At 45.4% G+C, this 142655-nt stretch overlaps 8 protein-coding genes across 12 annotated transcripts in view; 5 read left to right on the top strand and 3 right to left on the bottom strand.

Moving 5' to 3' along the window:
* Positions 1-59792: 59792 nt before the first annotated feature.
* syf2 (SYF2 pre-mRNA-splicing factor) lies at positions 59793-65770 on the top strand. The gene is made up of 7 exons (XM_079752949.1): positions 59793-59829; positions 60124-60222; positions 60428-60553; positions 61877-61994; positions 62711-62801; positions 63598-63696; positions 65306-65770. The coding sequence occupies exons 1-7, from the start codon at positions 59812-59814 to the stop codon at positions 65469-65471; spliced, it is 717 nt and encodes a 238-aa protein (XP_079609075.1). The 5' UTR covers positions 59793-59811; the 3' UTR covers positions 65472-65770.
* A 4298-nt stretch (positions 65771-70068) lies between these two features.
* rsrp1 (arginine/serine-rich protein 1) lies at positions 70069-73331 on the bottom strand. Of its 4 annotated transcripts, XR_013812439.1 has the most exons (6): positions 73122-73331; positions 72130-72697; positions 71822-71991; positions 71511-71627; positions 70507-71415; positions 70336-70410 (listed from the first exon to the last, which is right to left on the bottom strand). XR_013812439.1 is itself a non-coding variant. In XM_079751765.1 (5 exons), the coding sequence occupies exons 2-5, from the start codon at positions 72686-72688 to the stop codon at positions 70264-70266; spliced, it is 951 nt and encodes a 316-aa protein (XP_079607891.1). In that variant the 5' UTR covers positions 72689-72697; positions 73122-73331; the 3' UTR covers positions 70069-70263. The 4 variants fall into 4 exon arrangements, 1 of the variants encoding a protein (XP_079607891.1); XM_079751765.1 differs by lacking the exon at positions 71511-71627 and having other exon boundaries at positions 70069-70410; positions 70507-70581; XR_013812438.1 differs by having other exon boundaries at positions 70507-71627.
* A 416-nt stretch (positions 73332-73747) lies between these two features.
* mgst3b (microsomal glutathione S-transferase 3b) lies at positions 73748-75853 on the top strand. The gene is made up of 4 exons (XM_079753034.1): positions 73748-73990; positions 74157-74279; positions 74554-74626; positions 75491-75853. Exons 1-4 carry the CDS (start codon positions 73865-73867, stop codon positions 75589-75591), a joined length of 423 nt encoding a protein of 140 aa, XP_079609160.1. The 5' UTR covers positions 73748-73864; the 3' UTR covers positions 75592-75853.
* Positions 75854-76223: 370 nt separating this feature from the next.
* tmem50a (transmembrane protein 50A) lies at positions 76224-79397 on the top strand. Its single transcript, XM_079753011.1, has 7 exons — positions 76224-76311; positions 77100-77205; positions 77409-77521; positions 77706-77773; positions 78205-78297; positions 78472-78532; positions 78660-79397. The coding sequence occupies exons 2-7, from the start codon at positions 77104-77106 to the stop codon at positions 78703-78705; spliced, it is 483 nt and encodes a 160-aa protein (XP_079609137.1). The 5' UTR covers positions 76224-76311; positions 77100-77103; the 3' UTR covers positions 78706-79397.
* On the bottom strand, positions 78659-82517 carry rhd (Rh blood group, D antigen). Its single transcript, XM_079753010.1, has 10 exons — positions 82355-82517; positions 81766-81952; positions 81516-81666; positions 81084-81231; positions 80814-80980; positions 80427-80564; positions 80213-80340; positions 80044-80123; positions 79695-79768; positions 78659-79491 (listed from the first exon to the last, which is right to left on the bottom strand). Exons 1-10 carry the CDS (start codon positions 82503-82505, stop codon positions 79465-79467), a joined length of 1251 nt encoding a protein of 416 aa, XP_079609136.1. The 5' UTR covers positions 82506-82517; the 3' UTR covers positions 78659-79464.
* A 1136-nt stretch (positions 82518-83653) lies between these two features.
* Positions 83654-94739, top strand: maco1b (macoilin 1b). Of its 2 annotated transcripts, none has more exons than XM_079752876.1 (11): positions 83654-84064; positions 85254-85395; positions 85917-86043; positions 86904-87027; positions 87597-87775; positions 88218-88863; positions 89714-89872; positions 91090-91272; positions 91743-91857; positions 92029-92203; positions 92695-94739. In XM_079752876.1, the coding sequence occupies exons 1-11, from the start codon at positions 83985-83987 to the stop codon at positions 92895-92897; spliced, it is 2133 nt and encodes a 710-aa protein (XP_079609002.1). In that variant the 5' UTR covers positions 83654-83984; the 3' UTR covers positions 92898-94739. The 2 variants fall into 2 exon arrangements, with proteins under 2 accessions (XP_079609002.1, XP_079609001.1); XM_079752875.1 differs by having other exon boundaries at positions 91743-91863.
* Positions 94740-95932: 1193 nt separating this feature from the next.
* ldlrap1b (low density lipoprotein receptor adaptor protein 1b) lies at positions 95933-123589 on the top strand. The gene is made up of 9 exons (XM_079753059.1): positions 95933-96148; positions 108231-108373; positions 109955-110067; positions 112462-112576; positions 113252-113324; positions 117139-117234; positions 119325-119452; positions 119914-119948; positions 122369-123589. Exons 1-9 carry the CDS (start codon positions 96064-96066, stop codon positions 122511-122513), a joined length of 933 nt encoding a protein of 310 aa, XP_079609185.1. The 5' UTR covers positions 95933-96063; the 3' UTR covers positions 122514-123589.
* A 9686-nt stretch (positions 123590-133275) lies between these two features.
* Positions 133276-142655, bottom strand: part of fndc5a (fibronectin type III domain containing 5a) — a gene marked incomplete at its 5' end in the record, with an annotated part of 21247 nt that continues 11867 nt past the window's right edge. Inside the window, 5 exons of the mRNA XM_079751894.1 lie at positions 133276-133415; positions 133872-134005; positions 134313-134402; positions 139430-139628; positions 141016-141131. Coding sequence (XP_079608020.1) covers positions 133356-133415; positions 133872-134005; positions 134313-134402; positions 139430-139628; positions 141016-141131 — 599 coding nt within the window. The 3' untranslated portion in view covers positions 133276-133355. The remainder of the gene's footprint in view (positions 133416-133871; positions 134006-134312; positions 134403-139429; positions 139629-141015; positions 141132-142655) is intronic.

The following is a 142655-nucleotide window of genomic DNA, read 5'->3' as shown; positions in this document are numbered from 1 at the left end:
GTCGCATGTTATTACACATCTTTGGGTGAAATACATTCATGTACCGCCCAGCGCTGGTGTGAAACCGTAACCAAATAGTTTAAATAGTGCGATTTTTCTTGGGGCTACGACCGCGCCGCGTAGCCGGTCAACTGATGGGTGAGTAAGCGTCTGTGAGAAATTGGAGATAATGCCAATTCATGCTTTAGTAAAACACTGAACTTTTTGACAGATTTAGAAGAAAAGGCATCTTTTATTTTGCAAGAAATTAATTTAGACGCAGAGGCTTTGAATTATCGTTTACGGACTGAGATGACATTGTGAAAAACTGTTGTCCTTTTTTTTGTAAGTCTGTTATGAAGTGATGCCGATGTTTATTGCTTTACGAGGTTATCGTGAATCGCTGAAAACAGCAGATTACTTCCTTTGAAGTCTTTGTGTTTGCGTAATTGACCTATAAAACGCCCTGGAAAACAAGCCACAGTGACACCCTTGGTTCGCGAAAATCGGGATATAAGAAATCTCGAAAATACTCAACTTCACCTGCTGCCACGTTAATCGATCACAGGGGAGGGGGGGACCAGGGAAGCAGACTGGCTTATTGAGGTCCATTACCGCGATCCGGTAAAAGGCCATTCCTGAGCTTCGTGGTTTTAAGGCGCTGGTTAAAAACACAAAAACCACGCCAGGCTTTCAGGGTCCTTGGTGGAGGAAAACCACCACTTCCACAACAATGAATATTTTACCTTACTACCGGCATCCCTGCTGCCTTCAGTGACCACAGGACGTGTTAAGTGTTCCCGACCAGAGGCTAAAGGGGCACTTAACAACTGATAATGCCCACTACTGCTCAGGGCGGCTGGCTGCCACTGCAGCCTGAGAGCCCCCGCCGTGGCTTGGGCCAGGCCACTCAAGTCCAACCGCTGACCCACCGGTTAACCACACACTCCACAGCCTACTGCCCCCAACACACACACACACCCACATCCACACACACCTCACCTTCCTGGTGGTAAGAGGCACATCAATGCCCCCCCCCCCCCCCCCTCCCCCCCTCTCCATGACAGCTGCCACTCCCGTGGTTGGCTTGAACCCCTGACCCTGGGATTATCACCCACCTGACCGCAGTGGTGAGGCCAGCACCAGGGGCCTTTGCTGCATCCCAGGGAGATGAAGGGGTTAAGGGGGCCGCTGTTGGTGTCTTAACAAGGGTGCATTATATGCATCCTTCACAATGTGTTATTTTACAATGGTAGTGAGTAGGGTAGCCATTCATAGAAAATATATAAATGTAAATACATAACAAGCCTACTTAGTTATACAATATATTAGCTTTTACAAGTATTTTAAATCTTGAGGACCTTTGATGCTAACATTGAGTGAAAATCCCTCACAAATCCTGCAGCCATGTTTTTCCCCAAAAAAAACTCTGCAATGATAAACCTTAAACAAGCACAGATTCAGCATTCCTCTCCCCACCCCTCAGCCCTGAACACACAACATTGTTATACACAAGGAGGATGGCATCATGTACGCACACATCGCCCACTAGTCACCCAGAAGGGGCACCCTGCGAGCCAACCCGGCTAGGCCTGAGGTTGATTTAATCTGCGTGGGCTGGATGTGTTTCAGGGTTGGGAAGCGTCTCACAGTAGTGGTCCTAGGCCAGACAATCTCAGGCATTGATGCTCCACCCCTGATTACATTTGCTGCGGGTGACGGAGGGGGCTCAAATGAGAGCTAATTGCAGACTGGCACTAGAGGCCGTGTTGGCTGTGGTTGGACATGACATGGTAACACTCAGGGTGGGGGGGTGGGGGTTCCCCGGGGGGGCCGGCGAAGGGAGAGAGAGGGAGTGGGTTGGTGAAATGAACTTATGATGCTTATCATAATCTGTGGCGGTCTCCACTGTAAACACGGAGCTCTTAGTTAATAACCGGCGACTGAGAGGCGTGTGTGCCGTTTTTCCCTGAGTGCACCTTATGTCATTTTTGAGTGTAATCGGTGCATTCCTGCGCGGGTCGCGATCCTCCGAACCCGCCTCCGCAGGAGTCCAACTCAGTGCCGGTTCTTGTTGCCGCAACCCGGGTTCTGTCCGGACGGTTTAGACTCAAGCCGAGTGGGAGGGAGAGAGAAAGACAGGCAGTGACATGAACCTCAGGGCCCGAGGTAAAAGACATGCATTGCAGAGAGGGCCCGAGCCGCGTCCACAGCCGGGGAAGCCGGCCGGTGGTGGAGGGGCTAGAGGGGGGCTCCCCAGAAGAACTGCTCATAAAGAAAAGGACCAAAAAATAAACAAAACACTGAAAAGGGAGCAGCGGCAGCCAACGGGGGCCAGTGTGTGTTTGTGTGCGTGCGTGCGTGCGTGCGTGCGTGCGTGCGTGCGTGCGTGTGTGTGGGTGGTCCTGTTGAAAGCGTGTTCTGTTTAACTCTCTCCAAAGAGTTTTAAAGTGTTACAAGCGCATTAGTGCCATGGGTCACGCCTCTGCTTGGCTAACCTTTGGCCCCGTAGCTGTGCTAACAGCAGCCTCGGAGGCCGGGGGGAGTGAGCTCATGCCGAGAGGGGTTAAGCCCCCCGTCGTTTAGGGCGAGAGATGGGAGGGTCACCCCAGGGAGGTGGAGGGACGGCAGGGGGACAGCGAGGGCCTGCCCAGGGCCTGTAATGATCTACTCATGGATATTTAATGGCTCCATCGCCGTTACTGTTAGCATGGGGATGGGGGGGGGGGGTGGCTGAATTATTCAGCAGGCCAAAACTCTGTTCACATGCGAATATGCTCAGGATGTGTGTGTACCATTATGTAGCATCACACGGGTGTGTGTGTGTGTGTGTGTGTGTGTGTGTGTGTGTGTGTGTGTGTGTGTGTGTGTGTGTGTGTGTGTGTGTGCACAGCACACAAATGCACACATGCTCTGCAACATAATCTGACAGACACAGACAGGAACACGCACACACACAGTACAGACACACAAGCAACAAAGTGCACGGTAAGATTGTCCTTAATCATTGTTTTCCCTCTTGGTGATTCTTCTTGGCGAATCCAAACTTAAGTCGATGTAACCTTTCCTGTTGCTCAGAGTTGTTGACAATGCCGCTCAGCCGAATACCCCGGCTACGGTAACGCCTTGTGCAACGCACTGAGACATAACACCCTGAGATAACTGGATCACGCTGTTCAGCCCAAAAGTCGAAAGACACTCACAATTCAGAATGTGTGTCAGGTTATTCGTCATGCATATTCACACTGCAGCACCCGACCTTCAGTCCTTTGTGTGGACATTTAGTCCCCGTGTTGTTTTGGTGTCTGCAAGCCTCTCACAATCTCATGTGTGGCCGGCCTTATCTGAACGGACCTGCTTTGTCATCAAGCAGTGAACAAAATTAAATATGAGAAAAGTGCTTGCGTTCCGTGTGCTCATCTGTGGTTTAGTGGCTTATCGGCTTGGCCCATGTGTTGTTTGGTTGAAGAAAACAACAGGGAAAGAACGCAGAAGAATAACAAAAGATAACCTAAAATGTGCTAAACAAGTAATTGTTTTTCAAGATATTCATCACACAGCATCAAGCTTTATGGCAAAACATAGAGGGAAATAAAGTCCTCACTGCTGCCCTTTTGAAAAGGTTGAGACTGGGTGTTGTCCTGTGACTGCGTAGGTGCTGGGTTCTCAAAATAATCATGCCACCTAGTGGTGTCTTTACCAAAAAATGTTGAGCCCCACAAACATCAGACATCACAGACAAGATGAAGTGGCACGTCTGTCTGAATGGACAGGTAACCCCTTCTGCCTTCTAGGAGTTGAACCAAGGTGGGGGGGGGGGGGACTCGAGTAAATAAGCTCAGACCCCCCTGAGTTCCCTCCTCCCCTATTGCTCCATACACCAAAGGCTTTTTTTTAACATATGGGAATACTGGCACAAAGAGTCTGTAACGATCGGCATCAAACAGGAAGGTACACAATCGCAAAAGTTGCGTAATTATTATATCAATTGTTATTCTAATTGTTGAACAAATGCAAATGTTTCTAAAAATGTTGAATTATCATAATAGACATGTGGGACTCATCTTATGACACAAACCTTTGTAAACAAAAGAGACGCCACCGGCTGACCCCCAGTATCAAGGGGCGACGTAGTGCTCGGCGCTAACAGCCCCTTCCCTGGGGCCAGCTGTGTGAGCGTTTAGCTGCACAGGCCTCTAACCAGTGTGGTGCTGCCGTTGGCTAATTTGCTGCGGGCGCTGCTGGGGAAGGCGGCTATCCCCGGGCCCCAGCCCTCTCTGTCTGGCCCTGGCTACCTGCAGCACGCCAGACCTGAGCGTCATGAGGGGGACCACAGCCAGCTCTCACTCTGGCTCTGCTCACTCCACGCTCGCCTCACAGAGTGGGATGCAAGACTGCCCCCTTTTTTTATTTTATTTTGAAAAAACTCCAGCTCCCCCCCCCCCCTCCTGTTCTGAGAGCCTCTCTGTCGGCCTCTGTTATTGCACTCAGCATGGCCGCGGGCCGCTCAGCGCGCGAGCGCCTAACTCATCGGGACTGGCGGGGCCGCACCCCCGTACACCGTATTGAAAAGTCATGACAGGGTTTTTTTGTTTTTTTACGTGTCTTCCGTGACATATACGTATATGGAGTCTGAAAAGAGCCGTGAGAGAGTGAGTGTGTGTGTGTGTGTGTGTGTGTGTGTGTGTGTGTGTGTGTGTAGAGGTGGTGGGTATAAGGCAGGTTTCATGAAGTCCGTTGCAGTAGCATAAACGCTACATTGTTTGACCACAGTAACGCCTTTATGAACACAAGACTTAATATTCGTTCTTTCAGCAGCCCTGTGCCAGCGTGTGTGTTTGTGTGTGTGTGTGCGTGTGTGTGCGTGTGTGTGTGTGTGCATGCGTCACACTAGCAGGCCTGATTGAACATGTCACTGATGGCTGATGAGAGGGTCCCAGGGCACTAAATGACCCATCACCTTCCCACACGGGCCTCTCTCTCCCGCTCTCTCTCTCTCTCTCTCTCTCGCTCTCTCCCCCTCTCTCTCTCTCCCTCTCTCTCTCTCTCTCGCTCTCTCCCCCTCTCTCTCTCTCCCTCTCTCTCTCTCTCTCTCTCCCTCTGTCTCCCTCCCTCTCTCTCTCTCTCCCTCCCCCTCTCTCTCTGTCTCTTCCCCTCTCTCTCTCTCCCTCTCTCTCTGTCTCTCCCCCTCTCTCTCTGTCTCTCTCTCTCCCTCTCTCATGCGCGATCTCCCCCTCCATCCTTCCCTTCGGCCCCTTAAGAGAGCCCCTGTGCTGTTTTCGCTGCAGACCCAGGGGTCAGATGGAAAGCATACACTCATAAACAGCATTTATTATTCATGTCGTGCAGCCCGGAGAGCCGCTCCTTCCACACGCGGCCGAGCGCCGGGCTGCGGATAGTAGCTGTCCACACTCCCCTCCGCGCCGCGAAGGTCGGCCCGACGGCACGCCACAATGCTCTCCAATGAGCGGACGCAGAGCCGCGGCGAAGGGAACTCGCAGAGGACTGACATCTGCGTAGTGGGGAACTGCGTGTTTGCTGCTCACTTCAGGCTGTTTTGATGAGGTGGTGCGATGACGTCAGCTGTTCTAATTATAATGTCTGTATTATTGCCCTTTTTTTTATCAACTGGCTCCAAAACGCTGCCGCCCAGAATGAGTCATTTGAGCATTAAGAGGCTCTCTGTTGATTCCTAAATGCTGCAATTAGGACGTTCAAGCCAGTGGCACAGTAAGTGTGTCATTTGACAATGTTAGCAGATCTTTGTGAGAGAATGGGCCCAGGCTTGTTCCACGGTTGACAGTGTGGTAGTGTACCAATCCATTAGGGTCCCCAAAGGCCCCATGCACTACTAATACACACATTGGCGCCTTTCTTTTGGAACCTTTGCTGATTGTATCAAGGCAGCATGGGTGCTTTAGCGTGTGTGTTTATGTGTGTGTGTGCGTGCGTGCGTGTGTGTGTGTGTGTGTGTGTGTGTGTGTGTGTGTGCGTTAGCGAGGGTGGAGCTGTATGCCTTTAGGTGGAGGGTGTAGGGTGAACTGAGTGCTCTGCTCCGGGGTCTGCCTTACTGGTAATAGATAATAAAATTAATAGTATAATATAAAAATATAAAATGAATGTTCTACTCTGGATAGCACTTAAGTGACACTCATTTTGCCAAAGACATTTGATTGAACAGTTAGGTCATCATTATCTAAATAAGGGAAACAGAGAGAGTGTGATATTTCAGGAATCGGGGACAGTTTGTCCGCTTTGAGAAGTGTTTGTGTTTTCGTCGGTCCATGTCCTGACCGTAATGGAAGAAGTCAATGTGTTTGTACTGCGATCTGACAGTTCCCAATGTACCATGTGGTCATCGCTCAGCCATCAGCTCCCTGAATTAGTCAGCGGCTCAATTGTAGTCTTCCTATTTTTCACTTGAGGTCAGCTCTTTCTTTTTACTGTCATCATGTCTGAAAGAGAGGAAAAAGAGCGAGAAAGATGGAGGGATGGAAAGAGAGAAAATGTGGAGAGAGAGAGAGACTGAGAGAGAGAGAGAGAGAGAGAGAGAGAGAGAGAGAGAGAGAGAGAGAGGGGAGTGTCATCCATCAGAAACACATTTTTTCCCCTCCACCACACAAACACGGCAACACAAACAGAAAATCATATACGGACCAAATATAAACCTTCGTTTTGCTCACAATCATCCTTTTTTCGAAGAAAACCACCCCTCCCTCCCAAGATACGGCGCATCCACATCCTCCCTCACGACAAAAATACCCCCCCCTCCACCGCTGGCTGGTCCCGCGCGGAGCCCCGCGGGGAACACAGCGTGGCTCTCGGCCACTGGCAGCCAGCGGTGGAATTAGACCCGGAGAGAAAAAGGAGGGAAGGAAAAGGGGATGGAGGAGGAGGAGGAGGAGAGGGTATTTGAGCAGGGCTCCGCCAGAGCCGCATGAAGCACGACCACCCAGGGTGGCGTCAGGGGGTTGGCAGGGATGCAGGGCGGTGGGTAGGCCGGCCTGCTGGCAGCGTCTCGCCCGGAGGCGGCGGCGGCAGCAGCAGCAGCAGCAGCAGCAGCAGCAGCAGCGGCAGCAGCAGCAGCAGCAGTGGGCGGTGGTGGGTGGGTGGTGGGCGGTGGTGGGTGGGTGTGAGGCCGTGCCAAAGTGGACGGACGGAGGTATTCGACCCAGCCTCTCCAGCACAGCGCAGGCCCCGGTAGGCCCGCTGGAGGAGACGCTGATAGTGGAGGGGTGGCTGTGGGGTCCGAGGCGGGGGTGGGGGCTGCCAAGTGTGGTGGTGATGATGGAGGAGTTCTGTGTGCGTGTGTGCGTGTGCGTGTGTGTGTGTGTGTGTGTGTGTGTGCGTGCGTGCGTGCGTGTGCGTGTGTGTGTCTGTCTTTCGCCGTGCATGTATGAGCGCTTGTGGGTGTGTGTGTGTGGGTGTGAGTGTATGTGTGCTTGTGTGGGTCTGTGGGCGTGTGTGTACGTGTGTGTGTGTGTGTGTGTGTGTACATGTACTTGGCTGTCCGTTTCTCTGGTCTGGGCAGGGTTTAGGGTGAGTGGAAGATATTTTTGGGATCTGGTTTCCCCAAATATGCTGCAGGCGACCTCACATACTGGGAAATGTACTTAAAGCCGAAGATGTTTATTCATGAGGAAGCCATGCATCAGCAGTGTGGTATCTATCTTAGGAACTCTTGTTCCACCAACCACTCTTACTTACCTTATTTTGCTGTGTAGGCAAAGTGTTCGTCTCGACAAACTTAACACGCTGTCATTAGATCATTTTTGATAGGGCGCTACAGCAGAAGAGCTAAGGTGAGCCTCTGACATACTACTATAAGGTACTGCCAGGGCAGGGAACGCACACTAACCGTTAACCGGTTTGGCCTCTCCCGGTAGTAGACCTCCGCTCACAAATAAATAAACAAAAGGACAAATATTTATCTGCTTGGACGAGGCCAGTCATTTCATCGCAGCACTTACAGCGTTTAAACTCCCGGAGAAATTGCATTAGCCCTTTAGCTTCTCTCAGCAGTTTACGTCCTGGGCGCTGAAGTCGTTTATCACCCAGTAATTCACTTTGCTAGGTAAATTCACTTTGGCAGGTAGCCCCCGGCCTGGTTAGAGAGGGTGGCAGAAGATAAGAGGAGAGGGAGCTTGATGACAAATAATGTGATACACAGGGCAATGACTTATGACTTATATAAAACATGAACAATAAAAGAGAAAAATGTAACAAAAATGGACACGGTCTTAGCATCTTAGTACAGCAAGCTTGTTTTTACGATTATTCTGAAATAATCGGCCAAATGTGTGATTTGGACACACGGTTTTCAAATGTTCTGTTTATTTGTTAAGCATCTGGTTTATTTCTGATTCCATTTCAGCCCTTAATTGGTTTGTAACACTGAATAAAATACACTGAATAAAATTGGGTTTTTGATTGTGGAAAAACAATTTATGAGAACGTGCAGTCGTTGTAGTCAATGCGGTCATTGTTTTACAAACCAAAACCCAGCGCAAGTTTACAGAGTCGTGAACTGTAATCCAGACGACAAAATAAAATGTTCGTTAAAGTCTGGGCGCTGTTATCTTTCTCAGCGTTACCACTATAATTAACTTTTGCCTATCCTTTAGAATGAAAACTGGATTTGCATGTAGAGTCATAAACGTTGCCTTGCCAAATTTGCCTTCTCTCTTTTTTTTTCATCCATTACTTAAATAGGAGACTAAAATGTGGACTGGGTCATGCAAATAATGCTTAATATCCTGTGTAATGCCCAGCAGCTGCTGCCCTTTTTTCTATCCTTCCTGTCACTGTCATTGTTTCGAAGTTGAAAATAATAAAAGAGGTTGTAGTTGCTTTTTTTTCATGCTCTGCTGAAGAACCTGTGCACGGTTCCTTGGCCCTGAGAGAACAAAGTCATGGGGGGCCGGGGGGCGGTACTCGGCACTGTGTGAGTTTCCTGCCCCAGTCATCTTGTTTGAGTTGGGCCGTCGGTGTGCAGGGGTTAGGGCAGCGTATATAAGCGTGGGGGTAGCGGGGTGGGGCAGAGCCGGGCAGGTGTTTGAGTGATCTCCTCAGCCTACTTGGCCCAGGCCGTACATCATTGTCAGCTCCACGGGCCGACTCCTGCTCCTGCTCCGCCTTCCCCCCCCCCCCGCCCCCCCGATCCTCAACAGCCCCTGTTCAAGATCAACCTCAGCCAAAAGCATCAGCTTCCTTTTTGTTCTTCTTCTCCTGTCACCCCCTCTCCGCACCTCTCCTCGTCTCCCTCACCCCCTCCCTTTCCTCCGCCTGTAAGCCCAGTATTACTCCCCCTCCTCTCCCTTCCTCCTCATCCGTCATCACTGATAAAGCGGCCCACACTTTCCTCTTTGTACACCCCCTCCTCCCCTGCTCCTCGTCCTCACCCCCAGCCTTCATGATACATTTGCAATTAATTTATTTTGCCTGGCTGCGCTGCTCCCCGTACCCCTCCACTCCCTTGATCCTTGGCAGAGGACGTCTGGAACTGATTTTGACGCTTTAGCCGTAGCGTGCAGCTGCCTATTGGGGACATTTTGCACTCTCTGACTTTTTATTACAAGCAAAGAAAGAAAATAATACTATAATGGGCTGGAATGGAGGCTGAATCTGGGGAAGGGGTCGGGATTGTTCCGTTGAAACGGGGAGAAAAAGTGCATTATCTCCAATCTGCACTAAACCAAGCTGAAGTCAAGTCAAATAACGGAACAATCTGAACTGAACTGTATTAATCTTCCCACTTCCCAGCTAAATTCATTCCGTTATTTTTGATTCTGATAAACCACGTCTGCTGCAAATTTGTGTTTGTTTGGGAAGCTTTTGAGTTCTACAAACAAATGTGCACGGGCTACATGATTGTGTATAATGCCATAACCGCCGAGAAAATAATACAGGGTAGCCAAACAGATTTGTTCATCTAATCTAATGTAAATAACAATCTAGTGCCATAAACCATGTGTGCAGCAAGCAGTCACTGCTCCAACTTTATTCATTTCTCAGCATTTCTGGACCGAAAATATCTAAATCGCCCGGTAGGAATTTACTGCCTCACCTACTGGGTTGGTCGTCACCAAATAAATGAATGAGTCTTTCCCCTGGCGATCACAGGTGTTACTAGCGGTACAGAGGTTCAAGTTCACGGGGTGAGTTGTAATAGGATGGAAAGGAATGTAACAGCTGTAGCAAGAAGGATTGCTGCTAACCCTTGTAGGCCTTAATTAATGACTAAATAATTGCTTTCATAAGTGTGGACCATGTGGTAGCAAGCTTGACAGATACACAAGTGCACATAGTATACGTATTTGAGGTCAGGCTTCAACACGCGTGTTCTAAAGTCAGATATGTGTGTTAAACGTGTTGTTTTTCTCTCTCTGCACCCGTGGCTGGTTATGAGCTTGCCGTGGTCAGTTTCTTCAAGGTAGCTGTGAAACCGAGAGGCTGTGAACTGTGAGGTTTGTTGTATGGTGGGCCCACTGCCCCGACACCTCCGACCCGCCCCCGCGCTAAACCCAGTGACACCGGTCACAGACACAAAGACCCGCCCACACCATCTGGCAGGACCAATCACTGAGCTAGCAGGAAAACAACGTTGATGGGGTCAAAAACAACACAACTGGATGAATTTGGATACTGAATACTTGAGCACTGGATATTTGACATTAGATAGTACTTTGTATATTATTCTTCACTTAAACTAAAAAATAGGAGTGATTAATGTTTCCAAATTCTGACAGCAAATTTAATCTATTTACCATAGACCTTACACACATTTTATTAAACTCGATTCACATTTTATTGAGCTGAAGGCGTTGCTAATTGAGGTCTAATCAATCTTTTTCATTTTTTCATGGACATTTTTTTCATTTTATCTTTCAAACAACTCCATCTTTAACTTGTAGCTTAGCTACAAGCACTATACACTGCTTTCATGAAAAGAGCTGCGTAGAGATCCTTTCCCTGCTGTGTTATTCTGAAAGGCAGCCATGTCAGAGTCAGCCCCGCCACAGTGACTCCACAATTCATAAATGGCGCAATTTAAACGGAAACACTTGTTTATCCGAAAGACATTCCTCAGGCCCAGTTGGGCCAACTGTATGGCATCGATGTATATTTTCTGTCTGTGCTCTCGCCTCGCTCCGCGCGTCGGGGGGCTGCGTACTTTGTGGCTTTGTCTCGACCTCCAGATGTTTCTCTGGGCGTTCAGAACTCAGTACCTCGGCCCTTTGTGTTGGTCATCTATCAACCCCCTCCGGCGGAAGGCTGTAATTATACGTCTGGAGAACCGTCAAGGCATGCGCACGCTTTGAGTTTCACACCTTCCTGTCTCTCAGTCCGTCTGTCTGTCTGTGTCTGTCTGTCTGCTCGGAGCGCTTCTGAATATTCAAACGTGGAACGGGCAGGCGAACGATAGAGAACTAGTGGAGGTGGAAAGAAGTCAATGATAGGGGAAACGAGGGGGTGGGGTGCGGGAGGAGGGCTGTGTGGGTCTGTGGCTGGGGGGGGTTGGCGGTGGGACACGTGTGTGTGGGGGGGGGGGGGAACCCCCTGCTGATAGCGGCCCTTGCAGACACATTCTGTGGCTACTGGTCCGACAGTTGTTTATATTTTGGTCTCTTTGGTCAATTTGTTTAACTTCGGTTTGATTTCCAGTGTGTGTGTGTGTGTGTGTGTGTGTGTGTGTGTGTGTGTGTGTGTATGTGTGTGTCATCATATAGTACCACAGGCTAGCGGTCGCCTGGCGGTTTAAGAGGGGAATTCTCCACCCCAAGGACAGAGTTGGCTAATTGCCCTCCACCATATCCATATCCACATATACTAAACACACACACACACACACACACACACACACACACACACACAGACAGGGCAGAGTGGTCCACTTTGTTGTCAGGATGGTGAGCAGGAGGGGGATCTCAGGATTAATCCTAATTGCGGTGTGGGGGACGAGGGAGAGAGGCCCGGATTACTGGGGGATTCTCTTTGATCCACAAAGATGCTGATGGTAATGCTCGCTGCCCATCCCCTGGCAACGGCCTCTACTGGGACACAGGCACAGACACACACACACACACACACACACACACATACACACACACACACTCCCCGAGACGCACACAGAGAAAGAGTCCAAGAGAGAAAAGGGAGGGAGGGAATAAGAGAGAGAGACAGAAAGAGAGAGAGAGTGAGAGAGAAAAAGAGAGAGAGACGGAGTCCAGTTTCATGAACACAGCAGCGACTAAGTATAGGCTGGGCTGCGTCCTGCATCAGCAGAGGGCCGGTGATTCACTTCTCCCAGCAAGCATGGGGGTTAGCTCCTCAGCGTGTGTGTGTGTGTGTGTGTGTTTGTGTGTGTGTGTGTGTGTGTGTGTGTGTGTGTGTGTGTGTGTGAGGCCGCTGTTTATGTCTGCCGCTACGTGCGTACGAGGTACCCCCTGCTGACGCACACGCGCCTCAGTGAGGGTTTAACCTGAGCACACTGCGGGGACAGTCTCGGTCGGTCCGGTGCTGTCCACTCACACCCACACCCTTTTCACCCTGACCGCGCCACAGGCCATTTCTCTCCCCGCAAAGCCCTGCTCCAAGGTTCATCTGAGTGTGTGAGTGTGTGTGTGTGTTGGGTGTGTTTGTGTCTGTCGGTCTGTGTGTGTTTTTGGATGTGTGTGTGTGTGTGTGTGTGTGTGTGTGTGTGTGTGTGTGTGTGTGTGTGTGTGTGTGTGTGCATGTGTTGGTGTGTGTGTTGGGGCGTGTGTTTCTGTCTGTGTTTTTTTGTGTGTGTCTGTGTGTGTCTGTCTGTGTGTGTGTGTGTGTCTGTGTTTTTGTCTGTGTGTGTGTGTGTGTCTGTGTTTGTGTGTGTGTGTATGCGTCTGTCTGTGTGTGTGTGTGTGTCTGTGTGTGTGTGAGTGTGGGTGTTTTTGTGCTACTACTTAAACCCTAGACGTGGACGGGCTGTTATGTGTTGAGCGTTTGTGTGTGCGGTGGTGGTGGTTCCCAGGGGCCTATCATCTTGGTCCCTTGTTGCTGGTACCTGCTGCTGTTGTCCCGCCTGACGACGGTCACTGCCGACCACAGAGCCAGGCGAGCTCGCTGTTTAATGGCGAGCTGGAGGGAATTAAGCCCTCACAAATAGCCGCCACTACTACCAGCGCCTTTACTGTTTAACAAAAACACAATGTGTTTGTGTTATATTTTTTTCAATATAGTACTAACTAACTGTTCAACAGAACATGAGTGCACAGAAAACGCAATAAAAAAAAATATATATGTTTTTTAAGAAAATACATTTCTTTACACATTCCTGTACTGCAAACCCTTCGTCTCAGTAAGATCCCTCGTGGAGGAAGAATAACACTTTGTACGTGCATCGGGTCTATCGACCGCTAGCCACCTAAAAGCCACCTTTCTTTTCTCCCGTTAGTCCGTGGCGGCCGGACAGGACGGCCCGCCCACCCCTGAGTTCCACCATTACACTGGAGCCACAGGCCTGCCCTACTCCCCTCGCGTTAACAAAATCATGTCAAAAAGCAATTAATATCTTAATACCTCCATCAGCGCCGACCGCCAGGCCACCGAAAGGCCCTCGCACTCCCTGTTTTTCCTTGTTTAGTTTTTCCTCTTTACACCAGAGTGTCGGCGCCTGCCCTTTCTGCTGCCGAGGGCCCCCGCGGTTTCCCGTGGTTTCATTTCCCAGTGCCCCCGGTGGTCAGCTGTGGGTTTTCAAGGGGGCACGGGGTAGAATGCGGCGGGTAGGCTGATCCTTTCTCTCTCTCTCTCTCTCTCTCTCTCTCTCTCTCTCTCTTTCTCTCTCTTTCAATCTATATCTCTCCCCTCTCCACAGCATTAAGTACCCCCCACCCCCCCAAGCCCTGAGAGTTGTGGCGGCCCGAGCCTGGCTCTGTCTTAATGGCTGAGGGGGTCACTGGTCAGATTGACCAGAGGCACTCATCCACTCTGCAGTCTGTCTCTCCATTACAGAGCCACAGCACCGCAGAGAGCAGGGCTAATGGCCGACACCTTATCACTGGCTTCAGCCCGCAGAGAGACGGTTGACTGGGCGCCTGTTTTCATTACATATTTCCATATTGTTACTTTTATTATTATTAGTTAAAGACACAGATCAGGGGTCTATCAAGGTTGATTAATACGTTGCTGAAGACATTTGAGGCTGTCGTTTGGATGTTTCACAGAATAAAACACCCGAGATTTGAGGTATATGTGGATGTCTTGAGGAATGAAATACTATGCTGACCTTTGCCCTAAATGTTGCCATAAATCTGGACGGTAATACCTATAAAACCGCGACAGGAGTTCTTGTTCTGTTTAAGTAGCACACGTAGATTACTGTGTGTTATGATGTGGGGTGATTTATATCCCAAATGAGTCACTTGGATACGCTCCCCCACACGTGTTTAAAACACAATACCTGGCGTCGTCGGTGTGGTCCTGTGTGTTCCTGTAATGCTGTACAGTTTGGACGCTCAAAGAAAATAGAAAGGGAAAGCTTTTGACTTCTGAGCCATGACTCCATAATATTTGGTTTCCTCCTTTTTTCAGCAGTCATTTCTCTTGGCAGCACATCCCAGGAGCCGGTTGAAAGTCTTGGCAGAGCGTGCCATAAAAGAGCTCATGATTAAAGAGGCTAAAATAAGTACTGTATATAACTCATGTATCTATTAACCAGAGGAGAGGGGAGCAGAATGAGAGAGGAAAATGTGTTATTTTCTCTGTGCTAATAGACCCCATGAGATGTTGTGTTGCTAAGTCTGTCTCTTTTACTCTCCTTTTTCCCCCCTCTTTCCCCCTGTTCTTTGTCTATCTAGCTCGGCGTCTGTCTGTACGTTGCTGATCTTTGTACAGCGCTTCTTTTTTTGGGTTTTTTGGAGTCCTGTGATAAATAACATTCATCAGTATTAATGTCTCGAGTGCAGACCACTCCCTTTCATTGAAAGACAACAACCAGCGTGCACTCACACACACACACACACACACACACACACATGCACACGCACACGCACGCACGCACGCACATGCACACGCAAACCGCCACCGCCAGAATACCACATCCCTGGTCCCCACCCATGCCCTGTTCTTGCTCCAGCCTCAGTCCTGGGTCATCTGATCCCGGTCGACGTGCCCACACACCTTGGCCGGCTGGGTGGCGGGGCCGCGAGCACTCCGTAGTGGTTTGGCCCAGACCCCACCCCAAGAAGCACCCCACCCAAATCCCCCCCCCCCTCAAAGCTAACCCTAACCCTGCCTTGGACACTCTGTACCGGAAACGACTCGTGGATTCCCTGGGACCTATATAGCTTGGGTTTGCTTGCATCGCTGCCTGTTGTCAGCGGCAACAGGAGCACTCTCCAGTACAACGCAGGCTCCCAGCGCTGTCAAGAGATGTAGCTCCGCAGCCCAGTCCAGCCACCCCGCCTACAGGAAGCAGAGCTCCACTGTGTTAAATAGCAGCTGAACAAACACATATACGTTAAAGCAGGCCTGTATTAATGACTTTGTGTTGGAGCGCGCTCTCCTCTGCCGGTACTTTCGGAGCGTATGTGGACTGGTGTAGCGCTGGTGGTCTTATGCATAAAAGTGCTGATGTGGAGACTCTGAGCTGGCTCCTTCAAGGGCACATGGTAGTGTGGGGACTGGCAGGGCACCAGTTGGGCCGGGCTGGACTTCAGGAAGCTGCTTTGGAAATGTGTAAGATGAGACTTGGACCAGAGAGGGGATGGGAGAAGAACTATAGGTTACAAGGGATTTGGCCCCTAGTGCGCACATTGTCTCTGAATTACAGGCTTCCTAATTATAGGCCTTCTACACACCGTGCCTGCCCCTTAAGGCTGCAACCGTTACTTTCTCCTCCTGAGCGTTTTCATCTTCAAAGGAGGCCAGAGACACAATGGCCTGATTGAACAGTTTTGGGAGCGCTTGTTGATGGTTTAAGACCGGGAGAAGTTGTTACACTCCGTCCCGAACAGCCATGTGAGTGGGGCGCGTTGTAGAAAAGATTGATTTACTATTTATCCCTCTGACAGTGCTGATAGGAGAGAGTCATAATTCTGTGCACTGGGGAGATTAAATTCCTGTATCGCTGTCAGCTACATTAACTGACTTCCTGGATCTCAATTCAATTAGCGCAGCAGCATTCTCCAGCATTAATAAATCAATAGTGATGGCTTGCTGATAGGCGCTGTGGATGCAGCAGCGTGGCCATGCTTCCTCCACATGAGCAGGGAAACACAGGCACACGCATACACATACATGTAGGCACACACACGCAGATACATGCACACACACACACACACATACATGCACACACACATACACAATACACACATACACTCACACGCACACAAGCAAATGCGCAAATGCATGCTCATTGTTCTCATACACACACACCACACACACATACACACACACATTTGTCTTTTACGCACATGAGCTGTTCATGGCTGATCCTCAGACCAGCTGAGATCAGTGCAGCCGGCTAGCTTTGGCCGTTAATATTTAAACGTGCTTGATGCACTTGACAATACCGGGCCTGTCTGTAAACAAAAACCTAATCACACACATCGGAAGCACGTGGATTGGCAGGTATAATCAAAAGTTGTTTAGCAGCCTGATCAGGAGCTCCTGTGCCTCTGGATATTTACGTAAGTCTATGGACGTTAGCAGATACTGGGGTCTCTTGTCCCCCTGTGTGATGTGAGCTTTTTGCGTTTCCTTGAAGCCAGGCGCAGAATTCCCGGTGGCGTTCCCACTTCCACATCTAACTCTGTGAGCTATTCAGATATTTGTGTGTGACTAATATTGTGACTTAATTATACACTGTATATTTGCCTTTCTATCGTGAATTTCAAATCCTCCTGAGTCATGAGGGCTGAGGTCAACTGCTGAATAGCCCTTCGGTGCTGGAGGACAAAAAACGACGCAAAATTTAAAACAATGTATTCGTACCTGCGTGCTTCAAGGCCCCTGATTTGTTGACTTTGATTGTATATTTCTTCTGGTTCGCTCTCTCGCTCGCAGGCCAATTATCTTCCACCCTTTTTTTCGTTCCAGCCAAGATGCCCGTTTCTTAGAAGCAGATTTCTTTCCTTGATTACGATATAAAAGAAAGGAGAAAAAACATGCGTCACTCCCATGAATTTGCCAGCAACTAATTTGGCCAGTCGGCCCCGATGAGACAGTTGATAAGAGCATTGATTGGCTCTGGCTCTGGCTGGAGAGGAAAGGATCTCATTGGGATGATGAAGATGCAGGGGCAGTGTGGCATTCATTTCAGCAATCAGCCTCCCTTCACTCTTACCCCCCCTGCCCCCCTCTCCCTCCGCCTCCCCACTTGTCCAAACTCTTCCCAGAAGTCTTTCAATATACATTACATTGCGTGGTACGCCCGGTGGTAATTCAAGGTGAAACAAAACTCTTTAAGTCCCGGCGGGAGCTAGTGCTGTGGGAGCGAGACGGGGAGAGAGAGGCAGAGAGAGACAGGGAGAGAGAGGGAGAGAGAGAGGGACAGACGTCGGGACAGAGGTGATTAGATATATACGCGGCCTCCTCCTTCAAGTCGCCCATATCAGCTCATTTAGGCCCGAGAGGGCTGATTCTGCAGTAACGGTCTGGTGAGCGCCGGGTCTTCAGTTGAAAGGACAAGGCAGGACGTAATTCAATGTTTTCCCTGACTGGGGGGATCACATCATCCTGCCCCCCCCCCCCCCCCCCCCCCGCTGCTCGTCAGTATTGTCTGTCAGGGAGACTCCGGTATATGATTGGCCTCTGTGCCACTGAGCTCAATTGTTGTCCAGAATGAGACTAAAACAAGTCAAAGAGTCATTCCATCAGAGATACAGTTCATACTGACAATGGATTTGACCATTTATTCCTTAACATTTGAGTTGTGGAATAACAATGGATTTGACTATTTATCCCAAAAGATTGTGTGTTAAAATGAGGGTGAGAGACAGGACTTGAGTGTGCGGAGGATTGCGTGCATGTGCTGGTGGTTTCGCTTACCTCCACTCCCTCACAGTTTGAAGAAGGAATATGAGTGACAAATAAGAGAAATTGCAGATTCTGCTGACAAGTCAGCTCAGATCTTGATGCTTATTTTCGTTCAGGAAGTGGGCAATAGGGAACACAGAATTACCTACGTCCCCCGTCTCCTTTCTCCCGTTGGCATTTTCCATTTTTTGCCTCGAACCGAGTCCACGACTGCACCAAATCGTAGGCCTTCATTATCTTCAACCAGGCAATTTCTGGGAACATAATACTGTCTTAGGGGTTGGAGCGCTCGCCCCCATCAGGGTTGGGGCCTGATCAAACTACTCGCCGAGGAGTGGGAAAGGAGAAGCGCAAGCCGCAAGTCAGTTTGTCTCCTATCAAAGGCATATGGTGCAAATTTGATCAAAAGTGAAACTGGGGGTGGGGGCTAGGGGTGGGGGTTGAGATTGTAAGTGCGTTGCTCGCGTCGCTGATGTGAAAAATAAGGCCGGGCTGTAAAAAGGCAAATCAAACCACGGGCCGGGCTCTCTGGGAGTGATTAGAGCCAAAGAAGAACCAGCTGCCGCATCACCAGCCACATCTCAATCTCCACGGGCCCGACTGGCTGACTACCGGCTGGGCTGGGGGCCGGACATGGGCTGGGGGGGGGGGGGGGGAGCTTGAGGAGGGGGGAGGGGGGAGGGGGACATCACTGCACCCGCCCCGTTCAGTCGTCGGAGCTCCACAAGGCCTGCTGAGCCTTCTTTACCTTGAGGAGAAACGTAGTTCGCTTGATGAAAAGAGATAACGCATCAGAGGTGGGGATGAAACGTGGGGCCTTGGAGGTGGAGGGGCTCGGGGGAGAGAGAGAGGCAGACAGTATGGATGGAGGTAAAGACAGACAGAGAGAGGAGGGGCAGATGGAGCGAGAGGGGATAATGGGGTGAGGGAGGGCAGAGCGATCACTGTGAAGGGGTACCGTAGAGGGGAGAGGAGAGGGGGGAGACTTCTTTAGCTTTCCTGTGGGAGGCCAAATGTGCGAGTCCCACCGTATCCTTAAATATTCATGGCGAACGTGAGATCGGTGGCTCTCTCTCTCTCTCTAATGCTCACTAGTGGCCCCGAGAGGCCCTGATCTCCACAGAGAAGTATTTCAAATTACAGGCTACTGTTTAGAGGAGCACTTCTAGATTGTCGTTTCGCACACGCTTTCCTCGTAAATATCTGCACCGTTCATCTCCCCCAGTGGGAAAACACCGGGCAAAGTGATGGATAACGTGCATGGTGTGACTGAAATACACGACAGATGCATATAATGAATACATATTATGCATATTTTATATTTAAAAAATGAAGGGATAATCAGATGAATAATTCAGGTCTGGGAAAACCATTAACAATTAGTATTTATTTTAATACACTACACAATCTCAAACCGTTGAGGGTTTGTGTTATCGTCAAGGGAGATGCTCTTAGTTGTAGCGGTTCCCAAAGGGCTACTGTGTGTCAGGCTGGATTACGTCTTCCTTCAAACCATCTGCACTAATGGCGGCAGTCACTGAGATTAGGGGAGCAGAGAGGACTTCATCAACCTTTGACTCCTGGTGTGCTCTCATCAGGGTTTTAAAAGCCCTCCTCCCCCTCATGAGGGAGGAGCGGGGAGGAGGTGGTTGGGCTGGGTGGGCTGGGGCAGAGGGTAAGGGGGGCTTTGCAATTGGAAATGGGTGTTGGGTGAGAAACTAAAATGATTTTACGATTTGAACTCACAACATTAAATAAAGCACAGAAACAGACTAAAGACTCACCTTGAGTGATTCAAGATACTCATCAGAGCCTTACAACAGCCACCTTTTCCCCCACAATACAGGGCCATCGATCCATCCTCTCTATCAGTATACACTCAGATACACCCCCATACACACAATCAATCACTCATATTTGCAGACATGCGCATGCATCTGGATGCACTCACACTTCTGAAGCAGTAATCAATGCCATTACCGATAGACAGGGAGAGGGCCCGACATGGGGGCAGGCCTCGATCTCATTCTCCAGACCGGCATGGCCATGTTCAGAGGTGAAGGTCAAGTTCCCAGAGTGCCGGGACCAGCTGTGGCTCCCATCCCAGTGCACAAGCTTCAAAAGCACAGTCCTTCCATTTGGGTCCCTTTGAAGATGACCCGGTATTCTGCGGACGAGCAACGTCCAGGGGTGTGTGCCCTTGTTGTATCTTTAATGAGTCATGATCATGTGGCCTGAGAGAGGCGGTTCTGTGACAGGGTTTCAACAAAACACAGTGTCGTCAGCTGCAGGCATCGCTTGGGTCCAGGTCGTGGTCAAGGTCAAGGCCTGATGGTATTGATCGGTGATCTTCTGGTCCAAATGGAAACCATGTTGTGCTTCTGGACTGTGGGGACCTTTTGTAGCACCCGGTGCTGTCAATGGAATCAATGCAATGAGGACAGACATTATGACAACCACCAGGGTCACTCTGCTTCATGGGAAGGAAGAATACAATGGCCCTTTTTTAGCTTGGTTCCCTTCTGGGGATCTGTTGTTGGGCTGTGAGACAAGGGAAGGAACACTTGATGCAAATGTCAACCTCTCCGTTGCTCTGTTCATATTCCTGCCAATAAACAGGAATATCAACCCCATGGATTAGATGCTTGTAACACTAACTGGTACCACCGATGAGTTGTACTGCGTACCAAGCGCGGAGAGTAACCTAATCTCAGGAGCTGTGAAACACACATGGCAGTTTCTGAAACCAAGCATATTAAAAATACATTTCTTTACAGTTTGACATATGCAAAAGTGGGTACGTTCTGACAACCATCCATTTTTCTTCCATGTGGTCCTGCTATGAGTGGATGTGTTCAGTCAAAGGCTGCTCCCTCTAAAATAACAGCGAGCACGCAGCTAGAGAGGGAGAACTTTTATGTAACCACTAGCTCGGGGTGGTGGGGTAGGGGGGCGGTGGTGGGAAGTTTATGTGATGGAGGGCCCTGTTTGATTTGTTTGTGTCTCCAAAGAGGCTTATGACACGCAAGCTGCCCCTGTTCTGCTCTGATAAATGGCCCAGCCGAGAGGGAGGAAGGAGAATAGAAGTGTGTGTGTGTATGTGTGTGTGTTACTGTGTGAGGACCTCGCCAAACACATTGAGGGTTTTTTCACAGCTTAACTCCATTAAGAACCCCTCCTCCCTCCCTCCTCCCTCCCTCCCTCCCTCCCTCCCTCCCTCCCTCCCTCCATCCCTCCCTCCCTCCCTCCTTTGGCGTTGTCTCGCGCTTGCCTGTACACACGTACATATGCAATAATGAATTCCTGAATGTAAACATACACATGTTGCTTTTTCCATTCACTCATTCATTCATACACTCCTTCATACATTCATACACTCATTCTATCTCGGGTACATCCATGCATGACATTACACAAGCTCCCACTAGTGCACATGTCTTTCACACGCTGGGTGGTATCCATGGAGGGAGCGCGGTACAGCGATGATGGCGCACGGCTATTCTCTAGTCGAGGGCTTCCATGAAAAGAGCGGAAAAAAAGCTGCTTCTCTGGAAGTGCCTCTTCACGGTCGCCTTGCTGCCACAGGGCTCTGCCGTGTGTTTTCTTAGCAAAAGGACACTGGCTGGGTTGGTAATTGAACGTTACCTGTCCCACCCATTCAGGTCCCCGGCAAAACAGCCCTGCCGCAGTCGATTAGGTCACAGTGCAGCGATGCAAATGGCCCGTGAACGCAGGGGCCTGAGGCTCGGTTGGACCTGGGTTTTGTCTGTGAAGTGGATGGGTGTGTCTGTATGCATGACTGTGTGTGTGTGTGTGTGTGTGTGTCTGGTGTGTAAATGTCATTTTTTGTGTCTGCCAATGTGCAGTGTGTGCCTGTCCCTTTGACTATTGTGTTTAATGGGTGTCCATTACTATAGCGACCGGCTGCTGACAGGCCACACAGAGAGGAAGACAGGGATCATAGGGTAGCCCACGCAGACACACACACACACACACACACACACACACACACACACACACACACACACACACAGGCACACACACACCATCACACACACACACACACACTCATACACACACACTCACACACACTCACACACACACACACACACACACACACACAACATCCCCTCACATCCATAGCCACACACACACACACACACACACACAGCACACACACACACACACCCTCACATCCATACACACACACACACACACACACACACAGACTCATACAGACACACACTCACACACAGCACACACGCACAAATTTCCAGTGCTCATGTCAAGACTAGGCAGGGCGAGTGCCACTGGTACACACAGATTTGCTTGGGCTGATGGCAGACCACAGCAGTGGAGCCTGTGGCGGCATGCATTTCCTTTAATATCCTGGCTAATGAACAGAGAGAAGCCATGCCCGTGGGGCCCCAGAAACCCACTGGATCCCAGCCAGACCCCCTCGCCCGCCGCCGCCACCACCACCACGGCCGCCACCGCTACCACCACTAATCTTATGTAATGTTTTGATCAGCGCAGCAGGCTGAGGGGCGGGGGGGGGAAGTCAACACGGCCTGCAGGCCGGACCCTGTTGACGCTGCAGCCTGCTTACAGGACACCTCTTTGTCACCTGGAGGATCAGACCAAACGGCTGGTTTGCGTTAAGGCGACATCCTTTCCATGGTGGCCCCCTTGTTGAGTTGAGAAAGGGGGTAAACATATAGACATAGATATAGTACGGAAGCGGAGTGAATTCACTTGGGAATGAGAATGTCGGAGAATAAAAACGGTTTCTCTGAATTCTGAGATAATAATCTTGTTAATTCAGAAAAATAGTAAAATTTGTTACATAATAATGAAGATAATGTACAAATCTACAAAAATATGAAACTATGGAAATTTGAGAATGAACCCGTGACCACTTTATCAACTTAAGGTGATGCCTCTTAACTTAAGTTCTAGGGAAATTTCCATCTACACACTATAAATACTTAAATATGCTAGGCCCCATATAATACAGGTTTTGTTATCACCAATAAAAAAAGAATCTGCGCCAGCCTTTCCGATGGGACGTAGGCCTATCACAAAGAACCGACCGAGCGTCAACCAATAACAGCCCCGACCGCAAAGACGCGTTGTGGGTTCCCCGATCGATCTCGTGTTCAGGGATGCGATAGATGAAGGCTTTTGAAGCCTGTGTGCGGCCTTTGGAACGCGTGTTTCCACCGGTTCAACCCATCCGGGATGGAGTGAACTCACTCCTGTAGATTAGAATCGGCTGTTCTGAAACCGACAATCCCGACCAGTCTCAGGGAACGCTTGCTGGAGTCAGAGCTCCGGTTTGAGCTTAAACATCTCCTAAGCTGCTACTTTAAAACAGATTGTTTTTACCATTAACTACCACAACAAAAACAAAAAAAGAAGGACAAAGAAAGCACAATAAGCTTGGGGGGGGGGCGAGGAGGAGGAGAGGATGAAGCGAGCTGTGGTCCCAGTGTACGGGAGCGCGCAGCGGTGAGGTGGGGCGATGGCTGGTGGTGGGGATGGGGGAGACGGTTGCTGCGGCAGCGGCGATGCGTGTGTGTGTGTGTGGGATGGTGGGGGTGGAGGGATGTTGAGGGTGGGTGGGTGGGTGGGTGGGTGGGTGGGTGGGGGGAGGGGGGAGGGGAAGGGGGGGTTGTACCGTTGCCTCCGACCGCACGCATTAAGCCCGGCTCCGAGCACGGGGGCCTTCGTCACAGGATTCACAGCAGCTGGGGAAACCGCACCTCCGCCCATGAAGTGGAGCCGGGGCCACGGCAGACCTCAATAGGACTCCATCGCTTTAATACTGCAGGAGGGGGAGAGAGAGAGAGAGAGAGAGGGGGGGGGGGGGGGGAGAGAGAGAGAGAGAGAGAGAGGGTGGGGGGAGAGAGAGAGAGGGGGGAGAGAGAGAGGGGGGGGATAGAGAAAGAGTGGGAGAGAGAGAAAGAGAGAGAGGGAGGGGGGGAGAGAGAGAGAGAGAGAGAGAGGGAGGGGGGGGAGAGAGAGAGAGGGAGAGAGAAAGACAGAGAGGGAAAGAGAGAGAAAGGGAGAGGGGGAGAGAGTAAAATGGAGGCTGTCTGCAGTGGTGGTGGGACAGGGGGGTGAAGTGAACGGGGGATCCAAGGAACTCAGGAAGGAAACCACAGGAGCTTTATGAGCTGTGGTGGTGGTAGTGGTATGGGTGGGGGTGCTCTTTGTTTCAGTATTACTTCTCTCATTCACTCTCTCTTTCTCTCGCTCTATCTTTATTTCTATCTCCATGAGTCAATTACAGTCGCCGTCCATATTTCTCCCGCTGTTTTCATCTGTTTCAACATGTCTTCATGGACCTTCTCCCTCTACCAGCGCTCTCTAGCCTCTCTCTCTCCTTTCTCTCCCTCCCTCCCTCCCTTCCTCTCTCTCTATCTCTCTCCTTTGCGTAGTGAAACTGCTTCATAGATGCATTGACCCTCCTCGTCCACTCACAGCTTCCTGAATGTGACCACCAGACCTAATCCCACCACCCCCACCACCACTAGACACCAAGCCCTCCGTGCTCCACACACACACACACACACACACGCCTACCGACACAGGCCAAAATCTCACCTCTTGTTCGCCAAGCCGTGGCAGTTCCAGAGAGTTTCACAGAGAGAGAGAGAGAGAGTGAGAGAGAGAGAGAGAGAGAGAGACTGAAAACTGTTGCCCAGATTCACTCCGGCCTCACTTCCTCGCACCTTATAACCAGAGCCCCCATGAAAAAGTTTTCTGCAGTCAGCTGAAACACACCACTGGCAGCGGCCCGGCGCCTGTCAGTAACTCCAGCTGAGTATGCACACCTGAGGAGCGTTCCTGCCGGCGAACGTGTGCGCAGAGTCCGTCCGCGTCACGGTGATGAATGGCGAGTCAGATGAGAGTGGGAATAGGAGAGGCGCGGCTCACTCACTCTGCGTCGTCGCCCCTGCCAACAAACGGGTTCTGTTATTCCTCCTATAGGAACGGCTTCCTGTTGACCCCGGTCACGTGACGTGGGTGGCTGCGGTCGGGCGGGGGGGGGGGGGTGGGGGCTAGGATTGGGTGTTCCGGTTCTGGTTGTCGGGGCTCTGGTTTCTCTCGCACCGGGGGCGAGGCGGTGGCGGTTGTTGGCGGCGTTCGGCCTTGCCGCCCCGACCACTTGACTTCCCCACAGAAGTTGGCTAAAGGACAATGACTAAACGTTACAGGCGAGCGTGTTCTCGTGTCAACGAGGCATAATTACACGCTGTCCGGCGGTGATCGCCGGCGGGGCCGCCGCTCTGCACGGCTCCGGACCTGGGCTTGATGTGTTTGGCCCGCGGCTGCCTCAGCCCGGCGGACTCCGTCCTGCATAGTTGCTGCGTGAGGCTTCGGTTTAGCCAAGGCCATTCACTTTATTATTGGGGGCCGTGGGTCTGGCAAGGACGGAGGTGTTATGCCGATTGCAGAGAATGAAATCGGCCAATGTTGACAGCTGCTTTAATTAAGAAGTATTCAATTCGCACGAGCACACACGGTGACCGCATGTGTGTGCATGCGTGCGTTTGTGTGTAAGTGTGTGTAAGTGTGTGTGTGTGTGTGTGTGTTTGTGTGTGTGTGTGTGTCTGCGTCAGGGCACATTGAGGTTCTGGCCACCTACTGCGTACTTCAGAAGCCCCGGCAGCCCCCACAGCTGCTCTGCATTTACCCCGGCCTTTTGAATACACCAGTTGTCATAGGAAACAAATGCAATCGCTAACACGCCGCCGCACTGCGAGCTGCAGTGAGATCCTCCTAACTGCGCGCATGTGCTGCCCGAAATGCATATGTGCGTTGGAGATGGGACAGCCATTTGAACTTTTTGTTTATTTTGATTTTAGAAAAGTGTAGGGGGCTTTTCAGAAGAAGGGGACGTACTGTTCTCGACATGGGAGATGAGTTGGGCTTCCAATAAACCGAGTGTATCTCGTATCGCGCACGCTATCTATATCTGGCCACCTCCCGCCTCTTCGTCTGTTTGCTTCTGAAATGGAAGCGCGAGAAGACGCGGAACATCTGCGAAGAGCCTCCTCCATAATTATATCTCAAGATGTGGAGAGGGGGGGATTGCAGGGTGGGGTTGGGGGGTTGAGATACACACACACACACACACACACACACACACACACACACACACACACACACCCCAAAAAAATAAGTTTCTGTCTGTGAAATGACTGCCAGATTTGTATTTGTGCCTCTTTTGAAAGGCCCATGTCTTTGCCCCTGCACATGGGGATGTGGGATGAGAGTTCTGGCAAATCAAAGGCGTGCTGGATAAAGATCTCTGGAAGCCCCAGCTAGTAAACAGGCCCATAAAAGCCACTTGCGGGGTGGAGCGTCAAACAAAAAGTTGATCGTCTGCCGAAGCGCCAATAAAGGGCCAAGGGCTTCTGCAGGCGTCGCTCCTCCAGGGCCGCGAGCCGGCTCCTCCGCCGTCGCCGAGGTCGCGGGGGCTGTTGGCGGTTTTGGCTTGTCACCGCCGCGCCGTATCCGCGGGTGCCTCACCGCGGAGCCGGGGTGGAGGGGAGGAGGTTGGGTGATCAGTCATCCAGAGGAACTGCTGTCGTTTAGGGTTCACTTTCAGTCTCATCTTCATAATGCTCATTTATTTAATAATTTTATACTTTCCTTTGGCTGTTAATATTTACCCAATTTTGATAGTCATCGTAATTCTCTATTTTCAATTGTATTATTACTTCTGTCAATCACATAGCCATGTAATAATTCTCTCTAACGTAAACTATGATCTACCGCCATCAATCAATCTTTTCATACCGGCCCTTTTTTTAATTTTTATAAGATAATTTACTGTATTCATTCCCAGACGACCAAGGTAGGCATTTGGCAGGCCACCTACACCCCTATACCAACGCAGCACAAACCCACATGTCCTAGTCATCAGGACCAGTATGACTAACTCCTTAGAGCTGATCATCCTCATTGCCCTGCACATTTTTTCCTTCGAGGGATATCAGTGTTTGTGACGTTGTGGCTGGAGGACGGGGAGGTGTCGAGGCCCCCGTTGTTTAGTATGCAGCCGCTCAAACCCGGCAGCGTTCCAATACATGCAGTCCACCTTCCTGCCGTCTGCCCAGGAGGGTTGAGGCCGCATTGAGCAGCGGATGCAGCAGAAGAGGATGCGCGCTGTGTGGCAGCTCTGTGTTGTTGTTTTCTATACTTTGGTGAGCAAAGTGCTTAGTACCACAGAACCCCCACCCCCCACCCCGCACACACACACACACACACACACACACACACACACACACACACACACACACACACACACACACACACACACACACACACACACACACACACACACACACACACACACACACACACACACACAAACACACACACACAGGCAGACACACATCGCCCTCAGAGATGTTTAGATGTTAGAGCTCATCTGCTTATTTCGGCAAGTCCGCCGTTGGTATGCTTCGACGCAACATGATGCAATTGAACTATTATTCACTTTTTGGAGGAATGGGGAAGTTGCATAATGACATTATTTAAAAGTTCATGTCATTAGTCTTCATTGGTCAAATTTCCACAAAACAAAAACAAATATCAACAATACATGTATTTTTATTGTGCAAAATAGTAACTTGACTGACTAAATATTACAAAACAATAATTCATGAATCAAAAGAGAAACAAATACGCAAATAAAATGTATGTTATGATCAAATAGGATTATGAACAGATTAAGTAATGCAATACCAATAAAAATAATGCAATAACTAAAGTATAATACGATAACAAAAAAAAAGACAAACGTTGTGTGTCGGTATGTAATAATCCTTTAAAGCGTTGAGCAGATTCAGCTGTCATGCGTTCGGGTTTCATTGACTTGGACTGAAACATAACAGGGTGCGTTTCGGCTTAGTTTAAGAGTACACAGAAGCAACAACAGACTGCAGTCATCAGCCTGGAAACAACGTCTTCTTCTCAGTCCTAATAAAAAGATCACACACACACACTACTTGATTAAAAGACTAAACACCACCTCCCCCTCTCACCGTCGGTCTTGGTGCTGTCCTTGTTATGATGAAAGACACTGTTATCATCTCGTTATTCCGGTAGGTTCCTCTGGTATACCATTGTAATATGGTTGTCCATACAGCGTCAGGACAATGAACAAGCGCTGGTCATTCATTGCTTCTCTCATGCATCATATTTGCAAATCTTGGCCCTTTGATGGATAATAATAATAACAATAATAATAAATTTATTTTAACATCACAAATCCCTCTCTGATCTCCGTTCTCCTCTCTTTGCTTCTTCAGCGCGAGGCCTGAGTCTAACCCTGTATCAAAGAGGGCTGTGTCCCAACACAGACCTAGCACTGCCCTCCAGTGGAGGCTAATGTTAACCGTGGCAGCGGACTACAGCAGCACCAACCAAACTCTTTGCCGGGGTTGGGGGGGGGGGCTGCTAGCTAACAAAGACACACTCAGCAGCAACAACCCACCCCTAACAACCCTCGCCGAGAAAAGACCAAGGAAAAAAACTTAAAGCTGCGCCCCTACCACAGTCTGTGGAATGTTTATCAGTGGTGAGCAGGGTGCCCTGGAAGCATGTGGTGTGGTTTCACTGCCTCTGGGGGCAACGGAGGTGAACCTGGAGAAAACGCTCACGGCACGGCTCCGTGCCTTTAGGATGTCTGTGAATACGTTGTATAAATGAATGCTAGCTCAATGTTTGTTGAGCTTCAAACGTTGTCAAATCCGATTTTCTTTCCGGACGTCAGTATTCGACTGACTGAAAAATAGCTGTCTGGACCGTCACTGGTGTCTTTGAAATTGTATTTTTAAATTTCTCTCCAAAAGTACACACGAATGCACACACATATCCATGCAGACACACACACACACTCACACACACACACACACACACACGCACTCGCACGCACATTCACACAGGCTTCCATCAGCCCTGTTAACAGCCTTCTCCCCAGTTGGCCTTGTTAACTTTCCTTCAAGACAAATTAGTAGGTGTTGCTCGGTCAATGGTCACTGCACTGTCATGTGCTGTATGTGACCCCCGTTAATACACAGCATATGTTCTCCTGAGGAGGTGTTAACCCAAAGTTCATTGCATAAGCTCGCTGCCAAGTCATTGGGTCAAAGAGAGCTGAGCGTAGTATAGTTAGTGAATTGTGGCAGTCCATGGAGCCGGCTCGGTGCATTGAGGACACACAGGTCTGTGGGACGTTCAGATGATTTATTGTATTGTTCGTATTCATGCAATTGTTATATTTTGTATCAGAAACCACAATGTTGTTACACATTATCCAAATACTTTTCCCTCCCAAAGCCAAAGGATACTTTTGACCTTTTTTGACCTTTTTCTGATTCAGTGAAGATTTAGAATCGTTGTGTAGAAATTCGAAGACAAGAAATGTGTCTGTGTCTGGACGTAACTAACCACACACACACACACACACACACACACACACACACACACACAAACACACACCCCCATACACACACACACACACACAATCTTCCTTCAAAAAGCAATGCTGGCTTCACAAGTGTGCGACTTCAAAGTGTAAAATAGCTTCTTTTTTTTTTAAAGACACTTTATTGATTACCTTAATGTTGGTAAATGGTGCATTAAAATCCACTGGTTCCAAAGCTTTCCAATAGGAATCAAATCAAGCGTAGATGTAGTGCCTGACTATTCCAGAATATTGGTGTAACCGGACCCTGCCGGATGGGTCTCAGATGACCCCCGTACCAACACTCTTTGGCACAAATACATTTGTTTATTTTGGTCTCTACCCTTTGAGTCCTCGAGTTTAAGTGTAAATTACATGTCGCCACCATTAAATATTAAACCCCAACGAAGGATTAATAATTGATGGCGTCACCTCTTATGCAACAGCAGCATATCGCTTGGTGGGATGTGTGTGTGTGTGGGGGGGGGGGGGGGGGGGGGGGTTTGTGGGTGCTGGCCTGACTCCCCCCCCCCTCCCTCCACTCACCCCTTGCATTAGGGCTTTTCTTGAGGTTACAGACTCTAGCCACCATTCCCACCCACTTCTTTTAAGCGTCCTGATGGATGATGAAGGAAGTTCATAAAAGAAGATGGCCCCACCCCCATCCAGAACGGTATCAGGCTGGGCACTGAATGGCACGGTGCTGAGTGGATCTAAGTGCTTCTTCAACCACAACTAAGTGTGTTGTGTGGACACTCAAGCTGTGGGCAGGATGGGTAGAACGAATGGTGGAGTGTAGAGAGAAAAGAGGTGGGTGCTAGTGTGTGTGTGTGTGTGTGTGTGCCTGTGTGTGCCTGTGTGTGCCTGTGTGTGCCTGCATGTGTCTGCATGTGTGCCTGTGCGTGTGTGCCTGTGTGTGTGGTTGTGTGTGCGTGCGTGCAAGCGTGTGCCTGTGTTTGTGTGTGTGTGTGTGTGTGTGCGTGCGTGCACACAGACGTGCACGTGTGTGGGCTTCAGTGTGTTACAGGGTGGGTTACCCACATGACTTTACCCTCTCCCCTGGCCGTTGTCCTCAGACCCCAGAGTCGGTCGGCTGTGGGGATGTTCTGGCCGCTATAAGGACTGAGACTTCATCCCGTTATTCAATGAACACATGCCATTAATTATTGTTTGAGGAAAAGCTAAAAACCACTGGGGGAATCTGACGACTAATATGGTGTTCTCAATGTGGTTCACTGAGGATGCCATAAGGCTATGACTAGTCCTACTAGAGCCCATTCGACACTACATGTTCTTTGCTCGTACAGAAAGGGCAATGTTAGCCAAATAGCAGTATATATATTTAAACAAACACATTTGTTACCTCACATGGGTAAAGGGAAAAAAGCTTCCATTTTTTACCTGTAAGTTGTAAATGAGTAAAGTAAACTGTTGTATATTCCGCTCTAACTCCACTGCAGAGAGCCGTAAAGATGGCTCCTTATAAAGTTAATTTGGCTCACTTTAAGAGTCTCCATCTCCCCCCTCCCCGACGGGAATCAATACAACTTAATAACCTATAATCATGTCTTGTCACGTCAGGAGTGATGGTGACTGATCGGCCTCCGTTGTCTGACTGGCGCTCCAGTTCTGGCGCTAATGCTCTGACTGTCTATGAAAGACTGTTTATTACTCAATAATGGCAGTTGAAATGCGCCCTATCAATAATGAATGGTGCTCCCTTAACCGTGCCTGAAAGGAGCGGCGATACACAACATATAAACAACAAAAAATTGTCTGTCTGCAATATGCTTCCACAGATCTGAGAAGGAGCGAACAGAAACGCTGGTAAGATGCACGTTGATGGACATTAATTATCTTTTGCCGTTGTTGAAGGGTTAAATTGTTGAATGGGCCGCAGTTCGTTTGTTGAAATTATTTTGTTGTACACAAACTGTGATCACATGTGTACATAAATACATTTTATAAACAAATGAAACCTGTTATACTTTTGAAGTATCATCACTGAGAGATAAATTACAGTATTTACTCGCGGTTGGTGCTTGGTTCTTCCTTCGATTTGCTGTGAGAGGCTGATAAAGTATTTGTGGTATTGGTATGAGTGAAAAAAACTATCTCATACAATCTAGCCACGCCCTGACAACCCAGAGCAATGTTCTGACTGGTAGATGAGCTGTTTGATGGCTATTGAACCTTTCCATTCCATACTTTTCTCTTCTGCATGCATTTGTAGCTTTCACACAGACTCCTAGGACGTAGAAAGATTAAAAAAGCACTAGATATTCAGCAACAGTATTTCTTGCAAAGTTGGGTGGAGGGTATGTCGGGATGTCGACCGGGCCAGGCCAATAAGAGCTCCTGTGAGACCAACCTTAATAAGCTCTAGATAATTGATTGAGACAAACAACACTAAACAAAAGAAAAGACAGTACAACAGTAAAACAGTATATGTATCATCTATATTGACCTCAAACCGGTTCCTCTGCTCAGACAGGGCCTAAGGTCCACCATACAGGGCATACAGCCATACCTTCACTCACTACATGCTGGTCATCCATTGTATATATAGGCCAGCTTCAACCAGCCCCTCCCACATGGCATAACCATTCATATACAGCACAAATACAGCTTCCACAGCCACAGAATATACTGTTAAGGCAGAATATACGTATGTCCATGCAGTAACACCATGATCAATACTTTTTTACTTTCACAACAGTAAACATGCTGGTCATTGAACAACACTGCATAAATATATTATGTATGAAAGAAAACCTAACCAATTGGTTTAACCCTTTCCGCATGACACCTTTATAAATCACCATCCATTGGTGTGTTCTCCCTTAACAAGAGCAATAGGTACGCACGTTCCTATTTCTTACAGTGGGAATAAGGCTAACATATATATATATATATATATCCACTTTTATTTATAATTATACAGGAACGCACACAGGTGCCTATATAAATGTCAAAGGGCTTCCATACCGAACACATCGAACCCTTGATCGGATGATGGTGCGATTAAAGTTCTGATCGCTCCGCGTCACAGGGCCACTCTGTTAATGGTGTGATTTCACGTTTATAACCCAGTGTCCTTTGGAAGAATGACCACCGACGTACGCTAACAAACGATACGACCTGCTCCACATATTGTACCACACTGTGCGGTACCCATATACATTCATGTGTTTATTTATTTATTAGCCGGCTTGAGGTTTAATTTAGCCGCACGGAATGTGGCGGTCGTGGCCTCTCAATAGAGGATCATTTCACACGGCCAGAGCACTTTGATTCTGGCTCGTGAATGGCTCTTTTCAGCCGCCACACGTTCAGACGGAGAGGACGACAGAAATATAAAAGCAGCTCTTCAGGGCTTCCAAAATATTTTGGGAAACCAAAATAGCCTGGCACTTATTGGGGAGAGAGCGAGGGAGAGAGAGAGAGAGAGAGAGAGAGGGAGAGAGGGAAAGAGACACAGAGAGAGAGGGAGAGAGGGAGAGATTGAGAGAGAGAGAGAGAATGACACGTTTTTTCAATAAAACTGGAACGGCGATGGGCTGTATATCTGCATGTTAAAATCGTATTGGGTGGGGGAAATGTTTGTCTTTTTCTTCTCAGCCACAACTTAGAAACCGAAAGAATCTGCTATCCTCCACTGGCGCTCCCCATCAGATGGTCCACTGCCACAGAGCCCACCGCCAGAGACGTTCTGGGGCCTGCTTCACAATATTGTCTTAAGATAATTCACATACACACACACACACACACACACACACACACACACACACACACACACACACAAAAGTTTCCTACAAATAAATTCAAATAAAAGATGTTATCAAACTAGAAATCTTAAAGTTGAGAATAAAAATCAGGAATAAAACAACAATGTCAGTTTACTTACAAACAAGACATATTCTGTTGAATAGCAGTCCAATCTTATGCAAAAAAAACGTCAGTTAAGAAGACTTTTGTCCTTAAGATACTTTCTTGAATCTTGCCCCTGGTGGGGGTGGGGGTAGTGAGGGTGAGGTTAGTGAGGGTGGGGGTGGTGAGGCTGGGTTTATCTTCGGGTTTGGTCTGGGCCCTGTTTGCACTCACCAGAGCTGTCCTACGTGAGGCCTGCTGGGACAGAGATAGGGAGACAGAGAGAGATGGAGAAAGAGAAAAAGACGCCCTGCAGCCTTTCTGTCCCCATCAAAATCTTTATTATACTGAAATGGAGAGGCAGAGATGTGTGTGGGTTTGTGTGTGGGTTTGTGTGTGTGTGTGTGTGTGTGTGTGTGTGTGTGTGTGTGTGTGTGTGTGTGTCTTGAGGATGGTCAATGGGCTCAGTGGTACTCCATGTGTGGCCACTGCCCAGGAAGTCTTGCCACCCGTCTCTCCCACACACACATACACACCCTCACACATATATATCTCTAATTTTTACATTTCTAGTCCAGTGTCCGTCCATGGCCTGCACACACACACACACACACACACACACACACACACACACACACACACACACACACACACACACTCTCTCCCTCGCGCTCGCTGTAACACACTCACGCACACACACCCAATGTGGACCACCCAGGCATGAGGAGGAACCGTGAGAAGGCCACTCTATGCTCCCAGACAGCCCAGTCCAACCACAGTGGCGCCCCTCTAACACCCATGCAGCCACTATTACCCACAGGCCCCGTGTGTGTGTGCATGTGTGTGGTGAAGAGTGTATGCGTGTGTGTGTGTGTGTGTATGCGTGTGTGTGTTTGTGCATCTAGATCAGCCTGCGATGGGCCTGAATTGACAATTATGTGGGGAATAGGTAAGTCACTCTTCTCCTGGTGTGCTCCCGGGACGCTCCCTCCCGGCACGTCGACCTGGCCTCATTTCGCTGACCAATCAGGTGCCTGAATTCAACAGCGGGGCCATCGTGAAGATTCCGTATTCTCTTGCTGGGTTCGTTAGCGGTAGAGCTGCTGGTAGCGGGCGTGCAGGAGCTCAGAGGAGGCCTGGTTTCGCTAGTCAACACAGCCATTCATCAGCCTGTGTCGAAGGCAGCGGCGGTGAGGGCTGATTGGTCAACGTGGTGACACTTATGCCGTGTGTTTGCGGCGGTGCTGGTCCACGCCGGAGCTTGTTCTGCCACCGCCCGAGCTTTGTTCTATCTCTCTCGCTAGACCATCACCCGACCATGATGGAGATTGCAGGGGACAAATTAACCACATCTGTTGAATAATGGTCACAATTGATTGGGCACAGCTTGCCGGCGTGGTCGTGGTCCTGCAGCCTGCCTTTTTTTTCTATCTCTTCTGCGGATTTGGATTTGCAAAGGGGGTTGGTGGTGTATGATGAACATGTCCAGTGGTGGGGTTCTGTACATGTTGCGTGTCTACATGCGTGTGGGTTTGTGTTTTCCGCATGTTTGCACTGCACCGGCCTATCGTACATTGGCGCCTGGCGTGTGTTTGGGCGCCTGTTCAAGCACGTCCAGCCTCGTGTGTGAGCCGTCTTTGTTTTGTTTGAGGTCCGTTTTATGTGCTAATGCGGACCGATCGTTGAAGCCTTCATCACCCTGGCTACTATGATTTTTTATTGTTTTGGGTTTTCCTTTCCCCCCCCCCATTTTCGCACCAAACCCTGTGACATTCCAGACGTGGGAGTGGGAGAGGTGAGGGAACTGGAGTGCTCTGGAGTGGCCTGATTCACTGTCTCTGATGCTCTTCCAACAAAGCCTCCAACCACACGTACACACACACGTCATGGCAAACGTTGCAGCTTTTGATTGATGACCCATTGTCGGCTTGCGCGCCTCTGATCTTTTAATGAAGTTTGTTTTCCCGCTCTGAAGGCTAAAGCTAGGCTCACGCTGACTCGTTCAGAACATGTTGCGCTATCACAGCAGACTCTGAACACAAAGACTCAAGGCTCGTGCAGTGGGTACAGGACATCCGCTATGTTCAAAAACAATATGTAAGAAAACAATTGAGTTCTAAGAAAACAATTGATTGAGGGATTAGGTATACAATCAGGTACAACTGTTGGAAAAATTTAAATCGCAGATGGCTAAGTATAGAGGAGCCCAGGAGAGACTCAAAGGTAAGAGCACATCCTGGGGAAAGGCTTTTCTGAGCAGACAGGTCGCTGTCTCAGCACAGGTCCGGCAATGTAAAAGTATGATGAAACCACCAATGTGAGCCGTCCATTCAGGGCGAGAGGCACCTCCTATTTGTTTTGTTTTCCCCACCTGCCTCCTGATTGGCGGGCGAAGGTGTGTGGCCAGTGAGCAGCGATCTTTCCCCCCTGCGCCTGATGACAGATCTAAAGGATAGTTCGCTATCCCCCTTGTTACAAATAACTTCCTCTGGCATGTTTGGGCGCGCTGACAATGTTTGGAGTGAAAACAGCTTTCAGGGCTGGCTGGGATACAAGCTTTCAACCCCTAGGGTGGGCTACTTCTTCAGTTGCTGCTTTATCCCCCAGAAGAGGGGGAGCGGGAGAAGTTTGAGAGAGAGAGAGAGAGACAGAGAGGCAGAGAGGGAGAGAAGGGCCAGGATTACAGACTGACTGCAATGTGCATAAACGCAGTCTTGATTGTGAGTATAGATGAGCTTTCCACTGTAACTTAGATAGGCCTGTTTGTGTGTGTGTGTGTGTGTGTGTGTGTGTGTGCGCACGTGTGCATGCAGAAGTACGAAGGAATGCCAGAGCCAGCATAGAGGTGTGTCACTGTTGACACAGAGGGGGGAGAATGCCTGGACAGTATTCCCCTGTTTCTGGGACTGGATCGACTGCTGCGGTCGGCACTGTGTGTTTAGAAGCAGTTCCAGGTTGTGCTTTTGTGTCACAGCCACGGACAGCCTCTGCCTCTGCACATGATCCCCCAGGTTTGGAATTCATTGAGCAGAACATTTTTAACTTCTTTGTATACACCGCAAATCCACTAATCTAAGTCAGCAAGGCACACAGGCCTCTGGGTCTGAGGCCCTTTGGAGCTCTTTCTCCCCCCCCCCCCCCCAATCAATTAGCAATGCCAGCCTACAAGCTTGACCCCCCAGCCTCCTGCCCCTGAATCCATCTAGGCTCCCAGTACTCCTAAATCCCTTCCTCTCTGGTACAGCCAAGTGTCCTAGCTTAGGCCCATTGAGCTGCAGGAATGATCCGCAAATCATCTGATCAGAGGAGATTGTGAAATCAATGGGCTGCATGGATCGGAACAGGAATCCGAAATGGACACCAGCCCAGAGGATCAATGCGCGTGTGTGTGTGTGTTTGTGTGTGTGTGTGTGTGTGTGTGTGTGTGTGCGTGTTCATGTGTGTGTGCGTGTGTTCATGTGAGTGTGTGAGTGCATGCATGCACGTGTGTATGTGTGTGCGTAAAAGGTCCGAGAGCTTTGACCTTCCTCAAGACAACGACACCTCCTGACCGGGAAGCTGGTTGGTTGTGCCGGGTTTTGGGAAATGATGGCGGAGGTGGCTGGGGGGTGGCGTGGTTGATGGTTGGGAGGGTGGGGGCGGGGGGGGTGGGAGTAATTAAAAGTAGAAGTGCGAACGGAGTCATCCACCACAGGGACGCTTAACCCAAGTCAGGGGGCAATTTGCACCAGCCCAAGCCGATCTATTTATTATGTGAAAGGATAACTGATCCCATACGATCAATCACAGGCAATCTGAAGGATGGGCGAGGTGAAGCGGAGTGAAAGCCCATTGATTCGGGCTGGCAATCTCATCGAACACAAACAACAATAAAAAAGATGAACTCTTCGATGGCCTTGGCTGGGGGAGGTAGACATCCCCCCCTCTCCCCATCGCCGTCTGACTGCTTCTCTGTCTGACTGCTTCTCTGTTTGACTGCTTCTCGGTCTGACTGCTACTCTGTCTGATTGCTTATCTGTCTGACTGCCGGGTTGAGAGGGGAAGAGGCAGGGGGAAAAGATGACCGTAAGGTGAGGAATTAGAGGCTCCAGAAGTGGCTTGTCACTGGCTCTCCCCCCCATCTGGTCCCCATCACCTCCCCCATCACGCCAGTGATGTCACCCACAGTCGGACATGGTACCACTTAAAGAAGGCAGAGTGAAGACATTCTCCTGCGCGGGGCAGGGTTCCTTGGCGCAGGTTGGACAGCATTTCTCAGTGAACGTCTGAAGGAAGCTGAAGGTGGAAGACACTACCACCAGTCAGTCGAACGGGGGTGTAAATACCCCCACTGGCAGGGCGGATGATACCTGCCAGTCAAGCCATTAAAGGTCTCCACCCCCCTCACCCCCCACCCCCCTCCCGATTGGAGCCTGCTGGCCTTAGATGCATACCCGCCGTGCTGTTTGGGTAATTCTCTTGGCACAGTTCACGCTGTCTTTGCAAGCAGTTATCTATTATCACAGGCTTTAAAGAAAGAAAAAAAGGCCCATCAGATGGCTAAGCTGGGGTAACCGTCATGGCTGTTCAGAGGCGTGGATAATGGGCTTCTGGCTGGTAAAACACTCCACAGCAAAAAGCTAGTCGGTCACCTCGCGGCCGGTTTTGGTGAGGGGGGGGCGGAGGGGGGCTGGGGGAGCCCCACTTATTACTTTATCAGGACTGGAGACGACCCCAGCGCCTTCCCAGAAACTGTCAGGGCCGGCGGAGCGCTGCGCTTCATCCATCACGGTAGGCCGTTCCACAGGCTCCTCGTCTGACTGCAGCAGGCCCACTTCTGAGCCCGGGCCCATTATGTTTTCACATCCGCGTCCCAGTGCCTGTCACTTGGCTCTCGTCAACCGAAACCCCTTTTTAATTCCCTCCATTTTCTGTCTCTTCCGCTCTCTCTTGTTTTCTTTCTTTCCTGGTTACTTTTTTTGTCACTCTATTTCCATGTCTCACTCTCGCTTGCTCGCTCGTTCTCTCTCTTTCTCTGTGGAAGAATATCCGTCTCTGTCTCTCACTTGCGCTCTCTCACTTTCTCACTCTCTCCCTCTCTCTCTCTCTCTCTCTCTCTCTCTCTCTCTCGCTGCTTATGAGTCCATTTCTATTCAACTCTATTTCTGTGACAACACTCTCTCTTTCGTCTTTTAATGAGGGGTGAACTCATTTCCAATATTTTTGCGATCATCAGGTCGTGGTCGAAAGTCAAACGCCCGTTTTCCGAGCTCCACTCACACCAAGGCAGGAAGGATGTTGCTACTCTGATTCCAAGCAAAAGCTGGCATCATGATGCACGTGTGGGTTTGAGGGTCCGGGTGGACTCCTAGCACTTTTTCGCAGTCTTACTTGACCTCGTTCTGCCCCATAAACACACACACAGAACATCACAGAACATCACATAATTGCAGTTTTGAAAATAACCATCTCTCTCTCTCTCTTCATTTCTCGGGTTGCGGGCTCACCAAAACAAAACGACAACGCTCTCTCCCCCTGCTTCTCCCCGTCTCTCTCCCTATTTGGAGACAAACGAGGGGGGGAAAGTCTGGATCTACTGTAAGCCCTCGCGCTGTCGATGTAAACGCTATCGGGTTGCTGCCGTCGCTCGGCGTCCCGGCGCGAGGCATGGCGTGCATCGTGCGTGTCATCCTGGAGGGCCCGTATCCCAGGCTGACATTGTTGACAGTCAGTTTTAGACTTGGAACAGACCTGATGCCCCGTCCCCTCACTGGCCCCTTCATCTTCCCCCGGACGTTTAAAAGGCGGTTCTGGCGTCGCTGCCAATCAAACCGCAAACATTCACCCTAATAGGGATCTGATGACTGAGGGCAATTTAACCCAGCCTTTTGTTTTTTTGTAGTTGGGTTGCAATTGTAGCAAGGCTGTTTTCTTCTCCTTTGACAAAGCTTGTAGTCACTGTAGAGTTTCGACGTTTCCTCGCAATTTGAAATACATCGGGAGCCTCTGAATTATGGTGATGCAACCGTAAAGCAAGGTCTGCAATTTCACATGCAATATTGTGGCTTTTGTTTCCTTTTTTTTTTGTTTCGTTTTAGACAGCTTTGTCGTTGCTATACCATAACTGGGTATATGTGGATTCACATTCTAAAAGATACAAAAGCTAGCATTCAATACACAATACACTATACCAACATTGTCCTCACTCTGTTTAGGGTTGTTTTAGTAGCATTTGTAGTGTTTTAGAATAACAAATAGAAGGGCCTAAAATGTACATATGTAGAAAATAAAAAGGGTATTGTAACACAGATATGCAAAAAAACTAAGAGAGTCAGGAATATTTGGAGCACCTGCAGTAAGATGATATCTATCTAACAACTCTCATCATCATTAACTTTATCATCATAACAGCATTTAGATGGGTTGGGTGGGTCAATATAAAAACAAATACTTCAATAATTATTACTTTACTTGTTATGACTCATTATAAATTGCATTATGTTTTCTGTTTCTATTATTTTAATGGCTTGAGGATTCGATTTTTTAATTCATGTGGGGAATACAATTACTAAAAAATAACATATATATAAGAATATTATTTACGAGCTTTATTTATGCATTAATCAATTATTTCTTAAATGGTAATATCACCGTCGCAAAAAAATCTTAAGAGTCAACGTGTGTGACAAGAAAATCAAGAAGAGCAAAATAAAGGTATTTCCCCATTGTTTGTTTTGTTTTGGTCACTGTATTACAACACTGGGCCTCTTCACGCGCTCTCTGAACCGCCGCCTGCAGTGTAAAGGCTGCGGTCTATTGGTTAATCTCATGTAGTGTTGCGGAAATAATCGGGCAGATTGTGACCACAGCTACCAAATCATTAGACAAGAGCGTGCCCAGTGACCAGGTCGGGGTGTTGTGCTCATCTTATCTGCATGTTGGCGGTTTATTCTCATTAGTTTCATGGAAAGATTCATGGAAATTCATGGAAAGTATAAACATTGCAGGCGTTCTCGCGTGTTGTGCTTGAAGTAAGGGGTTGTGAGGGGGTGTTATCTTCCAGTATAGGTAACTGTGCACTCTGTTTTTAGGGGATAGACAAAGAGAGTATTGATTAGGGTTTTCCCTAGGTATTCAGAAGTTTATTTACCTTTCTGCTCTGAATTAACAATTTGTTTTTTTTGGAGGGGAGAAAACTGGTCTAACCCATTTCTCTCTCTCTCTTTCTCTCTCTCTCTCTCTCTCTCTCTCTTTCTCTCTCTCTCTCTCTCTCTCTCTCTCTCTCTTGCTCAGTCCCTCTGTCTCTCTCTCTCTTGCTCTCTCTTTCTCTCTCTCTCTCTCTCTCTCTGTCTTGCTCACTCTATCTGTCTCTCTCGCTGTTGCTCACTCTCTCTGTCTCTCGCTCTTTGCTCTCTCTCTGCCTGGTGCGGTCCCATCCTGGGAGGAAACATGGTGGAAGGTTTCCTCTGAAGGCCCGTGGGTAAACCCAGTTGATCCTTTTTAGCAGCGTAAACACAGCAGGATTTACAAAATGTGTGTGTGGGTTTTATTCTGTAGACAGTCACAATTTCTAACCATTTTGATCAAAACTAATGTCTGCTGAGGTTAAAATGCAGGTTTAATCTTTAAACACACACACACATCCACACACATCCACACACAAACACATCAAACACACACAAACACACACACACACACCCTTCTTATAAATGTTTACATAATGAGCATATTGACTTTGTTACAGGGCCCAAGTCTTATTTTGCTTTTGCCTTGGGTAAATATAAGGATAAGCCGTATATTAAAACATATTTTTGAAATTATATGATAATTAAACCAATTAGAAGTTGTTTATGGGCCCTGGCTCGGGCTCGGGCCACTTTGGGCATGCCATTGAACAATGTGGATCTTGTTTGCCGTCGTTTGAAGCGGTCTAGCTGTCGGAGGGTCCTGTTAGCAGAGCGTTTTAAATGGGCGGCTTTTTGAAGCGCCGTGATTGGCTGCACACGCGCGGCCATTATCAAATTTAGCAGAAAAATGCACGCACTGTTTGATTTTTTTTTGTCAACCGTAAAAAAAACAAGCACCACCGAGCCCCCCCCCCCCCCCCCTTGTTTAGACACTAGTTTCCTTCAAGTGTCGCTCACATGATTTATCTAGGTTTTTATCACTCGGACTGCACTATTTTCACGGAAATTCCTCCCTATCCTGAACACTGAAGTACAACTTTCCAACTATGCATTAAGCCACATGAACGTGGGATGGTGCAAAGAGGGGAGCAGCACAGCTCAGAGCTTTGTCCTCGCACATTTCAGGGAAGGCTTTCACAAACCGCTGGTAAAAAGGTTTTGTCTCATGTTAATGGTCCTCTGTTCACACTCGAGACCCAACACAACAAACAAAAAGCACTTATGTCAAACAGCATCCCTCATTACGTGGGAAAGAGAATGTTTTATTAACTCTGAATAAGCCCCACACCTATCATAAACACCTATACCACTGTAATGCTGTCATTAAAAGGGCCAGAGCAGAAATTTCTTTTTGATAACCAGCAAACAGCTTTCCATTTGCCTCTGACTAAAATGATTTAATGGACAGATTCAATCAGGGAAATTAAGTTGCTGCCTCATTCTAAATGTACAGCACTGGCGGCACAGACTTGGCGCATGGCATTGATGTGCCTGGGATCTATACTCAAGCTATTAGCATGTCCCTGTGATATTGGCAGTGATGTAGTCAGACGTCTTTTCGGGTGCAGGCTTCAGTCCCCCCTCGGGCCTTTTAAAATGATAAATGATGAGATAAGTTGGCTGATGACATAATGTACAGATTAACTGTGAAACTAAGTGGCATTTGCTAAAAGTAAAATACTAAAAGGCATTTCAGAATGATCAGAGCATTAATATTTTAACAATTTAATGGTATTTTAAAGAAATTGTGTAATAAAGTATCAGCGCACTTTTAATTTACTGATAATTAATGTGGACCAGCAACAAACGTCAACATTTTTTCCACACTGGTGTTGTCCTCTTGGGTGGCAATGGCCCTGGACATCACCATTCATTCTTGTAGACTTTTTAAGGCAAGTTGGAGGCCTACATTGACTTTTCCAATGAAACTACTGATTTTCCCTCCCGGTTCACAATCTTTGATCGTGGATGAAGGAACATTGTGGCGTTGTGTGCTGAATGGCATGGAAAAAACGAAATCTGAGTTTAGATTTGAATATCAAACGTGCTGAGATCTCCCATAATGAGCCCACATGCCTTCTTGTGTGGGAGGATTCCTGGGCCTGCACTCATACCTTTGGTTAACCAGTATCTTACATCAGGTTCAGCATGCCACACCGCAGCACAGACCAGGCCCAAAATAGGCCCGGGATGTGTGTGTATGCACATATACAGTATATATTTGTGTGTGCATGTGTGTTTTGGGTTGGGGGATTGCCAGAGTCTGTTAGCTGCATCAGTTCTCCTAGCGCTGGTCAGCTAAGGGTATTTTTAGCTGACGACACTAAATGCCTCATTCAGGTCCGCTTGTACCTTCCACCCTACCTCATAACCTCAGCCCAAATACCTTTACTGCTGTGTACACAAGCTGTTTACACATACATGCACACACACACACAAACACACACACACACACACACACACGCACACACACACAGACACACTTACATCTGCACACACAAAAAACACATACAATCACAGGCACAGGTACGTACGTGCAAACACGTCCAATTAAAAGTAATACCCAACACACACACACACACACACACAAGTTAATTTGAGCAAGCACAAGTACAAGCATGTCTTAATTTCTATAATGTACACACAAAAAAACCCACGAAATAAGACACACACCGTGCACATCCCCATCCAGTCCTCACGCCAACTTTCCTGTTTACCTCTTTCCTATTGACAAACAAACAGGGACACGCCCAAACACACACACACACTAACCCAGAGCAAAATGACATTCTGTGTGATGTCATGTGACCTGGCGCTGGGCCTGTGGGTTGGCGGGCAAGCGGGTGGGAATGTGTGAGGAGGACGGCGGCCCACACAGGACGCTGCGCCCGCCCCCGCGCTCCACCCCTGCCCCCCGGGCCAGGTTGGCAGAGCGCTCCGTCGGGGAAGGCTTACCCAGGGAGCAGCAGGGCAGGAACGCAGACACATAGCTGTCTTTATTAGACAATGCTCAACGCAATTAAAACCTCTCTCTCTCTCTCTCTCTCTCTCTCTCTCTCTCTCTCTCTCTCTCTCCCTCTCTCTCTCCCCCCCACTCTCTCTCTCCCTCTCTCTCTCTCTCTCTCTCTCTCTCTCTCCCTCTCTCTCCCCCCCCCCCCCCCCACTCTCTCTCTCCCTCTCTCTCTCTCTCTCTCTCTCTCTCTCTCTCTCTCTCTCTCAGACTTTTGTCTGTCTCCCCCGTTCTCTCTCGCTCAGCGCCTGATCGCGGAGATAGCGGGTGGCGCGACGTGACGAGACAATGGTTCTCTGCCATCGCCAGCCCGACAGCAATCCATCATTCTTGTGAGACAGTTTTATATCAGCTAATGAAGTTCTCCCACGCCTCCACTGTGGCTGGATCCTCAGGTAGGCCCGGCCCAAGAGAGGCCTTCCTTTACACTCCTCAGACGCCCTGTGTGTGTTTGTTTTGACGTTGCTGTGTGATGCTTGTTGAAAGCTCTTCACTGATTTGATTTAGATAAGATATGTACACGGAAAGTACAGGATAATAAGAGGAAGATCAACAACAAAATATACAGAATATATCTTATCACACAATATGATTTGTAGAAATGTCAATGCCCAACATATATATATATAACAATTTTATCATAGCATTTTAGCAATTGTAGCATATATAGCTAAACACAATAGTTCAGATTGAGACGTGGCCGTAGGAGTGAGGGTTTCAAAGGGACTCTAAGGGTTGCCTATTCATTTCTGTGTCTACTTAGTGCTAATTAATGAATGAATGGGGGAATCTGCGGCTGAGATGGCCTTTATTTTTAGGGCTGTGTGCCTGTGGTCACTGTGGCCTGTCCCATTCAGCCCATTCAGGGGGAGCCATCGTGGGGGAGGATGGGTATGTGGGGGGATGGAGGGGGGGGATAATATTTTTGGCCGTAGGCTGAGTCCAGGCCCACACAGAATCGCTGACAGACACAGAGGCTTGGATGGGAGAAGGACGATTTCCTATGGGAGGAAACCAGACCTGATTATGTAGGGGAGAGAGATGGAGAAATGGCGGAAAAAGAAAATACATTTGGAGAGGGAAACGGAGATAGAGAGAGAGATATGAGAGGGAGAGAGGGACGTATTGTGTGAGAGAGTGAGAGACAGGAAGAGATTTATAGTGTGTGAGTGTGGGTGTGTAAGCAGACAATAGTCTTACAGCCCAAAGCATTTAGTTTCAATACTTGGCCGTCAACATTCTGAATTTGAAAAGAAATAATCACAAAATAATAATCTTCACGTGGTTGCACAATTATATTTGTAAGAGTACATAGCGCACCGGGTTCACATGCCAATAATCCCAAATAATTATAGTTCTGCTTAGTGCCTAATAGTAATATATTCTTTGACTCCACAGTTGGTTCGCTCTGTATTAATGATATTTAAGATAACTAAGGTCTTATTTATACAGCTCTCTGGATGATATTTCAGTTGGCTCACTGATTGGAGCGATTTGCATGTTCCATGTAATGTGGATACAGGTCTCGAGGCTACAATTCCCCGTATTAATATTTAATTGCCATCAAAGTGTGTTTTCAAAGTATAGGGTGACGCTCCCGTCTCCGCGCCCGGGCACGATAGAGCTGATTCCTGAGCAAGGCGAGCGGTGCGCGACGGCTCCAAAGAGCTGAAGAGACGGCTTCTCGGTCATCTTATACCCCCCTCCCCACACACGGGCACCTGTGGAGCCTCTCCGGCAACAGTAAATCACGTGACCATTTCCTCGCGAGGAAATCCTAGTCCTTGCGCCAGATCCGCCCGGACGTTGGCCCTCCGCGTCGGGCCGAGGCGTATTGAAATCCGAGGCGGCGGCATTAAGAATTAAAAATGCCAGAAAGTGGTCCCTGTGCGCGCCTTGTTTTGTCATCAATGCTCCATTAGTGTCACTTTATTCCGAAGTGCCCCTCCTTCTTCCCTCGGTGTGTTTGAGTCAATATCGGGAAAGCCGGCTCGCTTCTGCCCAAATGGTTACAATACACCTTCTTCACGCCTTAAGAGCTGACAAAGGTTATTAGGCTCGACCTGCGCTGGGGGCAGAGGACGAGGCCAAACTGATGAATCACAGATGTAACAGATATGCAATCCCAAAACAACCCGGGCATTGGCATCAGAGCTCTCTAGGTCAGAGAAAGCAGAAGGGAAATGCGGCCATATTCAAATCCATTCATTATTCTCAAGATGTAAACTTGCACAAAAAATAAGTAATTTAATAAATTATAATAAAAATAGCATTTCTCACAGCTGTGGTCTGATCTACCTTTTGGTTGACCATACCGGCTGACCCTAATGTCTCGGTTTGGAAGGGGGGTGTCCAGTGTCCTGGGCAGTAGCCTTGGTGTTTGGAAGGCTTTTGTGGAGCAGGAAGCCCAGGGACATAATACCTACGTGTGGCTCCGGCCGCTGGCCACTGTGGTGATGTTGATACAAAGGCCAGCCAGAGACACAGCTGTTGTTTACTATGTGGCGAGCGCAGGTGGTCCAGCCATCGGACCACAGGCCAACCTAGCCCTCAGTCCACAGATCTATAGCCTGGACATGCAAATACCGCCAGGCACCATGCACCATGTCAACAAGCACATGTACACAGGCAAGATGCACACCAACACACAAACACAGGACTATGGCCACACAAGCATGCACAATACTATTCACATGCATGCACTGACTAAGTGCACATTCATCCACACGCATGCATTATATCCATAGCAAAGCATTTGATTTTATACATGTATATGATTTACAACACTGTAGTAGCACACATACGAATGCATGCCTCCATGCACACACAAACAAACACACACCCACACATACACAAACACACAAACACACACACACACACAAACACACACACACAGGACGTAACAGAACTCTCTGCCCTCTGGCCTCTGCGCCATCTTTGTACATCAATAAATTCAACAAAATAGCATTAACAATAACTTGAACTATATGACCGAGCTCTAATATGATAGCATTAGTATCAGTGTTTTAAGCTTTAGCCATTTAGATGAAATCCAAAGCCGGGCAGGGAGTAATTTGGACAAAGGGAAAATTGATTTTGACCATCAGCACTTTCTCATTTTCAAACAGTGCCTGTGGCTAAACGGGTTAGCCTGTTAAACACATTACACAGGTAGCGTCTCCTTTCCTCCCCAATGATTATGTGTCCGCCTTGAGCAATTGACATTTCTTGCAAATAAGAAAATTATCATATTCCATGACTGGAAAGAGAAATTAAGGCCCGCCATTACAGAGGAAAGTCTGAGGATGAACAGCGAGAGAGCGAGGGAGATTTTCTCTGGTTTTTCAGAGGGTGGGGTGAATGTATCAGATATCCCCATTCTATATTGGAATTGGGGGGCTGTCAGGCCTCGTCAATAGAAATGTACAGTGATAGACTGTAAAGGGTGGGGGCGGTGGGGGGCCGTGGAGCAGCTGAGACAGAAGGGTGGGCTACTGCTGGTGGGGACAAAGGACTGGTTCCAGGAACTGGGCGTGTCACAAGGAGGCGACCGGTTAAAGTGTACAACCAGAACCCAACCCATGGATCACAATAAAGTGCTTGTTGCAGCCATGCCCGGTTCAAAGTGACACAAGTTACCCTTTTATCCATTCCCCAGTTGCCATCTTTTCTTCTTGCTAATAGTTTTCAAAGAAAATGTGTCAGCTTCCCAAGCACAAGTGACGGATTATAAAGATATAGTGTAATTGATGGCCTAAATACAATTATTTTTATCCAGCCTGTAAAAAGGTTATTTGTTAATATTTTGAGATAGTTCTTTCAGTCATCAATCATGTAATAGATTTATTTCATGAAATGTTAATACAATTTAACATGGCTCCACTCTTTCCCAGTGCTCCCTGTTGTAGGTTTTAAAGCATGTCGTACAGATGTCCAATACCAACAGCATACCAACGTTTGACAACAGGGAGCACTATACAATCCCCCATGGGGTACATCAGATATCTCAACCCATTGTATAGGTTACATGCAATACAGAGGAGAACCAAAGCAGCTGGAGGCTGGGGTGCTGGTGGGTGAATTCTTTATAGTACTCTTAGTCTTAATTTGACCGCCTATCAGTGTACTTGCGTTTAATTGGACCGCATTTGCCTTGAGCTGATTTTTTGGCATTAGAATGTGTTTTGATAACATTTCTAGCGATACATTTTGCCGACATGTGGCCTAAATGTAGGGCTAGATTTAGAGTATATTATCAACTTTTTTATTCAACCTTAATGTCCTGATTCGTGTTAAAGAGACCACACGTCTCTTCTCACTCCAGAATCATTCTGTGTCCCAGTGAATGGTGTGTTTGAATCCCTTCCTGTAGGTCTACGACCCCCATGTGGATTATTTTAGTAATCTTTTGAAAATCTTTTTTGGCCTCTGTTGACTTTATTGATGCATTAATGCTCCATAAACCTTTGTAGCGGTATTCACTTGCCATGATTATCTTGTACAACAAAACTTTGATGATTATCCTGTTAAACAAAATGTATTCATAAAATTAAAAAAAAACGTTAGAAAAGATTTTAATGTCGGAAGCGAAGCGAACAAAAACTTCCGTTGTGTCTTCCTAGTCCGTCGACGCGTTTTACTGCCTGGACTCTCTAAAAAGATGCATTTTCCACTGTCAATATGAATAATACCTTCCACTACGTTTTTGCAGTCGCTCTCCCAGCGACCGCTGCAATGCTTTTGCTATTCTGACGTTCAGGTCGTAGATTATATTTATTATCACCCATACGGATGTTAACCCACTTGAATGACCCTACTTCATGAAAGGAGCCCTTAACACACATAATCAGTGGATTCCTCGTCCTCCATCCGTTGCAGTAGTCAGGCCCTCAGGAGTCGCTGCAGTAGTCAGGCTAGTAGCAAAGCAATAGCCTTGTGCTATCATACAATGTGTGTTTCAAGTTTATCCAGCACGCTATGTAGTGTAGCGAGCCCCTGGAGCCCAGCCCAGCTCCAGGCCCAGGACCTGTGTGCTGAAACGCTGTCCTGGAGGAGCGTTGGACCAGAGACAGTCTGTAGTGGGAGCGGCTCTAACCGGAACCATGTGGGGGAGCGGTAACAGCCCGGGTTCAGCTCGGAGAGGTGAGACTGGACGGGCCGCCAGGTACCACGACCTAGACCTTCTGGATGATCATTGGTTACTCCCACACATTGTAACCCTTCCTCACACACTCACAGGGATGGGGTCCTGGTGCCAACCAGCCCCTTTAAATTAAAACGGTATGAACATGCAAAAGGCAACAATAAAAGGTACTGATCAGAGACAAACAATGCCACGGGTTGAAGAAATCTAGTAGCAGCGCACCACAGTACACTCTAAGGTCACTCAACCTGCACGGTTTAGCTATGTGCAGGTACACCATTTAACAAGGAGCCAGAGGCCTCACTCTGTGCATTATACTGTGTTGTGTGGGCTGTGGGACTTTGGGGGAACTGGGTGTGCAGTAGTAGGCTTTGTATGCAGCCCTGAGTACCCTGCTCCTGGGGAAGAAGAGAGTGCCATTAGGCTGATCGCTCTGTCACACCTCACGGCACCTCGGCCTTTCACTGGAACGTCTAGCAATGGCATGTTCCTCTCTCTTGCTCTCACTCTCTCTCTCACTCTCTCTTTCCTTCTTTTGGTTTCGATCTCTCCTCCCCTCTCTCTCCGTTCCTTTCAATATCTCTCTCTCTTTTTTCTCTCACCCCCCCCCCCCCCTCCCTCCCCCTCTCACTCCATTGCATTCAACCTCTGTCTCTCTCTCTCTCTCCTCTCGCTCACTCTCTCTTTCTCTATCTCTATCCCGCTCTCTCTCTAATGTGCTCCCCTGCCATGTGCTTTGAGTTAAGTCGGCGCGCAGCCCTGGGCAGAGGTTAAGTAAAACTACCTGTTCTTGTGTGTCTGGTGATTATTTGCTTTGTTCGCGGCGGTGCCAGATCATAAAACACTTCTGTCCACTGTTTCTTTTCCCTCGCCATCCCCGAGGGTCATTATTGTTGCGCCTAGACGTGTGGCTGTACAAGGCCTGCTTTCTAATGTCACGCCATGACAGGCCCGCTGCAAGTTTTTCTCTTTCTCTGCCTCTCTCTCTGCCTCTCTGTCTCGCTCTGTCTCTTTTTTTTTCTTTCTCTCTCTCTCTCTCTCTCTCTCTGGCTCTGTCTGTCTCTGTCTCTCTTTCTCTCTGTCTCTCTTTGTTGCTGTCTCTCTGTCTCCCACTGCCTCTCTGTCTGTCTCTGTCTGTCTATCTCTCTGTCTCTCTGTCTCCCTATCCTATTCTCCCTCTCTCTCTCTCTCCCTCTCTCTCTCTCTCTCTCACACTCTATTTCTCTCTCTCTGTCTGGCTCTGCCTCTCTCTCACTCTCTCTCTCTCTCTCTTCCTCCTGGTCACCAGCAACTCATCAAGCAGGCCCATTCTTCAGGACAAACTATTATGCGTTTAAGTTTAAACCCTTTTTCTTTTAGGTGGAACATACCCTCTGCCTCGACCACCCACTCCAACTCCCCCCCCCCCCCCCCCCCCCACACACCCCTTCCCCCCACACCAGCATAGAGATTCACACAAAATTGACGATCATCAATCTGGAAGTGATACGGTAAATAGTAAAAAAACGAGGTTTCTCTGGGCATACGAGATGAGACATGAAAGCGTGCCGGGTCGCTGGCTCTGGTTTCCTGTCTGAGCGGCTGTTAATTAATGGAGCCGACAGAGGCCATAATCCCCTCGCTGGGCCCGGGACGACGGCTCCCGACCCGCCCAGCACACCCCAGCGCTGCGTGGCCACCTTCATCTCCCCCCGGCCTCATTTATTTAGTTTATCTCTGCGTTGCACGTCACTTTCGCTCTCGTATTTTAAACCTCACTTTTCATTTGTTTATTAATCCTCGGGGAAAACCCTATACCTCTCTCGATCTCTTTCCCTCTCTCTCTCTCTAGCTCTCTCCTTGGGTCACTCTCTCTCACTCTGTCTCTCTTATGACATACCCCAACCCCCCTCCTGCCCACACACACGCATACATAATCACACAGCGTCTGAAACTGCAGGAGATCCAGCAGAGATCAAGCCGTTTTCCCCCTTATCAGTTCTGAAGGCCGGTCCGTTCTAAATGATTTCCAAAACCACAGGCAATTCATCTCTGTCTCCCCCTCTTACTTCATACGTAGGACGCAGAGATCAAAAGGGCAGCGTAGGCCTGCTGAGATGAGCTGTAATCGCATGAGCTCCACTGCAGTCATTAAATACAGTAGTATGGATGTCTTTGCCCTGGTGCCAGCCCTGAAAAAAACTAAGAAGTAACGGGCCAATCCAAATTTCTGCTCTCTTTAACAGACGCCACTCATGGGGAAACATTGGCGCCTCCCATTGACTGTGATTAAAGCAAATGAATGAAATAAGATACAAGGAAATTGAAATGATTAGTTTTTATAGTAACCACGGCGACTGGCAAGGCCCCGGACTGCTTCAGCACAGGAAGGCAGGAGCCAATAAAGCGATTGCATTGAACTGTAAACGAGGGTGGTTGTGTGTGGGTGGATGAAGAGTGGGAGGGAGGAGGGGGTCTGGAGGGGGGGGGGGGGGGGGGGGGGGGGGGGGGGCAAGTACGGGATAGACGCAACATAGCAAAGACAAAAATTATATTGATGATCTATTCTGATCCACGGATTTCTCTATGAAATATGGTCAGCTTTCAAACACGCTTGAAACTCAAGAGCACAATCAGAAATATGCCAAACAAAGTCTGGTTTCGATCAAAGACAGGCACTGCAGTAATTTCATTCCTTGCAAAACACCACTTTAACATCTCCTATTTCCCTCGGTGTGCTTGGAATTTTTGGAGCTTGCATGGTTGGATTTTCTCGAAAAATATCCTGGTTGAAACCTTTTTATTTATTTGTTTAGCATTTGTTAACATAACCTTAAAGTGTTCCAGGCATCTTTGACCAGAAGGCAATTACAAAATGAATCATTCAAATAAATAATTTCGCTCTATTTATCCAGTTTTTTTAGGTAATTTCAATCTCCTTTTTTAATGTCATTCATATTCACACCATCCCTCTATTCTTTTGTTCTGTCGATTCCGGGGCGGATTTTGGAGGCAGCTCCAGCAACAGGTTTAGGACCAGAGGAAACCCCTAAACCTCCAAATGATGAGTGTTGTCTCCTGTTCTCTCCTGCCTCCTCTTCCCTGCTTCCATCTGGGCCCGTCCCACATAAACCCCAGAACTGTCCTGTCCTCCCGCCTGCTGTAGCCTCTGGAGCTGGCAGTGCTGACCCCAGAAGCCACAGGCCAGGAAAGGCTCAGAGATGCCCTCTGATAATAAAACGCTGGAGCGTAAAACACAGAAAGCCATCCGATATACGAACCGCTGTGAAATCCGTGACCTCAAATGCATAGAATCCAGTCCACCGCTGTTGACTGGCAGATCACCACTGCTGTTGGCCAGGGTGAAGACGTGGTATATTTCAGAAAGCGTGCAGCTGGAGTACGCAATTTTAATGCCTGGCTGATACCGTAAAAACCGAGTCATAAACAACTCTTGTGAATACAAACCGGCCTTTCCTCTCTTTGGGGGTGAACGCTGCGAAAGGATGACTTTATTAACAGTGTCACTTTGCTCTGTGTTTTAGAATGAAACGGCATAACTTAACACCAAACATATGAAGCTACAGGACATTAATGGATTTAATAATATCCAGAAAATCGAAATTGGCCAAATTGGTCTTTGGCCAGGGCTGGGGAGTCCCATAAACACTATGGTGTGTGTGTGAGAGAGAGAGAGTGAGAGAGAGAGAGAGAGAGAGAGAGAGAGAGAGAGAGAGAGAGAGAGAGAGAGAGAGAGAGAGAGAGAGAGAGAGAGTGAGAGAGAGAGAGAGAGAGAGAGAGCGAGCGCGGGAGAGAGAGAGACGAGGCGAAAGAAAATGGTTTGTGTAGCGATTAATCATAAGTGAATTAAATCTAGCCTCGGTTGACCCCCACCCTCCAACCCATCACACAACCCCAAACCACCAACCGCCCCCCCACCCAGCCCTCCTCCTCCGCCGCCTCCCCCCACCCTTGTTCCACCGCCGTATCCACCCTTGGTTGCCACTGGGCTTCTTTGATCGAGCCTGTACCTCATCCAGTACCCTCCTTCTTGGCTTCAAAAGAAAGGACTTGGCTTTCTTCTTTTTGCGTCTTCCTTTTTGTGTGTGTGTATGTGTGTGTGTGTTTGTGTGTGTGTGTGTGTGTGTATGTGTTTGTGTGTGTGTGTGTGTGCCGCAGAGTAGGCTGGCCCAAGTGCTAGGTTGTGATATGCGGACATTTCCACTTTCCCTCTCCGCATGTCCTCTGTTTCCTCTCCAGCAGCCATACATCAGCGGCCGGGCCGGGCCGCTGGGCCACGCGGCCGCCCAGCTCCACTCCTTCTCGCTGAGAGAGAGAGAGAGAGAGAGCGAGAGAGAGAGAGAGAGAGAGAGAGAGAGGATGTGTGGTAATGAGGCAAAAAGGTGATGGAAAAGAAAAGAAGAAGGGTGACTATTACAGCTGGAAGTGTTCAAATGAAGTCAAATGTGTGTTTTTTGTATTATTAATCGTTTGGAGCAGTCAAAAGGAGCCCCTTTCTGCTGCATCTCCCAGGCATGTACGGATGACTACTGGACGTCTAGGGGCACGCCGGGGTGGGGTTCAGTGGGGGGGAGATCGGGGGGAACCGGGGCTCTGAAGCGTAAGGGTCGCTTGCCAAACTGGCAGCTCTACCGTTTCCTCGTAAGGGCACAAATTGTCACATGGCGCTGGTGGCCAAACCCAAACCACCATGACCATTGGTGGAAGTGACATCATGTTCCATGGTTCTGGTAGGTTCCCATTGATGGCATTATAATAGCGATGGCGTCGCGCTGGAGAACAGGGCCAACCGCCCGCTCGGTTAACCGCCACGGGGGAAGCGCAAGGACGAGCCATCTCACAAGAAAGGGGAACGGGAGACATGTGCGGTTTCCGTCAGGTGAAGGCGCCTGTTCGTAAACGTCTGAATAAATATAAATACACTGTTGATCTACATATCTTTTTTTAAGTGCAGTGTATTTCCCTCCCCGTCATTCTATGAGCTGTATTATCCGCAGGGGACGGGAGATTTGTCCGAAACGCCTAATGCAATACCTCGGTCTGATTGGCTACTCTCCTGATGCTGGCCCCGGTCTCCAGCAGCCTTCTCAAATAGCAACGGTGTCAACGGCTTGTTAAACAGCGAGCTCTCAGGGCAGGATCTAAGGCCGGCTGTACGTGGGGCTTTCAAATGGATGATACTCCCGATGCATCCCAAATGTGTGTTTAGAAACAAGGCTCAATATTATTGTGATGTCTGAGACGAATCCGATAGATTCTACTTCTGTCAGTTGTGCTTCCGCTGCAACTCGATCCGAAATTACATTCAACAGCAACAGGAGATGCTCGCCGCTCCCTCTCTCTCTCTCTCTGTCTCTCTCTCTCTCTCATCTCCTACTCTCTCTCTCTCTCTCTCTCTCTCTCTCTCATCTCCTACTCTCTCTCTCTCTCTCTCCCTTACTCACTCTCTCACTCTCTCGATCACAGCGCTCTCTCTCTCTCTCTCTGTCTCTCTCCCTCTGCCGAGGCCTCTCTCTACCAATCCCTCTCTCTCTCTAACTTCATCACCAGGGGGGCCAGACAGGGCTCCTGAGGGGCCACGGCTCTGAAAACACCCGTAACTGGGCCCATTACTCAGAGGCTAGGAGTGCTAACCTGCAGTGAGAGCCTAGGGGGGCTCTACCTCCATCAGAGCCCCCCTGCATGTGTCTGGACTGGAGGCGTTCCCTTGGAGCCTTCAGGGGTTTAATGGACTGCTGCTAAACACATTCTCTCCATCTATTACCTTTAGGATGGGCACGTATCTGGTTTCTGTGTGTGTGTGTGTGTTGGTGTGTGTGGATGCATGCCCTGTGAACACATACTCTCTTTGTCTTCTTTTGTCTCTCACACTCACGCTGCTCTCTCTCTCTCTTGGTCACCTCTGTCTTTTAGCTGTTCTAACTGTGTTTAGATTGGGACTGGGATGCTACTCTGGCTCGTCTGGGGAATTCTATCTAAAGGAGAACAGCCAGAGAATAGCCGCCTGTGCAGCCTGAACGTTTTCCAGGTTGGTTGTGATGGGGAATGTGTGTTCCCTGGAGAGGGTCACATTATAGCCTGCATTACGAGGAAACACCTCATTCATTCACGCACACAAGCCTCCCATCACGGCCCATCGTCTGGCCCAGACACTTCATTGAGCGGGGAAATATCCATCATTGTTTTCCCCTTGGCCGTCACTGGGCCCTCACGTCTGCTTCTAATGACCCCCGGGGTCACAGGTTAGAACCGGATGGAGAGAGTGCTGTTGACCAATGGGAGCTAATGGGCCGAAAGGTTAAATCATCTTGTGGTTGTTTTGTTTTTCCGTCATTGTGTGTGTACGTTTTTTATATAGTAACAGCACAGGATAAAAATACACACATTTTCTATCTGCTGAGACCAATGCATATTTGATACACATTTGCATTCAGCTCAAATGAATTCATGTTGAACATGTTGATGCTTTAAATATTTGTATATAGGCTGTTTATAAAGTAGAGTATATGTTGTTCTACAAATATTGCAGATTGTACAGTATCATGGCTGCATGATACATAATTTAGATCAATTCAAAGGGTTTAGCTTACAACATAAGACCCAGGGCACACTGGAGAGAGTTGACTTAGAGCAGCTATCCTGAGGGCAATACCAACTCTTACAGGCTTGAAGATTTTTCAAAAACAAGTTAAAATTCTCACCCTTCTCAACTCTTTTTGTGAAAAGCCCTTTTGATGCCTCAAATAGTTGAGACAATAACGTACTGACCGTGAATAAAGATCCTATTTATCCAGACGGTCACACTTGTGTTCTGGATGACACATTTGTATATTCGGCTCTGGTTTCTCAGCGTCAGATTTGGAATTAGATTGGCTGGCTGAACTTGAGATAAAAGCAGCCAGGAGTTTTTTTTATCTGTTAAACAGATTATTAGTTCACATGAGATAGGGTGGGAATAGGATTCACTTAACGTGTATGTGTATGTATGTGTGTGTGTGTGTGTGTGTGTCTGTGTCTGTGTCTGTGTGTGTTTGTGTTTGTGTCTTCACACTTGTTTCATTCAATAAAAAAACGTTTTATCTCACCGCATGTTGACCCATGCACCGATAAGGAGAATCGTTCGCCTGCACAGCTGTATGTCCAGAGGCGGTTGGCTGGTGGCTACCTCTTTACACACTCCACAACAGCATATTGTTCAGTTGGCTGAGAAACGCTACTCTCCCATTAAGATCATTGGTTAAGAGGATGGGAACGAAAAAGAGGAACCCCATGACACGTTTGGGCACCGCTCAAGGGAAGCACACTCTCGGTGAACTTATGTGGTGACAGACCGGTTATCTCACAGACGATGTGAAGGACGCCGAGCTTTGGTCCGGGGTGAGAGTTCAGATGTGTTGCTTTTTTAAGGCAGTGTGTGAAAATTATTAAAATTATAATTATTATTGAAATGTGTGTTGTATTCACAACTAGGGAGCTCTATCGTCGCTGCTTACCTCAGGGAAACAGCTCCCTCTGGTGGCCGTGTCTCCTGTTAATAGGTTACCAATGGAGAACGTCCTGAAGCCTTAAGACTTTAAAACGCTATGACTGGAAACAAACAAGTCCTCAGTCTCCACGTTAATAAAATAAATAGGCTGCATTACACGTAGCAGATCTTGAGTTGTCCCGGGTCGCTCCACTTACTGGAACCGCTGAAACTTTTCTTTTTATTGCCATTCATCCTAGTTTGGACTCTTCTCCCACTTAAATTTTGATCAGTAATTATGATGATAAGGTTTGTGGGTCCGCCTAAGTTCCTCTGGATGACAGTGGAGGAGACATCTTTGTGCCCGCAATGTACAGGCCTTGTTGCAGCCCAGCCTGCGGTCGACTGGAGTGGAAAAACCATAATGGGCCTTAATTGGGACTTTAATTGTGTGTGTGGTGTAGCGAGAGCATTGACTACAAAACCGGTGGTATTTGAGTGCATACATTCATCTTTGGAGTAAGTGTATGTGTTGCCCGCAAACTCATTCTCTCTCCTCGCATCCTTTCTTGGAATATCAAAGGCTTTGGCCATGAATATAAGCGTCGAGAGTATACCATGTCAAATCCTATGTGTTTGGGTCTACACACAAATGCCACGTCTTTTGCCTTAGGTGAAATGGTTAATCGGTGAGACAAGGTCAACTTTGAAATGATACACTGGCACTTGTGCTGCTGTCACCAAGATGCGTTTTGGAGCGTGACGTCCTGTCTGAATGGCTCCATGCTCATGATTTAGCCGGGCCCCTGGGACATCTCAAGCCAATAGAAAAACCCTGTATCAATAAGAAGCATTTGCGAGTGTGGATAATGAGGTCCTCTCGGGCAACACATGTATAGACATAAAGCAGCACAAACTGTTTCAGCTGTCTTTTGCCTACGGCTCCACCAACAGAGGCTTTCCTTGCATCCATACGCCTGACTAATCTCTTAACCCTGTTTAACACACAAAATAAAAAACAATCATGTGAGATTGAAAAACTCAGAGGAGAAGGATGGATGGATGACTGGGTGGAGGGATGGATAGATGAATGGGTGAAAGAGAATACAGATGGGTGGGAGACGAACATCATGGCAGAGCACATGTTAAACACACCGAAAATCAGGAGAAGGGGAGTATGACGGGAAGAGGGAGTGTGTGGCGGAGGAAAAAAAGAGAGAGAACAAACATGAAGGGCTGCGTCCATCACGTTCACACATGAACACATACACGCCTGGCCACACACACACACACACAAACGCGTGCATGCCCGGGCCATATGTCAATTTTGTCTGGTGGGTCAACAAAGTATATCCGTCTCTAATAAACACTCACTCACACGCAGTGCCAAAGGTGTGCAAACACACATACACAAACGACATACATACTTTTAAATTGACACACACACACACACACAGACACTACACACTACATACCTCAACAAGACGTGCATTAACATTGAAATGCTTACAAAGAGCTGGGTCGGACTGTGAGGTTGTGTTTCCACTCTTATGACAGGAGCCTGTAGCAAGGGCTGGGGGCCTTCGGCAGCATGGGCCCCGGTGCTGGAGAGGGGCTGTTTGTGTTGGCCACAAATTAATAACTTTTCATTTAGTGCGGAAATGACAGGAATAGTAATTAAGGAAATGGAATGATTTTATTGGCCATGATGTTTATATTAAGTTCCAGATGTGTGGCAGCTGCTGAAGCGCGAGAGGGGCCCGCCCCATAAAGCTCTATCTAGTGGGAATGCTTTATTAAAAGCAAGATATCATTGACACCCTTATGCCTTTTTAACATTTTTGGAAAAAAGAGAACAGTCCCAAATCACGGCAGGTAGCAAACTGAAACAATATTGTGTCCCACGTCTGATGGATGGGAGACATTTTAGTGGCACTGTGAGGTACTGTGCTGTATTTATAAATATGCCCCAATAGTGTAATTTCTGCAGCTATAATGTTTCCCCATTTCATGCTTGATTTGCCTGGCTGGAAAGGTTAATACTAAGACGTGGCAGTTCAGCGTTCCTGGGTGGCCCATGCAAGTATCACAAGTGTCTAGCTGCTTTAACGCTCAATATCTCTTAAATAGCAATGGCAGTCTTTCCAGCCCTCACATATTGAGATGTGTGTAGCCAAGAAAGTTATTTAAATTCTACATATATTTTTTAATCAAACTTTGCTCAACCAATTTTTTTGCCTTGGCTAAACTTTCACTTAAAAATGCAAGTGTCACAAACTGTTTTGCAATTTCCAAAATTATGGGTATCTGTAATCTCTTGAATCATTTTTCCTATACTATTCTATTATCTGAGGAGGAAAAATATGATCAAGGATGATGAAAGATTGAATAAGGCGGAATTTAAAAATAGAGTAGGCTTGAATTAATGCTGATGCATGAGAAACCTTGATAATCTGAGTATTACAGTTATATTGTATTTGTTTAAAGGGAATGATACTGCGAAGATGTTATCATTTAACACATGCGAATACTTTTAGTCAATAAAGAATGTGCTGTTGACACATGCAAAGAGATTAACCGCTTCCGAGTAAAAACAAAGACACAGGCACTGACAGATGGATCTGCTATTCGTGCTGCAGGATTTTAAGTTGGCATTAGATGCATTGGATTGCTATAATGATCCTGCCATATGCACTCAACCAGTGTCATATTTGTTTTACTATTTTTACTATTACAGGGGTATTAACAGGTTTTGTCTTCCATATTTTTTTGAATTGTCCATGGAACTTGCAAGAGCATGTCACTGCCTGTTCCTTTGTGATGTGTTCCCATCTGGGTTCCAGTGAAAATGCAACACTCCATTAACATTGCCTGTGATCTAGAGGAAGCTTTAATCTATGACTGTAAACTATATTTAATTACATCCTGCAAGGAAGCTCTATTAGTGTAGCACAATCAGACAGGAGCAAATCCATTTGGCTCGTCAAACATTCTCCGATGGCTGTGAATTGTTTTCCTTCTTTTAATCAGATTTCCTCATCATAGGCACTGAAAGGCCCTGTTATGTTCGGTCATAATGTGACATGATGTATATTGTTTTTAATCGGTCCAAAATAGAATACATTATCATCTGGTATGAGCATCACTGCAGCGGAAACATAGCAACTGAGAACAAGGCAATCAAAAAATTAGTCGTTGTGACATGCTGATGAATTTAGGCATGTCCTTTTGTGCTTTTTACTCTAAAACCTCAAGTCATATTCGATGTCGCTATCTGTCAGTGTGCATGGAGCCTCTTTCCACTTATGACCTGGCCTATCTTTCCGTGAATAAAATATTCAAAAGGGAGAAAAATGGTCGGGTTTAATTATAATAGAATAGTTATACAATGACATTATATTGAAAAATATGATGACAGGCATTAACTTTTGTCATGATGTTGAGACGATTTTGCATGGAAGAGATGACACAATTCAGTGAAATAGAAAACTCTGAGATGGTCAATTGGTTTGTGGTTTAAACGATTGGCTGTATGTGTTGTTTTTTTGTAATTGCATAAGCAGGCTATGCAGGTTGAACAAAGAATAGGATTGTCGACGGAAAGGATTGTTTGTGAATAATACGTACTTTCCGGTATACATCTATCAACTTCCGGGCTTTTACTGTAGTTGTTAAAAAACAATGGCGGCCATCGCAGAGGTTTGTACCTCACTTCTCTAATATTGAGATAAACGAAGTAACTATTGACCATTACATTGAGTAGGTCCGAAGGATATGCATATAACTACAATGTTAGCAGACATAAGGTTGTTGAGAATCCTTTGTGTCGTGTGTCGCGTATGTTTTAGGTTTCAATCTCGTGCTGTAATGCTAAGCTAACCTGTAGCGCCTAACGTTACTTCTTGAGGTGGCACAAGCTTGGGGAACTGCACAACTAAGAAGGGTACAGTTTATTTGATGCTTTGGTTATTAACACAGAGTCGTCCATTGTAGGAATGTGTTCCGGGTGAGGACGAGGAGACGAGCAACAGTCTGGCGTCGGAGAAGAGAGAAGCGAGGCTCCGGAAATTTCGGGAGCTACATTTCAAAAGGGTTTGTTATGATTCTCAATTGTACCGAATACATTAGTATGATATATTATAAATATGACAATCCAGCGCAAAATGATGTGGAATATCGTGAGTATATGACACTGTCGGATGTGTCAGCGCGTTGTCAACATTGCACATGCACCCTTGTTGTCTTTATTTTGCTGTCTGCACTGCAAAGTCACCTGTGAATGCGTTTCCTTTGATAGAATGAAGCCAGGAAGCTTAACCACCAGGAGGTTGTGGAGGAGGACAAGAGGCTGAAGCTACCAGCCAACTGGGAGGCGAAGAAAGCACGGATAGAATGGGAGCTTGCAGAGGATAAAAAGAAAAAGGTATTCATTCATTCATGGTGCTGTAGTCTAATAAGTATCTTACCTTTGTTTAATCCAATTAGGTTGTTTGATGTCCTCGTTGCTACAGTACAAACCAGGGTTTCAAATTTGGAGAAAGATGGGAAATACATAATTCTCACAATGTACTAATTTCTATTTTGTTCTTGGATGCTGTTAAACCATTTATCAATTTAATTATGTCATATAATTTAAATATCAATCAAAAATTAGGTTCTTAACTCTGTAATTGATGGTCATTACATTGAAATGTTAATGTTATCGGACTAGAGCTAGCTTTCCTTTCTCAGACGTTTCAAAATACTAGAATAAGTTGATATCATAATTTGTCTTCACAATACAAAGACACATCACATGTGCCTTTGTTTATAGATCATATAGAATTATTGACCAGCCCACCGACACTTTGCAGCCCTTGATATCGACAGCCATCCTTTTTAATTTGTTGGGATTTTAAAAGTGTGGCGTGCTGCTCTAAGCAGGGAGCCTATGTGTACACCGGTATATAGTGCACAAAAGACCAGACAACGATACCGTTAAACATTTATAATGATCATACATAAGGAGTGTGGTAGTGGGGAGATGTAGAAATCCATCAGACTATGGGTACTTTACCTCATAAACCCTGTAAAACGGATTGCATATCTAACATGAGAATATTGTATCATAACAAACCACAGTTGCTTTAGTCACGTAAAGGGATTTTACTGAATAACCATCAATGTGCTTGGACGCTGATCAAAATATCTTGGTTAAGGCCTAAGGGTAAATTCCTTTCCACAATTCGCAGAGATGTCAGGGAAACAAATCATTCACATGCACTCTTACCTCTTGAAGCACATCTTTAATTTCACCTGAAACGCCCACCAGATCTAAATCTCGTGGCAAGAAGAGAACAGAATACATCTCACCCATAAACTATGTTTCCATGAGAGTCTCATCGTGTGCAAGACGTTTGGCTTGAGTTTATATACGTTTGGTGTGAGTTTATTAAAATGTAAGCTATAGTTTGCATTTGTAGTGTATTGTACTACAAATGCCCTACCTCTAGTATTGACAATTTATATGTTTACTAATTCAAGCCAAAATCTTCCAGTGAACAATATCTTTTGATTTCTACACAGAGGCTCAAAATAGTGGGTGGCAAAATCTACAAAAAACGTTCACTGTGTCCTAAACAGGCATCCATGATGTGGCTCCCACACTAAAATATTTACTAAAATATAAAATATTTATTTACGAGCCTGCAATAGGCCTTTTCGTGACTTGATTCCTAGAGTTTCCCCTCTCCTTCGCGTGTGACAGGAATGTGCTGATAAGGGGGAGGACTACCACCGGGTGAAGCTGCTGGAGATAGGTGCGGACGATGCCGAGCGCTGGGAGAAGAAGAAGAAGAAGAAGAACCCTGACCCCGGTTTCTCAGGTGGGCCTCCAGCTCTCGTAGCGACCAAAGGAAACCAACACCAGATCCGCCGCTCTTGTGTTGGTTGTTCAGTGCGTTGTTGTTGCCCTCGAACTGACAGGGCTGAATGCATGGATAGTGGGATACATTTGTGCACTATTTGCTGCTAATCACGTTAAATCTGATTCAACCCATGTCTAACTTTTTAGCTTTTTACGGTTGAAATTAAGTGTTTCATTCCAAGTGGCTCTAAAGTCAAAGACGAGGAGATTCCAGCCTGGTCTTACAGTAATAAAGTTTAACGTTACACATACCTGACACTGACAGGCATCCTCATAATGAAAATAATACTTTTAACCCCTCTGGCATTCTTTGGCATGGTAAGACTTCAGGCAGCACAGAGGGGAACGGGCATAACTTTAGAGATGAAAGGAAGTGATACTGCACACGCGTGGCTTCAGGTGGGTTACTGAATCGACACAAAAAATGAACAAGGTTTGGAGCGCAGTTAATACTGCACAAACAAAAAAAATTGATGTTTGCATTACATACATTTACCTAAAATATGAACATTTGTCCTAGTATTGGATAATCTCACTCGACCTGCCTCTTTTGTTCTTTCTGAACCTTTCTCCTTGCCGTGTGTTCCCGTTATCGAAGCCCCCCCCCCCTCAACACGCCCATACCTTTTGTTTTTTACTTCTAATGGAGCCCTGTGTTTCCCTTGCCTTCTCCAGGTTATGCCGAGGCCCAGCTGCGGCAGTACCAAAGACTCACCAAGCAGATCAAGCCGGACATGGAGTCCTACGAGAGGCAGCGAGAGGAGTGGTGTGTAAAGGGACAACGCACCAACATCAGAGGAATGTTGCTCTGCCTGCGACACTCGGTCCAGCCACGTAGACATAAGATAGCCACTCTGGCGCTGGGAGATTCGTGCCATTCCCTACTCGGGGATGCCCATAAAAATGATCTACGCAGTCCTATCTGCTATCTATTAGCAATTTTACCATAAAACCTTTAACGGCGCAAAATTAACTTTGTGCATTTGTTTGGCTTAATCGTCACTGCGCCTGCCCATCACATGTTCACAAAGCGGCCACTATGCGCTGAGCAGCCGGGGCCCCTGCCCCGGGGCCCGCTCTGACATAGTTCCACACTCCCAGAGTCCCCTCTTGATCTCGAAGTGTTAATGGCAATTGTGCCTACAGGAAGGGGCATAGTTAAAGCAATGGCAGACTTGTTCTTATCCCCAGGGATGTTTGATTATTTTTCTCTAAATTTGTCATCAAACGAGAATCACCAGTTGAGCATCCCCATGGCAACAAGTGATAGACCCGAAACCAGGGTTGACAGTCAGATGCGCACTGAAGCGTTAATGGATCGCCTGATGGATGGTAGGACTTGTATTAAAAAAAAAACTTGCCTGGCAATTAAATGGGTCCCTAGTATGGAAAGAACCTGAAATGTCATCCTTCTGAAACTGATCTTACATGCAAATCTTTCCATAGCCGCAGGGATTTCCTCTGAACAATATTTAACAACTCAAAAATACTGTTACTAATGTAATCAAGCCGTTCACAGAGGATGGGTGCGTGGCTCTAATTCCTTGAACGACTCTTTCCAGCGGTAAGGACTTCCACCCAACGTCCAACACCCTGATCCATGGCACCCATGTCCCTTCCTCAGAGGGCATCGACCGCATGGTGGAAGATGTGGAAAAACAGTAAGGAAACCTCAAGACCCCTAACCATGATAATCTATAAATTAGATTCAATCATCTGCTTAATGGAGTCCTTTGATAAGGGAAGTTGGCCTGTAAAGCCCTCGCCAGAGTGTGTGTGTCTGTCTTCTTCTGTGTGTTTGTGTGAGCTCTTGGTATTCTTAGGCCTATCAGTGTCATCTCGAGATCTTGATGAAGCTGATAAATGGTTGATTATCATAGTGAGCCAGGGGTGGTAAAGTAGGTTTTAGTTTTTCCTCTCTATTCCTCTGACTACACTGCTTTATGAGGCACACAGTGGGGATTAATATTCTTCCCGAAAAGGAGAAATGTTCTATCCTTGGAACCGATGCACTTTATCCCTGGCACAGTTGCAGACCAGAGGTGTTGGCTTCAATGTGATCATGGTCCAACCCAAATGCAGGAAGCAGGGAATAATCAGCTATGCATATTAAGCCAGGTGTAAAGGAACTTTGCCCGGAGGAAATTGATTTGCGGTCGGACGTGGGGCAGTCAGACTTGGGGCAACCAAGTGGTCTCTTCAGGCGCTCATACTACCCGCTTTCTTCAGATATTGTTTATTTTATATCGACAGATATACAGGCCCATTCCAACAGGTTCAGAATGTTTTTTTACAAAGTTTCCCCTTTATATTCCTTTGGAGTTGGTTTGGATGAGTGTTAGCGGGAATAAACCCAAGTGCTCCGGCCTAGTCTTTTGTTGCCCATCCTGAAGTTAACAATAATAAGTTCCATTTATATAGCGCCTTTCTCAAACCTAAGGTCGATTGATGTGACAGGTTTCTCATCTGATGCATTTACCTACAAAGCAAGATATGGTGCAAGTACCACTGATGGTAATTCTTACATCTAAATTGGCATAAGGAAGAGGTTTTGTCTCCGGTCTAACTACCCACAGAGATTTGAGCTATGAGAGATAAGACTTCCAGTGTTGCCAGTGACTACTCGCGTTTGTTATCGCCAAACCTAACACAGTGGCTGATACAAATTGAGGTCTTCTATGAAGATGGAATCTCATCCATTTACTAAGCCTAGTCTAAGACAGGTCCTAATTTCTCAATTTGAGCCGGTGACCGTTAAGCGACTGTGAGAGTCACTGTGGGGGATTAGACACGGCTTCCCGGGTATGACGCACAATGCCACTTTGAAGCCACAGCGAATCAACACTGGGGCTCCTGTGTTAACAGGAAGGAGTGAGTTTGGAGAGGAGGGCCGAGAGAGAAAGAGAGGGAGGGACAATGTTTAGGGTTTTCTATGTTGCCGTTGGCATATCGAAAAGCGCAGTCTGTTGTGAATTATGGGCACCATGTTCCAACCTGACCAAAGGGCGGATTATGGTTCCACGTCGACGCAACGCAAGGGGGTTTACGGACCCCTTGCATCCACCGCAAGGGCCTGACGTTTGCCTCCCAAAAATTGTAAGCTTGCGTCGAAGCGACGCAGCAGCAAGGGCTGTGATGGTCCACTCACTAAAACCCGACTCAGAACCCAAACAGGCTCACAACTGTGTCGAAGCGTCTGCGTGGTCATTGCGTCGCGTCCACGTGGAACCATAATCAGAGCTTTAAGCCTCTGTCCTTTGCCATCCCCAGGATCGAGAAGCGGGCCAAGTACAGCCGGCGCAGGGCGTACAACGACGACGCCGACATCGACTACATCAACGAGAGGAACGCCAAGTTCAACAAGAAGGCGGAGCGCTTCTACGGCAAATACACAGCCGAGATCAAGCAGAACCTGGAGAGAGGAACTGCCGTCTAAGCTTCTCCCTGATGGACCCCTTAACCAATGCCCTTCGCCTTTCATACGGAAGCTTTTAACCATCCGATTGTTTGGCGATGTTACCAGTACAGTGTACATAGAATCAACATGCATGATATACAATACAAAATTTTGTTTAGAATATTGCTAGGCCATTTTATGTTTCTTACTTTACAGGCTTACGTCGTTATTTTTTGTGCAATGGAAATTATCCTTCCAGCATTGATTTGAGGCTTGACCACACCTGATATTTTCTCAGTCTGCATTTCATTTTGAAATAAACATTTACAAAAAAGCAATGGTCTCTGGTCGGAACTTCATGCTTTGCGATAACTTCATGTGATCTCAAATCGTATCAAAAGGTTATCGTTTTAAGCATGACTTAAATGTACACGCCTTGAGGCCGTGAGCAACATTTACCAGAACATCCGGTCATTCTTAAGCGTACCCAGAGATAAAGCGCAACGGCACTTGAATGTGTACATTGATGCAGTCATCATGCCCCAAGCTGGAACATGAGCACCAGGGGCTTGTGACCCAAAAAAATATCAGAATAAGTCCCATGCCTCGCTTTCCCGTTCCTTAACCCTTTGTCCCTCAAATACGGTATCGTAGCAACCTCTACTGGTCAGAAGGAATTTGGCAGTTTCGGACGACTATGGTTAGTGGTGGGGATTATGGTATGGTAGTATTTTGTGGAAAAGTTTCCATTCAACATGGCCTGATAAATATATCGTTGGGATAAATGATTCTGAATATTTGCATTCGTTATAGCTGGCATATGGTATGGGATACATTCTTTTTTTCCTCCTGACATAATATGGGGCAGGGCTTCACAGGCCTTACATACTCTTTGAAGTAGGAGTCAATAGTTGTTATAAAGATACGTTTCAGGAAGAATGCATGTATATGATGTATATATCTGCATACAATGTATGCAGATATATACAATTAAATGAAGATGTAATCAAATTGTTTACTACAAACTCCCCCACATTCTGGTTCAACATGTCTCCAGATGCTTCTGCTGATCAAGTGTTTATACCATATCATTTTTAAATAATTAGATGTCATACTCATCTCGAATACGCATGTATTACTATAAAGCCAGATATTAAAAATTCATGAAAAAAAATAAAACAAATGTTTTGTTGGAAATGTATGAATTTGAAAAGTTGCATTTAAATTATTTTTTGTAAATGTGTTAATTCACAAGCTAAGTCTTTGGCATTTAATGTCAAATAGTAAATCTGACCTTCTGTTCTAAGCGTCTTGAGGTGTAAGAACTGCTGCTTAATCTAATGGAGACCCTGGTTCAAGTCCTGCTTATTTTGGTTATATTTTAAACATACTCATTGTGTTTATATAATTACCAATATTTACAGCTATTTTCTGCTGTCCAGCTCTGTGGTTCAGTAGAGCGGGTTCTCTGTGTTCGGCTCTGTGACCCTCTGTTCAAGTACCACCGAGGTTGGTCACTATGGATATTAAAGGTTTTTTTTAAAGATATCAATGTTGTGTGAATTTAATGTCAAATTAATCATTCAACCACAACGCAGACTAGGATTGGGTCGGAGGTTATCCTTGACTTTACAATTCACATTAAATAGAAATAAGGGGCTTTTATTAAAGGAAATCAGAAGGACTTAAACCCTGGTCTCCACAACGTTAGCCAACAGCGGATTCCACTTCCCCATGGATTTCGGGGAAAGTGATATGGTTGGAGGTAAAATATAACAGTAGATTAGCCATAATATTATTACGTTTAAAACTCACATTATGGTTCAATGGATGTAAACACCTCAGGAATTTAACCCTGGTCTTCAGAGTGTTATCCAACAGTGCTCTCTACTGCACCACTGAGACAGGGACAATTATCAGAGGTTATACATGACATTACAATTCACATGACATCACTAAGTTTCAAAATTACATTAGGTTTCATAAGACATGAACCATGCTGTTAAAAAAAAACTGATAACAAGAAAAATCCTCAGAAGCACTAACAAGACAGTCATACAGTTGTATGAAGTTTGACTTGATATTATAAATCATATGACGTCAATAGAAGAAGCTCCCACGGAGACAGCCCTCCCCGGGACTCAAACCCGTGTCACCAGAGTGGAAAACCAACAACTCTCTCTGCTGTGCCACCAAGACATCTCGTAGTCACTACTTGGAAATGATTCAATACTTTCCAAACATTACATAGAAATAAAGGGTCTGGAACCCGGGGTTCATGAATTGGTAACCAACAAGTCAACGCTTTGTATATATATATATATATATATATATATATATATACAGGGTGCGATTTGCCGGTGGGGATGGTGGTGATTATCCCCCCCTCTGGTTTACACGTCCTACCCTCTGCTGAATTATTTTTATCCTCGGTGGGGATATAAATTATCCCCCCCACCCAAAGTATTTTCACCATTACATCGTAATAATTAACAACTAAAATACACAGGGTCCGTCTTCATTTTGAAACATTTTAAAATGTTAATCAAAATTATCCCCCCCTCTGGTTTTTTCACAAATCGCACCCTGTATATATATATAGTTATATGCAAGATGAGAACACATAACTCATAACTGTTTTTGTTTATTAAGTTGTATGAAGCGTTGTTCATGAAGTTTATAAAAAAGTAATTAGGATCAGTGGGGAGGCGAGCATCAAGGAGATGAGAGAGGAGAGGAAAGGAGGAGACATACTTAGAGGTCAGTCAGATTAGAGAGGAGGAGAAGAGGAGAGATGCGAGGATGATGAGAAAGGAGAGGAGGAGAGCAGAGACGAGAGGAAAGGAAAGGAATGAGGAGAGGAGGAGAAGGAGTAGAGAAGAAATCACAGGAGAGGATTGGAGGCGAAGAGCAGAGATGACAGGAGAGAGGGGAGTAGGATTTGAGATGAGTAGGTGTCATTAGGGCTCTGCACTACAGGGCACATGGTACATGGTTTAGAGGTCTGTTGCTACGAGGGTAGAGGCTGGTTCTGTGGCTGGGACAGAGGCCTCTCATCTGGGTCACCCTCAAGCAACAAAATCAGAGAGTTAAAATCAAATAAACTATATTAACAAGTAAATTGTAGTATCGCCAACTAAAAAGCAAATACTGCCGGAAAGGAGGTTGTTCTGTGGGAACGTGGACTCGGGTCCAGGTGTGGGTCCAAAAGTCCCATACAAGGTGGTCAAGAGTGATCATTGACCACGTGTCATTTTTTTATGGTTTGAGTTAGGATTAAGACATTCAACTGGGATAATGGCTGTAAGTAATCATATCCTAGGCGCATGGTGGGCATCCCGAACGGGCCCCAAACAAATGCGTTGCTCAAATCTCACATTGATGTAAGGACCATTCCAGCAACATAAGATCAACCTGTACGGTAGCAGACCGGCACCTTAATTCAAATTAAAATGTATTTTATTTGATCAACTCAAGTGTCTGGTAAGTAACCATGACTTAGGAAAAAGGATAAGGAATCAAATAAAGTTGGCCCCGAGGGGTGACTTGCTGCATTTTTCTCAAGCCAACCTGAAAAGAGTATTTGTGTTCACGTACAAAATCATTCTTTGTGCACTGCTGTAGAGAATTCTTCCCCGAAGATGAGTCGAGACCGTTATGTATTGTTTGCGGAAAGTTTCCTGTGAAGCGCCGCGGCGCAAGTGTATAAAGTCCATATAAAGCTTCAGCTTATCTGCTCTCAAGTGTGACTGATAACCTTACCCTGCCCTGAAGCTCTCTGGGTTGCTCATGAATGTTAAGAGAAAGCCAATCATTGTGCATAGGCTTCATTACGGATCATATTAGACATACTACAGATGAGGACACATACATGTTTACCCTGCTGTTGGTTGTGAAGTAAATGTTTGATGCAGATAGAACTATAGTTATATCATCGCACATTATGAATCAATGTGATTTCCCCCCCCCCCTACCAATCTATCTCCTGTTTAGGGAGCACTCATTAGCACTCATAGAAAGTGATGCAGTTAAAAATGCCGACTTTTACTTTACGTTTCTATAATATGGGAGAACAAGCGTCTACACCCGACAGTTACAACGGCCAATTACTTAACTTTGAACATCAAAGCAGGCAATTTTGTCATAATTAGATTTTTTGTTGATAAAAAAAAGGTCTCGACCAAGTCTTGTGTGAACTAAATTCTTTCCTAGAACCCAACCATGCTGACACATTGTGGTCATTGGGGGAACTGCATGTGAATGGGAAGGGAGGGGTTTTCGATTGGCCTATGCTGGTTTGTGCGACTTTAGGTAATTTGCTTGATAATTATACAATAAACCATGCATCCACAGACGAACTGTCGAATGGGGAATGTGGAGATATGAATCAAATGGTCAGTTCCAAGTACTTTCACCCCTGACAATTGGCAGATTATCACAGAATTTTTATTTCCCTATAATGCCGATGATTAGAAGCCATGCGTCCTTTACCACAGCTAAAATACAAAACCGTTTACAGCGCCACTATAACTTGAGTCCAAATTCCATCAGGCTTTTATGGAACGAGATCTTTGCCATTAATGTGCAAAGCACACAAGTTAAGTGACATGGGAGAATAGGTTAAAAATTGAGAGACTTTTATTCAATAGGCATTTATTGAAGTCTTCATAGAACACAACAAAAAGGGGACCAAGAGAATCCAACCTGAGCGCATTGTTCCATTTCTTCTGCCCACATAACTCACTTTTTACATCTGAAAAAAAACATAGTGTAGCCCAAGGCTTATGTAAAAAGCTATACACATTATTTACAGCGTCGACTTGCGGCCACACTAGCGTGAGGTGGTGCGTTTGTTTGCCCGGCCGCCTCCTCTGATTTGAACCCAGTGACCGTAGGGCTTTCTGCTCTCAATGCCGTCCACCCTGGGCGTTACCTTAGCAGACGTTACCGGGGCAACGGTTGGCTTGGCGATAGAATTCTAAAAAGGAAAGAAGACAGAGTGAGAATTTAGGATATCTGGTCATGTTGCAGACACCATTGGCTCAGGGCTTAATAATGAACGTATGGTTCTTACATGAATGCTGAAAGCGATGATCCTCCTAATTGGAGAGACTTTTGAGCGTTGGCCATCCGTCTTTGCGTCGCTGTTCTGTTTAAAAGACAAAACAAAGACACCAGTGAGATAATGGCCGACACAAGGGTTTACGGTGATAAAGCAGTTTGTCCAGTGTGCGTATATGTGCTATTGTATTCCATGTTGCATGACCAATAGAGAAGCAGGTTGGTTAAACCTATATGGCTTTAATTCATGTGTTGCTTGTACAAGTGCTAGCTTCAACTAACAGCAGCTTTCATGCATTTTCTGCAATGGATAGGCTAGGCCCACCGATAACATTGGTAGTTGTAGCGCTTTGAAACCAAAACAAAAAAGACAAACAAAAGTAGAAAAGGATCTCTTCTCTGTGTAGAGTGGCAGAAAGGTGACGCAGTTTGCCCCAGCCCCAATCAGCACACGCCTGGTGTACCAACTTATCTTTGGCATACGGAGGGAGGGAGTTCTTCTTGGGTTTTTAGTTTTCTGGACAGGAATAGTCACTATAATGCTGTCCACACGGCTTGTGCTCCTTCAGCGAGTGGGACGGTTCTGCTAAATAACGACCCATTTCAACTGCAAATGTAAATACATTTCTAATGTCAAGCCAACAGTGACACAGAAATAAAATTGACAGAATGCCATGAGAGTCACCTATATTTCTAAACATTAAATTTTGCATTCATAAGAATTTGACTGTTTTTACAAACAATTCAGTAAGTAGTAATAGCTGAAAAACTAGGAAGAGTCTAATCAATATCATGGTGAACATTATGAGTCATCAGTTAACCTTTCGCGCAAACACTTATGGCGTCACCCAAGGCACATGACTGCCCTCTTATTCTCCTAATCCGAGGGGCCGATGATTGAAGGAGACCACTGTCATGTGATCTACGAAGACAGGAATACAGACAGAGCAGTGTGTGTTCCCTCAGGGGTCTAATGGTCAACACAAGACAAAAAGAATTCAACAGCAAGGACCTTACCAGGAAGTCAAAGGAAAGGGCACGTGTGGGGATGTGCCGAACCTACACTTTGTAATTCTAGCCTCCAAGGACTTAATCCATTCTGAGGTATAAGACATTGGTGGGTTTTTGGGTCACCTGAGAATTTTGTGTGAAAGAGGTTGAAATATTACAAGTTTAAATTTCAATTACAAATGGAGGCCGATCCCAAAACCAGAAATGAATATGAATAATTGAATGGCCTCCACAGGGCCTTATTCCAAAATCACATAATTGTTTGGTTAAGCCTCAAGGTGTGCTAGCATTGCCATTAAGCTTTTGTTGAAACCCACCTGTGATGGAATCTTTTCTGGAACGTCCTCTTGCCTCACCCATGCCTGTGGTTCTGGTGTGGGACATTCCTCGCGTGGTTCGTCTGGTGTGGGAGTCGTGCTCTCTGGAAGATCAACCCTTAGGATCTCGGTGGCGTCTTCCTTCACTGCTCTGAGGAGTTCCTTTTTCTCTGCAAAAAAAGAAAAACGGAATCACCATTAGATTGATTGATAAGGATCATTGGTTGCAGACCAGCTCAATGAGTCAAGTCGGCAGAATGTTTAAAGGAATCTTTGATACAGCTTGGTGAATGGTAAATTAACCCTACCATCCAGAGTTGGGCTGGCGGCCGATCGTCTGGAGGACCTGGACCGGCTGTGATGGCTCTTTGAGGGGGACTTGGGGGTTCTCTTCCTGTCACGGCCCTCCGACCCTGGGCTTGTCCTCTGCCGGCTGCTGGAACTGTGGCGAGACCGGTTACTTCTGTGGCGACTGGACCTGACGGGCAGGGAAGAAGGACTGCAAGAGCGGGAATTGGCTCTGGCGCGCCGGGGTGGTGGTGAGCGGTGACGTCGGTTCCCGTGGGCTTGTCTGTAATGAGTGGGGCAGCGACAGCGGGACGAGTTTCTATGGCAACGAGGGTGAGAGCGGGATCGGGGCCGGTTGCTGCTGGACAAGGAAGATGTGGATGACGAGTTGGACGAAGATCTATGTCGCCCCCTGTGGGTCTCGCGTGTGCCAGAGCCGTGGCCGGAGTCCGAGCAGTCACTTCCGCTTCTAGAGACAGATTTGGTTGAGACGGAATTGGATCCCAAGTCTTGGTCAAATATAACTCTCAGACCATCACTGCCCATCGCAGGGAGTAAATCCTTGGCCCCAGTCACCATCTTGGTTATCTTTTAAAAGAAGAGAAAAAAATACTTATTATTTTTTTATAAAATCACAACATATCCATTTTATTGCCAACATGCATCTCATAGGTGACCCTTAAAATTGTGTTTGTTTATTATAGACCAACGGCTGATAGCGCAACCCTGCGTCATCAGGGCCGTTGTTGTGTTGCGTAACCGCTGACCGAAACCCGCCCGGAAAGTTCAGGACCACAACAGATAACTTTAAACAAACGAAGGTCAAGCCAATGCCAACCCCAAGGATACACTTACAAAATATAGGATTCATAATGAGGTGCCAGACGATCATCCAATATAACCATATAATGTAATGCGTTGGATGTTAAAAAGCGATTGTTTCGGTAGAAAGTCCAACCCAACAAGGCCGGGTTGCATATGCTTGCTCTGAGCTAAGGTTAGCATTTCTTACCTCGTCCGGTGTGTAGTCAATCTGCTCAGAAATCCAAAAAAGTTTTCCAAGATCGATCAGGAAAACAGGTCAATAACTGTAATGCCAAATTTGTAAAGTCGTGGAAATCGTTAAATATTAATAAACGTCGAGGAACTATTATGAAATATCACCAGCGGTCGTAGTTCAAAAGCAGCGAATGAGCAACGTAGTCGGAATGGAATGGTTGTTCTGGAGATCCCCTTGTGGAAAATTCCATAACATGGCGAGCCTCATGGTAGCACCAAATTTGCGCATACGTGTTTTCCCACAATACTTTTAAATGGTTTCTTTGTTGTTTTATTTGCATTGTTGACACATAACAATATCGATCAATATTTTTTCAAATGTATCAAATTAAAAACAGATTTATTTTTAATGTCCATCCATAACATGTACGGATAATGTTTGTATATTACACATATGCATTGTATCAGGTTACTGCTTTACACGTAGAGATGTTTGTAACAGAACACATCATACAGAAATATTAAAGAACATTTGTACTGACATATTCTGAATTATTCAAGTATTTACATAATCATTGCAATCGCGTACTTTAAAGAAGTATTTCGATGACGCTTCTGGTCTCGCGATGTTTCAATTAGCAGGTATTTCGTAAGTGTTATTATATTAAGAGTAGCTCGTCGTCTGGTTGTTCTCTCATTGCACTCGCATTATAGTAAAGTTCTGCACCCCAATCCGAAATCTCTTTCTTGATCGACATGGATATGCTACAGGTCCAGCCTGCCAATTTCGGCTATGTGATATTTACATATCTCTATAGCTGGATCATGCTGTGTTATCTGGGAGTAAAAGTTGGGGGTGCAAGAAAGAAGTTCGATGTCAAGGTAACCGACAGTTGTTTTTGTATTGGCAGACTGATATCTTGTTATAGTAGGATAATCCACTAATAGCATTTAAATGCATGCAACTAGATTAATTATTCCTGTTTAGGTTGCATGAAAGATTCTATATTATGATTCGAAAAGATATTTACTTATCGTATTTCTCTAGTATCCCACTATGTACAGTGACAAGGACCAGGTGTTCAATTGCATCCAGAGAGCTCACCAAAACACCCTGGAGGTGTACCCACAATGGCTCGTTTTCCAGACCATTGCAGCACTTGTCTACCCAGTAAGTACCTTTTGCACGGAGAGAGGAGAAATTCTAGTGCTTTTTAGTGTTTACTTACTCTAAGCCCCCTCACCCCATACGAATATGTCAAAGATCTGTGCATTATTAACAGTTATTTACGACAATTTTGTAAATAAGAAACACATTTTTTGATCTTTGACGTAAACAATTGCCGAGTGTCAAGTTTTTAGATAATGTCACAGTGAGTCAGCATATTGTCTTTCACCTTTTCCCCATTTAACTCCCCCTCTATCACCTGTCGTTATCTTTTTAGATGGCAGCAGCAGTGCTCGGGGCCATTTGGGTCACCAGCAGGTTCTCTTATGCCTGGGGATACTACACTGGAGGTAAGACGGTTCCTGTGACTATGTTTAAAGGAAAACCAAACTCTTGTTTGAGCTGGTGCCCCTCCCCTCCCACTCTCAACACACAAGAAATGCATGCCTCTGGAAAAGTATTTTTTCATTGAAGGGCGGGCTGTGTTTCTGTTAAGGCTTTAGCAATCTAAACTACTACTACTTCCAACAGATTTAGGGTGGTGTAGCCAGAAGAATGATTGATAGATGTTACCTGGTAACCAAAAACTGCTGCTAACAATTTAAACATGCAATAGACCTCGGCAGTACGGTTACACTCTGCTGTTCAAATCTCATTAAAAAATATATATATATATATATATATTATCTGTTTTTATGGGCCAACCATTTCACGTAGGTTCATATTAATCATTGACAAGAGAATAGATTATTCATTTATATACTGTGAGCGAATACATTTAATGATATTTGCCTTAATTATGATCATAGGTACTTTTATATCGTAACTTATTCTCTATTCCCTGACATCTTCTGGACTACAACTCAATATTTGTATGAACTTTATTCAGCATTTTTTCACCCAACTTCACCCGAATGGGAATTAGAAGCTATATCAGGTTACTTATGTGTTCCACGTTGGTCATACTCTGGCAATAAAACTCTACTGACGGCCGTTTGCATGAAGCAATTCTGTATTAATAATATCTGTCTCTTTAATGTAACTGTATCAATAGTAGTGGGCAACATGTGTGTGAAGATGAGAAAATGTGTCCCCCAGAACATGTCTTAAAGTCAGATTAGTGATCATTTATTATATCTCAATTAAACGATATCCTTCCTCACGCATCATGAAAATACATGGTATTGATAAACATGTCTGTATTTTCCTCGCAGATCCTTCCAAAAGGATGAAGGGAGCCTATGGCTACATTGGATATCTTGGAGTCATCGGTCTTTCAATCTCTGTGGCATTACAATTGCTTGGAGTCTTTTAATTGGCCGTTCTAAAGGATGCATGGGTATTCAGCCACACCGACATCCAATGTATCATTCCACTAAACCTGTATTGCTGGTTTAAATACCTACTTTAAACACTGTTAAATCTGAATGTAGTTTGTCTGCTGTTATTATATTATTTTGTACTTCTCATTTATAACCATTTTACAAGACGTTTTATGAATGAGTTTTATTTGGAAAAAATATGAAATGTGAAATGTAATAAAAGCAATACAATACCCAGATATTTTATAAATCAATCATAATTTACAAAAACAAGGAAAAGAAAAGGAGCCGCAGCCGTCGTAATTGCTCATGTGATTCCCACATGACCAGTTGGGATTATGTTTTTCATAATTTTAGAAATGTGGCTGTGCTACGGTACTACAGAGGAAAACTACGAAGACAATTATATCAATATAGTCTATATAATAATTGGACATGGATGGTCTATTTGTGAAAGCTGTGTTTAAACTTTAAACCTATAAGGCAGTCAAAATTACATGTCCATATATTGCTGTAGATTATTCTTACAAACATAAAAACTCCGTGAAAGCCTCCTCACCCAAATTCTTTTTCATAAAATGCGCATCTCCTTGAACTGAGGTTTGCCTCAACATCAAATGGGTGGGGACAACGCATGCGCGTGATAGATCCTTCTCGGAAGCAAAGTAAGGGATTGCGTTCAGGGGGTCCACATCAAATACAGAAAAAGCAAAGTAAGTTTTCTTTTAAATACGTTATATTATTTCTACCAAACAGGATTATGCTTTTTACCAGATGGATCTATTGTCGTTATCACATTGCCCCTATTTTGCGCAAAAGGCGACATGAAGGAGCCTCCAAGGAAATGCTTAACAACAAAGCAATGAACAAAAGCTGAGATGATAAAGCAGTATTTCTTTGTCGAAACGATACTTACCAAGAAAATATGGAATCATCTTTGCCTACAATTTGGCGTCGGTCGATGTGTTTATTCGCCGTTGTGTGAATTAAACTCGATTGTTGTTGTTGCGATAAACGGGAATCAGAAGCAGCACCAAAACACCAAGATTGCTCATATGGCTATTATTTACATAGCACGTTGTGAGTCTGAACCAGTTTAAAGTATGAACCCAAGGGCATAACCATGGTAAAGACATCGGGGCTCCATATAATAGTCCTCCCCCAGAAATGTAGCTAAATTCCCACTATTCTATGATTTTATATGGACATTTCAACTTGGTTTCGAAGATTACGTTGACCATTTGACTTCACATTTAAAGGAATCATCTGTGATAACTCCGAGATAGTGGCGCCCCAATCCACAGCTTTGTTTTGGACAATTACTTACTGTCTAACTTTGAACCCAACTATGCTAAGTGACAGCTAATAGGATAGCTTAGGGGTGGATTTACTCCAGGTTATTTTTGTTAAAAGAAAACGGATCGCTACAATGTGATGCATAAATACTGGACACATATTTTACCCGTCCCAAATTCAAACAGAATACCTTTTGTTTCATCAGAGCCATGTCAGGGTTTCTAGATGGGATCCGGTGTGGAGACTGTGAGTGTAATGTAGACTGGGCTGAGAGAAGAAACACAATTGCATCTATTGCAGCTGGAGTCCTGGTGAGTTACATCAAAGGCTAATAATTATGACTATCATATTAAGGATAACAACCACATATTCCGAAAGGCTTTAAATTCCTTGCATAAATTGAACAAAGATAAAACCGTTGTGATATGACGTCATCATTCAATATGGCTTATGTGAGTTCCAGGTCTTTTAACATCATGAAAAACAAACACCCGTTTTTGTGTTCTTATTTCAGTTCTTCACGGGTTGGTGGATCATCATCGATGCAGCAGTGCTGTTTCCCCTTGAAGAACAGTTTCACCATGCCTACCACACATGTGGAGTCATTGCTACTGTAGCTTTTCTCATGTAATCTATCTCAATTTATCCTGGCTTTTCTCATGTATTATATTTAACTTGCTCTTGATCTTTAGTTTAGTTCTGATTTCTTAATGTTTAGACATCCTTATCGCATAGTGTTCTTAAACGAAAGCCCCAGTAATTTGTTGATGTTCTCGTGGTTGATAATATTTTGTCTTGTTAACTTATCTAGGATAAATGCTGTATCAAATGGCCAGGTTAGAGGAGACAGCTACAGCGAAGGATGCATGGGACAGACAGGTATGTTATGTGTTGTATTTCACTTTTGGCAGGAAAGCGTTATATGACAGTTTATTGGAAAGTGGAAATGTTTTCCCAAATCTTGTCATCAAACCAATCAAAACAAGCAAATCTTCTCACAGTGTCTTTGATAGTATGGAGAACGTCAAACATATAAAGGCCTATTTGTCCAGTTTGTGTCCACTATCCCTGTCAATATTTTTTTTAACTTGTTTGTGTGACACATGATAATATTAAGCACAGGGCTAGGGAACAGACTTTTACACTGATCCACTACTTGCCATGAATCGGTTTCAATTGTATTTTAGGAACCCAAAGAGGTTTAGCGGTTGTCTGTACTTATGGCAGTTACCGTGTGTTCCTCTTACAAAACACTCCAGGAGCACTTGGGGATCACATGACAACCCGCCCTGCTTTTTCTTTGTTTGCAGGAGCTCGTATTTGGCTTTTCATTGGCTTCATGCTGGCCTTTGGCTCCCTCATTGCCTCCATGTGGATCCTCTTTGGAGACTTCGTGGTGCACAGTAAGTCGTTCACTTTATTAATCTGAACCCTTCAGTCACCCTCATCTTAACTGGGTCAGTCAAGTAAAAAGTCTTCATGATTGTTATTAAACAATAATGATTCGAAAAACGCATGTTGTGAGGCACACAATAACAATATTGTATTAATTAATTATTTTCTTTTGTTTGTTACAGAAAAGGATTTTGTTTACCCTGGAATCGCTATTTTCTTCCAAAATGCTTTTATTTTCTTTGGGTAAGTTAATTCAATTTGCGAACCTCCGACATTTTGACATATTATTAAGATGAGTATTTTGTGTTAATGACGGTGAAGAAGTTGTATATCTTGGTAGTCTAATATTCCATTCACATTCATATTTCAGGGGCTTGGTCTTCAAGTTTGGACGCACTGAGGATCTGTGGCAGTAGTAAACCCTTCATGTGTCTGTAAACCATTTATATTCTATACTGTATGGGACATTCTCCTTTTAACCTACATTTACTTCACATAATTCATTTCACAAAAAAAGTGCTATTTATTTTAAATCCTGGTATATGAAGAGAGATGCAACCCTTTTTAAGACCCTTTTGGCTGGACCTGCGGAGTTCAATTGTTCCAGATCTTTGAATGTGTCTCTGCAATTGTGTATCTATTCTCATGGCTTTACATGGTGTTTTCCTTCATTTGGGAGCCTCGTAACTGGCAACTCTGTATTAATGTGTCTGTAACATGGTCACCAAGACCTGACCTCTGGACCTCAGATAGTTTGAGGTGCACACAATTGATGGTGTATTTCCCAGAACCATGCACAAATATATTTGAATGTAGTTGCATTGGAGGTCCTATCTTTTTACGTATTTTCCTCAAATAACACTATGCCGGAATTTAGCAGTCAGACATTTGTATTGCCGAATGGTGATTACATTCTGATTTTACCACAGGCACGGACATATTGTGAGTGTAGTTAACATGTATATCTAATGGCCATGCAGATTCATTTGTCTACAAGATAAATCACATATTTTGACATTCATGGGATAATTAAGGAGAGATATCTCATCAGTTTACAAGTCTTGCAATAATTCTCCTGCATTAAAATAACTTGCTTACCATAAACAAACTGGTGGAAATTATTTACAGGGACATGAATGGTTTCAGATCACATGGCGTTCTCCTCTCTGTTCCTCTTATTTTTTCTTTGCAAGGTTGGGAAACTGTAAAACATGCAAATGTGAACACCTTGTTTTGTCAAATATACTTTGAAACTTACAGTGGAAATCCAAAGTCATTTCACACCAAACTGGAAATTGTATTTAATACCAAAATAATTCAAAGAAATTTATAGGAGAATATTTCTGCTCATGACCTTCATTGTTCTATCATGTGAATCGATCTACTAACTATGTTGGTTACTTACCTCCCAAAACTCCTGATCATCAAAACATTTCCTGTCCTGTGGCGGTCTCCAAAAGCTCCATTTAACTAGCAGTCCTTTTTAGAACAATTAAGGTATGGTTAAGGAAATCGTATGCATGACGTTCACAAGCCGTAACAACTGTTGGTTCATGACAATGGTTTGTGTGCTTAAAGGCCATGCTCTTGCATCTGGCGGTTTTTCACATCTAATTAAAGCAAAATAAAATCCATCAGAAATTGTATGAATTTTCCCTTCAATACAAGACAAATTGGGTCTTGTCCAATAACTGATGGCTACTGTTCCATCATTCCATAATGCTTAATCTAGGAGATGTAACCACACATATCACCTGTGATCAATCCCATGGACATACTGAGACTCAGGGTGATGAGCAGAGTGCAAATATGGAACACAGCAAACCGAATTGCCCTGGAAAGAGAAAGAACAGCTAGACCACCTGACTTCAATGGCGCGTATAGGTAACTACGTAAAGCACAAAACAAATGGTGCATCTTTACGTTGTGCGGTCGTCCATATGATTTATTTGCAAGATGAGATGAGCTAGCCATCCAAGAAGTCCTGGAAGTCCATGTACACTCAAAACGCCACAGGTGTCGTGGCATTGAAACGCAAGAAGCATATGACGCTAGAAGACAAAAATGAATATTAGACATACTACACGAGATTCAAAAGATTACAGATTACTTTTTTGTATCAATTGAGAGTGGAAACCTTAAGGTAACGAAGTGAAAGGGTTGATATCACACCAGCGGCTAATCCAACCGTCATGGCAACCCAGGGCTGATGAATCAGTGACATTGAAACGCCTATAGCGACCCCTCCAGCCAAGGAGCACTTCTGAATATGACCCTGGGAGAAGAAAGAAACGGAAAAAAACGAACATTTCTCCTCATATCCATATTATAGCATGTCTTTATAAATGATATTACATTTGTACATAAATAAACATATAGAAACAACTTTCACTAAACAAATAGTATGCTGATTAAAACGTGGGTTTAAATATACATTTGCATTATCTCATAAATATTAGCGTACTAAAAGTATTTAATTGGCAGATTTTCCTCCCTTATGACAACATTGCCTAGCGGATCATACCAGGTTAATTCTTCCTCTGGGGCTGGTGAACACTGACACTGCAGCGGCGGCCACGGCACTGACCGCAAGGGCTAGGTAGGTGCTCAGTATTATCCTCAGCTTCCTCTCGCCCTGATCTACCAGGATGGAGTTGAAGCTGGGCCAGAACATCCACAAAAACAGTGTCCCTGCAGATCACAGACAGTGACTATGTTTTAGTCAATGAGTGTTAATGAAAGTATTTATTTATGTATTGATTTGTTTATTTAATATTAATTTGACAATGCAAACCAAACATGGAGAACAGTCCAGTTTTGCGGTCCATTTTCTCTTTCTCAAAGGGCGTTTCTGATCCTTTCCGATGCATGACCCAGGTGAGCATCAGCCCAAAGAACGCCCCAAAGGTATGAAGCTGCATGGCACAGTACAAAGGCTTCACCTAGAGATAGGAAATACAGTCACTGACTGCCAAACATGAGATGCACATACAAGATATATAGTCAAATGGGTTGTATTGTGAACAAGGTGCTTTAAGGGGGAAAATAACACTGGTGGACATGTTATTCTTGCAAATACAAAGTGTATAGTACAGGCGGACACAAGCCTGTACTCTGTGAGGTCAGGGCACTTCTGATGATCTGTTGTTCATCACTTAGAGAAAGGTGGATAGAACTTCCCGTTTACAACATGAGGTACTAAATTTGAGATGAGTATAAGGCTCACCTCAAGGAATGTCCGAAGAAGCCATTGGTTCAAAATGAATCCTGACACCTCCAGAATGGCAATGAGAATGAGTTGAACAGGGTTGGTCTTTCCAATCACCGTACCAATAGATATTAGGGCGGAGGCTGTGCATATCTCAGCAAAAACCAAACTAAGGGAAGAACACAACGTTGCCTTCAAGTCATTTTTAAATCAAGGTGTGCCTTTTCTTATGTAAGGCACACTAGAGAACATCATTGGGACGACATACCTTTTCAAATCTATTAGTATCCTTCTACTTTGGATCCAGGACTCAAAGCCATTGAGGATAATTGACCATTGGGTGGCAATCACTGCCACAAGCAAATTGAACCCTGAGCCACTAAAACCATAACGCACCAGAAAAGTGCCAAGAAATCCAAAACCAGCCACCACCATCACGTTCACATCCTGGAACTCTGAAAGAGGGTAACCTAAAAGTTGTGAACTTGAATCTTGCAAAATCGTTAAATCACTCTTTTTTTTTTAGCATAGCCTACAAGTTACTCACACATATAAAGTACAGATTTTACATTTCTTGTCATCAACTGGTAAAAGATTCCAAGGACAGTCAACTGGCCTTATCGTTGCCAAACAGAAATATGAGCCCCTCCCCATAATGGCCCTGTTACTTATTTAAGATGTTCTATTAAAATACGACTCTTTCAAATTAATATTTGAAAACTTTTAAAATAAATACCAGCATTAGTATGAGATTGTTTGTGTCACATGATAAACGTAAACCAACACAATATTTTTAAAGAATGTAAAAAACTGAAAAAAGAACAAAGGAACAAAAAAAAGAAAATTCGACGACTTACCCGAATACAGTTTGCTGGAAGTATTTCCAAACATAAAGGCATATGGATCGAACTCAACGTAAAGGGCATATATTACAATGAATCCAGTTTGCAAAAATAACAATAAAGGTGCCAGACGAGAACGCAAATTTGGTGCGTATTTAGGGGCCATGATCTCTGTAGTGCGCACCACTGCCAGCTTGGAGGCGCCTCAGCAGAAGGGTAGGGCATCGAATGGGGCTGATAAGGCGGACAGTTCGAATATGTTAGGTGAAGCAGCTCCGATGTTTGTTTGTTTTTTACTAATATTGAATAGCGTAGATTAGGCTAGTCATCATCAGAGTGCGAATCAAATCTTATGGCGTTTTTAAAAATATATATAATATACATATGGATCATTTAATTTTACACATGGCGGTAGGGGATTGAGCTGGTGATTAAAACACCTCGCTTACTTATCGTGGGCTAGGGTGGGGGCTGGTGTTAGATGGAAAATGTGAATTGCGCATAATGGAGCTCGAGGAGGCCTGTGTGTTATGCATAAGCAAAGTGACAACCGCTTAAGCTGATGATATCTATTGAGACCGCTAAGTTCACAAATAACTTAAACCGTTATTAGGATGTGAAATAACTGAAAGGAATGTAGGCTTGTAAAATCCCTGGGCTCCCTTAATCGGACCGTATCATGAAAAACAAATCAGTTGACAGGCGGCAGCAATGTAGGAAATCTTCCATATGCATAGAACTCAAACACAACAGAAGTCAATCATAATAGAGAAAATAGGGTCGTGTAGGCAGACCAATATGCCCTAATGGAAGGCTACAGGCCATAATGATCTCTTATGCATTTTTATTCAATGAATCGATGATTTTAGTTACAGATATAGGCTTAAAAATGTACATTTTCACATTGTTTCAATGTAATGTAATGAAGAATGTTACAAATAAAAATACGTGTAGAGACTAATGGACACGCACCAGCTGCAATGAAAATCCATTGATATGGCTGCGTAGAATACGCTGATACGGTAAAACATGATTAAAATGTCTAATTATCTCTCGGTCGATGCTATTCATTGCGACAACTATACATGTTATCGTATCAGTCAAAAAATAAATGTCCATATATGATTGGCTATTCGTGGACCAAACAATCCTTGTACAGAACCCACACGCATAACAGCCCGCCCTTGCGGCGTGCTGATTGGACAACGAGCAATGCCTCAATCTTAATCTGTGAATTCAATTGGGTGACGCGTGTGACGTTCAAGAAGGCCTTATTGTCTACGCCCCCTTGCCTCTGCCTATGGCTATGGTGGATGAGAACCGAGCGACAAACTATAGAGTAACATAAATGGTTCATCTTTACATCCATCAGTGTGAGAAGCCTCTGTAAATTGATTGGACCTACCACCCGTCTCGCAGCTTGACGTGCTTAAATTACACCGCGGCTTGCGCTCATAGAGGCTGCGCCTGGAGAAAAGAGGAGGTCCTTGAAGAGAGCGCTTTATTTATTTCTTTGTTTCCAGAGGAAAAAATAATAACATCGATATTCACCACAAGCATTTCATTTATTATCTCTGTCCGTGCACACAAGAAAACTGGATAAGATTACAGTGGGTATTCAAAGGCCAAACCGAAGGGGAGGAGGATGAAGCGGCGCAATGCGGACTGCAGCAAACTCCGACGGCCGTTAAAACGGAACCGAATCACCGAGGGTATATACGGCAGGTATACGAAGCCCCGCGGCGCTCTAATGATGTCCCCGTTGAATGTTCGCACCTTGGGAGCTACGCAAATTGAATCGTGCAACACATATTCCATTGCGGTGTAACTGTCAGCTTCCTGGCCCCTGATGTGTAGCAATAGCTTAGCTTATGTTAGCTGTGTTGCTTGTTGTAGGATAGCAGGTAGCCTTAGCTTTAACGAAGGCCTGGAAACGGCCCGTTTAAATCACACCGCTGAGCCTCTCTACCACATTTTACCACATCTTAAATGTTGCAATTCTGTATGCACAGCCCTCTATATATTTAAAGTGGACCATGTGAGCTAACTTGAGATGTTGTTTGTTTGCTAGGAGTGTTGTTAGCCAAGAGTGCTGACAGCTAGACTGCAGTTTTGTCACCTCATTGCCAAATTCATAACATGCGCCTCTTTCATCCAAAAGCAATGTAACAAATGTTTATGCCATTATTAAGACCACATTAAACGTGGCCCATGATCAGAGTTTTGTTTTGGTTGTCGATGGCCACTGTAAGCTGACTGCCTTGGCGACTCAGGTATTATGTCAAAAGACAGCTGTCATATCCAGCCACACCTGACAGTTCCCACCTGTCTTTGACTTCCTACATACCAGTCAAAAGGATAATTATAGATGCTTTTGTCCCAATAGATGAGTAGGCACACGTTCTACGTAGACAGACGTAGATGCTGTTGAACGTGAACTCAAGTGAGAGTCAGTACTATACTGTTACTCCTTGTATTTTAAAATGGAAAGGGTTGCATCTATGATGCTTATAGTCCCTCTTAATTTAACTTAGTGTACATGTGCCAATTTTGTTTTATAGTTTAAGCTGCTTAGACTAAGTGCTGCTACACATCTAATCTCTCAAACAGCAGCACTAGCCTGTGCAAATACTTCTCATGCCATATTTGATAATGGCCCCCCTTGCCGCTCCTCGCACACAGGCTTATGTTAAATGTGCAAGACGGCATTGATTTATGATATTTCAATAACGATCTGCCATATGCTCCCTCAAGAGAAGTACCCTTATTATTTGTTAGTGTCGACATCAGCATGTGCGTACATAAAGAAAAAAACACAGAAAAGGGTATTCTCAATTGTGCATAACCTTCTGACCAAAATCATGCATGTCTCTTCCACTCAATTTATGTTTATGTTCTGTGTTTTTCTGAACAGTACCTTCCTGTATTTGAAGTTCCTGGTGGTGTGGGCACTGGTGCTGCTGGCAGACTTTGTGCTTGAGTTCAGGTTTGAGTACCTCTGGCCCTTCTGGCTCTTTATCCGGAGTGTGTACGACTCGTTTCGATACCAGGGGCTGGTGAGTGGCTCTCTTTTAATGCTTCAAAACTATAATTTAATAGTCAGGGGGGAAAACAGCGTTTTCATGATTATGGATAACTCCTCCTTGGGTACACTCAATAATACTTGATGGTGACCCTCGTGTTAATCGTTTTTACCAAGCGTAAAACATAACCTTTGACTTGTAGACTTATGTGATCATCCTTAAAATACCCTGCCTGGTTGCTAAGAGTTCAGATGTTTCTACAATATTTGTGTCTGTATTTAGTTGTTTACATTTGCTCCTTAGATTTTGATTGATACAATTGATCTATTGAATGAATATGACCTCTGGGATATCTGACTTGATATGTAACATTTTCATGCATGAAAAATGTAGGCTATTTTTAAATGCTTTTATTGGTTTGACGTTTGCCTCCAGCTGTATATGCATACGTTTACACATTGTTTACCCACTATTACAAATTCAAGCATAGTTGATGACATTTCAACACAAAATAATGAAAATATTTTTCTAATTTTTGCATCTCCTTTCTACAGGCCTTCTCAGTGTTCTTTGTGTGTGTGGCGTTTACATCGGACATTATATGCCTGCTTTTCATCCCTGTGCAATGGCTGTTCTTCGCCGCCAGCACCTACGTGTGGGTCCAGTATGTGTGGCATACAGGTAGGGCCTGCGTCTCTTTCTGCACCTTGATGTGCAATGTGGCGTTGAAGCACTGTGGTTTGTGTTGAGAGTGTAAATGGTTGGGAACATTCTTCCTTTGCTCGTTGTGTCGATAGGGAACAAAGCTACAATGTGTGGATATCCAAAGACTTGACGTCCAGCCAACACAGGCTTTGACCGGAACCTTGCATGCATTTTAACACATTGGTTTAATATACCCTGCCTGAACTACAAATGCGGAGAGCTGGACCACCTGGTCATACAGATGACATGTCATCATACCTCATTTCGGGAGATCAAATTCGCCGCTGAAGTTCCAAGGAGGCAGTAAAAGCGTTTGGAACGATCAACGCACAATGTGTCACCTTACGTGCAAAGGAAAAGCGAACTACTCTGAACTCTCTGTGGCATATGGAAGTGAGCGGCAGGGCCCGGATCAGGTGTCTGATTTACTGGGAGGCCCCTGTGTTGACCAACGGCCAGGTGTCAAATTGAGCTCCAAGTAGCAGTGATGGTGGGGGAAGGGGTGACGGAAGGGGACCCCTGTAGCTCTCTGACCCCACCACTATTTCCAAGTGACGGTGTTCACATCTGTGGGATTTCACAGAGTATTAATACCCCTGTATCATTCCACCACCAGGTGGGAACCGTGTATAAAGATTTAATCCCTTGGGACATTAAATGGTTTCTATTCTTTGACCATTAGGCCTGTGTGTTCAGAAGGTATGGAAATGAATGCTGTGTTTGTTTTTGTGTTTCTCTGTCTATCTAAATACAATAATTTGGCTAAATAAGTTACTCATTGGTCATTATCTTGAGTTCCTATCTGTGTTTTCATCTGCCGTCTTCTGTGTCCACAGAACGAGGGGTCTGCCTACCCACAGTGTCGCTATGGATACTCTTTGTGTACATAGAGGCAGCGATCCGATTCAAAGACCTCAAGAACTTCCACGTGGACCTGTGTCGCCCATTTGCTGCACACTGGTGAGCCAATGTTTGCTCTCTAAGATAGAGGCCAAGGGGTGGTTGGTTAGGCACCCATGGGCGGAGGCAAGTTTACTTCCTTAGTTCCCCATTGATCAGGCTATGAATCTATGAATGTCCTTTCAACACACCGTAAAGCAACACTAAACCATCCTACTTGCAAACATACTGATAACAACTCACGTTGGAACAATGTTCACCCTCACCTGTGAACATTTGTTGGCATTGTGCAGATCTTAAATTACTACCGCGGGTCAACCAAGGAAAGGGCTTTGGTTATACACGCCATGCTGACATTTGTAAGGTCACTCATTGTGTCATGCTAACAAAGTTCTATGCCAATAATCTCAGGAGCTCTGAGAACCCTTGAGCTGGATTTAGATTTGTGTATTAGCCTACTTTATGCTGTGTAACCGAACAGTTCACACAATCACAACAAGGAATATATTTTTGGAACGATGACTGCATCTGCTTCACCCCAATCATGTTTACGTGGTCAATCCCATGTTGGTTTTAGATTGGGTTTTATTTAAACTTGCACAATGTCTCGCCCCTTTCCACTCTCTTAGCATCGGCTATCCAGTGGTCACGCTGGGCTTCGGCTTCAAGAGCTACGTCAGCTATAAGATGCGTCTCCGGAAGCAGAAGGAGGTGCAGAAGGAGAACGAGTTCTACATGCAGCTCCTGCAGCAGGCACTGCCCCCAGAGCAACAGATGCTGCAGAGGCAGGAGAGGGAGGCGGAGGAAGGTGGGGTAACCACACATACATGACGTATACTGTACATGCATGCATGCATACTTGCATATGTGGTATCTGACGTCGCCCATCACTGGTCTGTGTCGCTGGTATCGCTTGCATCAAAAACATTCCCTCGTCTCTACAAGATCTTTCAACTTCCTAATAGTTTCATTATAGCAACTATACAACAATGGCCCGGGGGGTTTCCTAAATATGTCTATTTATCTTTTGTTTCAGACTGTATTATATTTTTACTAGAATCTCATGGTAGTCTTGCTAGTGGATGACTTTTCCCCACATATGGTTTTTAGATGGCGCTCCGCTGGAAGCGCTTCTCAAAGATGAGCCGGAGCTCTACTTGAATATAAGACGGGTACAGATTGCTGATTTTAATATTCTTGACTCACTCTAACATGTGTCCTCTTCTGCCATTTCTCTATTCCCCCCTCAGCTGCCGCTAAAGGATTATCAGAGACGGAAGCACCCCCAGTGTCACAGAACGGCGCCCCAGCCAATAAGAAGACTTCACCCCCACTGGCGGAGCTGGAGTACCGGGAAAAAGGCAAAGACGGCAGAGGAGGAGGTGGCAGTGGGGACGCCAAAAAGCAGCCGGGCAGCAGCAACAACAGCAGCAGCAGCAGCAACAACATCCTGCCTTCAGGCGCAGACTCTAAACTCCAGGAGATGGAGTACATGGAGAACCATATGAACAACAAGAGACTGACCACAGAGCTGGGCAGCACAGAGAACCTGCTGCTCAAGGAGGACAACAACTCCTCCTGCTCCTCGTCCTCGTCCTCCTCGTCCTCCTCCAAAAACTACAAGAACGCCAGCAGCAACGCTGCGGCGGCGCTGAACTCCTCGCCGCGCGGCCACAGCGCCTCCAATGGCAGCGTGCCTGCCGCCGCCGCCACCTCCTCCTCCTCCTCCTCCTCCTCCTCCTCCTCCTCCTCCTCCTCATCCACCTCGACGGGGAAGAACGAAAAGAAGCAGAAGCAGCCTGCGGCGGGGAAGGGGATGTCGGGGGGCTCCCACCGGGACCCCACAGATAACTGCATCCCCAACAACCAGCTGAGCAAGCCAGAAGCGCTGGTCAGGTGAGACTCACACGACTACACACAGTGTTTGTGTGGGCAAATGTGCAGGTTTTCCTCCATGCTCATGAAGCCTTTCTATTGCGCTAAGCTAGAAGGCTCCATGCACTTTAACATGCAATGTCAAATTTTCATTCATTGCCGTTCTACGGCTGATCATGTTTTTTTTCGAGCTCAAGTGTCTGTTGACCTACTTTCTGGTGTTTGATTCCAACATGAAATTCTCCTTGCGCGCAGACATTTGTTGAAGCCATCTGTCACGCCTGGAAAACACATATGCTTTACTTCGTTGCTCTCTACAGTGTTATTTTGCTTGTGCTATGGATTTTGTTGGCCTATTTTATTAATGTTTGTTTATTATTTGTGTTTTCGCGTCAGTAAATGACAAAACGCAGACTAATGCATGATTGAATTGTAGCTCATGTTTTGAACCAAGTTGATTAGCTCAGTGTTTTTTTTTCAAGGGAGTAGCGGAGAGACGAATCGTTATCAGATGTGCAAGTCGGTCAATGCTGATTCTACTATCATTGATGTTTGCTGACTATCGAAGAGTCTCTCCAGCTCAACCCACTCAGTATGCTGCCAACTGTTTTGCATTTCTGCTAGAATTGGATGTGGTGGAGTAACTCGGGGCAATGTTTTGCGTGTCCAGGCGATTTGTAACATATTCTCTACATGACCCGACTCCTGTTATCATATGACCAAATGACTTCCAACCTATGGCTGACAAGACCCGGTCCTTCTCCCCGATGCCTTTTCCCAACGCACCCCCTGACCCGTAGCACCGGTCGGCAGCTGAACGCATCGCATGACCTGGTTCCCCCCTGTGTCCACCCCCCCCCCCCCCCGCTAGGCTGGAGCAGGACGTGAAGAAGCTGAAGGCGGACCTGCAGGCCAGCCGGCAGGTGGAGCAGGACCTGCGCAGTCAGATCGGCTCCCTCGGCAGCTCCGAGCGCTCCATCCGCTCAGAGCTGGGCCAGCTGCGGCAGGAGAACGAGCTGCTGCAGAACAAGTGAGTGGCGGCGTGGGCGGTGGGCCCGCGGGCGTGGGTGGTGGGCCGGTTGGTGGTGGACCGGTGGGCGGCAGCGTTTCTACCGAGCCAAATAGAAGCTAGACGCGCTATTGCTTGACCTTAAACGTTATTCCAGTACAGAAAAACTTGGAGGCAGGCAATAATAGCGTTGGCAATAATAGCGTTGACAATAGTAGTGGTGTTCATCTGTGGGGCGGCTGTGTCAGTCACTCACAACAAAAACCACGATGGCTTTTTGTTTATTGACAATAGCGCCACTGGTCTTGTTAGAAAACCTGTTGTAGTTGCAACAAAAAAAATACTGTGTGTCCCTGCAAACTGGACCATGGGGATGGTGTTGCATAGTGCACCACTCTACCTCCAGCCTCGGCCTCTGTTGTGTTAGCTCATCATTCTGGCACCAGAACCCTACCAGTACCCTGGCACCCGACAGCTTGTTAAAGGTCACTGCATTCAGAATACTCTATTTGTATTGCTTAGCTGAGCTCTCTGTAAATGTCAAGCGTTGCATGGGGTCCATTAAACACGTTTAGCATCTTTTTATAGTAGTCGTTTTTATAATGAAGGTCTGATCATTGACTGACGTACAAACAGAGCAATATTTTGAAAGGTTTGGTATTCCTTAACAGACCTTTATGCAAATGGACACAACATGGCTATCACATTACTACTTCCAGTGAAATGCTTTCACATCAAGTATAAAAGGAAAGGAATTGCTTCAAATTGCCTAGAATATAATTTCCGGTCGCTTTCCCAGTGCCAACTACTGGGAGCCAACCATAGTAGACTCTTGTTCTACTTTGAGACTATGCCCTGTATTTTTGTCCATATTAGGTCCTTCTATTCAAGGGAGAATTTACACTGGGAATAAACATCTGTCCTGGTGGTAGCTGTATTTTAGTCAGGAATTTATTATTATTAAGCTTGGCATGAATCCAAGTCAACTGGAGGACAATTTAAATACGATTTAGATGTTTAATTACTCCAATGACTCTTACAATGTGTTTGGATTTATCAGACATGGATGAAGGTCTGGCTACTATATTTGGATACTTATTTCCTTTTTTTCGAATGAATTCAAACATTATTTAGGTTGACTAAAAGCAGAAGACACACATGCACGCGCGCGCGCAGTCTTCACAGTACCGTCCCGCTGGCTAACATATTTCCTTGTGTGTGTGTGTGCATGCGTTTAGGCTCCATAATGCCGTTCAGGCCAAGCAGAAGGACAAGCAGGCGGTGGGCCAGCTGGAGAAGAGGCTGAAGGCGGAGCAGGAGGCGCGCGCCACTGCAGAGAAGCAGCTCGCAGACGAGAAGAAGCGGAAGAAGCTGGAGGAGGCCACAGCGGCCCGGGCCGTGGCGTTGGCCGCAGCCTCCAGGTACACCCGCCCACACCCTCCACACAGGTGGCCTCCCGTCCTGGCATAAACACTCCGGAGCCCCGCGGGCTAGAATGGAGATTTAGCATTTGTCGTTCAGGACAGCACGGATGCGCATATGTTCCGTACACTGTTCCGTTATCTATGCAATGCCACCATATCTTTAAAGCGTGGTGGACTGCACAAGGCGCGCTCGATCAGTGTGGATAAATATCGTGCCATATATTGGATGCATGTGATAACCCATGTGGATGTGAGGACATCAAGTTGAATAGAAGTAATTTTATGCTCTGTTGAGAAATGAATGAATCGTAAATGTGTGTCTGGAGGGGGAGAGAGTGGGACGAATGGGGCGGATCTGTGGGTTAAACACGCATACCTCCTGATAGGCATTCACAGAGAGCTATTTAAAGAGTCTTAAGATGTGAATGGGACCATCTGACCTTGGCGTTCATGGTTGTTGTCCGCAGAGGGGAATGCACAGACACGCTGCGGAGGCGCATCACAGAGCTGGAGACAGAGTGCAAGAAGCTCAGCATGGACATCAAGCTCAAGGAGGACCAGATCCGCGAGCTGGAGATGAAGGTGCAGGTGAGCCTTTCTGATCGTAGTACTACAGGCCCTATTTCCATTAATTCCACAAGCAGTGTCGTACCCACCTTTATGAACAACCCGACACAACACAACGCCATTCTGACCCACGTCTTCTTCTTCTTCCTCTCGTTTGTGTTCCTGGTCTACGTGGGGAACCCCCAGGAGCTCCATAAGTATAAAGAGAACGAAAAAGACACGGAGGTGCTGATGTCGGCACTGTCAGCCATGCAGGATAAGACCCAGCACCTGGAGAACAGCCTGAGCGCAGAGACCCGGATCAAATTGGACCTCTTCTCAGCGCTGGGCGACGCCAAAAGACAGCTCGAGATCGCACAGGGTCAGCTTATCCACACACACGCACGCACAACAACTGCTGGTGTTATCAGCTATCGGCAGCAGGGGAGCTCTGTAGACTGGAAATGGTGTTATTGCAATTTTACGACTCAGTCAGTTGCCCTATAGTTTTATGCCATAGTAAAAATGTAGTTCCCTATGGTGGATAAGCAAAGGGATGGTATTTGCTTATTTTTATCACAAAATCTTTATGGCCTCCTCTGAGATTAAGTGATCATATATTTCCAGCTCAAATAAAAATACAACATTATATGCCTCATTAATGCCAGAAGGGTTAGTTTGTTGGCTCACTTCCTTGATTCTTCAACTGTAATCACAGGTTCTTTCCTATGATGTAACATGTCAGCCCAACGTCTCATGTGGCTCTTGGGCTCACATCAGTAGTCTAAAACGACAGTTTTGGGGTAAAACCGTTTTCCTTTGCGTCTCTTTGACCATGGCTGACTTTGTTGTCGCTCCTCTGTGGTCTCACAGGGCAGATCCTCCAGAAGGACCAGGAGATCAAGGACCTGAAGCAGAAGATCGCAGAGGTCATGGCCGTCATGCCCAGCATCTCCTACACGGCCGACAACAGCAGCATGACCCCCGTGGCTCCCCACTACTCCTCCAAGTTCATGGACACCAATTCCTCCGGCCTGGACCCCAATGCCTCTGTCTACCAGCCCATGAAGAAGTGAACGCTTCCCCTCCTCTCCCTCCGGCCATCTTCCTGTCTCTACTCTTTTGTTTTTGGGTTGTGCAGACCGACCAACACAGTCTGCAGTGGAGAACATGGGGTTTTCTTCACTTTTGTTCTCCCTGCTCGCCAGGTCAGAAGGATGTTGTATCGTGTGACTGTACTTGTTGTAGTTAAAACAAAAGACAAAAAAATAACTTTTAAAAAAGACATCACGTGTCAACTAGGAATCCGTTATTTCTTTTCTTCCTTGTTGTGTCTAGTGAAACCTCACAGAATCGGGCATGTATCCATAACACCAAAACACCACTACCACCACCAACAACACTACCACCTCGTCTTCAACCGATCAACTGCTTTGCAGCCTTGGGGAATGGCTGAATTTATTTAACCTCTTACTTCTGAAGACGTTTTACGGAGCTTTCACTTCTCAGATCTGGGAATTCCCCTCTGGAATAATGAGGATGTGAGCATCTGGGAACCAGTGCAAAGTGGTCTTTGACAACTTTGAAAGCGTGAACAATCTTTGCAGTTAACACAGCAGTGTGCACAGATTTAAAATGGCAGGGGTGTCGAAACAAACACAACAAAGGGCATTGAATCTTCTCCTTCACCAATTAAGCCATTTGGTTTCTCGATCTGCCCCGTTATTGTTCAAAAGAGATGAATGCATCAAGGGATGTTTGAATATTAAAATCAGTTTTGACCGTTTTGGTCCCTCTGCATATTCCTTCACCAGTTTTCATCCCAGTGACTTGAGATAGGACTTAATTATTGTTTTTCAGACAGAGCCATCCTCAGAACTAGGTAACACCCAATTTGTTGATTTAAGAGTAGCCTGGATACCAGCATCAATGATTCTCTGAATCATTTTGTTGTTCAAAGAAGTGTCCCTTTCTTTATATCTTTGGTACGTTGTTCAATAACTTTTCCTAACTGATGATCTGAAGGACACAGAAATCAAGGTGGAGGCCATGCTTATATCCCAAACCTGGTTATTTTCAAAATAGGTTGATGTAATGTGTACCACTGCTTTTTTTGCACACAGTTAAAGTGTGTTTGCATGCCCACCGAAACAACATGCACTCCCTTAATTTAGGTCCATGCCACCCTTTTTTTTTAAATTTTTGTAATTTCCATAAAATTGCACTGCTAAAACAAGGGAAGATTAGTTGATGAGACTGCACTGCAATGTATGTGTATACATTGCTTTTTTTTATCTTATACTTTTTTGGAAAGGCCAAATTTATAATTGTGCAGCCTACTATTGCAGTTAATAATCTCCTTTCCAAGTTCAACAATATTCCACTTGATTACATGTGCCAAGAATGGGATTAACATGCTTTCTAGGAATGTCATTCAAATAGTATGAAGCGTTTCAGAAGTCCTGCTGAATGAAGTTGTGTCCATCTGGAGACAGTGTGTCCCCACAGTTTGAACAGAGTTTACTTTACATAAGGTAAGGGACTAGGAAATCCTAATTCTGTTAATGTGACATACCTGAGGGAACAATGTTCAAACCAGTTGCTCTCTATCCTTTTGGTATCCTTTGGTGCAGGGAGAAGTTGCTTGGGTCTGGCATGGTGCAGATGTCATCCGAAAAGGTCATTGTTGTGTGGTTTTCACCCACTATATATGGATGCTCTCTTGTTTTTAAGCAGCTATACCAATGGCTTCTGAAAATAATATTTACATTTTAGTCAGCTGGTTGGTCAACAGTTGTTGAAAAGTTGTCGTTTTCTATGCCCAGTCACTGCTATTTGTTTCAGCCCCAAATCTGACTGGCTACAGTCTTGCTCTGTGAGGTTTACAAGGAATAAACGTTTTTTTTCTTGCAAATGGTGCCAGGTGGGTTTCTGTTTTACTTTCTATGATTTTTGGTTTTATTCACTTTATTATGTGACTGTGTTGGATTAAAAGAATCTGCTACATGACCAAATAGTAATATGAACAGGAAGTTTCCGAAAAACTGCATCGAATTGGTCTTGCCAGCAGGGGGCAATGTCATTCCATTTGGTTGATACTGCCTCAATATGATTTATGATTTAATATCATTAATTAAATCGGGTGAATAATGATCAAATCCAATTCAATGTACATTGATATTTCATTAATCATTTTCCATGCCATTGGAAATTTAAGATGTTAGGCTAAACTCGTGAAAATGGCTTCGCTGATTCACTGTTAGAACATAATTGGCATCCGTTATGCCCACAACAGATTTACCAACAGAGACCGTATTTAACTGAGAAAATAATTCTTGTTTCCATGATGAGATTTGTCTCTTTGTCTGGATATTTCACAGCTCAAAGTAATCTCCAAGGGAACTCGCACAGACCTGTGGGCCAGAGATTTCAATTTGTGATAGAAGTATAAAGGGAACTGAATTAGGCACTGATACACATTTTGATTCGAGCGACAGATTCAGAAAACACTACGTCAAGGACATTGGGTTTCAATACATCAGAGAGGCCCTCCTTGTTCAGCAATCACATTGTCTGCGGCTTTCCACCTGCGTGGAATTCCACAAGGCGTTCACATTTGCACATTTAGTGTTGCTCTGAATGATACTCATGTTTAAGAGATCTTATTTTGCACATATCAGTCGACCTTTAAATGAAAATATATATCTAATCAGCAAAGTCTAACAAACGTAACGGTAAAAAAAAAAGTGACCACAACAAAAAGTCAAATTAAATGCATAGTAGTGTGTCCACATGTGTCATGCATTGCAAAGAATATTGCGACTCTGAATTTTAAATAACTGCATTATTATAAAGCACATAAATAAAAATGCGATTATCAGTGTCAACTGATATTAATGACATTCAACTTTCAGTGAAAAGTGATGCAGCTGAACATTTTGGAAAGGGGGGGGGGGAACAAACAGCCGCTTGGCTAGGCGAAGCGCGCCAGCGCCACTGAGACCGCCTCGCTCGCGTGACTCCCACACGCGTCACCGTATTATCGGGTTAATTTGCATACGCGCGACCGCCCAGAGGGGCGAGCACGATAACCCATCGATTCAGACAGCCGTCTGGAGGCAGACACACAGAGGAGAGGTCGGGAAAAGTTTCGTACGGACGAGGGCTGTGGAACGAGTCAAGTGCTTCCAGTGATAAGCACTGACGCTTGTTGGGCTCTTTGCCCTACTTTCGGATAACGATATGGATGCGTTGAAGTCCGCGGGGAGGGCAATTATCCGGAGCCCCAGTATTGCCAAACAGTCCTGGGGTGTGGGCAGACATAAAAGTAAGTACTGTGTGGTTCACATTTTAACGTTATGCTAACTAGTGCTAGCTATGTGCCGCAGCAGCGCGTTAGCCTCAGTCATGTGTTACTTTACTGGGTTCAGAATACCACATTAGTGTAGTTATTACGCTGTTTACACAACATGTGTTTGGACAACCAGTGTTCCACATCCTGTATAATGCAAGTATAACGCCTCCTAATGTGACATTATCGTATGTCACTGAATACCTTAAGTCTAAATGATTGTCTAGGGTTTGAACTTAGACATATGTTTCAGTCACGTCAAGCTTGTCTCACTTGTACTAGTTGCTATTTTAGAACCGAGGAGCTGCCCCCACCAGCCCAAAGATGTCTTAATTGACCCACTGTTTGACGTCCACCTACCGTGGGGTTTAAAGTTGTAAAGTCTTCCTCATGAAGACCTGTCTGCCACGTCGCTCTAGTGCAATGACAGGTCGGCAAACGATGACAGGGTCAGGGATCAAGACACCAATCATTTGGAAATATTGAAATCTTAGTTTAGATTAATTAAGAGTCACAAAACAAGGTGTGGAGGAACTGAAATAGTTGAGTACTGATTTGAGAATACAGACCTAGCAACGCTCTGTTGCTAGGCGATACATAATGGGTCAACAAAATGGATAGGAAAAATGAACGGAAGTAAGATCCGGAACAGTGCTATGATTGTAATGTTTTTAAGACCTCTGTGTTATGTTACGTAATGTAGAATACCCCAAATTAAGGGTTTACATATCATCGTGCTGCAATGAAATGTGCCTGGATTCTCCCAAGCTTTTTTGGGAAGGATTCAGCTGACAGCACAGACCGTGTGTGTGTCCGCTCCGGTGGCTACACATGCTCACTACGCTACGATGCCTTTCATACACAATTCAGCCGCTTGGTTGCCTTTATCGTCACACAAAGAACAATCCACCCTGCCAATTTCGCTGCCTTTTCCCCTTTCCCTTTTTTATTGCACAATTAAACAGTTTCCACCAAGATTCAACCCCCTGGCTTTGGAATCTACACTTCGCTGCTTATCGCCTATGACAACGTGTGTAACAGCAGGATTCCTAGACAGTGACACTGCATCGATGTTAAATTGGTCTTCATTTATTGCAAGTAGAAACTTTATAATATAAACAATATTTGTCAACACAAAAATGTTGAGCCTGCATTATTACTCTGTGATCTACAGTTTTTAGAGTACCGTGACTATATTTGGAATGTGGCATCCATGTCATTTTCTAGTGAGATTTGAACATCTCAGCCGCATTCTGGCAGATTGCTGACAAGGGTTCATCCCCTCCCGATAGCTACCATTTTCGATGTCCTGTATTGTCTGAAAGGCCATTTCTTCCCCTGCTATACTGAAAGAATGTGTTGGGGAGAGGACCTTTGTCTGCATGCAGCAGGCCTGTATGCAGGCCTGTATGCTTGACAAGGCGCTGGCTTTTGTTTCTAATTGGTGTTGTCAAAACAGGGGGAGGATGTCAGACCATTAAAGCGGAAACTGTGGTTAATGGCCGATTAAAGCAGACATCCATGTTTTTCACACACACTGACACATTGACTCACACACACACACACACACACACACACACACACACACACACACACACACACACACACACACACACACACACACACACACACACACACACACACACACACACACACACACACACACACACGCTTATACACTTATACACTGTTGCCCTGCACTGATCTGACATCTTGATGTGTTGGTTAGTAAATGAGTTGTATAGATCACTGGATCGTCATGTTGTTTTAGGGCTTTTTCTTTGTACAGTTACTAAATAATATATTTCCGAATGGAAATAGAATGATGGTTGGTTACGTCACATGTTCTGGGTCAAGTATTTCGGTAGGGTATCTCTGCTTGTCCCCTCGTGGCCTAGTGTTGGCCAGCAGTGAGTCCTCTCCATAAAGTCATCCAAACATCCCACCAGGCTGTGATTGAGATTTGTTTCCTGCAGTGCTCATTTTATGGAGTTGTAAAGACCCCAGTGATATACAGTGGGTCGTTCAATTCTCGGATTCGATCAGAGAAATTACGTTTCGGATATTTCATCTTCGTTAAAGACCAATGCTCGGCTTCTGATTTAGGAAACACTTTAGCTAACTGTAGTTGTGTGCTTTCTCGGAGTAAATAGCACATTGGCAGTTGGATGCCCTGTTAACTTATTTAGCAAGTATTGATTTCCTCTCCAATGTTGCTGTTCACCCCTGAAAGTAGTCCTGTGCTGACTGAATGAATACAACATGATGCTATTTACAAATCTTGACAAATCATCCCCCGCCATCTTCCACTCTCTCCTGCTCTCTTAATGTGTTGCCTATTGTTGTGGTGTCGTTTATTTTTTCCCTTTTGTTTGATTGTCTGTACTGTCTGTATGTATTCCTTTCTTATTTGTAAAGCGTCTTTGAGTATTGAGAAAAGCGCTATAAAAAATGGATCAATTATTATTATTATTTACGGCAGGCCTCCATTAAGGAAGTCTGTATTTCCACTGTGTCCTTGGATGGCAGAAAAGCCTCAGATTTGATGTACGTATACTAGTGGTATACGTGGTATACCCTTCTCCTCTAAATAACACACACACACTTTGATTTCAGTATTCACCCCAAGGCGTCCTGGGTGAAGTCTTGTTGCTTCCCTTGCACCCCTGCTCTGCCCACCCCTCCCCTTACACACACACTCACATCCCGACACCCGTTTACAGCGAGGTTGAGCAGGTAATGCAGGAAAGTCTTGCTTCTTTCATTGCTCTCTGGGTTTCGGCAAGAGATTTGCACAGCATGGCAGCAGAACTATTTTCTTTTGACCTCGCCCTCCGTTTTGCACAAAATGCTGACATGTCGAAGAGCAGGGACCAGCTGTTGCCAATTTAGATTGATGTTGCATGTATCACTACATGCTGGGCACAGTCCACTCTGGATGCTAAAAGAGAGATCCCTGCTTCCCAAGGGATTACTGGTGAAGTCTGCAACTCCCGACTCCTCCAACCAAACATGATCCGGACACATTCTGCTTTCTTGAATGTGAAGTCCCTTGGAAATAAAGGGAAATGGGGAAAAATTAGATTATATTTTCTTGTCAACTCTTCTTTTTGTCTTTACTCTGCCCTGTTATCTTGCCGGTCTGCCCCCAAGAACAACCAGCAAACACCTCATAATAATTTACCTTACATCGCCATATCCAGATGTGGCAGCAACAACAAATAATCAAATTTAATTTTCTGAAGCATGGCAATGCTGGAAATTACACACATGGAATGATGAAGAATAATATTTCACTTTACCATCTAGTCAAAAAACATTTCTGATTGCAAGGTGTGTGTGTGTGTGTGTGTGTGTGTGTGTGTGTGTGTGTGTGTGTGTGTGTGTGTGTGTGTGTGTGTGTGTGTGGAGGCCAAGAGAAGCAGCCCTTGAATGCCTGTAACACCAATGCTTCTTGGAGAGAGAGACCATGGGAAATATGTTGACCTCAGCAGGATGTTGGCTGTGTTCCCTGCCTTGGTGTACTGCACATCTCTCATCTCTCTTTCCTCATCTCCTACTCCTCCCTTCTATTCTTCCTGGTGGATTTTACATCCTCTGAATGATATGTGTCCTAATGCCTGGACTTACAAGCCACCGATAAGACTCTTATCCCCTGTAAATCCCTGGCCTCGGCCAACTGGAATAGTTTTGGATTGCCACCAAACATGGCACTGATGGCTATATACTTAGGTAACACTTCCCCCCCTTCTCTCGTGTGGGAATTGATGCCTGTATGATACGGCGCTGCACGGCGAGTTTTGCATGTTGCTCTGTGATGAAGGCTGATGAGCAAAATCTTGGTGCACAAGGACAGAGAAGGAGAGATGAGGCATGGGCTTCTGTATTTAGAAGAGCACCATAAATCAGGCTTTGTATCAACTGTTAGCTGAGTTTGTCATTTGTATTTATTTGGTGTGTGTGTGTGTGTGTGTGGGGGGGGGGTTCCTGTCACTACTTCCTGTACTGTTAAATAGCTGCTCAATGTGCAGCTGTGGTTAGGCAATGTATTATTCAGTTTACATCTTACAAAAGACAGTGTACACCTCACCCTGTGTGTGTGCCCTACTAAAGCCACTATTTTGTAGGGACATATATGGCTCAACCCTGCCTGGGTGTACCCTTTGTGTTTTAATATGGTATTTTTATTAATATTGTTGAAGGACTTCATCCTTTGGAATCTACCTCCACTACGTCTGTTGTGGTCACTAGCCCTGATAGAAATCTGCCTCCCAGATGGCTCTTTACCATTTGGTCGCCAAACACGATTGAGTCAGCTAGTGCCTTAAACTGGCCCAATCCCGACCAAACGGAGCAAACGCCTCTGCTGTGATTTGTGGTGTTTCCGCTGCTTCAGGGGCAATGGAGAGGTAATTGCTATTGACAAACTCAAGCATGCCCAAACACAAAGCGTCCCCGTTCACTGCCACGTCAAAGATTGACTCATGGATGAGTTGCACACAGCCAGGCAGAACCGGTGTTCTCGAATGAACCCGGTTGACTTAAAGCTACAATCGAAGGCCGAAGAGGCTTCTTTCCCCTTGTGTCCTGGCAGTGTGTTCGGAGAAGCACCAACACAGTCGAGCTGGGATCCATTCCGTCCATCCCTGTCAGTGAATAGACGGGTCAGGTGGGAGGCTGGCCCGACCGGCACCACGACAAAGCACCCCTCACAGCGGCGCTTTGTGTTGTGAGCGACATCACAGGAATGCTTTAGGGTGTTTTTTTTTTTGTTGTTTTTTTCTCTCATCCCAGTTGCTCTTTGATTGAACCCCACGTGACCCTTTGCAGAGAGCTGTCGATGCACGCCACGGCAGCTCCCCTCGGCCTCCACAAAGAGGGGCAAACTGTTGATACAGCAGGCTGGACGCGCTGCGCCACCAGGAAGAGTTAGGGATTGTTTTCCTGCTGGCATTTCTTTGTGTTATTTTTATGCAAAAAACAAGTATGCCAACTAGACACCTGTGTGAGCCAGACCCGTCCCAGGCGTACTCATCCCTGACAGGTATTTGTTGTTCAATATGTAACCCATGTGACTAAAGCGCACCATGAACAAAGTTTACATGTTTTGTAAGCTTTGTAATTATGTCCTCAAGCCCTATACTCCAGAACTGTTTAATCTTTGACCACTGTGTGATGGAATTTGTCTTTCCGGCCCCCATGTGAAAAGCAACAGGTCCGAGGCAATCCATATCAAAGGCCTGTAACTTGAGTCATTTGTGGCCATTGAACCGGTTTCGCCTGGTGAGGCATGCGTGTAATTGACATGCGCATCTCCCTCACCTCCACCTGTAGATGGCCTCTGTGTAGGCCTTCACGTTCTTTGAGGAAATGAATCCAGGGTGTCGAGCAGCAGGGTGTAACATTGAGCAGTTGAGGGTTTGTAGTCGGAGGCTTCGAGCCCAGCTAGTGTTGAATAGAGAGGAGGAGAAGCTCTCAGGCATTTGTTATTATTTCTGTATCTTTTATTTTTTTCTCTCTCTCTCAACCTGCTGCATAAAGTGGACTACTTTAACGAGGCCTGGGCTCACAGTGTAGAAGAGTGCTTGCATGCTTTCCACTGTGATTAAAGACTTGCCCATTCCGCATCCCTAATTGGTCGTTACATGGGTTATGTATCCCCTGATGCCGTGTGTGGTGTGTTTATGCATGCACACGCCTGTAATGTGAGGAGATGCTCTGCTGCTCTACCATTTTCCTCTACCAAGAACTCTTTAGTGATTCATCATTTATCAACACGTTCCTCATCCAAAGCTGGAGACGAGAGGCAGTCAGATAATTGGCCCATTAGATCATTGTATAATTCTGTTCTTCAGAAAGTCAATGTCTTTTTTACCTCACAACTAGATGACTACGTATTGGTGCAACTAGGGCTGAACCATTTGGGGAAATAATCGAATTGCGATTATTTTGACCAATATTGCGATTGCGATTTAATGTACCATTTTTATAATTTATTAAGTTCCTTATGTTGTGTATTATTCACTAAAAAGGAAATAAATCATTCTTTAGTATGACCAACACAACATTGGAAGCATTCAACATAAAAACTGCTCTTTCCTTTAGGGCAGGCCGATGTGTTGAGATTAATTTATATTATAAACTTCTTTATTTAACTCTTGAATTGTAAAATAAAAATAAAAATAAATGAATCGTACTGATTTCCAGTCAGTAACGGTAATAAATTACTTTTTTTTTTGATCGCAGCCTTTGCGATTTGCATACCGCGTTCTATTACATTAAATTTCTTCGATTAATTGTTCAGCCCTAGGTGCAACCCTGCAGAAACCAGAAAATAACGCATCTTAATATCATAGGAGATAAGAATCGCGATTCTCGCATTCATCTACATTTTTATTTTACTATTGCAGTAATTTCTTCAACTACAACAATAATTGTAACAACCAACCTTCTTTACATCTTGAACCAAATTTAAGATTTGGTATCCTTTGGTACAATATTTAAAAGCGTGTAAGGCAACTCCTGCTCGCTGGAAAGGGCAGGGGTTCGTCTATGGTTATGTTCTGAATGCACAGTTAATGCCCATTATCTCTGTCCATCGTCTCTCACATGTTCCATTCCTCTCCCCCCCCCTTCCTCTTTCTGTAAGGGCATGGGCAACCTCGGGTGAGTGCAGTTGAAACATACGATTGTGATCTTCTGTGATCCTCCCTTGCTGTTCTGTTCTCTCCTATCTGTATTCTCGTCTGAGCCCATGACCGCCGGTGCACCCCGCGTGCTGCAATTATTCACAGCCTCCAGCTCCTGTCCTCCCTTCCTGTGCTGCAATCTTCTGTCTCAGTTCTTGGAGCCCGCCTGACTTTGCCATTCATCTTTTTTGTTGCATCAGTAGGATCAGCCTCTGTTTGGCTTCATTGAAAGTCCACTTGTCACTTAAGTGGTGGTGTGCAAGGCCCTTTTAGTTAGTTCCTCAAATTGTAGATGGACTGCATTTATATAGTGCTTTTCTAACCAGTGGCCACTCAAAGCGCTTAACAAATATGGCCTGACACTCACCCATTCATACACACATTCACACACTGACGGCGGTGTCAGCCATGCAAGGCGACAGCAAGCTCGTCGGGAGCAGTTAGGGACACGAAACACCCGACACTCGGCCACGAGGAGCCTCAACCCTAAACAGCTTGGGGTTGGTAAAAGTAGAAAGATCTCTGGTAGTAGAAGAAGAACACATACAGTTTGATGTCCATTTGACATTTACCCTACTGTCGGGTCCAGTCAGTTTGCGTCTGACCGTCTGACAGCATTACTCAAATATGGTGATGCTTTGGCATTGTGTTTTATCATGTTCACATAAAGTTGAGTGCCAAAGTAAAAGTGCAGCACAATGAAATCCTACAAACTATTACTTGATTAAGAAACTTTGTTTTAAAAGACTTGGTCTAGACTATGTGACTTTGTAAGAATAACACCTGTTGTGGTTCTCAATGGGACAATGTAAGACAGGCACACTGTAAAAAAGAAAACACTGTAACACTGTAAAAAAGTCATTAAATTGTATGTAAGGAATTATCTACAGAGAAAGATACAATTATATATTCTCTGCTGATTCACAGTTTTTCTTCCTCTTTCAGAAAGTTCTCTCTCGCACCGTAGAAGATTGGCACACTTTGCATCATAAGTAGTAGAGTGGCCTTCCTATCAGCTGTCTGATATATGGCCTTGCTGTACTCTGTCTTCTTGCGGTGGTATTGTCTTCCTCTATCGAGGCAGCTAATGAAATAGGTGATGGGTGTTGCATTACCTCTTGAACAGGCCTGGTAAAGTGCTAGAATTGAACTAACGTTCATTGCAATCATTTAAAAAACCAACAAGATTACTTGGATACATGTGCGCTCTGTAGTAAAACAAATGTGATCTCCAGTGTGTCTCTTCTTGTCCGTACCAAAAAAATAGAATGCAGACAAAATGTTCGGAAGAAATAATCTCACATGTCCCATTTCATCCTACGTATTTAAGGAATTATCTATGAAGAAAGATACAATCATATGTGCTCTGGTGATTAGCAGTTTTTCTTATCCTTCTCCAGAAATACAATCTTAACAAAACAGCAGGTATGAAGATTCGGTGGCCGAGATACTCCTATGAATCCCCCCCTGCTGTAAGCATGCGTGTGCCTGTCTAGCAGCCCGAGCTGGGCCAGTGCTAATGGTGTCCCAGGGGGTCAGAGGTGAAGGTCCCTCGTCTTGGAAGAACCGACACTGTGGCGGTTAGAACAAAGGAAGGGCCACGGCTGGCTCATTATCGCGCTACCCTTTGAAAACCACACACCTATTCAGCAGCCCGATCCCTCGCACCTACTGATGTGGGTGAACGTGAAGCCAAACAACTCCCCCTGCTTGTCCCCTTCCTGTAGTCCTAGGCCACAAAGCCCCTCCATGCTAGCGCATTTCTGGCCAGCTGTGTAGCGGGATTTTACTGACCAAGCAGAGGCAGCCATGATAGGAGCCTTTGAAGTCCTCTCTAATCGTGTGTGTGTGTGTGTGTGTGTGTGTGTGTGTGTGTATACACGCAGGGGGATGTAAAATGTAAATGGGACCAATATGGATCTTCTCCCCCATACAAAGCAGCACTCCGGGTCCACGGGCTAGTCTAAAAATAGCTCTGGCTCATGAGTTCTTCTTTGAACTTCCAGCGTTGGCTTTTATAAAACAAAGATTGCGGTTGCTCGTTACATCACTGTTGGGGCTGCAGCTATGGGTCGCTGGAAGGGTTCAGTTATATCTAATCGGTTTCTTGGGAAGGTTGTTTTGTTATGGTTTGCGATATAGTCTAGGCAGATCTATATTAACTTCAATGTGGCATACTTGCCGTACTTGCATCAATGTAAGGGCCCAACGTTAGTCTCCATTATGCTCCCATTACTACTCTCTGTACATGTCCTAAGTGGCTGTACCTCATGGTGGACTTTTATTCGCTCATTGACAGAGGACAGGATTGGCGTGTAACGATGATGCTGCAGGCAGTAGATCACATTACAGTGAAGGTGAGCTACTTAGCTTTGCGCTAATGTCACTATAGGGTTCAAGTCATAGGTCTACTCAGGTTTTTCTTTTCTCCTTATTTACCAACACATGTCGCGCAGTCCTTGAGCCCAGTCACGTGCGGTCAATTATAAAAATCTACATTGTTTGCCCTGGGGTTCTGTTAGGATTGCTATATTTTGACAATTTAAAACCCAAGTTGTTATTTGTTGTGCAGCCTCATGATATGGTACGGTTGCTTCTTAAAATTATTCTTTAATTGTGATTATGTGAGCCTGGGAACCAGACAAATCCCGCAAACACATGTTTAATTTATTTTGAAGATAGACCGAACCACTTAGAACCGGCGTTTATCCAACATGAGGCAGGATAAATACGATGGCTGTGCACCCTTTGATGCATTTTCAACAACAATAGAGATGGCCGCCGCTGCTGTACAACGTTCTGTTGATTACACTATCGAGAAGCTATTCAACAAACTGGACGGTATATTTTCACTAAAAGAAAAACAAAAGTGCACTTAAAGCTTTTGTTGAGAATAAATATGTTTATTCGTCGCTCAGTGCTTCGGCATCTTTCGTTGCGATGATTTGTTGCAGGCCAGTCCAATCGAAGAGGCATTTTGGTCTGTGCCTGTTTGTGACGCCCTTTGGAGGTCTAAAATGAACGCAGAGGTTCCAGACTAATTAGAGTATGCTATTTGTCTGCCAATGCCAGGCTTGGAGGCTGCTGTCTAAGGGCGAATATCAAAAAGAGGCAAAGCATTACATTATCATAGACATGGATGAGAATGGAATACAATAGACATGACTTTGTACTTGACTTTGTAAAATTCTAATGCAATGAAAAAGGCCTGTGAAGCTGAGAAGAAACACTTTCATTTACAATAAAGTGTCTTCAAATGGCTTGCACATTGATTGACTAAAAGTAATCAACCTTCAGTAGCAAAGAGCCTTTGTGCAGTCTTCTTTGACATATTGTGAAGCCTGGCTGATAGCCTACTAGCAAAATAGACCAGCCTTGACACACCTTAAAGATATGAGTCTTATTGAAATGCCATCCAAACACACATGCAACACTAACATTCAGACTAGGCCATCCTTTCATGGACCATCACTCCGGGGAAAAACCTTGGGGAAGATGCACAAGGCCAAAGAACGCAAAAAAAAGCCCAAATGACTATTTTAACAGTGGCGCAACCTGAAATCTTCTGAAAACACAGTGTACGACATGTTATTAAAGGAGGCAGACAACAGGGTCTTTTGCGTTAACCTCCATTTACAACGGAGCCATGAAGGCAGTGCAAAGCACCCACCAGTTACAGTCTGCACAGCTCCCTAGGAGAGCTTACCCCTACGTCAGCCCCTGTAAAGGGAGGCCACCCAGGGATGGAGCGTTGGTGGTGAAGACACGGTGGGCCCTTTAACCTGACATATGGATCTCCTCTGGTCTCAGTCTCTAGCGCTCAACATAAACCTTTTCATGGGTTGTTCACATAGAGGCTGAGTGGTTGCTGAGGAAGCAAACCTACAGTCAGCGATTTACAGTCATTTTAGAAAATGTGGTTATGTGATCTTTGTTTATCTTTCATTTAAGTACTATCTTAACAGTCGATTCTTGATGGCAGGTTTTTTCATATAGATTTTATCAGTAGCAAAAACAAAGAATTAAGACAGTCTTGTCTTTTTTAAAGTGCTTAGTTACGTGTGTGTCTGTGTCTCTGTTCCATTGTTAGCTTATGTGTTTCAGTCTGAATCTCCCATTAGTCCAACTTGTGTTGATTAGGAGTGTGTGTGATTGTTTTTGTTGTTGGTTCATATCTATCCCCCCAGCACCAGCTGATTTTTTTCTGTAGCACATGATCAGTCTTCAGTCTACACTTGGGTTAACATGAGGATTAAGTGACTGCTGCCCGCGATGTTAACTTCCAGCTTCAGTGCAAGCCATTTTAGTCTTATACAAATAGGTCCATCATAATAGCCCCATCAATAATGGAAAGAGGAAAGCAACGCAAATGTCAGACAATGCCTCATAGTTTCACAGTCCAAATGGGATCTGATTGTGGGTCAAGCATGTACTTAAATAGTTATAATTATATAGTTATAATAGTATAGTATAATAGGTGGGGTGCATTATAGGTTGGGAGTGGAGTATAATATTTCATAGTATTGACTCTTGAAAGGACAATACCCAGGCTATATTTTAATTATGGATTGGAAGAAAGGTTGTGTTTGTTACTTGTCTCAAGCTGCAGGCATGCTCTGGTATGCCATAATGAAATGGCATAAGAGAACGATTTATCAGCTTCATTCCTCCGAGGTGAAGTCAAACCCTGATATACTGTTTAACTTGGAAATACATCGCATTTCTGATGCAAGAAGGCTGCTGTTTAAGTTGTATCACAATGTTGTTTTACTATACAGTAGACCTGATACTATTTTATTTATGAGACCCCTGGTTATTGCTGTGTGTTATTGGGACACTGCAGAGTTGACCTCATAAATAACCAACATCAATTGCAAGAATAATGTAAGCATATCTCAATGAAATGAAAGCAATAGTGGGCTCTTCATAACAAAGAAATCGGGCACTAGAAGGGCAATCGCAATTTGTTCCCATGAAATCACAGCAAAACATGGAAAGAAAATGGTTGCCCGTTGAAACATTGGGACAATGGCAGGATAACATATTTTCTATAAACAAGTGTGACAAAATGGGAACCTGAGTCTGTGAGCCTGTTCCCCTGGGGCTGAGGGTAGGAGAGAGCCCTACAATACTTAATCTCCATTCAGTTCTCAGCCTTGACTTGGTAACAGGAGGCATAAGGTGACAAGAACACACCGACACTCGCCTCTCTTCCAAAGAAGCTGGAATGTATTTATTGATCTAACATTGTAAAAAAATATATAATTCAAACCCCTCACTAATAATGGTCTCCTATCAGGGGATAATGATCATTTTAACCCATTCTCTCTCTCTCCCTCTCTCTCCCTCCCTCCCTCCCCTCCCCACAGAGCTTCCAGAGAACTGGACGGACACGAGGGAGACCCTTCTGGAGGGCATGGTGTTCCAGCTCAAGTACCTGGGGGTCACCATGGTGGAGCAGCCCAAGGGGGAGGAGCTGTCGGCCTCCGCCGTCAAGCGCATCGTGGCGACGGTGAGAGGCGACGCGCCGCATCGGCCGTGTCTGTTCACCAGACAGAGTCCTTTCATAACCCCGTAACTCAATCGCACAGAGCTCAAGACTGGACAGTGATTGGATGATATTGCTCACTTTATTATTGGTTGATTTGTTTATTTTTCATTTGATCATGGGGGGTGGTTTTCATTGAATGTGACAGCCATAAGGCTAGTCGAGTTAGAGGCTGCATTCTAATATGGGAGGCGGCCTCCATGGTGTGGAGACTGGAGCCACTCCGATTTGGACTTATCTGGACGGCTGGCCCAGCATGGCCGTCCATCAGGGATGGTGGAGGAAAGGGATGATATTTCTATTTCCTCCATGCTGTGTGTGCTGTAGAATTGCATCATTCAGGGCAGACAGCAGGCAGGCACCTCTGCCCCCCCCCCCCCCCCCCCCCCCCCCCCCACACACACACACACACACACACACACACACACACATACATACATACATACATACATACATACATACATACATACATACATACATACATACATACATACATACATACATACATACATACATACATACATACATACATACATACATACATACTTTGCATATATATATATATATATATATATATATGCAAAACCAATTTAAAATAAAGATGGATCATGAATTGCACCATCATGGATTGGATGATGGTTGGTGTTGGTTTTTCAACAAACTTCAATCCAGTCCAATGAGCCAACTGATTTGTTGGAAAAAACCACCATGAACGTAGTTTTCATTATTGAGACAGAAATAACTATGGACAGAAATGCGGTTATGCAGACTGGTTATGAATTCTTAATGCTCATGATATATCTGATATAGCACTTTGATCCTATATTGTCTGCCAATTCTGGCTACACAGAACTTTCCTCAAACTAAAACTTTTAATGCTTTAGGATTAATTTATAATTTAAATTATTTAAAATAAGAATTTTAGGTGGTTTGATTGAGGAGAAACTATTTTAAATGTCACATGTTTTCCTACTTCTCTGAGGTTTTCTGTAGCTACTTGTTTTGATTGCTTGTGTGTGTGTGTGTGTGCGCTTGTGTGTTTAGCTGTGCTTGTTAAGTAGCAATGGATACATTGGTTTTGTATATTCTTTTATGTGGTGAGCAGTGAGCCTCACAAAAGTTTCTTCCGGTTCAAAAATACTTCATAGCCTATTCTGTGATTGGTCCAAGGATGTGGGGGTTTCAGGGTTTAAACCCTGTGTTTGATGATGGTTTGATCGTGGCCCTTTGGTAGGTGCAGGGGTGTGGACCGTTTGATTGTTTACGCCCCGGGTTTGATGATGGATTGATCGCAGTATGGTTTGGCAACTTTTAATTTCTTTATTTGCATGGTCTTTTTAATTAGTAGAAAATGAAATGGTCTGGTTTGTAATTTGCATTAATTTAATGCTTCTGTGTGGTTCATTAAGCTGGACTGATTGCTTTAAAAAATGTTACTCATTCATTGATTGTTTGTCTCCCTGTCTTTCTCCTGCATCCTCTCCTCTTTCTTTCCCCCTTCCCCTTATTCCTGTGTCTCCTCGTTCTCCCCCCACTGACTTACAGGCAAAAGCGAGTGGGAAGAAACTCCAGAAAGTTACACTCAAAGTCTCCCCGCGGGGAATCATCCTATATGATAGTGCCTCAACCCAGCTGATTGAAAACATATCCATATACAGGTCAGTCTCTCTCTCTCTCCCTGTACCTCTATATAACTCTGTCTATTTTCGTCAATCTCTTGGACGACCGCAACTGATCCGAAACACATTGGGTTTCTGTGAAGCTGCTGAGCCTGTGGTAGGCTGTGGTAGGTCGCCAGGCTGCCTCTGTCTGTTATTATATCCCATAGTAAAAAAAAAAAAGGTTCATGCATACACACCAGAAGGGCGTGGAGGGCTGTGGTCCGTTACCCTATGATCCAACATTGAGGGAAGGATTGTGTGGGTGTGTGCCTTTCGTGCAAGCTTAAGTGTATGTGTCCGTGTCCGCCAGGGAGTGTCTAAAGACATCACATCTCCTCCATCATCTGCTCTGTAATAGCTGTTTGTCAACGCTTTCTCCTCAGGTGTGATTTTATACACACAAACGCACCCACAAAAACGCACACACAGACGCACACACGTACACAAACACACGCACGTAAGCACACATGAAAACATAAACGCGCAAAAACACACGCGCATGCACAGAAATACAGTATGCACACACACACACACATATGCCCAAGCACACACAAAGACACTAGGACACACGCACACAAAATCACACACGCATATACAAACCCACACGTATACCTACTACCAACCACAAAGCTTCTTCCAGCGGATCACAAAACAAACGTAACCTGCCACAGCTTGTGTGCTCAGGATGTTCTAACCTCTCGTGGCCTGAAGCGACTGAACGAACACACTTTTACATTGCCTGGCTCACATTACTCATCTATGACGAAACTCATTCAAGACAGACAGCAATTACTGGAATGCCCATGGTTGCCAATATATTGATTTGAAAGTTAGTCGGCGGAAGTCTTCCATCCAGCACCATCCATGGGGTTTCATTACACTGGTGTTCCTAAGCTCATCTTGTTTTTGTATCCCATTATGCTTGGTTGTTTTTCATTTAGGAAATCAATTAATAGCCAAGGTTAATGAGGTAAAAAACATTTTGGATTTTTTCTCACTTTACTTTCATTGCTAAACTATTCAAATTCAAAGAAACAAGTTAAACCTTGTTGCCCAAAATAGACCAGATTAGAGTTAATTAGAAGCTTAATGACCATGACGCTAGCCTGATGTGTCGCTGTTGTACGTCTTCTGTTTAGATTAGCTACTGAGCACATATTGAAAAGGAAATGCACCACACGTACATAGAGTGTCATCACCACTTGGGAATGGATTTTCTCCGCTTGAGAAGATCACTTTGAATTCCATTAAAAGGCCGGTTGAGGTGAGCCAAGCTTACTCCAGGACAGTGTGAAGAGAGACAAGGCACAGGCCCCCCTCAAACGCCACTAGCTCGCGGAGCGCTTCCCGCCCGGACATCCAATCCTACCGATGCTCCCCATGTCGAACATCTGTCGTAAATCACCCTAGCGCTGCCACGCCTCGTGGCCCGCGGCCCAAGGCCCAGGCGCGCTGAACACATCGCTGAACATTTAGCCATCCCCCCCGCTCTTTTTCTGGTCATTATCTGGGGACCAGGGCGTCTTAGACGAGTGCCTGACCTTCTCGGGGATGTGACGATGCCAGGTCCGCCGCTTTGCAGGACGGCATTAAGGAGCACAAGAAGAGGGCAGATGGTCATTCCCCTCTCGCTCTGGGCAGACAAATGAAGCAAGCGCCAGGGGGTGTCCCAAAGGAGTGACATCTTGCCGTGTTTCGCTTGTTTGTGGAGCACTGCTACGGCTAGATTGAATGGCAGACGCCCAAAGCGCCAGGAAAGCAAGTCCAATAACCATAAAGGGGTGTGTGTGTGTGTGTGTGTGTGTGTGTGTGTGTGTGTGTGTGTGTGTGTGTGTGTGTGTGTGTGTGTGTGTGTGTGTGTGTGTGTGTGTGTGTGTGTGTGTGTGTGTGTGTGTTGGGGAGACGTCTCGGGGCACATTTGATTGGCCGACGTCGACCTTCTCCCTTTTACGAGGCAAACGGTGAGATGATTTGACGAAGGAGTAAATATTTTTACCACTACAATAAACACGAGAGCTTCCTTAATGAAAACATATCTATTAAACTGTGATGAGGGGGTGAAACAGGGCCAGATAACCTCAAACGCTTTCTCTTTCCATCCACTTGTCTCAAATCAATCATTGTGTTCCTAACTTTCTACCTAAACACTGCTAGAGTTATGTTTGAGTGCGTGCCTTTGAACAAGATTTAAAGGGCAGATATTCCTGAGCATTGTTTTCTTTTTTTAAGATGTATTTTTGGGAAACGCATCATTAAAGCGTTCAAATCAGATCGGAGCATTCAAAGTCTTAAAGGGATTAGAAGAGATTCAAGTCAACGATCGGCTGTGCTTGCTCTGTGACTTTCTCTTCACGTTTTAACATGTTCAGTCATTTTTGTTCCTCTTTTCAGAATATCATACTGCACAGCAGACAAGATGCATGACAAAGTGTTTGCCTACATCGTCCAGAGCCAACAGAACGAGACGCTACAGTGTCATGCCTACCTCTGCACAAAGAGGAAAGTGGTACGTGAATACAGGTTTGCGTGTTGGGCTCTGCGTGTATTACTGGACAATGCGCTGTATAAATAGGGCAACTCAGTGGGGCATTTCATCACTGGCTTAATGCTCACCCCTGTAAAGTCCCAGCAGGCACGCTTGACTACATGTTGGCACTTAATCTCACTTAACTTACTCTGCAAAACTGTGTTTATAGCTTGCCGCCCATGTAGTCCTGTGACTCAAGCAGTGCAGAGTTGAAGCAATTACCAATGAGGAGATAAACAGTGTCCCATTATATCTGAGCGTCTTATAATATTTAGCGTCGGCAAGTTGTTCACAGTGTATGGTATGCATGCGCTTTTAGCCTGACCCAAGAAGAGTGCAGGAATGAGCGAGGAGGAGAGAGGGCGAAGCCCTGTTCCCCCTTCTACATTCCTCTGCCTCTCTCTCTCACTCTGTCCTTCCCCAGGGGTTGGCCACTCCCTCTCCTTCCTTCTCCCCCTCCGTGCTTATTTTGTACTGACCTAAAGGCCCCGTATCCTCCCATCAACACAAACAACAGCTTGCCCTGGAGACGACACAGCGTCCTCCCAGCCGGCCGCAACGCCTCCTCCTGTTTGTTTTGGTTGTTCTTGCATATCTTGCATTTGTGATTCATTTTCTCACCCCTCCGCACTCTCTCCACCCCCTCTCTACCAGGCTCAGGCGGTGACGCTAACAGTGGCCCAGGCTTTCCGGGTGGCGTTTGAGTTCTGGCAAGCTGCCAAGGAAGGTACGCACTGTTGCATTCTCCCCCCCCCCGCGCGGACATGAGGAAAGCTACGGATATCTCGTGCTCGCTGAGCATAACTATTTCTATCCCTTTTCTTCTTCTAAACCCAGCTCCACCCTGTCTCTCGGTCTCCCTCGCTCTCTGTTTCCCGCTGTCATTCTCTTATTTTCTCCTGCGAGGCTTTGCATTTCTTTAACCCTTTAACTCCCTCTAGTGAGCCACTGTTGTTTCATGTCTCCTGATTTATTCTTTCTGACAATTGTAGCATTTAGTGGTCAAACAATGAGCCCCTCTCTCTCGCTCACAATGTGTAATGTTTTCTTTATCAATCCTCGGCGACAAACAGTGAATTCCTCTGTGTGTCCATTGACATAGCCTTGACCCCCACGCCCCACTCCCCTACGACTCTCTCTAGCCCCCTCCCCACCGCATCTCAAGCAATGCCGGAGGCGTGATTATCGGCTGCTCTCCTTCCAATGTTCTGTCTCCATCTCTTTCCCTTTCTCTCATTTCACTGCTCTCTCTTTCTCTTTCTCTCCTTTCACTGTTCTGTCTCTCTCTCTGTCTCTTTCTCTTTCAGTTTCTATTTCTCTTGGTCTCTGTCTCTTCTCACGGTATCTGTCTCTTCCTCTCCCTTTCTCTTTGCCTTTCTACCTCTCTTGCTGCCACCAAAAATGCCCCCACAACCTCCCTCCTCCCACTGGCATTAGGCTGGAAATGGGACCATCAGATGACCCTCTGATGCTCTTGTCCTGGGGGGCGGGAGGGGCGTCACGATAGACGACGAGGTAAATGCCTGCCAGAGGATTCTGCTTCTGCAGTCAATTTCAACGGCTTATCTGCTGCCGGGAGCCGTTCACCGCGGGCAGGGGGGAAACAGATCACCTGAGGACAAAGAATGAAAACGACAACCTTCTGCTTAAGGAGCTCTACAGTTCTATTATAAAGACTTGTTGATTCAATCTCCCTGATGTACGCGACAAGCTAGTGCATATTCTGCATGCACATTTACCAGTACAAAAGAGGATGAAACCGACAAAACAAAGTCGACAAAAGTATGTCCGCGTGGATCAGGGTAGTTAACCCCATAGTAACAGCCCCGTCCAGGGGGTGGGTGAGGCATAGCCTTGGTTAACGCCGTGCCTTCATCGTGTTCAAAGGCATCATCTGGGAGTGCCCAGCGGAGGGCAGGTGAGGCTCGCCTCAAGGCAGGGCGCGGCTGGAGTGCTGTGTGTTAGGAGGACGGGGGTTCAGTTGGGTGTAAAGCCTTCTTCATTGACCGCCTGCGCCCCATGAGCCCAGCTTTTGTTCCTTAACCTCGATGTGAAGCTAACGCGACACTGACACAGAAATGCTAAAAAGGACGACCGTGCCAGAGCTTCTCCTTATTCTCTGTCTTTCCTTCTCTTTCTACCACTCAGCAGAAAACGCATGTTATTCACGCCTGCTTGTGTGACTCGCATGTTAATGAAGGCACCTCCGGTCATGGGATGTGGCAGAGGGAGACTTTACCTTTATCTCCAGGTGGTTCCCTGCATAATAAACCTGCCTCTGTGTTACAAGTGTTTGCATGGGCATGTTCTGTGGCCGTTGTTGCATGCACACCTTTGCTGCTTCTGCTGCTGTGCTTATTGTTTGCATCACCTCAAATCCCCCCTGTTCCCCCAGCCACGGTTTCGTGTTGCTTTTGAATGTACAAACCCCTCCAACCACCCTACCCCCACTCGGGGAGCCCCTCCTCCAGCCGTGTGTATCGCATACTCGTGATGGAGGCGTGTGGGGTGGGGGTTCGAGATGGAGACGGGGGGGATGGGAACCAGAGGAGACCATGGGCAGGAGAGCATGGAGAAGAGAAGGGGGGAGGGAGAGCAAATGTGGGAAAGGAAAGTGTGTGTGTGTGTGTGTGTGTGTGTGTGTGTGTGTGTGTGTGTGTGTGTGTGTGTGTGTGTGTGTGTGTGTGTGTGTGTGTTGGTGAGCTTATACACAAGAAAGCAACCATTCTCTGACAGCCCCCAGTGTCAATGATCCTGTCTTGGTTAGAAAGTGACGAATGGCAGGCATATTTATTCAGATACACACACACATGCCAGAACCAAGAAATGCGAATACTCTCCACATCAATCCCCATTTTATTAGCCCCAGATATATTTTTTGCGCAACAAGCCCCTTTTGGTAACTTTGATCATTTGAGCCTTTTGCATTGTATCGGCTTTCTGCTTTATTTCCTTTTGGGTTGGATATCAAAGCACGGCAAATTGTACAGCCTTCTCTGCTTCCCTCCCCCCGCTCTTCTTCAATCACCTTTGTCCCTGCGTCCCCCCGCCATTGCCTTCTATTTTCCTCTCTACCCACCTTTCCGTAGCCTTTATCTCTTCACACAGCTAAGCCTGGGAACATCATATTTTCTTTGAACAAGGCTCTATGTTAGCGGGGTTCAACGTAATATTGACTGTGTGGTTTGGGTGTGGGTTTGTGTGTGTGTGTGTGGGGGGGGGGGGCGGTTGTGAGTCTGGGAGTCTGTCTAGGGCAAGTATATATCACTCAAAAAGAACTCGTAGTGTTCTCTTGTGCTGGAGAGCAGGAAGAAGCGAGCACCTGAGAGGAAGCAGCTCTGATTCTACTTGACATGAGTTACGAGGCCCCAGAGGAGGGGAAGAAAGGAGCGCCTTTCAGTGTCGAGGAGATCATACCTGCAAAAGCATACACCCCCTGTCCCCCCTCCCAGCTCGTCAGGCTAGATCCCGCCCCCAATCCCCCTAGACCAGGTTTACTTTGCACGCGCCTGGAAAATATCTGTAGACAAGAGCTGCCATTGTACAGGCAGTGTGGGTGGGTAAGTCACACCATTGGCTGTCAACTGATGCTTTTGTTGACTGAGCTGTTTGGTAGCCGGACTCCAGGGAGAGACCAGAGTGTCCAGGGGTTTCATAATAGAGCCATTGCTAAGCTACCACAGCTCTCATTGGGAATGGGAAGACTAAAAATAGAAGCTGTTTATTAGGCTATTGAAGTATTATTATTATTATTGTTGTTATTATTATTATAATTATTAATATTATTATTATTATACGGGTGATACAAAAGCAGTTCTGTTCAAGTTTGTTATTTTGTTAAGCATCAGATCCAGAAGAACTGTGTGCCGGAAAGCACAGTGCCAAGGGACGGTGAATGGGAACTGGGCTTTAGCTTCTGTTTTGATATTAATATGAGGCAATATTGGAGAATATACTTTCAGTGAAGAAATGTTAATACTCTCGGCAATGTAATGTGTGTCTTTGTTGTGTGCGTGTTTGAATGAACCAAATTGCATTTATGCGCATACAAAAAAGCTTTTGACATTGAAGATGGCTGCATCCACACATTTTATTTTTTTGCTTGGAAACTGATAAGGAACTCAGAAGCAGCAATGAGCATGAAAGGGAAGCAAAACACCTTCCATTACGTAGAATAATATTGGATATTAGTCCTATGCCAGGAAGAATTATGATATCACATTGATTGCTACAAAAACCAAATTGCAGTGGTACACTGTTCCACTGCAATTTTCAGCGAGCATTCTGTGTTTGCCTTTGGTTGCTGATGTCTGCATTTGAATTGAGAGCTTTAAATTCATGTTTTTCCTCAATATAACGGTGACATTGTTTTCCAGAGTAAACCCCTTCAGTTATCCTTTGGCAAAAGCACCTCAAGGAATTTCACTTTCGAATTGCATCGTTTATTCCTTGCTGCGGTTATTAAAAACCCTTTTGTTTTTACCCCCCTCTCTTTCAATCTCATCACCCCCGCGGCCCTCTCCAATGGCTCCCTCCTCCAGAGAAGGAAAAGAGGGTGAAGTCTGACTCGGACGGGGAGGTCGTAGGAAACTCCCAGTCGGAGAGCTTGGCCAGCCTGGCCAGTCTGAAGGGAGGAGGTGAGTCACTGTCGCCACTCGCCCATCGTCACATCCCCCCTTCTCTCCCGTCGTCCACTACCCTGCCACAGCTGCTACAGCCTCCAGTAATGACAGAGGATGGGTAGGGGGATGGTGGAAGGGGAACAAACAATATTTCCGCCGTATGTTCGATGTTGCCCTACTTTAGTTCACTCGATGTTGGCTTGACGATGGCTATTCCAAAGACCCTCCTCCTTCCATAGAAACAAGTTGCAGTCGTACAGCACACTGTGGTGTATTTCTGGGGTCCCTTACACGGAAGTTAACTTAAGGTATTTGTGCAACGTCATGCAGCCGACAGCATAAAACACTGGCTTGTTATCGCGGTCATAAAACATACACATAACAAAGAGGCACATTCTTCTGGCGTGGTTCCTGTTCCACAGAATGCCGGAAGCAGGCGGATTCCAGGGTGATGACATGTGAGCACTTTCCCCTGAGAGTCGCTAATGATCCAGGCATCAAGGCATCCAGGCATCCCCACGTTATAATCCCCATTATATCTGCCCAGCGAACGATGGAATCAGTTGCGTTCAGATAAGAAGCAACCTTTTTCTTGTGTCATACCGACTAGATAGGGGCGGGGAGGATGGTAGGATTAAATGGAGAAGATAAGGCATATTATCATGAGAAGAGATTTAAATCCCGAAGCGGATACTGTAATGCCAATATTCTGTGATGACTGATAATAAATGACCCTGCATTAGCAAGCCTAGAACTGTAAAGCAGGTCTGAAAAAGAGTGTTATTGAAACCTAGCAGCTTAGTAACATATTTCCCCTTCTCCCCAGCCAAGTGGCTTTCAGCCAGTGTATGATCTCTGAGATCTTTTTGGGGGTGGTTTCCCGGGTTGCAGTGCTTGACTGTTTATTTTGCCTGATAATCTCTAGTGAGGGGACCAAGCACACTGGGTCCGGGATCAGGCAGAACAGAGCAGGCACTGGCATCGTCCTGCTAGCAAAACGGCTCAGAAGCACGCCCTGGTACTGCAGCGGGTTGAAGGGCAGGGCGTTCGGAAGGCTTTAGAATGGGATTAAAATGGGGATAAAAATATTGCCATGTTGTTTTTTCTCTTCATCATTTCATGTGATTTCAATATGTGATCGGGGGACAGTTGGGTAAATGCATCCGATAGCGGTGTTTGAACACCCTTCACTCGTCAGATGAGATTCAGCTTCCTGTGGTGGACTATCAGTGTCATGGGGCTGGCATTGTCAGAGACCGCTCAGCTGTATCCTTGAGACACGATACCTTCGTCCGCAGTTCGTGCACATCCATACGTGTATTGCTTTTTGGCCCCAGAATACACAGAAGATTGTGCTCTGGGCATTGGTGTCTTCAGAGACTTGGCATTCTTTCGACCTGAAACCTGAACCTGTAACACACACACACATGCACACACACTGAGTCACGCTGCTAAGCCCTGCTAGTCACAAGCACAAGCGTACACACATACCCATTCTTTTTTAGGAAGAGCAGACACCAATGGTTAAGAACTAAACCTTTGTTGTGCTTAAGTAGTTATACTATACTGTCTTGTTGATTTGATCTTCCTGATCTAGCTGACGAAGCGGCGCATTTTCTGGATGCACATACACATATATAGCACACACACAAACACACTATATCCACACCCTATTAAACTGCTGTGATTCCTTCTATTAGACAGAAGTCCCATTAGCACCCATCGGTGTGTGTTCAGATGCATGAGTAACTGGCATGCTCCATGACCCACTCATCATTAGGGGACAGCCAACAGATGGCTGTGTTGATTAAACATTAGCGGCATAATAAGGAGGACCGCGGCCTAATGAATGTCATAATGGCCTGTGTTCATTAATGGCCGTTTTGCTTTTTAATTGGTGTGCCGTTCACAACAAGAGCCCACCAAAGGCTCCCCCCGAGGGGTGATGTATCCTCTGAATCTGACCGTTCTCTCACCTACCTCCAACGCCATGCAAAAAGCATCTAAGGCAGTGGTGTGTCACCTCTGGACAAGTGGTCTATTTTCCTGGAGCCTCACATTTCTTGCGACTCCTCTGTTGTGTGGTCCGTGCGTCTCTGCTGCAGAAGTGGCCACAGGGGAACTGCTGGACCTGGCTGAAGGAGCCAAAGGGTTCCTGGCCCACTCTGGGATCATCCAGGGAGAGCCAGACATTGCACACAGGCGCGCAATGGAGAACAACAATACTGTATGGGTAAGACCCAGGCCAAGTCATATATCAATTATCATCACACATACCTGCCGTAAATGTTGGAGACTGTGCGTGAGAGGGTGTTGGTGTACATCTTGCATTCATGTGTGTGAGACTGTCGGGTTGAGTGCACAAGAGAGAGGTAGACAGATCCAGGTGACCAGCCCCCCCCCCCCCCCCCCCCGTGTGTGTGTGTGTGTGTGTGTGTGTGTGTGTCTTCTCATCTACATTGTTATTGTAGTTATAGTTAGATGGATGTTTGTATGTGTATGCACCCACGCTAGTGATTTGACTTCCCATTGCTCAAAGCCTGCACTTAGTTCCCCCCCCCCCCCGAGCACAGATGTAAAAACACAGCCACTCTTTGACTTATAGCTCCCCATTAACCTGAATAAACACTGTTTACTCTCTGCCTTGCCTGCAGGCTCTGAAGCCTAATTGTTATCGTGTGTTTCATCCTGCAGGAGCTGGAGGACGGACTGGATGAGGCGTTCTCAAGGTGAGGAAGGGGTTTATTTTGTTTGATTCCTGGTGCCCCACACTCTTTCCCCGGTTCTGGGAAACGCCCCCCCCCTGCTTTTTTGGGCACTTCTCATTATAGAGAACTGCCTACCTCAGAGAGGCTCAGTTTACAGACCTCACAGCGGTCCCGGTCTGAGTCACGCTGCCATACCCTGCAACACACACACACACACACACACACACACACACACACACACACACACACACACACACACACACACACACACACACACACACACACACAGAGTCAGGAACATATCTGCTTACCATCGTCTCAACCCCCCACCCTGTTCAGAGACTGACAAACACTGAAGCGTGCCAGAAATATCATTGCAGGAAGTCTGGTTGCAGACAAGTCGAGGGACGTTTCCACTAATGTTGGGTTTTGTGAAATCGCAAACGCTTTTGTTGCTTCATTCTTGCCTGCGGCAAATGCATCAAAAGGCGACACAAGATGAATATCCTTCACTGTGATACTAGGATCGTCTCAATTTTCTATCGATTATCCACTGGACTTCTCCTCAGACTCATTAGACCGCAGTCTCCCCACTGGTCTGCCTTCTTCTACCACAACCTCCTTTTCATTATTACAGAATCCACTCAGACGCCTCTGTAATCAAATGCTTTAGAAGGCCATTTTGGCCCTGTTTATCCCCCCAACACACACACACAAGCACACGCACATGCACACTATGTCATTAACAAGGACCCAAAGCAGCTCCATGCTGAATCTCTGAAGCTTAGGGATAATTAAGTCAGAGAATGTGACTGGACTTTGACTGCAAAAGGGATCTCATTTGCGTATTCATGCTGGCTGGCTTTCGAGAAGGAAGTGGTCTGTAGAAAGCTTCAAAAGTCAAAGTGTAGATTACTAACTCACTAATTGTTTGGCCTCACAGGACCGTCTAGAATCCCTTTTATGTGCCACACAAACCAACCGAGGCCATGCCTGTGTAGTCAAAGACGGAATTATGCTCAAAAATATGTGGTCATTACATCTCTTCACTGACACCTTATTATCCCAGCATGGCCTACTAGTACCCACATGATGTTGATCACGACACAACTAAATTTGCATGCTTCACTGCAGAGACGATGAGCACCACAGATAGCAGTGATTTATTGGTGGTTTTTATATTTGCCCTTTCATCCCCTCAGAGAGAATTAGAGACGGAGTAGGCAATGTCCTCGGAAGGGACAGACGATTGCCATTAAATAGTTGGCAGATCACCGTGTGTGAAACGCTGTTTGGCCTTTACAACCTGCAGGGCTCTTCTTCCTGTAAACAACGTGAAAGGCAGCACAGGCTGGCACAAGGGACAAGCCCTCTAAGGACAAATGCTTCTCTTCTTGCTCATCAGCAGTGTCAGGATTAATGATGTAATACTCAAGGGAAAGAATCAAGATAGCGCTTTCATTTTGATGTCTTTTTTAATTATTTTTTCTAACGCTTTGTTTCTAAATCCTTTTTTCCCTCGTTTGGACCTGACTGCCTCCCTGTGTTTCATGGTTTAACTCCAATGCTGATTTTTTGCTAAATATCAGACTGCAGCACCATCTTCTGGCCGACGGTCGTCCATGCATGTGCCAACGGTTCTTGGCGTTGCCCACCTTTATCAAGCGATTCGGACTTGTGTGCAGCAATCCCTGTCAATCAATAAGCTACACTAACTAGAAATACTACAACTTTTCATAGTTTGACTATATGCTGTGGTCCCCTCATTTTAACGTAGACAATCTCCTGCCTGACGTGTGATGTTTCCTTTGCATCCCCAGCCGCAGTCTGGATAGCTTTGATTCCTACTCAGGTAACAATGTCTTTCAGCAGTACTAGTGACAGCTACCAACCCATTTCCCTCAGGCTATCAACCATTCATCCTCCCCTTTGACAAAAGATGTGTCACCCCGATTGTGTGTTCATCCGTCCAGAGTCCCGTTATCGAACCACAAGTATCGGAATAAGCATGTAATTGTTAGTATGTTTGTGCACCTTAACATAGCCTAGAGAAAAGAGGTCTGGTCCATCACTGTGCATTGCGAGACAAGTCTGTTTCTGCCATCTCACTCGATTTAAATGTGTAGTGTTTGTGCAGATGCTCATGTGTTGCTGTTAGTCTCTGAGATGTGGATCTCTTTGGGTCATCGTTATCACCACACCATCACCGTGAAGGTTCTTCTCTCCTTCCTCTCCACACTTTCCCTCATCAGCGGCTAATGTAGTATCGCAGTCTCAATGCATTTCCCCCTTCACACATGCATCGTTTTGTGATATTCATTGTGATGTGTTCTGTTACTAAGGCCTATATAAAATTAAAAGAGAGAATCCAAGTCAGGCCATTTTATGATTATGCTACATGTGACATGTGACATGTATGCCTTTCCTCTGTTCCTCTTTAGGCTCGCTGAGTCTCGCACTAACCCCCAGGTCCTGGACATTGGGGTAAATCCTCAGGACATCAACACTGAAGAGTGCCTGTCCCTCAGCCAATGGGACCAAGCAGAAGCAGAACCCCCCGAACAAAAGGACACTTTCAGCTTCTGAATGGAGGCCGGTGCTGCAGAGAAAAAAGATGGAGGTGGACAGGGGAGTGGGGGTTGGGGGTGTAGATGTTGAAACTCTAAGAGACAAACATGCTGCGCACTAAAGACATTAGGAAAGGAACATAGCGGACACTTGCATTGATGACCACCTTCTCCCTCAGTGCCATATGTTCTTAGAGCCATCTAGTGGCCATGGGTGGTAAAGCACACAGGTAATGGAAAGGCTAAATAAGCCACTGGCTCACAGAGCAGACCAAAGCAATACAAAGCAAATTCTCCCTTTTTTATATATACTAAAATAAAACCAATGCATTCACTTGATGTTTGTTACATTCAGTATAATATCGTTTTTGTCTTTGTTTACCCACTGTATGTTGTCATGTCATTTATTTGAAATGTATGTATTTCTGTATGTGGCATTCAAGTCTTTGTGTACATTTATATGTATAAACTGAATTTTATCATTGGAGAGGGACTATAAGGGTTAGTTATGCACATTTTATTAAATAACAATGGCAAAGTAAGGTGCTACGAATATGTTGCAAGGTTTCCATGAGTTAATAATAACTGGATAAGAGGGACAAACTAACTGGTCAAGGCGTCCAGTCTTATTTAATTCAAAATGGAGATTTATTAAGTTACAGCGTTGTATGAACTTCAAGGTCATAGCCTTTGATCAGGTGAAAATAAAGGCTTTAACATGTGTGTGTACCTGTATGTTGGCTTTTGGCTAATATAAAATACATAACAAAGAATAACAGACAAGATGACAATCTTTTTTTTTATAATGCAAAATCTATTTTTGCATTCCATGTGTCCCACTATGAAGCATATGTAATGGAAAGTTACTTTCTGGCTGAAATCCATGGGTATTGTACAATATACTGTACCAGTATGTGAAAGTATTTGATTGCAATGATCTGGTCTATTCTCTTCTCTGCAGGGTTATTGGTCCCACAAATACATTTTGTTAATGTTTGCAAATAACTTAATTGAGTAATTATTTACATACACCTTATTAAAATCCCAATTCTGTGTGTAATTTCTTTCTTGTATGTACATAAATGTTTGGTCATGTTGGGTCTACACTGTTTTATATTGGAGATAAGCGCCATTGTTGGTTCGATACATTTCAGTTGACCGCAAAAGACTTCACAAATTACTGAAAATAACTATATCAATGGAAACAAACACACACACACACACACCTTGGTCTTCAAGCCAAAGCATTAAAAACCGCTGTGATCTTTTTATATGTCTAAACCTTTTCTATCACAACTAAATGTTGTTTTTAATGCTGTAATCGCAGTCTTCTGTGAACAGAACAATTATTCCTCGCTAATGAAGGAATGCCCATTGCCCACCCTCCTGGGAGTTCTGGAGCTGCAATCCATATCAAACCACAAACCACGCACATCTCATCTGCCTCTCATAATTCAAACCATCAAGAAAGATTTATTCAGCTTTCAGCAATATTTCTGTTTCTTCTCAAGCCAGAAGAAACAAATCTGCAACTTAAAAGGTGTGTGTTTACACTTATCTAGAATTTCATGTATTATCGGTTGTGAAATCTTGAATCTTCCAACTCACACAGGTTTTTGGATATTGATCTATCAGTCAATACTGTATAACGCAATGCATTGACTGATAGAATATGACAATATCGCATATGCTATTATTTATCCGATGAGAAAAAAAACTCAAAATAGAAGCTAGTGAAGGCAGATGAAAAAAATGCTGTACACAACTTGCTGATATTCCCCATAGATGTGATATTGCCACGTCTAAAGGTAAGTGATTTAGAGTGTTTTGAAGTCACTAAGTCAACACTAAAATATATAGGTGTGACTTAAATTGACTTCAATCCAAAAAAGAGGATATCCTTTATGGAAGTAAAACTGTGCCATCGGATTTTGAAAATAAAAAGCCATTGAATTCTAAGCACTGAATATTTATGCATTGAAATAAGGTATCTGGATTTTTTCCCTATGATTTAACTCTTACAATTTTTAATAAATCCTATTCAGCTTTATTTTTGAATGTTCAAAATTCAAAATCAAATATTCAACGTTACAAAATTCAACGTAAATATTTTCAACGTCCCCAAATTCAACATGCCAAATTCAGCTGCAAAATTCTATGTCTGAAAATTAAGTGTTAACATCCGGGGACCCAAGGAAGAGCAATCGATCCTAGATGCTAGGTCGCGGTCAAGCAAGGAGAGCGGGAATAAGAGCGTCACTCGATTCTTCTTTTTTGATACAAACGTTAATTCTAAACAGCATTTTACACAGTAGCCTATAATATGAAATGCTCAAAGGTAAATTAACGTCATTAAACACTGACTAGCTTTTTATGGGGAGAGAAGCAACGGTGGTTAACCTTACTAAACGCCCTATCCATTGTATCGGTCTATAAAATACTAATCAAATCAAATCAAATGTATCTATCAAGCAAATTTAATAACAAGGTGAGGGGGGGGATCTTATGTTTTATTTATGTTTTTACTGCAGTATGAAGTAAACGAACTAATGCCTGTATGTGAAGTGTGTGTGTGATTGCAGTGACTTGGCTGGATTTACATGCAACGTAAGAGTAATTGTAGTGGGTCAAGCCAAATTTATTAGGGCACCAACTTGGGGCAATCCGCCGAGGACACTTTGCCTACGTTTGGTGTGATGCTGGGGCGATCTGTGATGTGATGCTGAAGCCCGCTGCCCACTGTGGAACGAGAGCGCAGAGCCGACAGTATTGCGCAACTGAAGGGGCAGCAGTCTGTAGTTCCAGTGGAAGCACGGCATGCCTAGGGAAGAGGCACCCGACAGCAACCTGCTTTTAATTTGTCATCCTCATATCTGTATCATGTCACTCGGTGCGGAATAGTGTTGGCTCTGCGCGCTCGTTGCGCTCTTGTTATGCCACCACAGAGGCATATCAACCGTTTTGCTCCAGCCACTTAACGTGCATCCGGTGTCACAAAAAGAATACCCCTAATCCGAGTGATCGATGACGATATAACGTTAAATTTTAAGCTTGGGCATGTTTCGGCACGTGAACGACTTCATGCCTGCCTACGCTTCAAACTCGTGCATGTTGCAGAAAATGTGCAACAGCCCCCCCATTGGGTCACACTGTTCGGTGGCTTCTCTCACCATAAAAAAGCTACAGTCAGTGTTTAATGACGTTGATTTACCTTTGAGCATTTCCTATTATAGGCTACTCTGTAAAATGCTGTTTAGAATTAACGTTTGTATCCAGAAAGAAAGAACCAGCTAGTGACCTCTCATTCCCGCTCTCCTTTCTTGAGCACGATCTAGCATCTAGGATCGATTGCTCTTCCTTCGATCCCTGGATGTTAACACTGAATTTCCAGACATTGAATTTTGCAGCTGAATTTGGCATGTTGAATATTTGATTTTGATTTTTTTAACATTGAAAAATAAAGCTGAATGTGCTATACTGCTTAGAATTCAGTGGCTTTTTATTTTCAAAATCCGATGGCACTGATTTACTGCCATAACCCTTCCTTTTAGTTTTCCCTGGGAAAGACAATTAACCAATCAATTGAATTCCCGACCAGACGGTCACGCGCAACAGGTGTCCACAAATGTTTGAACCCTCATGCGCGTGCCTGGGAAAAGTTCAGAGACCAACCGTTGCGTCGCACTTATTGATACTCTTTTGTTTGCGGTAAGATTACTTTCCGGCTTGTTTTTCAAGTGTTTATCCGAAATAAGTACCGTAAATAAGGTTCTTGTGGATTTTAAAATGTAATAAAGTCGAAATAATTAACATTTACATTGAGCTAGCCGACAGTGCATATATTGGGGCTAATGCTAGCCCCCACCGTGTTAGTCCCCCTGGGCAAATATCAGACTTACGTAACTTCTTCGTCTTTCTTGTGACAAATGTACTTTGATAAAAGCGATAAAAGCGTCTTCTAAATGCCCTAAATGTAAACGTGGTCTCTAGGCCTATGTGCCTCGAACATATGCGGCGCTCTTCGTCCACGTTACAATTTATTTTTACAACTTATCCAAGTTTGATTGATCTAAAATCAGAGTAATCGAGAGGATTATCTCAAGCTTCATTTTAATAATTCATAGCGGAAGCTAAACGCTCTCTTTTCTCCAACAGAAATGAAGAAGGCCCACGAGGGCAGCCAGGCTCGTTTTAGGGACATCCCCAGTCCTTTCTCTGAAATGGTGAACATTACTCTTAAACGGAGGTTGGATGATTCGTGTCTGGACGACTCAATCGAGACACCAGAAAAAAAGCCCTACATCCCAAGTACCGCCTCGCCAGATCTCGGTCTTGGTTGCGATTCATTCAATGTGGACACCCCAGAAACTGTTTTCCAGCAAGGGCCATTAGAGAGACAAGGGGCCATCAGAAGACTAACTGAGGACGCTCTTGCTGGTTTAAAGGCTGATTTGAATTTATCTTCATCTTCTGAGACCTCAGATGGGACTCCACCAATTGATGTTGTCTCAAAGACAAACAGCAGTCCATCATACACCGTGAACCGTGGCAATGTATTTGACTTCCATATTGACAACATCTTGTGTCTGAGCCCTATCGCCTGCGACGAAGGAACAGCCACCGGCGCGGCCAATTATGTCAAGGGCTGCCTGTGTCACAGGAGCCACGACCCGCCGGCTCTGAATCCAACAGCAGGGCAACAGATCGGAGCGGGCGAGAGGGGGGAAGAGCCGAGTGCAAACAAGAGTGAAGGGAATAGGACAAGCAATGGTGCCGCCGCTGCTGTACAAGTTAATGGTGGTCATCTCTCTCACGACCCCCTTCAATTCCTGAGGGAGGTAGGTGGCTCCTCTCAGCCTCTGTTGAAGCCCCTCAAACTCCGCCAGGTCCACTCAGCCTCCCTTGAGGAGAACCAGGATTTGAGAGCGGTGTTGGGTACCATCAGCGCTCCATCGGCTCCCAGCCGGGCTGTTGTAGAAGCCTTGGATGTCACGGTCAAGATGGGCCGCGGTGCGCCACTGTTTGAGTCGACCATGTGTGAAAGTGCGGCCCTTGAAGAGGCGCACACGGTGGGGAACAGCTTTGAGGACTCCTTGCCACTCAAAGTACAGGTTGGTTGTACCTTCTGTAATGGCAAAACGTGTCTTGATGTATGGTGTCAACGCTTTTGGACATTTACCTGGTGGTGGTTCTTGTTTATTTTTCTTACTTGTATCATGTAGGTGAAATCCGTGGTGGTTGTGGGGAACAGACATGCCTCCCGGGAAACCGCCCAAGCACTAAGGAAAAGGTGCGTGAGTGTGCGGGTGTGTGGCGAACAGTGCATCATGTTGATGGGAGAAACTAGTAGGTTTAATTGTTGCTTCTCTCCCATAGACCAATGCCTTTCCATAGTGAATGGGATTGGCACCAAAAAAAGCGTCTGTACATGGATTCTATCGTCAGACACACCCAGGAGAATTTTTGTCAAGGTAACAAGTCTTGTGAGTTAACTTGAACTATTTTGTAAAAAAAATGATCCTCAAGGTAGTTTGTTCTCATCAATGTGGTCCAGCTTGCAGCCATCCATCTTCCATTGAATGGTCCCTCAGCTGCAGTTCTGTCAATACTATGAGGTTCATGACCTGACGGACGATACACTGGGTTCAGGTACCGCCATGACCGAGCTGCTGCACATGAGGGGCGCTTTGGGTGAGACGCTAGGCCCAAAGTGGCAACATCCATCGGACCTCACCACAAGGTAACCTGTGTGTGTGTGACTTTAAGTGGCTGCGCATGAATTCCATTCAAATTTGTTAAACTAAACATCGTCTAATCTCGCAATTTGTTTTGAATTATATAAAAAAAAGTTGCATAGAATATCAGAACAGGTAATTTAATACTTCATTGTGCCCCCACAAGAGGGCGCCCCCGTCTTGTAAACCCCTTACAATCCATAGAGTGGTACAGACGTCATAGGTATCTTTTGTGAATTGAACACGTTCTAAAAAAATCCTAATTACTTATGATTTTTTAATTAATTATGAATGCTCAGTGTGGGCGGCCATTGTTGAAATTAATTAGAACCTGGCAAGCGTGTGACATTGCTTTGTGTCACATATTTAGTGGTAGGCTGCTCTACCAAGAATTATAGTTCAGATGCATAATTGTGTGGGTGCATTACAAGGGCTTGTATCGTTGAGCTGCCATTTTAGTGTGGAAATGCTTGTTGTTCTTAGAAACCATCAAAAACGGTTTGGGAACAGCCAGGGACCTCGGATGTCTCTGGCCGAATGGAAGGCCCAGAGCTCCAGAACCCACCAGGGCTTCTCCATGGTCCCACAGATATTTCAGAGGAGTGCAGTCCCCTGAGGCTGAAACGCAGGAATAGTTGAATAGGGGTAAAAAAAAAAAGAACGGTGCTATTGTTCTGCCTGTGCCCACTGCTGTCCTTTAATAAGAAGTTTCCTTTAATTGTTGTTCAATGTCCACTGTGTTTGTTGTACATGTTTCATCTGATATTTTTTTAGCATTTACCTGTGTTTGCATTGTTCTAATATATTTGTAGTATTTGCATGTTTTGATCATTTGTCGTTGATCATTTTCCAAGTCTATTTCTTAACGTGTGTAGCTCTATGCATGCCCTTTTTTTCTGACTGCTGTGACTTTGTTAAAAACTAAAAAAGTATTTGTTTTGTTTGTGAAATTTAAAGTATTTGATGGCACTCTACACCTTCATTTTTGATACATTAAATAATGGCCTACTCGGGCCCCAGGTATGACGTGTCTTGTGTTGTGACATTTCATTGAGCTGTTCCTGTGCAGCTGACACTGTTTGTGTAATGCAGTGTAGGACCTCAATCTCACCAATGCTTAAATAAGCCAATACCGAGCCCCATTTATTTTACTCACCCTTCGGATTTACTTTGAACGCTTCAGACGCACAATACAATCTTAGAATACGTGGCTGCAGTAGTGAGCCAGTGTTGTTATGCAGGTGGTTTGTCCAATGAAGAATACGTACTGTTACAGTAAGCCTGTCGCCTAGGGTGTGTGCATGCTGTCAGCACTTTCGTTTTTGTGACAATTTGCTCCATTCTGCCACCATGAAAGTCTTAAATGCTCTTTAAATATTACTTTTATAGCTACAACTTGCACTTAACCTCACACTTACGCCCACGGCATGTGACCTCTGGGTCACAAGGGTGAATTGAATATCTTTGCATAACCTCTTGCTCAGTCAAGCATTCATGAGAAGGTTCAGTATTGTATCGATGCCAGCGTTGGGCAGACATTTGTAGTAATCAAGGGGTGTGGGGGGGGGGGGTCGAGTGACACCAGTGATATGTCAGGTTCTGTTATGTGCAATCCATTGATTTCTTTAAACATTATAAACCCAGGCATGTTGCCTTAAAGCACATGCCCGCTCTAGATTAAATGCTGTTTGGAAAGAACCAGTCGAGTGGAATATCGAAAGGGTATCCGAGTTTACCACCTGGTAGATATGGTATTCATCTTTTTTTGATTGGGAAAGTCAGTGGCATATTCATCAACATACTTGCACTGTGGTTGTATTCAGTATGTTTTCGATTACATGTTTAGTTAGTTTTTGATCACATGAACACATGTTTGATCTTGGAGTAAAAATGAAAGATGATATTTTTATTATATTTTCAAGCATACACAAGTAAGCATACACCATATTCATTAGGGAAATTGTGAAACCTTGTGCATAACAATTGAACCGTGCTAGCCCTCTGTAAGCATTGACTACTATATGCTTTATGCACGCAAAATAAATAAGATGGCACTGACAAAGCAGCCTGCTTAACCATGCGTTAAAGATGTTGCTAATTAGAAAAGGAAAAACAATATGGCCAGCCTCGTTATTGTAATCTTGACTTGCATTTTCCAGGCATGTTTAATCCTCACATTTTATTTCAATACATAATGTATTGGAATATTTGGAAATGGCCAATGATCTTAAGGCTCAATGCAAGCTAAACTGATAGATTTCTAATAACAGTTGGACCATTCCAAAACTGGAGAAAGGGCCTTCACATCTCAAGGCTAAAGTGGAATGTTTAACTTTAACAGACATCACAATAAATTGGTTTAGAAAATGGTTTGTATTCCCTCTATATGGATGACGGCTTATACCATTTCTGGTATAATTATAATAAACTGTTGAAAAGATATATGGGACATTAAGGTTGGACACACAGCTTTCTTCCATAGATCCACATGTGAATAAATAAATCTGAATAGCATCCTTCACTATGGAAACTTCATAGTAATGTTAATGACTGCTGACAAAGTCTTTAAAGACCTCCAAATTGGTGATAAATAATAAAAATTTACAGTAGCATCTGAGCTATATTAAATAAAATGTGTATAATACAGTAATTAACAATTTTTGTAAGAGTCTTTGCATTAATGATCATACAAACACAATTGAAACGTGGAAACGTTAAAGTGGAGGTGATTACACATGGCCTGAAGGAAAATCCAAAGTGGAAATCGATTATCGCCATGTTAAGACACAATAGGAAAGGAAATTCTCCACGGGAGGACTTTCATTATCGGTTACACTGCCGGTCGATGGATATTGATTGAGCAGGCTACCGTGGTGTTATGGAAAAAAGGTTTCCCATCCACTGAGGTGCTGATGATCATGGCTCAGAGGCAGAACGCTGCTCTGAGACTTTCTGAGCAGCCATAATGTCTATGTTTGGCTATTGGTCTGTTGGTTGTGTGTTGAACTCTTGTTGATCTCTTTTGCGGCTTAGTCAGTCCCTTGCCATCACTCACTGTTAAACCCCTCGTCTTTCTCTGACTGGAAACGTTGCTCATCATGGAAATGGGACGCTTTGAGCTTCTGTACTCATTATAAATAGAAGTGGAACAGAGAGCATGAAAGGGAGGGATAAAAGTCTGCCGTTGTGTTAGCCAAGGTTTGGCCATTTTTCATGACCTATCGCTTGCATGCCCTTTTCCCTCACGCTCTCTTTCCCTTTACATGTGGAAAGGGTGCCCATCAATTCGCAAGTGTGCCCAGATTGTGTGTACAGTCAATGCCAAAACTCATATTGACTAACAAAGTATAGATGGCTTGATGTTCACTCACTTTTTCCCCCTCACGATAAGGAATTAAATTTCTGCTGTTCATGTCTCTATTCTAATGCACACCAACAACACAACACATTGTGATAGTTACACCGGAAAATTGATAATAACGCTGTGATTTATCACCTGAAGCTTCTTTACAGCATAGAGCAAGTTATATTGCCCCAAAACCAAATGCCTCCTAATTTCAACTTAAGCTGTTAGCAGGTCCTCTTGAGAAAAAAGGGCTGCCAGACATTTTCATTTTTCTTTGCCTTTCATAAATCTCTCCAGCACAACACAGAACTTAATCTTAAATGTATTTACACATTAAAATGTCATGCCCACAAGCCTTCCGTGATATATATTGAAGACAAAGTTCCATTGATTTCAGCTCTGCAGTTGCGTAGTGTGTCATAACTCAATGTACAAGGGTCTCCCTTGTGTCATAGGTTTAAATTCAGTTTGGGAATAGACATTGTTATATTGACATCTCAAACATTTAAACAATAGGACTTCAAGTGAGGCAATGGGCCGGTTGACATTCCTTCTTCTATAATAAAATGTTTTTTATACATTTTTAAGGCAGTTCTATTGTGTTTTAAGCAAAAGCACTTCTTAGTTATACTCCTTTGATTTATATATAGCCATAGCTACCTCGTACCCACCACAGCGCATTCAGTAAAATGTAGGGGGAGAAAGGGTTGGTTTGGCCCATTGACTAACTACACAGCTCAGTCCACATACATGTGTGGCAATACTTTTTTCCTTTTGCAATGTTGACCAGTCGAAAAATATATTGGTAGAAGGAAGCCCTTCTTTCTCTGTGACATCTCGGTTCCAGATGTGAAAAGGGAGTCTGTTGGTTAAGGTGGAAACGTCTGTGGACTCTTAGAAACATTTAGAATTGGTCAAACCGTGGGTAAGGACATCAAGGTCAAACAAAAGTGCCCTTGGAAATTGAGGGCCTTTTATTAATCATAAAGACCGGGCCCCTACATGAGCCCCACAGAGACAGGATTCCCTGAGAGGGGAAAACCATCTGGCAGAAAGACAACATTTCCCAGAAGTTTCAGAGATGAGAAAAAGATGATGGCAGGGTAAATGGACAGGAAATAGCACTGGAACAGTAAGAAAAATAGCATTGTGTACACATCTGAGTGCTGCATCTTCCACCAAACTAGGAAAATCAATAATAAAAGATCAGGGCGTGAAGGCTGGGGTGGGGGGGCGTTGATTGCCGGGGGGGGGGGGGGTCCCCTGAAGAGGGCAGGTCTCACTGTTCTGTGCCGCGGCATCTCCAAAAAGGCTGTGTTTGTTGGCTACGTGCAGTAATACGGCGGGTACAGCAACAGGTGATAAAGGGGGGAGGGTGAAGAGAACGAAGATATAATTGGTCCCTCGCTCTATCAATCTTTCTCAGTCTCCATGTGCAGGTTGGTTGGAGGCTGGACCTGGGCCGTGTTTAGGGCTTGTTGTATCAAGACTCATATCCGTGCCCGCTTGGCCCTTATCTCTGCCGTGGCGGGGAAGCCACTAAGCACCCCTGCAACGCCACGGTCAAAGTCTCGCGTGACGGCAGCCTCTGCTCTCAACCCAGCCACCGGAAGCCAGGCCATGATCAGCAGCCTGTGAAGAGCCGCGCCCTTCTCCCCTATCGGAGGAGCCTCCTCCAACAACAAGTTCCCTCTGCCTCATGGCCAGAAAAAACAAAGAGTGGCGGGCCTGCTTCTGTGCAGGAACACAAAGTCTTTATAAAGAGACGGCGTCCCAGCGGTCACACCTCGATGATGTTGACAGATGGAGTTCTGTTGTTGTTATTGTTGTTCCTGGGATGCTGAAAGGGAAGCAGGAGATGAGAACTTTGGCAGGCTCTTTTGATTTGGTTTTGTCACTTTGTACATGAACACCGGGGACAGTGGAATTTAGATGAGCTGTCATTGGGGGCTGGATGTTGGATAGGTAGAGACATGGGATTTGGATTCAAGTCGGTTTTAGAAAAATGTTTCTTGTCACGAAAGTAGATCAGCCTTATTTTCTAAAGGCAGAATATATGACGTAGTGTGAGGCAGATTGTGGAATATTTTGACCATCTGTGCAGTATTATTGATAATGCCCAAAAGTAGAATTAGAAAAACAAAATGGCTAACCCTGTCATGAATAATTATAATGCAGATTATAATGCAGATGGTCAAGAGGTGTCCGGGACCATTCACCTGCCCGCTGTAGCTCGGGTAGGGGCCCAGGGTTGGGGAGGAACAGTAGAGGGGTTGGTTGTGGTGGTTGGTTATACCTTACTGCGCAACAGCCCCCCCGACTGGTGCTCAGGCGTACTGCACTCTGAGGAGTTCTTGGCTTTGTCCTTGTTGGTGTTTGGCTCGTTGTCTTTGATGATGTCGTACTGACGGCAGAAGAGCGCAATCACACCTATAGATGAGAGGCAGGAAGGCCAGAGAGGGGGAGGGCAGGAGAGAGAGGGAAATGGAAGAGAGAGAGAGACAGAGAGAGCAGCCTGTATGAGAACATATTTCTTATTAAGCGACAGTCATCATTCGACATGCAAGGGTAATGAAACCTTACCTCACAAGACAAACGACTGACCCCCCAGTCACCCTCAGCGCCACAAAGACGGGCCAGATTATCTGTAGCAAGCCCATACCGTTGAAACACATTGAACCCTATAACCATGCGCAGGGTGTGGGGGTTGACCTCGTGGGGTATAACAAAGTCTCACCTGCCCACATGATCAGGACCACCACGATGATGATCAGCTCCCCGGCCCTAAGCTGCGCGCTCTGGCCCACCTCCTCCATGGTCACTTCGTCTGCAGGCGACACAACAAAGGAACAGGGACTCTTTTATAAAGTCTGGCACTGAAATAGGTTATTTCGTCACTGTAACATTCATTTGTGCAGCGATTTTTTCAAATGGCTCCTGAAACTAGAAATGGCAAGCTGCAGGTACTTGGCATTAAACATGATGCGTGATGGGCAGCCTTTCGGAAAAACAAAAGACAACGTCTTTGAGAACCATGGGAGGATGAAAGAAGTGCTAGAGTACAAAAAAGGTATGTTGTGTTGATGGTGGTCAACACAAAGAGCAGACACACACACACTGAGTAAGGATTTGAACCAAAGTCGATCTAACTAGTTTGTAAGCCTCTCTTAGGGAAATGATTGAGAGATTGACCAGGAGGATTGACCCTCCATACCAGAGATAAAGAGAGAGAGAGAGGGCATCAAGTGTTGAAGGATAAGATAAAGAGTAAATCACAAAAGTCAGAATGATCCAAGCTGATTCTTATCCTGATGGAGATCAGGACTCTGATATAGATCACTACTCGACACCAATGTCAACTGGGCAACAGTAAAGAAGGGAAATAGCATGGATTGAGTGTGTCTGTGCCTGTTTGTATGCGAATGTGCTGCGCTCATGCCCATTCGTCTTGCTAGAACTTCACGGTGGATTTCACCATGTAAGCCTGACAGAACCGTCTAGCGCGGGACTTTCGTGCTCTTATGTTGCAGAAATCAATTACTCAATCCGTGGTCCGCTGCAACTTGTTGTAGACAGCCCTTTCTTTTTATTGAGACAGACTCGGGAAATCAGAAAGCCCACGCCACACGCTCTGCTGGCTTCTAGCACTGAGCAATTCACTCCAGCAGCCAGCGTCCGGTGGCCAGTATTAACAAATTAAAGTGCATCAGTGCGAGACCCGAACTGAACTTGTAAGCCAGCACCCTCACTGATGCATCCTCACAAATCCCCCTGATGTTGTTTGGGCCTGTGCTCCTGGAACAAAGAGAATACTTAACTTTCGATTATATTCAGATCTAAAAGTATTCTTTCGCCAATGAATGATACATCAAAGGCGATCGCACAACAAATGCAATAAAAATGTGAAAACTCTGAAGCCAGCAGTTTTTCAACATTAAGATTAAGATCCGTAAATTACCATCTGAATAAGTTTCCCGACATACACAACAATCAAAACAGCTTGCAAATACCTCCCACCAATGGAGAGTTGGCATTACATTAAGCCTAATGTTTAGGCCAAATACAAAACGGCTGGCAACCAAGATACTTTTGGTAAGCAAACGGCTTGATTATTGAATCATTCTTATCAGCCAGGTTTCACCGTGCAATGGTTATCTATTTAGAGCAGAATACAACAAGGCAGTAATATAGTTCAGACTCATAAATAGGGAACAGCAGGTTGATGAGGCAGATGGCAGAGCTGGCAATGCATAGTGAGTAGAGAAAATGGCTTCCGTTTGTTGTTTTGCTTCTAACTGAAAACTTGCTTCGGAACAGAAATAGAATAATCAAACTGAAATATGAAAATTGGAATATATGAGAAACTGATATAAAAAGCATGTTCAACCAATAGTAAATTGTTTTAGTTTATCTGCAGGCCTTTCATCCTTTTCCTTGATCCTTCAATCATTGGTTTTTCACATATTGGTGTGCTAGTTTGTAATATGTAGTAGTTTGTAATATGTGTTACAAACTACTACACACACACACACACACACACACACACACATTCTGACTTTTTCTTCTCTGACAGCAGAAATGGTCTCTGTTTTGAACTCTTTCAACTAATTTCTCATTCTGCCATATCACTGGTTTCACTGCCAGTTTCCCCCTCTATTAACCTCTCTGTCAGACAGACATACAAAAACGCACACACAGACACACAAACACACACACACACACCAAACACTTCCCTGTGATCCGTTGAAACCATGCTACATTTTGTACAATTCCCCGTTCTCTTTTTCATTCTAATCCTTCCAAGACTTCAGATCCATTGCAGTTGCAGACGCGGGCAGAGCAGAACCAAACCCTCTCACTATTATGCAGACTCTTCTTCCTCTGTTCCATCCGACAGATCAGCAAGATATGGGACAGCAGAGAAAATACTCTGTAGTCTTTGAATTGGCTTTTGTGACATTAAAGGCAGCCTTGATGGCTGTGTGAACAGGGAAAAAGATTGGGTGGTCCAAAAAGTATTTTCCTGAATGTGTTCGCATGCGTCCTCAATGAAATTATAATTATTTAGTAAACATAAAGAAATTTAGACATGTAAAAAGGTGCCTTTTGCCTGTTTGCTTCCTTGTTATTGTTAATTGTTACAGAATATCATTTTTTCCATTGTAGTAGAACGTGTTCATTTTAAGAACAGCTGATAGTTCTAATCACAGAGAACGGGGGTTTAAAATGAACCATTTCCAGACAGAGAGTTTGTAGAAACTAATCTATGGATCAAACTTTTAATGAAAAAAAGAAATTGCAAATAGGTTTTCAGCAGATTATTTGTCACCCCTCATAAAATAAAACAATTTCAAGTTCTTTGTCATGCGTCCATATAACAAATCACTGTTTTGCCATACTTTCCAGTGATGGGAAGTCAATTCAGAGACAACCCCCTTCACAATGTAGTTTAAATCTGCTGTAGTAAGATATAAAAACTGTAAAGGAGTGTCTGTTAAACCTCTCAGTTGTTCTCCTGGGGTTCTGAGCCAGCCAGAAGTAATTAAACCAACACCCAAGAAATAGGCTGTGAAAAGGAGACGGTGAGAAGGAGGTGGTCTGGTACTAGGAGCTAAACTATGGCTCTGTGGAATACGAGTGGAGGATAATGAATCACACAGACACACTCTGAGGAGGTGAGGATGTGTATGAGTTTGTGTGTGTGTGTGTGTGTGTGTGTGTGTGTGTGTGTGTGTGTGTGTGTGTGTGTGTGTGTGTGTGTGTGTGTGTTGAGTGGGTTTTGAGAGAAGTTGGATAGGATGGGGAGGAGTATACACAAACAAACACACACACACACACACAGACACACACAAACACACACACACACACACACACACATTTGCAAAGATGTTTCAAGTATTCAAAGTATTGGGCTTAATCTGTATATGTGTATTGCACTTGTTTCTTAAAGAGTGGTGGTGGTAGTGTTGGCGGTGGGTGGTCATCAGAGCCAGTGAACTGCTGCAATTCTATCTCCAACTGCCCTCAGACTAACACACAAGATTCTTGCAAAGTGCCAGCTGTCAGCGAATGAGCAGCATAACTCAGCAGACTCGAGGCATTCCCCTCCAGAAAGCTCCATGCCTCCACCACATTACTGGGGAGTGGGCTGTCGTTCACCATCTCGGCCGTGTCGTGACAGCCGTGCCTATGTCATTTTCCTCCCTTCTCTTCCCTGCACCTCTCTGGGTGTGTAGTCTGTTTATCGTGACGTTTGCTAATGCGATATCCCATCCATTTCTTTTTGTGGCATGTATTTTCCACTCGGAGAGGACTAGTAGTGTCCTGAGACGTTGTTTGCATCTCTCTTTGTTTTATTGGCTATTTAAATATGAGTTAGTTAGATAGTGCAGCATGAGAGGCAGAGAGCAAGAGAGACAGAGAGACAAAGAGACAGAGAGAGAGAAGTGGAGCGTCTACGTTATTTGTTTTAGGTTTAGTGAGCTGGACTGGAAATCGTCTGCCATTTAGCCCGAGGAAATAAATAAGAAAGCCAGACTCACATATACCAGCAACGGACAAACAAATCCCTCTCGTTCAACAAGACTATTGATTTTTGAAAAACTGGAAGGCTGACGAAAGATATGCAAGGCTAGGTCCGTGCACATACGGACATTTACCATGGGCGATTGGAAAAATAGAAAAGTTATCTAAATTCTTGTGTTTTAGAAATATGTTTTATCCTTCGAAGTCCAGTGATCAAGAGTTCCACCCCCACTTTGACCCAATGAACCCGCCTGCCGCTTAAATGACGGGTGTGGACTCGAGGAGAGAAAGCAGAGAGAGATGAGAGAGGAGGTCTCCGGCCAAAGGAGCATCGATTCACTGCTCCACCTTGCAGCACCCTGCCTCCATCCCTGCTGCCCTCTGCCACAAACGCCTTCCTTCTGACTGTAGTTTACTGTGGAGGGAACGGGGCAAAGGGGGGCATGTGGGGTGAATCCCACAGAGAGGCGCATCAATACACGGCCAGGAGCAGTGCACAGCCACCCTCCTGCATCACAACTTTTCCACACGTCCCGGCCTCCGCTACGGACAGCAGGGGCGGGCGCCGGAAGCGTTCTGTTGTGAAATTCCATTTCACAGCACACATTTTAGGTCCTTGTTGATTTTTCATTGTTTTATTTCCTTTTTCCCGATAAGCACTTTGTAAGTCTCTCCGAAAGCCAGCACTACACTATTCCCTTCGGCCGGCTGAGGGCCAAGAGCTCGCCAGCAATCTCCTTTTCCTCCAGGTTTCCTTTATTGGAGGATTTGCACGCGAGGTTCACACAGTGAGCAATGGATACTTGCAGGAATGCAATCGCTGCACATTCAGGGCCTATACCTACAGGGTGACAGGATAAGCTAGCGGTTAGGGGGCTGTGGGACTCCCAGCCTCTGAAAGGCTCTGAATTCAAAACGCCAATGTCCTTTGTCTGCCTGTAGCCTTCCTCGGGCTTAAGGCCTCACCTGCATCAACATGACGTGGCTGGGGTCGGCTTAGCTCTGGAGGTAGGGTCGACTTGTAATCCGGGAGGTTGCTAGTTCAAACCCCGGCTGCTTCTCGCTGAGTGTCAAGGTGTCCCTGAGCAAGACACCTGATGCCACTGCTCGAGACGCGCTGGCTGTCAGCTTGCGTGGTTGACACAGTCGTCGGTGTGTGAAATGTGTGTATGAACCATTGCAGGTCGCTTTGGGATAAAAGCGTCTGCTTAATGCCCTAAATGTAATGGTTATTCGTTCAAAGATGAATATCGTGTTTGATGCATTGGATCAAAGTGTTTGCTGTCTAAAAAGCATACAATATGGATCTACCGTGCGTACACGTCTCACCGTTACTCTCGGAGGCCAGCGTCTCGGCCTCTTTGGGCGTCCGAAAGTTCAGGGGTTTGCTCTGCGGGCTGGGCCCCAGCATGCCGATGGACTGGACGTGCACAATGTAGTCCGTCTCCTCCTCCAAGTCCCATAATGCACAGGAGTTTGTGGTGGTGTTCACTTCCTGGATGAAGCGCAGCATGCGTCCATATTTCTTCTGTTGGGAGAACAGAAAGACAGCGAGAGAGAAAGAAAGAGATTACAGGTTAAATTACACAAGGAGGGCTTATTGCACGCCCTACTATAGAAACCGATTATTAGGTTGGTGTTTGCACACTACTCCAAAAAGACCTAGCCTGGGAACCAGATAAATCTGCCAGCTCATGGTTCAGTTACTCTTGTTCCCCTCCTATTCAGACAGACTTCCAGCTGGCATTGGGTTCGATACGATATGCTGCACGTTTTGTTTGCTCTGATTGGGTGTTGGTCTACCAATTTGCATCCAGAGGCATTTTAGTTGGTGCTCGTTGTTAACGCCCCGTGGACATTGAAAAATAATCGGAGAGTTTCATTCAGGATTTATGTGCCTTTGCGAATTGGTCTGGTGATGTAAGGGTAGCAAACACCAACACCCTACCAACCATATAATAGGTGTTCATTAGTTGGGCCAGTCTGCAAGCCACTTTAGAATTTATACATTTTCCTGTTGACCTACTTTTGTATGTGCTGTGCTGTGCAGATTGCTACCCCTAAATGAGGTAAAGATAACCATTATACTGCAGATGTTCAGTGCAGATGTTTCAATGTTGAAAAGAGAAGAGCCAACAGCTGTATTTTGACCCTGCGTTTCACAGTATGCAATGGAGTTGCAGGCTATGCGGTCGCTACAGTGAATGCAACAGATGGTTTGTGAAGCTCCGTGATTGATTTGAATGGATGAGATCCACCCAACATTGCGGTCCAGATCCCTAACTGTTCAGCAAAGTGCTTCATCTGTCTTGAATTTAATTCACGTTGGCATGGAAACGTATGCGATGAAGATGTAGCATAATTGGTTGTTAAAAAGGGGACATTTCCACCATGGCTCTGAAGCAGACTGTCAGCTGCTGCTAGACTAACTAACTAACTGCTAGACCACCATCAGTCCCTTCCGTTCACGACGTCGGAACATCATTCATGTAGGTGGGCATTCCCATGCATAGAAATGTTTTTGTCTGTGTGTGTGTGTTGGGGGGGGGGGGGGATCTGTGCATGTACACAAGAAAAGGAAGAAGTATCAATTATTTCTCTTTCACACAGCTGTCATCCTCCACCAACACTTGTCAAGAGTGAGGGGACACACAGCCTCGCCGAGGCATCGCCTGTCACTTCTTATAATACGAGACGACACATGATGAGAGAGAGAGGGAGAGAGAGAGAGGGAGGGAGAGAGAGAGGGATAGAGAGGGGGAGAGAGAGAGAGAGAAAGAGAGAGAGACAGACAGACAGACATTTTGGCTGTAAACTAGTGACGAATTATAATTATTTCCATTAGTGTTTTTTGGTACGTTCAACAAACTTGTGTGCATGTGTGCGCGGGAACGTGCGTGTGTGACCGTCAGTACCTGCTGTGTGATAGCGAAGCCGATGGCAAAGTCTGCCTCTGGGATGTCCCATGTCACCACGGCAGAGTTGGCCTTCAGATCCCTGAGGGTCACATTGAAGGGAGCAGCTAAGCTGTCTGCACAGAGAGAGAGAGAGAGAGAGAGAGAGAGAAGACTTGTTCAGCATCGATCTCCATAGACAGTAAAATACATTTAACCTGCTTCCATTATCTAAAAAAACAAAACAATGAAAGAATTCGACATGAACTATCAATTAATGGATGCCCAAAAGGATATGTAGCCACAACACATCACACCAAACCATTCAACAACACACATCCACACCACACCTGAGAGGCATACTCTGCCAGGTAATTAGTTCAGACAGTCAGACAAGCAGACAGACAGGCATACATGTTCTGGGTCGCTAATGAAACATGAAGATGAGTCGTGACAACCTCCTTCGTGTGGATTGACTTTGATTGGTGTTCATTATTGTTTGTGTTCAGAATGATACTGCTCCAGTATAATGTGTTGTCAGGCGTTGGCTATGCAAATGTTAATGTTTGTCATGATAATTAAGCTGCCTTGTTCCAATTAGATTTCAATTTGAATGAGAGCGAGAGGCAGGGAGGGAGATGGTGGAAAGAGGGTTAGAGAAAAAGAGAGGGACTGAAATAGAGAGGGAGAGACACCAAGACAAAGAGAGAACATAGATGCAAGGGATAAAAATATGGTTTTATTCTACTTGGTGCAGCACCAATTCATTAATATCTGCCGGGTTCGAAGTACGTTCACAATCTGAGACGCAGTTGAGGAAAGGGCTACCAGTCCTCATTCAGTCAGAGGAAAGACAAAAACACTGAGCATGGGACCAGATCCAAACCCATTATGAGACAAAGCCCCACTGACACTGGGAAATAAAACCCCAACTCCAAGCGCTACAATGGTGTAGCCTGTGGATCAGCTGATACCACAATATACAGCATGAGCAGCGATGAAATCTTCACCGCCAGACTGTAATGTGCTGTCATCAATCCTGCTCTCTCTGTCTCTTTGTCTCTCTGTGTCTCTCTCTCCATTACTCTCTCTCTCTATATCTTTCTCTCTGGATTACTCAGTCCTGCTGTGTCTTCTGCATGCATTGCATACCTTGCCTAGGGAAGAGAACTCTGCTAACCTTGTTGGTCTTCATGTGTTTCAGTGTTTCAACACTGAGTCCAACTGACTTTTAACCTCATGTATTGACTAGACTAGAAATAACTAGATTGATTAAAAGCTTCAGAAGAACATGGGTGAATAGATTCCTATGTATATATAATTGAATGTGATCAAAATCAATTTGGTTTTGTGCATCTGGTGAATATTAGTGAACAGGAAATTATGCGGGTAAATCAGGCTTAATGTTGATGTGTGATCATAGGGAGTCCATGCCACACCTCTCAATTAGTGTGTGTTGAGCGTGGGGGATTCTACTCCATGTGACTACAGATTTATAAGGGCCATGAGGTCTACTGAGTAGTAATAACTAGCAGTAATTAATTTTATGTGTGTCTGTGTGCGTGCGTGTGTGGCTGAAATAATCCTGGGATTATCTTTTCTGCGCTGCACAAGTCTGCAACTACAGGTGTCAATTATGAACACACACACACACACACACA

This window comes from Pollachius pollachius, assembly GCF_949987615.1.
Source record: "Pollachius pollachius genome assembly, chromosome: 15".
NCBI classification, from domain to species: Eukaryota; Metazoa; Chordata; class Actinopteri; order Gadiformes; family Gadidae; genus Pollachius; species Pollachius pollachius.
The sequence above is the reverse complement of the archived record's forward strand: the minus strand, read 5'-3'. Positions and strand labels throughout refer to the sequence as shown.

Coding starts and splice junctions, on each gene's coding strand:
- syf2 (XM_079752949.1), top strand. Junction 60,223..60,427: donor GGGAGCTACATTTCAAAAGG/GTTTGTTATGAT, acceptor TTCCTTTGATAG/AATGAAGCCAGGAAGCTTAA. Junction 63,697..65,305: donor GTGGAAGATGTGGAAAAACA/GTAAGGAAACCT, acceptor TGCCATCCCCAG/GATCGAGAAGCGGGCCAAGT.
- rsrp1 (XM_079751765.1), bottom strand. CDS start 72,688: ATGGTGACTGGGGCCAAGGATTTACTCCCTGCGATGGGCAGTGATGGT. Junction 71,992..72,129: donor CGCCAGCCCAACTCTGGATG/GTAGGGTTAATT, acceptor CTTTTTTTGCAG/AGAAAAAGGAACTCCTCAGA. Junction 70,582..71,821: donor CAGAAAAGATTCCATCACAG/GTGGGTTTCAAC, acceptor TCTTTTAAACAG/AACAGCGACGCAAAGACGGA.
- mgst3b (XM_079753034.1), top strand. CDS start 73,865: ATGGATATGCTACAGGTCCAGCCTGCCAATTTCGGCTATGTGATATTT. Junction 73,991..74,156: donor GAAAGAAGTTCGATGTCAAG/GTAACCGACAGT, acceptor GTATTTCTCTAG/TATCCCACTATGTACAGTGA. Junction 74,280..74,553: donor TTGCAGCACTTGTCTACCCA/GTAAGTACCTTT, acceptor TTATCTTTTTAG/ATGGCAGCAGCAGTGCTCGG.
- tmem50a (XM_079753011.1), top strand. CDS start 77,104: ATGTCAGGGTTTCTAGATGGGATCCGGTGTGGAGACTGTGAGTGTAAT. Junction 77,774..78,204: donor AGGATGCATGGGACAGACAG/GTATGTTATGTG, acceptor CTTTGTTTGCAG/GAGCTCGTATTTGGCTTTTC. Junction 78,298..78,471: donor TGGAGACTTCGTGGTGCACA/GTAAGTCGTTCA, acceptor TGTTTGTTACAG/AAAAGGATTTTGTTTACCCT.
- rhd (XM_079753010.1), bottom strand. CDS start 82,505: ATGGCCCCTAAATACGCACCAAATTTGCGTTCTCGTCTGGCACCTTTA. Junction 80,341..80,426: donor TTTCACTTCGTTACCTTAAG/GTTTCCACTCTC, acceptor TTTGTCTTCTAG/CGTCATATGCTTCTTGCGTT. Junction 80,124..80,212: donor CATATGGACGACCGCACAAC/GTAAAGATGCAC, acceptor TTCTCTTTCCAG/GGCAATTCGGTTTGCTGTGT.
- maco1b (XM_079752875.1), top strand. CDS start 83,985: ATGAAGCGGCGCAATGCGGACTGCAGCAAACTCCGACGGCCGTTAAAA. Junction 87,028..87,596: donor CGCCCATTTGCTGCACACTG/GTGAGCCAATGT, acceptor CCACTCTCTTAG/CATCGGCTATCCAGTGGTCA. Junction 88,864..89,713: donor AAGCCAGAAGCGCTGGTCAG/GTGAGACTCACA, acceptor CCCCCCCGCTAG/GCTGGAGCAGGACGTGAAGA.
- ldlrap1b (XM_079753059.1), top strand. CDS start 96,064: ATGGATGCGTTGAAGTCCGCGGGGAGGGCAATTATCCGGAGCCCCAGT. Junction 110,068..112,461: donor GAAAACATATCCATATACAG/GTCAGTCTCTCT, acceptor TCCTCTTTTCAG/AATATCATACTGCACAGCAG. Junction 119,949..122,368: donor CTGGATGAGGCGTTCTCAAG/GTGAGGAAGGGG, acceptor GTTCCTCTTTAG/GCTCGCTGAGTCTCGCACTA.